General features: G+C 33.0%; 1 protein-coding gene and 1 long non-coding RNA gene across 2 annotated transcripts; one reads left to right on the forward strand and one right to left on the reverse strand.

The window, feature by feature from the left end:
* Positions 1–2,313: 2,313 nt before the first annotated feature.
* Positions 2,314–60,453, reverse strand: LOC143224054 (degenerin-like protein unc-105). The gene is made up of 14 exons (XM_076452517.1): positions 60,436–60,453; positions 53,234–53,317; positions 49,235–49,473; positions 45,625–45,679; positions 38,260–38,336; positions 36,964–37,106; positions 34,418–34,575; positions 33,790–33,888; positions 28,728–28,845; positions 14,347–14,434; positions 8,896–8,959; positions 7,480–7,556; positions 4,968–5,043; positions 2,314–3,866 (listed from the first exon to the last, which is right to left on the reverse strand). Exons 1-14 carry the CDS (start codon positions 60,451–60,453, stop codon positions 3,657–3,659), a joined length of 1,506 nt encoding a protein of 501 aa, XP_076308632.1. The 3' UTR covers positions 2,314–3,656.
* Positions 60,454–67,094: 6,641 nt separating this feature from the next.
* LOC143223794 (uncharacterized) lies at positions 67,095–76,389 on the forward strand. The gene is made up of 3 exons (XR_013013076.1): positions 67,095–67,841; positions 70,056–70,236; positions 73,328–76,389. It is a non-coding gene; the product is annotated as an uncharacterized LOC143223794 (long non-coding RNA).
* Positions 76,390–115,495: the final 39,106 nt, after the last annotated feature.

Below are 115,495 nucleotides of genomic sequence, written 5' to 3' on the forward strand. Positions count from 1 at the left end.
CTTTGTTTATCATTTCCAGTGTTTGTTTTGAATTTCGTACACAACTACACGAAGGCTCTCACACTTTGTTTATCATTTCCAGTGTTTGTTTTGAATTTCGTACACAACTACACGAAGGCTCTCACACTTTGTTTATCATTTCCAGTGTTTGTTTTGAATTTCGTACACAACTACACGAAGGCTCTCACACTTTGTTTATCATTTCCAGTGTTTGTTTTGAATTTCGTACACAACTACACGAAGGCTCTCACACTTTGTTTATCATTTCCAGTGTTTGTTTTGAATTTCGTACACAACTACACGAAGGTTCTCACACTTTGTTTATCATTTCCAGTGTTTGTTTTGAATTTCGTACACAACTACACGAAGGCTCTCACACTTTGTTTATCATTTCCAGTGTTTGTTTTGAGTTTCGTACACAACTACACGAAGGTTCTCACACTTTGTTTATCATTTCCAGTGTTTGTTTTGAGTTTCGTACACAACTACACGAAGGCTCTCACACTTTGTTTATCATTTCCAGTGTTTGTTTTGAATTTCGTACACAACTACACGAAGGCTCTCACACTTTGTTTATCATTTCCAGTGTTTGTTTTGAATTTCGTACACAACTACACGAAGGCTCTCACACTTTGTTTATCATTTCCAGTGTTTGTTTTGAATTTCGTACACAACTACACGAAGGCTCTCACACTTTGTTTATCATTTCCAGTGTTTGTTTTGAATTTCGTACACAACTACACGAAGGCTCTCACACTTTGTTTATCATTTCCAGTGTTTGTTTTGAATTTCGTACACAACTACACGAAGGCTCTCACACTTTGTTTATCATTTCCAGTGTTTGTTTTGAATTTCGTACACAACTACACGAAGGCTCTCACACTTTGTTTATCATTTCCAGTGTTTGTTTTGAGTTTCGTACACAACTACACGAAGGTTCTCACACTTTGTTTATCATTTCCAGTGTTTGTTTTGAATTTCGTACACAACTACACGAAGGTTCTCACACTTTGTTTATCATTTCCAGTGTTTGTTTTGAATTTCGTACACAACTACACGAAGGCTCTCACACTTTGTTTATCATTTCCAGTGTTTGTTTTGAATTTCGTACACAACTACACGAAGGCTCTCACACTTTGTTTATCATTTCCAGTGTTTGTTTTGAATTTCGTACACAACTACACGAAGGCTCTCACACTTTGTTTATCATTTCCAGTGTTTGTTTTGAATTTCGTACACAACTACACGAAGGCTCTCACACTTTGTTTATCATTTCCAGTGTTTGTTTTGAATTTCGTACACAACTACACGAAGGCTCTCACACTTTGTTTATCATTTCCAGTGTTTGTTTTGAATTTCGTACACAACTACACGAAGGCTCTCACACTTTGTTTATCATTTCCAGTGTTTGTTTTGAGTTTCGTACACAACTACACGAAGGCTCTCACACTTTGTTTATCATTTCCAGTGTTTGTTTTGAGTTTCGTACACAACTACACGAAGGTTCTCACACTTTGTTTATCATTTCCAGTGTTTGTTTTGAGTTTCTACACAACTACACGAAGGCTCTCACACTTTGTTTATCATTTCCAGTGTTTGTTTTGAGTTTCGTACACAACTACACGAAGGCTCTCACACTTTGTTTATCATTTCCAGTGTTTGTTTTGAGTTTCGTACACAACTACACGAAGGCTCTCACACTTTGTTTATCATTTCCAGTGTTTGTTTTGAGTTTCGTACACAACTACAGGAAGGCTCTCACACTTTGTTTATCATTTCCAGTGTTTGTTTTGAATTTCGTACACAACTACACGAAGGTTCTCACACTTTGTTTATCATTTCCAGTGTTTGTTTTGAATTTCGTACACAACTACACGAAGGTTCTCACACTTTGTTTATCATTTCCAGTGTTTGTTTTGAGTTTCGTACACAACTACACGAAGGCTACCAGAGCTCGTTGTCCATAATTTAACAGTGGAAGACCAGAGAACAGAGAGCTGGTCATCAAGCCCACCACCACCATGTGGTCTGCTCTTTCAAGCATTAATCACTTCCACAAGGCTAAAAGGGCAAGCATATTAGTGTCAGAAGGATTAGAACCCGCAACACTCAAATTTCGAGTCAAGCTCCTTACCTAACTAGCCGGTATTTATTGATTATGTATCGTCTATTCTGTGTATTTTGTTCTTACTTTATAAATAATTTCCAGTGTTCATTTATCATACTTTATCTATTATTTTCGTGTTTGCTTATGGCTCTTTATATATATAATTTATATTTATTATACTTATTAATCACACTTTCTGTATATAATGTTCAATATTTATTAATCACATTTTATGTGTTACTTCAAATATTTTATCACACTATATATAATTTTCAGTATTTATTGATAACACTTCACATATTTTTGTGTTTATTTATCACACTTTATATTATTTTCTAATGTTTGCTAATCGCATTTTATATATCGTTTCTAGTATTTATTAGTCACACTTTATATATAATCTCAAGTGTTAGTTAAGCACATACAATTTCCAGTATTTATTCTTCACATTTTACATATTATCAGTGTTCTTTGAACACCGTTACGGTGTTTTTTTTTTAAATTTCCACAACCTATTGGTTTGAAACACACAGCACTTCAACAATATAATTATATCACATCACACGAAATGTTTTATTAGCAACTGCACACACCAAAATTTTCCATAAGATGTAGTTACTGTACTGAGAAACAGTTTTAAAATGTTTATTTTAATAACTAGTATGAAATATTCTGATGTAAAGTACAAAATAATATAAAATTTGTGATATTACTGAAATAGTATTAAAAATAAGCCTTAAGTTATACTTAGTAAACGAAATGTATTATTATTAAAAACCGATCTTAAATGTGTGAAATAAAAATAATCATAATAAATTATATTTAAATATTAATATCTTAATGTTTTGTTTAAATACTAAATATTTTCATTCATTCGAGAACATGATATACGAACATCATTAATATATTCAAATATCACATTCAAATATAATATTAAACTCTACATGGTAATAAATTAAATCACACTGTGAGACAAAGATACACATCACATCTTACACACGTGAGTTCACACATTTCCATCCAATGGCGATATGCAACACGTTTCAACAGTATTCTTTATTTAATATGTCATAATGGTTATCATATAATTTTAATGTTATTATGAATCTCATATAATCAGGTAGCTTGGTGTAGAAGTTCAGTACAAATAACGAGAAACAAAAACAAACGTGTATTATATTAATAATACTTAATGTTACATTCTGGAGATATAGGTGACTATTTTATGTACGTTTATAGAACTAACTGAACAGTATTGTTAACAGAAGGGCTATAATTTTAAATATTAAAAAACGTTTATCTTACCATCCAATTACTCTAAACTATGAACAGTTTATGTAGTGTTTTGTATGGTGTACGTTTGATAAAACTAACCAGTTATAGCTACGTGTCTGCGGTAAAAACATGTGGTAACTGTTGTTGTTTTTTTACTTCGTGTTCACAGCTTGTCTTCAGCTGCTTTACTTTCATCAAAAAATTATTTCAAAGAACACAAAATAAGGCATCTCTAGTGCATCATGTTGAAAACGATTATTGTATGATATGGATTCTAATCCACAGATATAACAGTAACTGTTGTATCACAGGAAACCGGTTTTTCTTGACCCAGGCCTTCCTCAGTTTGGACCTTTCCACGTCTCCTCAAATATTTATCAGCCACAATTGATGGTAGATTCACCAAAATACCCGCCACGCTCAGTATAGAGTATCCTATCCACATACCCAAATAGCCACCAAAGTAACTGAAGATCTCAATATTCTGGAAAACAGTAATAAAGTAAACATTGAAAAGTGTCGACCACAATGTACGTATCAACCTGAAGACAAGTTCCGTAGTAAAACCTAAAAATACATTTTCATCATCTATAAAAGGTAACAGTGATTTCTTTATTACCTGTTGATAAAGTCGAATCATTGTGTATTATCTTGTTCTGGTAAGTATTCGTGCTTTGAAAACGACTTACGTTATGTTGTTCTGTTTCTTTGTTTGTTTAAGTTAATAACAAATATACACAACCAGATAGATGTGTTATCAACATGATTAAGATATAGAATGCCATCTAATGAAGCTTTGTATCAAACTGAGAACAGTGATATCAACATGGTTGAGATACAGAATATCATCCAAGAAAGGCATTGGATCAATCTGGCAGCAGTGATATCAGACTCTTTTAGATATAGAATGTCATCTAATGAAGCCTTGGATTAATCTGATAGCTGTGATATCAGACTGTTTTAGATATAGAATGTCATCTAATGAAGCCTTGGATCAATCTGATAGCTGTGATATCAGACTGTTTTAGATACAGAATGTCATCTAATGAAGCCTTGGATCAATCTGATAGCTGTGATATCAGACTGTTTTAGATATAGAATGTCATCTAATGAAGCCTTGGATCAATCTGATAGCTGTGATATCAGACTGTTTTAGATATAGAATGTCATTCATTGAAAGTTTATTTCAATGATATTAAAATATCTATTGATGAATTTGACAGTCGAAATATTATTATAACAAAAACTATGTACTTTATCCGTATATAAGATGACTAGGTGTTTCATAGTTATAACACATGACAAGGTGTTTCATAATTATAACACATGACAAGGTGTCTGATACTGAAAGATATAACCAAGGAAATATTGATATAAAGTATAACGTAAAAGATATTGACATGAAAGGTAGTTTTGAAGTTTTGGTATTAACAACAATAAACAGATATAAAGACACTCGTATGTTATATTTTAGAATAAAACGTAATATTCGAACATTTACTCTGGAAACTGTAAACTGTATAATTGTTAAATATTTAAAGCAACCTGAATATTACAAAATTTAAAGTAATAACAGACTATTTACCTGAAAAGTTGGGTAATATTTATAGACAAGACTCTCAGATTTACTGGGTTCAATAGAAACCAGAAGGACTTGTTCACTGGATAAAAATGAAATCGTTAAAGTCAAACTTAAAGCTGTTAAAATTGAAATACAAATGAAGTAACATTTTGTGTATTAAAAGTTGTGATACTATAGTATCTTTATTACTTAATAACGTTATTGAAAGACAAGGTCAGTAACAAAAGGTGTAGTGGATTTGGGCCAAAAATAAGAGTGAGATGATCGTAGGGTAATTGATACTGACCAGGAGTTACTTTTAATACACAGTAATAAAAATACTAGTCATTTCTTACATCTCAGTCATTATAGTATAATGTTTACTATATGTCGGAAGGATATCAACAACAACTGAGATTTTCCTAAAATATCAGAAACTAAAAACTCAATGTTCGTAGGTTTATCTGGAGGCCTTAAATCAGTATCTACATTGATAAGGCTAGAGCTTTGAAAATGATATCTTCAGAATATGTATAACATCGTTATGAAATATTTTCATTATTTCAAAATATAGTACAGTGAACCGAAATTAACACTGACAGAATATTGTAGTTTTACGAGTTTTGCTTATAATAAGTTTGGTTTCGTTCGACTTTTGTGGAAAGCTACACGAGGGCTATCTACGTTAGTTGTCCCTAATTTAGCAGTGTAAAACTAAAGAGAAGGCAGCTAGTCATCACCACCCACCGCCAACTCTTGGGCTACTCTTTTACCATCGAATAGTGCGATTGACCGTCACATTATAGCGGCTCCACGGCTGAAAAGGCGAGTATGTTTTTGATACAACAGGAATTCGAACCCGTGAACCTCCGATTACAAGTCGTTTAACCCACCTGGCCATGCCGGGGCCTTATAATAAGTAATTAGCTATTTGACGTATTATTTGATTTAATGTACATGACACATTCAGTAATTCCACACACTCAGTTATGGTATGTGATGAGTTATTATTGGAATTAAATTAAAGTGAAGCTAATACTGAAGTTGAATTACTATTTCGTTAGCATTGGAGTTATTTAAAGTGAAGTTAATACCGAAGTTAAATTATTATCAAGTCAGTATTGGAGTTATTTAAAGTGAAGCTAATACCGAAGTTAAATTACTATTAAATTAGTATTGGAGTTATTTAAGGTGGAGCTAGTACTGAAGTTAAATTATTATTAAGTTAGTATTGGAGTTATTTAAGGAGAAGCTAGTACTGGAGATAAATTACTATTAAATTAGTATTGGAGTTATTTAAGGAGAAGCTAGTACTGGAGATAAATTACTATTAAGTTAGTATTGGAGTTATATAAGAAGAAGCTAGTACTGAAGTTAAATTATTATTAAGTTAGTATTGGAGTTATTTAAGGAGAAGCTAGAACTGGAGATAAATTAAGAAGAATTTGGTATTGGTGATGAACCGAAATGAAGATGTTATTGATGTTAAATGAAACTGAAGTTAGAAGCGTAACTTCAAGTTATATTACACTAAACTTTAGTACCATGTGATTTTTATGTATAATTGTTCCGATCATTTTACTTTATCAGAACTTAAATAATTTGTACATTGTATGTTTATGTGGACCATATTTGCGTTACTATTATATTTTTAATTATTTTGTGTAAGTACAGATTATTGTATGTGATATATAAAAATCTTATTTACCTTTGTATATACATTAATATACAAGATTTATATATAATACACAAGCTAAAAAAGCTGTGGACCACAAAATTTAAAATTCAAATTCCTTCATAGAGATGGCCAGGTGTTTGACACTAGAGGGCGTAATAACGTGACGGTCATTTTTCCTTATTTCTTCGTTTAAGAGTTGACAATAGTATCTTTGTCTTATTTATCCATACTAAATAACGAACCATTTTAGCTATTGAGTTACTCTTTTATGTGTGTCTGACCAGATTACAATTATAAAAACATATAGTATATCCATTCAGTATACATGATTGGATACACGTATAGTGTGCGAATAATATAAAAATACATGCAATAAACATTATTATTTTTCATGTTAAAGTGTGTTTGTAAGTTTACTTGAAAATTAATAAAGGTTGGCTTTGGCTGATTGTAACGTTAAGTATGTTAACAAATGTAACGTTAACAAATTACTAAGCCTCAGATTTTAATAAAACAAAATAAAGACGACAACAGTCGCTGTACAAACATCTCACTCTTAATTGAACTTTTCCTACCTATCTTTAACTTCATTTTCAAAGCTCACTCAACACTTTTGTGCTTTGCATGACATAGTATCATGTGATAATACCAAATTTAGAAAGGTATATATCTACTAGCACATCAATTCACTTGTCTTCACCGTGGATAAGAAGTTATAAACTGTGTATTATATACAATATATTTAGGTATAAATTATGTTTCGTGTTAGAAAATGTAACTTATATTGACATTTCTGTATCCTAAATTAAGAATCTTTAGTTTTAGCACACTATGACTCTTAAGGGAGGCAAATCTCACCTGACGAAATCTTTGGTAAGTGTCCAGTTGCTGCTTTTGTTGGCCAGATGAACCCAAAAATCCATTATGTAGGTAAACTAGAAAAATATTTGATAATTAAAAAATATATCCATTGTACGAAGTAACAATTAACTTAGAAATTGAAAGAAAACATTAAAATCACGTTTGAAGTTTCATATTGTGTATAACAATAAAACGTCGTTACATAAATAAGAAATGTTAGTAAAACTAAATCTGTTCTACAAGATATTTGTTTTAAATACATTTTCTAAATATTTTAATGTTAAACCTACGAAGCTCAATAGCTGTTTTTAGAAACAGTTGTTCTTTGATCGTCTCGACCCTTTGGGAACAGTGAATTACATTATAAAAACTGGATAAATGTTATTCATATTTATATTTATTTTGTTCAAACTCTCCAGTTTTGCTACCAGAAGAGTCTCCGATAACCATTAGGTCACAGATGTTATAACAGTGTGGCTGAAAAGTATATTATGTTAATATTATTGCCTGTGTAGTGGGATTATACACAAAATTCTCGTGACTTCGCTGATTATTAACATAATTTAAGTAAAGTGTGGTTTATAAGATATAATAAGTTTCTTACTGGAACCTTCATGAACATTCATCACAAGAGACCACCTTTGGCAATTATAAACTGAACACCAAAGACCTATGAGAATGACAAACTGCACTTCATGTTGTTTAACTTAAGAGACAGTGATTCGAGGATATTTCATTGAGTACACTATACTAGTCTCAAATGCTGTGATGTTTATTAACCACAGACCAAAAGCTCTAACATAAACTTAAACACTTATGTATCTGAGAACGGCTGGTATGGGTATTAACACTTTTATTGATAAGCAGAGGACAATGTTTCGACCTTCCTTGTTCATCATGCTGTCATGATTGTTTAAAATAGTCCATAAGAATTGGCACTTGATTTTTTTTCTTTCTCTAGAGTACAATGTTCAGAAATATTCCAGTCGAAAACATATTTGATAATACTGTCAGAATGATGTATGCACAATGATTCCAAGTTTCTCACTGTAAAAAAGAAGTATCCATCTTTCGAAAGTGATACAGTTATTGGGTTTTACCATTTTTTTATGAAGATCTCTTGAATACTTGCTTTTCTGACATCATGAATACACTAGAAATCTGTCTGTTATTGTACTGTTATCTTAATTTAATCGAAGTTTTAATAAATACCAGAAGACAATGTTTGAGTAAGACTTAAAACTCATGAACACAGTGATTTAACTATAGTTGAACAAGTTCTATATCTACTAGTGTCAAAATAAAATAACATCAGTAGATTAATTAACATTATTTATTATGCACCAACTTGTTGAAAAGGAATCCTGATGTTAAAAACTTTTATCTTCACTGTCACTATGACTTTTACGTTACCTGGTATTGTTCATGAGGTAGAGGCCAAACTCTGCTTTCTTCTTCAATGGTGTAAGTAACTTTCCTAAATAAATAAATGTTATCTGATCAGTAAAACTTAAGATACAATGAATTTTCTTCCATCTAAGATACATTTAATAATTCTCTTTTGAGAAATGTGTCGAGAATAATGTCAGGGCAGCAGCGTATTATGTTTCAAGAATCTTAGGACAAAACATTTTGTTTTCGGGAGACATAAAACTGAAGACTGTGAGGACCGTGAGTTGTCTCTGCCATACATAGGACAAAATATCATGTCTAACGAACACAAAGACTTTTTTTTATTAAATTAATCTTATAAATAAGTTTAATACCTGAACAGTGATTTATTTTATATTAAAATCTAATACCTTATCAAAGTTATTTGTCCACTATACTGTAAAACACTTTTATGTTCCTATGTGTAATTCATTATAAAACTGAGGTTTTCCTCCTAACTCACCGTAACTTAGGTATGGAATGTGAGTGATGTAATGAGAAATATTATTTGTGACATAAAAGGAATCTTGGAGTAATAAGAGCAGTTGGACAAAAGGCTGACTTTGCTACATCCATGTTTACTTCACTGTCTTTAGAAGAAAAAAAAACGGACATAAGCAGTAATGAAGTCTGATAATAAACATGAAAATAATAAATAAGACGGAAGGTTTTTATATACAGAATATTTGAATGTTTTGTGATACTGTTATTCCATTATCTACATAGATCTGATTCTAATAAAAATCATGAAGACGGAAGGTACGTTTATATACAAAATCTTCTAATTATAAATATTCACACTATAGTTTTTAACTTTACTTACTTTAAAAAGTTGAAGAGAAAGCGATTATTTAAACCGAAGTTCTCTAATGTTTTAACTCACGTGTTTCTGAAGTTTAATGGTTTAGGTACTTATTGTTGAAGAGTTAACCATAACTAATTAAAAACGTGATCGAGTTATGAAGAGTGAAACTGACGTTCAAATAACACTGGTTTACAAAGAAATTGAGGCAAGCACAAAAATAGCTGTTTTAACCTAATTTGGGGGTGCTGAATTCAGATTTGAAATCCGTTTTTACTCATCACCTCTAGTTTTTAGATATGCATACTGTACATTTTGTACACATACTGTACATAAAGGCGTATATGCATTCAGGGTTAATTTCTAATATTGTGTGACTTATGTCTTCTTTTTTAGTTATTATGCAATAAATTTAAGTGATAGCATTACATTATATATATATATATAGCTATATATCAAGACGGATTTTGGCAGTTAAGCGTAGCTAACACGTCTCAATCAACAGCCAGTAGTGCACTGGCAGTCACCGCAGGAGGTTGGTGTGCCTCGACAATTGTGTTACACAATCTTTTGGGTATATATTTGTATTACAATTTCCAACGACGCACATAATTATTATTGCCTTACATAGGATTTAATTTTACAAAGTACTGTTGCTTTCTCTGTCTCTGGGATAGTCGAACTGTATCCCAGCATTACAAGCAGAAAGACTGGGGGTCTAAAAACACTTTCGTTCCTGGCAAACACAGCGTCAAGGAGAATCCTCTGGTTGACATGAAGAAGGTGCTTCTTCCTCCTCTTCACATCAAGCTTGGTTTCATGAAGAATTTCGTGAAGGCCATGGACAAAAATGGTGCTGCCTTCCAACACTTGTCTACTGTGTTCCCAGGTCTCAGTGCTGCTAAGCTCAAAGAGGGCATCTTTGTCGGACCTCAAATCCGAGAAGTGCTGAAGGATACTGATTTTGAGAAGCTTCTTACCTTAAAGGAACTGAGAGCATGGGAAGCATTTAAGTCAGTCTGTAGTGGCTTCCTTGGTAACACACGCGTACCAAATTACCAAGCCTGTATTGAGAAGTTGCTAAAGACTTTTGAGGATATGGGATGCCGAATGTCACTCAAAATTCATTTTCTCCATTCCCACCTCAACTTCTTCCCTCCAAACCTTGGAGCAGTGAGTGATGAGCACGGAGAAAGATTCCACCAAGACATTACGAAGATGGAGAGCAACTACCAAGGCAAGTGGAACCCCAGCATGATGGGAGACTTCTGCTGGATGCTCTTGCGTGACATCCCGGAGGCAAAATACACCAGATCATCTAAGAAAACACACTTCTAACTGTCTACGGTACTATGAATTGTGTACATTGTGTCATCCAAGTATATTTATTCCGTCAATGTTCTTTATCTATCCTGTTTTATCTGTAATAAGCTGCTGCAACTGTTGAAATAAGCACGTATATACTCTGTATATACTAAAATGAGACTATTTAAAAGCCAGAAAACTAGAGGTGATAGAGCAAAACTGTTTATAAATTTGAATTTAGCACACCCAAATTAGTAAAAAACACCTATTCACATTCTTGCCTCAGACAAAAAATATTTTTTTGCAAACCAGTGTAATGTTTGGAATAACTTTGTTTCGGCTAACAATAACGACTCTAGTTGGCATAACTGGGAGCCATTTTGATATTTATTGCAATACTGTTAACCTGTGAAGTAATGTTCGTTATTAAATTCAAAGTTGTTCAGATTTAAACCCAGGCTGAGAAGATCAGTTAGTGTTTGGAATTCTGATTGGTTAGAAAGGTTTAATATGAACTTTAGAGTTTCTAGTCCTTCATCATGTGGAATGTAAGTATAAAGGGAAGAAACATCCATAGTGTAAAGAAGACAGTTGGATGGTAACTGTCCATCACTATTAATATCCTATATAATATTATGAAAATGGATTATTCATGTGATGAAGGATACAGGGAATAAATTGTATGCATTATTAAACAAAAGTGGACAGTTTTTCAGCAGCCATGTTTATATTACAAGGTATGGGTCAGCCAGGATTGTTTGGCTTGTGTATTTTAAGTAAGTGATAAAATATACCAGGAATGTTTGTCTGGATATCAAATACCGAGGAGTTTCCTTGTTAATTTTATTGTTTTGGAAAAGGTTAGTTTATCAGGTATTGTCTTAATAAACAGAGTTGTAGGACGTTCTGAGAATTTATTATATAAATCAGTGTCCTGTAGATTATGATTAGATAATGTTATTGTTAACATGATATGGTCATCTTTGTTAAGAATTACAATAGGTCCACCCTTGTCTGCTGGCTTTATTATTATTATGATAGTTTTGTTTCATTAAATATTGTTAACAGCACGTTTTCTTTTTAGTTGTCCACCGCTGGTACAGCGGTAATTCTAAGGACTAACAACGCTAAAATCAGGGATTCGATTCCCCTCGGTGGACTCAGCAAATAGCTCTATGTGGCTTTGCTATAAGAAAACACACACAGTTTCTTCAGTTAATATTAATAGGTTATTATTTGGAAGATTTAATGTTGTTTATTATGTCAGTTTTTAATACTTTTATATAACTCTCCAAACGTGGGTCATTGTCTGGTTTATGTTCATTTTCGGTTAGGTAAGGTTTCTTAAGGAATATTTTACGTAGTGTTGGTTTCCAGAGAATTAAAGAAGGACAGAAAGATGTTCTGGCTCATTAATATAATTGTTATTTGGACAGATGTTGAAACCTCAACTAAGACTGAGTCCTGGTTCAAAGAGAGTTATGTTGAATGTTAGAGATATGTGAGAAGTATTCATTCTTATCTCTATGTTTAATAAAGTCACTGTTATTTTCAACAGATATATTAGTTTAAGAAGGATTGTGTGTGTGTTTTTTCAGGCTGTTTATTATGAGATAAAAGTATTTTAATAGTGCTTAATGTTATGGTTGTTTCTTTAGGAAAAATAGGGTGTTGTTACAAGAGCTGTTCGAATCGGTGTTACTGACGGGAAGCTGATGTTTGTTGTCTTTTAAACAAGAATGTATCAGTTTTGTATGTAAATGTTTGTAGTTATTATTTTAATTCTATAGAAGGATTGTACAGGTGATGATAGTTGGAACTATCTTTATCTATATCGACAGAGTTTTGTCAAAATATTTTAGTGATATTCCTGAGTTCTAAGAAGATGTTTTCAATAACCCGTTGTTGAAGTTCTGGTAATGTGATCCTGTTGTTATCACATGCTAATACTGTTATCATGGGATACTATTGTTAAAATTTGTTAAAAGGACTAATTTATTGTTGAATTGCTTACCTGTTGTGTTGTTTTATGTGTTAAAATCAGAGAAATGTGTCTCTCTGTTTACCTGTCAGTGGATTACACTAGAGAGAGCTAGTTTAACTTGTGGTCTGAGAAACGCTACTTATATATATAAAATATTTACACAACAATATGATTTTAAAGTGTAAATACGTGTATTTACTGTTACTGTGAAGTTACTGTTTTAAAAACACCTTTAAACTTACTGTCTTGACTGTTTTTTATTAAAATATACTATTACTATCATGTATTCATTTAATAAGTTCTAAAACCACAGTTTATACCTTGTTTGTTATCACAATACGCTATTACTAGTATCACATATGTATAATAACTCCACTGTACCTTGCTGAGCTTTGTTCAGATCTTCTTACCGAGTATATTGTGTTCCTACATTTTCTAATATTAATTTTGTATTACTGGTATACAACTGAGACGTGATACTACCAATAGGTAGTGCTTGACGTGACCTGGTTACTGGGGCGAATAGTGGGATCAAACCCTGTCGCCGATAGTGCTCGTACTTTCACTTGTGGGGATTTCATAAATGACGGTCAGTCCTATTATTCGTAGGTAAAAGGTAGGTCTCTTTACGGCTAACAGAAGAAGAGTTGAAGCTTACGTAGTCCTAGAACATCTTTAATGTTAGATGCTTTTTGAAACAACTAACAGTTTCTAACATATCCATACAAAAACCTTTGTCTATAAGAATGTCCGTATGAAATGCATTTAAGTTTCATAGTTATTCTATTATCAGATAAACAAACGTTCAAAACGGAGTATATATACAGTTAATTCTAATGGATTCAATAGTAAATATTATTTGTTTTAAATCGTGTTCCGTTTATATATCATAAAATACTAATTTCAGTTTCAAAGCTAAATTATAAGTAAAGCTTTATATGATGCTTAAAGGGATTTTTTATCCCATCGTACTTGTTTTGAATACACTTCAATACTGTTGTTAATAAATCTTAATGAAGAATTAATGATAAAGGAACATAATTCTTGTTACCTACAGAAATACAGTTTAGTTAAAATTTCTTATAAGTGTATCCCTAAAAATACTTCAATAACTGTCTTATTTTGTTTATATTGTGAAAGTATTCTCTCGATGCTTCACGACACATATCCCATCAAATGGACGATATATTGTCATCGTGGCTGAAATCTACGACTTCATAAATACCTTTAAATGAGATACCATCACTACTGTTTACTTTAGGTTCTAGTGTTCATTATGTGTAGTTTAACTGAGTCACACCTGATCATGTGTGTTTTGTTCCAAGTAAATAATTTCTCTTACCTACAAGGTTGACGACAAAACCCTTCACAATAATGAATCATTCGGTTTTTCTCAACAAACTCAGATGCACACCGAATATCATCATATTCTAAGGATGAGAAAACAACAAAACACTATATTCTAATATGCATGTGTACAGACAATAAGATTTATTGAAAAAAAACTATACGTAACAGAGCAAATATAGTATACAAGAAGAAATTTACAAACCAAGAACTATACATAACAAAAGATATACAGTCATGTGAAAAAAGTATGACACCCTATGAAATCCTGTGTATTTTGTAACATTTTTGTATATATATATATATATATATATATTTAATCTCAATTTTAACAATACTGACAGATTATACGAATATAACTAAACAATTAAAACTGAAGAAAAGACTATTCAAGATCTTCTGTAAATGTCATGCTACAAAATGCATATTCGAACTGATGAAAAGTTAGGATACCCTACCCCCTAATAGCTAGTGTTACCCCCTTTGGCTAAAATCACTGCAGTGAGACACTTCTTGTAGCCATCTACCAGTCTCTGACATCGGTCTCGAGAAAGTTTGCCCCACTCATCAATACAGAATTATTTCAGCTTTGAGATGTTTGAGGGGTTTTTTGCATGTACAACTCGTTTCAAGCCACCCCACAGCATCTCAATGGGATGAAGATCTGGGCTTTGACTCAGCCATTTCAGGACTCTCCATTTCTCAGTTTTCAGTCAGTTCTTGGTAGATTTACTGGTATATTTTGGGTCATTGTCGTGTTGCAGGGACCAGTTCCGCTTCAGATTTAATTTTTGTACAGATGGCCTCACATGATCCTCAAGCACTCTCTGATACACAGTATAATTCATGGTGGATTGTATGATTGTGAGCTGTCCAGGTCCTGCTGCAGCAAAGCAGGCCCAAACCATGACACTTCCACCTCCATGCTTCACAGTTGGTATGAGGTTCTTTTCCTGGAATGCTGTATTTGATTTACGCCAAACATGTCCTATGCTCTGGTGTCCAAATAATTCAATTTTGGAATCATCTGTCCCAAAGAACATTATTCCAGAAGTCCTGGTCTTTGTCTACATTCTCTCTGGCAAACTTCAGTCTGGCCTTGATGTTTTTCTTAGAGAGCAAAGGTTTCCTCCTTGTACACCTCCCATGCAAGTAACAGTTATGCAGTCTCTTTCTGATTGTAGAGGTATGCACTTTCACATCAACAGTAGCCAGAGCCAGCTGTAAGTCCCGTAACGACATTTTAGCATCTTGCGGTCTGCTCTCAGGGTGATCTTCCTTGGACGACCATATCTGGGCATGTTGGCAGTTGTTTTGAAAGCCCTCCACTTGTTGACTATTTTCCAGAGAGTAGAATGGCTGATTTCAAACTATTTTGAGATCTTTTAAAATCCCTTACCAGACTCATAAGCTGCTACAATTTTCTTTCTGAAGGCCACAGACAGCTCTTTTGCTCTTATTTTGAATTTATTTACAACAAAGAAAACAGGACAAAAAGGCAAGACATGAAATATAAACAAGCAAAAAAAACATTAATATGTACAAATGGAAAGAGAAAACACGAATATTTACAAATGAAAAACACAAGAAGCGAGAGTGGAGGAAGGGCAGCTTAAAAGCCGACCTCCACCCGAACCCCTATCAACGCACAAAGGGGCGAGACATCCGGTCGCCAGAGATAGTAAAACGTCCCTAAATTCAGGAACTGATAGTCCGCCTCTAGGCAGAGTAACAGCGGAACCTGGCCCTACCCAGTATCGAAAAGTACGACACCGGAGCCTGCTCGAAGACCAGGTTGTTCCGAGCAACCCAGATGACGTACTTAAAAATGGTAATGGCATACTGAAAGGAAAAGACCCATTTGCCAAAGCCCCGCGCACGAGATTTGGAGACATTCAGCTTGGCGGCTTTGGCCCGAGAGTAACGATTGACGATGGCCAGCACTGAACCTAAGGATGTGAGTTTCTCGAGAAACAGATTCACATCGTCTGCATGCGCGACATACGTCACGCACGAATCCCCCGGTATCTGGAGACCACGCACCGAGACCGTGTGGTACAGATAAGAGAGCAGGCACTCGATAACCAACACATAAAATGTTGGGGACAACAGGCAGCTCTGACGAACCTGCAAGATGGGAAAGGAGGACGTCAGGTACCTGTTAACAAAAGCGCCACGAGGAAAGATCGTCAGACTGGATCCTTACAGATAATAATTAGCCCATCTAGCGTTCCCGATGGCAGTGACCCCGCAGCCAGACACTCGTTGAAAAGTTGGACGAAAGAGGGTCCGATGACATGCCAAACGTTACTGTAAAATTCCACCGGCCCAGGACACTTATTAAGCTGCATGGACCGAATGGCCGACCAACACTCGCCCAATGAGACTGGTTTCACCAGCTGTTCGTAAAAGGAAGGGTCGATGGAGGTTAAAAGCCGAGTAATGTCATCTCACAACCCCTTGTCCACGGTCGAAGCCAAAAAGAAACGGCGATAGTAGCCGAGGCACGCATCCAGAATGTCGGAGATGTCAGATGACGATTGACCATTCTCCAACACCAGACTGGAGATGTGTCGGGTCTTAGCCCTCTCCCGTGAATTGCACAGCAGAACCTTGGTGGCAGATCTGGGATCGAGCGACTTGATCAGACTAGAAACGCTCGCTGCACGGAACAGCTTGGAATAATCCAAAATCTATATCCCTACGTAGTGTCTCAATGTTCCAGAGGACCCAGCGATCAGTCGGTCCGCCACGAAGCAAAACAGCCAAGATGTCCTGCTAGCCTCGCAAGGTCAGGCGGCGGGCCCGCAAAATCCCCATGCCAGCTTGCCGCAGCTTGGGACCCGCCCACCACGAACCAGTGACAGACTCGACAGAACAGATCCCGCGATCAAGGACAAGCAAAGCGTCTCCAACTCGATCCTCAGCAAGGAGGACCTTGCGCCTCCACACACCGGGGCCCCGAGAAATGGAATGTGGCGAGAAACGCCCAATGGTCAGACACCGAAAACGAGACATCCCCAACCCGATGAACAACAGCCCCATTGAGGCTCTGCCGTAGGCTGGGTGTCACATAGAACCAGTCGAGGCGGCAACAAACACCCCGTCCGGTCCAGGTAACCATAAAAGCAGATCCATGCATTGCACACCAGACATCGGAAAAGGCGAAATCCGACAGCACCGCACGCAGAGACCGCGTACACTGATCACCAGAATGAAGATCGCCTCCAATCTTGTCGAGGGGAGGATCCAAAACGTCTAGTAGGCGACAGGCATGACAGCGTTGTCACATAATGCCCACCCCCAAAATGCTGAAGGCATTCAGTGTGACTACCCCCGACAGCGGCGTTCAAAGCGTCTATAACCGCCGAGGGTAGCGAGGCCGCTGGCACCACGAAGCAGATAGGCCGCGGCCGAACAGAGTATGATCGGATGACAGTGGCCATACCGACCTACACTGCACAGTCCACGCTCACCCGAAACGGCTGCTAAGCAGCACGGGACCCGCACACCACACGACCAAGACACACAGTCGACGGTAAACACGATACAGAACCCGGTAACAAAACAACACGAACACCCATAACAGGCACGGCAAATAACAGCACGACAAATCACGCGGCGAGCGAAAAAAAGACCTGGTGCTCACTCGCACTTCAACAGTCAGGAGAACACCAAACTAAATGTCTGAGGTTTAAATAGGGCAAGACTCATTCAAGATGCTGAGTAACGATCTTCTAATTACGTGCACCTGGTGTGATACACCTGTGTGTAAGTTGAACCATTTTATGTGGGTATAAATGTGTAAATGGGTATATCTTGCAAAGTGTTTCCTTCAGTTTTAACTGTTTAGTTTCATTCCTATAATATAATATTCCTATAGTCTCTCAGTGTCGTTAAAATTGAGATTAAATACCTATATATCCAAAAATGTTACAAAAATACACAGGCTTTCGTAGGGTGTCATAACTTTTTCACATGACTGTATAGTATACTTGAAGAAATGTATGAACCAAGAACTATGCATAACAGAATATGTATAATATACTTGAAGTAATGTACAAATCAAGATCTATACATAACAGAACAAATACAGTATACTTGAAGTAATGTACAAATCAAAATCTATACATAACAGAACAAATACAGTATACTTGAAGTAATGTATGAACCAAGAACTATGCATAACAGAACAAATACAGTATAACTGAAGAAATGTACAAATCAAGATCTATACATAACAGAACAAATACAGTATAACTGAAGAAATGTACAAATCAAGATCTATACATAACAGAACAAATACAGTATAACTGAAGAAATGTACAAATCAAGATCTATACATAACAGAACAAATACAGTATACTTGAAGTAATGTACAAATCAAGATCTATACATAACAGAACAAATACAGTATACTTGAAGTAATGTACAAATCAAGATCTATACATAACAGAACAAATACAGTATACTTGAAGTAATGTACAAATCAAGATCTATACATAACAGAACAAATACAGTATAACTGAAGAAATGTACTAATCAAGATCTATACATAACAGAACAAATACAGTATAACTGAAGAAATGTACAAATCAAGATTTATACATAACAGAACAAATACAGTATAACTGAAGAAATGTACAAATCAAGATCTATACATAACAGAACAAATACAGTATAACTGAAGGAATGTACTAATCAAGATCTATACATAATAGAACAAATACAGTATAATTGAAGGAATGTACTAATCAAGATCTATACATAACAGAACAAATACAGTATAACCGAAGGAATGTACTAATCAAGATCTATACATAATAGAACAAATACAGTATAATTGAAGGAATGTACTAATCAAGATCTATACATAACAGAACAAATACAGTATAACTGAAGGAATGTACTAATCAAGATCTATACATAATAGAACAAATACAGTATAATTGAAGGAATGTACTAATCAAGATCTATACATAACAGAACAAATACAGTATAACTGAAGGAATGTACTAATCAAGATCTATACATAATAGAACAAATACAGTATACTTGAAGTAATGTACAAATCAAGATCAATACATAACAGAACAAATACAGTATAACTGAAGAAATGTACTAATCAAGATCTATACATAACAGAACAAATACAGTATACTTGAAGTAATGTACAAATTAATAATCATACATAACAAAACAAATACAGTATTCCTATGTAAATATACAAATCGGGATGTACAAGTAACAGGAAACATATAGTGTATCTGAAACTCTAAATTAATAAATCATCCGTAACTGAGATTGTAATAGAATTTATTTATAATGTGCAGTAGTGATCTAAAACAAGGTCATTTTTAGTTATGTGACAACAATACTTTGTAGTACAATTGAAACTTATTTTTGGAGAATGAAGTCTGGACATGAACGGTAGAGTCAAGGCTACAGTTGTATGTTTAATGAATATTTCAGAATTACACATGTTACATCTGCAACAAATCTTAGATTATATCGACTTAAAGAATATTTGATATTAAAATTAATATAAAACATACAATGAAAAGTGTTAAAAACTAAAATACATTCAGTTCTTTAAAGAGCAGAAATAGATCTGTAGACAGTCCCTCATTGGGTAAGCTCTAAGTCTTCGGAATTACAATGAGGTATTTCATTCCACTCAGTGGATAAAGCGGATAGCCCAGTATGGCTTTGTTATAAGAAAATAGACACATTCACGGTTTTTGAATAATCGGGGTTAAATTTATATTGCGGCTTTGAATTTTGTTTGTTAGAACTGAAAGTTTTCCTAAATTAAAATTTCAGTACCGTTATAAAGCCACGTAACGCAGATATTCCTTTTGTTAGCTGGCTGTTTCAGAGCTAAGAATTCTTCTTTTATGTGTGTGTTTTATTATAGTCTAAAGATAATGCTTAAGCTCACTAGGTATTCTTGAATTATGTTCTGACAGCAGTTTTAGAAGCAAAGGTGGCGCTGTTTTGTTTGTATTTAACTCATAATTTTCCTTTGTATCGATAGATTGGTCTGTTTAGCTTATTTTGAATTTCGTGCAAAGTTACACGAGGAGTATCAGCGCTAGCCGTCCTAAATTTAGCAGTGTAAGACTAGAGGGAAGGCAATTAGACATCATCACCCACCGCCAACTCTTGGGCTACTCTTTTACCAACAAACAGTGGGATTGACCACTCATTAGAACGAACCGCGGCTGAAAGGGCGAGCATGTTTGGTGTGACGGGGATTGGAACCCGCGTCTCTCAGATGGCGAGTCGAGTGCCTAAACCACCTGGCCATACCGAGCCTGTATCGAAAGTAGCGCTTCTTTCTAAACCGCACTTCCAAAAATGTTAAACTCATTGGATGTAATATTGCAAACAACGAAGAGAATGAATGATTAATTAATCGTATTTTGTGTATAGTCTTTGGTTCTTGAGTTGCAATAACAAACTGTAGATCCTGCATATTGAAGGATACACTTTGGGCATATAAACTTATAAATAGTATAAAAGTGATACGTTTTAGGGATCCTGATAGTTGAAGAATATTTACATAGGAAATGAAAACAATTCTAAATTAATTTGTAGATTATTTTTGTTGAAAACCTCTTTGTTATTTTTCTTCAATTCTTTTGCTTTCCAGCATAAGAAAAAATTCAATAAAATGTTTCTTTAGTTTTAACGTATTTATTGTTACGAAAAACTTGCACAGTATTTAAATATTTCTTAATAATACCGTTATACATAACACGGGAAATCTTCTCTTGTGTAAAACCAAAAACTTTATATCTTGTCTAAGTTCTATGAATAAACACAAAATATATTCAAAATGAAAATATTGCCCAGTCAATCTTCTGTGGTATAACTGTTCGACATATCTTCTGTAATAAAACTGTTTACATCATCCAGGAGAACTTCAATACCATCTTTTTTTATAATGGCTTAGAAGAAACAAAGTTGTTAATCCTGGTGCAACTCTTGTGCATGTTAAATTGTTCCTGATGACAAATATTGGTATATTTTGTGACAAATTATGTTGAATTGATGAAAACAGTTTTACACCTAACAATATCAAAGTTCGAGAAATTTAATTACTACATTTAACGTAGTGTTTGTAATACGGGTTTGGTGTCAAAACTGGCAACAAAGACACGCTTGTTAAAAATCAGTTTCCACATGTATTTCGAAAGCTCACAGCTATTTGTTACTGTAAATTTATTATTTAAATGAGATTCCAAGACACCAACTAGTTTATAAGTGCAGGTACTGATATATGACCAAGTTGGTCTATTAAGGCAATTTAACCTATTTATTACATACAATATTCCACAGTGAGAGCAAACAAGTGAAATTTTTTACAGATAAATTCTGATCGTTTCTTTTCAATTTTTAACAAATAATTCAGTAAACGTCTTTCCTTTGTTGCTGTTAGACCCGATCCAAATATCTTAAATTTAGACTTATCACTTAATGTGCGAACATTTTAACCATATAATCTGTTAAAAAATTACTACACCATTAACTTTGTCCTGTTTAAGAATTATTCAGTTATCAAGTGAACTAAGATGTTTTGTAGTCAAATTCTTTTCACATAATACAACTGATCATACATTCATACAAATATTCTCCATAGAGTTGACTAGTATCTTCTTGTTGGTGTCTGAGGTCTAAAATGTTCTGGTATGTGTTCTTCACTTATGTGTCTCAATCTTCTGTCAATAGCTATTTCAACATGAACATAAACTCTTTTACTGTCCCACGTACATTCATTTAAAGAGTGAAATACTGTACTCGCTTGTGGAACTTATCGGTAAGCAACTAATACAACCTGCAAGTACCAGAAATATCTTCTTCAGCAAGCTCTTTAAGATTCTGTTGTCTCTTTCTCAAAGTTCATTTTATCCGGGGTAAAGAACTGCCCAGTAATGATGAGGCTGCCACCTTTTGCATCAGTTTTCAGGTGAAATGGGTTAGTCTGTCACCCAAACATCTTTTAAAGAGCCTACACTACGAGGGATTCTGCTACTGTCGCTGTTTCCATCTTCGGCAATTTCATTGCTTCTGGGTAATGTGTCGCATAGTTGAACGTTGTCAGAACATCATAGTCGCTCTGGTCAAATATACATATATATATACTGTATAATGTCTCTTTTATGACAGGCACTTCATTCTGCCTAAGTACTCTTCTTTAGCAGCTGTCACACAATTTGTATAATTTGGTCATACCTCAGACAACTCCCAGTCTTCATGGTAATTTTGTTTGCCTTTTTATCTTTTCTGCTAGCTGTCCTCCCACAATTGAATTATGAGCTATCTTCATCCCTTGAGACCGTTTCTTTGTTGAAGATATTATCTCCTTAACTTCCCCAGTGTAACTGCCTTGATAGATGTGGTATAGCATGCTTTTCCAGTTCTCAATTCTGTAAGTCGATTTCTTCCTTTGTCTTGAGTTCGAATTTTTCTAGGACACTGACCCAAAATTTCTGTAGGAAAGGTTATTTCTTTTGTGCTTCTTTCAATCTGTAGACCTACAGTGAGGACCTCATCTTCCAGATAATTAATGTCTTGCTCAGTTTTTTATTGTGCTCTTCCGATAACTCAGATACCTCATTAGTCTTTTTTCTGTATATTTTCTCAGAACCTATACTCCCTGGTATATTACCAATCATCAAGTCATAGATGCGTGCCTCCGTATCCATGATATCAAGGTCTCCCACATTGTATGTAGTGTACATATTTATGCTTCTATGGGAAACCTTGCCACTGTTTCGTCAATCAGAACACACTGATGCACCGTGTCTGTCATGCGCTTATTAGGTACTAGACTAGTTCTCTTCACTGCAACCAGTGTCTCGAAGGACTTTCACTTTCTTGTCCCTGGTATAACCTTCACCTATTGGTATGTTGTGACTTGTTGGCACTCTCAATGTTTCTCACATAGTCTTATCACTACAGGAACTGTTGGCCTATCTGATAACCATTAATCATTCACTGTTAAAATATGATGATAGTAATTCCTTCTTTTGGTCAAGCTGAAAGATTTATCTGTTCTATTGTTTTCTGCCAGCAGCATTTGTGTTGATAGTCACTATTTTTTGAAACTCACCAAGAAAATCCTTATAAGTGTTTACAGATGTTGAGATTTCCGCTGTTGCTTGTTAGTGACAGACTTGCACTCATTCACAATGCACACATTTTTTAAAAAATATAAACATCTCTTCTCCCATTTGTCTTTCATTTCTTATTACCCTGCTTCTGGGCAGTCGCCACTGGTTCTGACTTTTACTGGTTATTCTTGATCGTGCTAGTTATATTTTCTCCATTGGATTTCACACACTGTCCTGCCAGCTTGACTGTCTCGTTCACGTATTTTAAGAACAGTGACATGTAACTGAAACACTTGAAATGTTCATTTATTATTAGATTTACCAGTACTTCAAAACTATTTTCACACTTGACCTTGTGAAGTATCGATGTAAATGTGTAAAACACTGAAATACAGTTTCTTCAGTGTCAATATTACTTCGTTAAAATTCGAGAAAACAATTCACTTGATAAGTTCATAGCCTTTCATGATGGCCACTTTTAACTTGTCATAGCTGTCGGAACCATTTGACGGCTGCCTGCACAAACTAAAAGGTATTTTACTGTCAGAAAGAAGTTGAAACAAACAGCTCATTCGCCTTTGTCTCACTTTTCTGATTTTGAGCAAATTGTTCGTTCCGCTATTAGAAATCACTAATGTTTCTGCTTCTCAAATTTGAGCAACTGGTTTTGACTTCTTTCTCATTCATGGGTCATCTATCTTCTTTCTGGGTGAACTTGGTGATTTGAACTTGCTTTATTTTTTCTCTTTTTAATGTTTCTCTTTAATTATTTTTGAAAATATACTTTAATTCAGTCTTAATATTCACTTTAATTCAGTCAATATCATTTTATTCTTTCTCTTTTTACTCATATTTCTAGCTCTCTCTGTTGTTTAACACGTTCTATTAGATCAATATCATTAACACGTTCTATTAGATCAATATCATTAAGCCTACGTCGACTGTTCCTTTCTATTAACTTATCAAAGTAAGTTAATGGAGTTATCTAGTGTGGTTAAAACCCATACATTATTTTGCTATTCCTACTGCTTTGTGTATAAAATACTATTTGTCGCTGTTGTTTAAGCCTGCTTCTACTGTCATTTACCATTGTAGATCCTGACTGGCTCGTCATTGTAAGTTTTTCTTTTTGTATTACCCAATTATTTACATCAGATATCTTTGACTTGTTGACGATAAACTTTAATAGGAAACACACATCATACAGTTTACTTGTTTTAAAACTATATATTTATATATATGTTGATTACTGCAGTTGTATCCAGAGTTTTCAGTAAATGTATCTTTTTCATCAACATCCACACAAATTGCTTAAGTTACTTCAGAGCATAGTTTAACAAGATGATTTATTCTTCTTTACTGTCAATACAAGACAAAAGTTGATCAATTCTCTTTGGTATTTGTCAATATATATTATTCATGACTAAACTAACTCAGTCTGGTTATAATTATCTAGCTAAACTTTTAACATATATTTACACTTCGTTAGAAGAAAGAAAATAACTACACACTATTGGATATTAGGATGCTTTTATACTCAATTGAAACAACAATAAATCCAGAAGTTTCTAAAAATATAACACAACAATATAACTATCACCAGTTTCTAAATAATTAACCACCCAAAAACAGTTAAATACGCAAACGTAAAATGAACTATCGCTTCTAAAGATGACTAAATTTAACACTGACTGTAAAATACTTAACTCATTACTCTCGTATTAACATAAATGGAAATTCGTGTATATCTAACAGTTTCATTCTAGGTTTATCTTACAAACATTCAAAAGAATTAAAGAAGAAGATTATAGTTATTTTGAATGAGAAAATTTATCATAAATTAAGTTTATAATCGTTTTCAAACCGAAATGTCGTACACGTAATTGTTTTAACATTTAAAGATTAGATCCCTAAAAATCGATTTTATGTCTTCTACAAATTTAAAGTTCAAGGTTTAACGATGGTTACGTGAATTCTACAATATATTATTTGGGCTCAAAATCAAAAGCATGCAGAAAAAAGGCATATACCCAATCGACCATTCGTTGTCATTGTTTACAAGACTGTGGCATCCAGTAAGTTCTTAGGGTTAGGAGATCAAATTTCCGTCTCACCAAACCTGCTCGCCCTTGCAACTATTGGTGCATTATAATGTTTTGATCAGTCCTTCTATTCGTTGCTAAAAGAGTAATCAAAATTTGGAGGTGGGTTGTGAATAATTAGACTGACTTCTCTCTAGTCTCTCACTGCTAAATTAGCGACAGGTAGTACAGACAGCCCTCATGTAGTTTTGCGTGAAATTCAATAAAGAAATAAAAGTACAAGATCAATACGTCCAACATCTTGACAAATTGTGCCAAAAGAAAAATTGTTCTCTCCAAAAGAGATCCAGTGAATGTAAAAGGTGAATACCATTTTAATACACTGTAGTTCATCATAAAGTTTTTTATTTAAACTCATTAAGTCCTTTTGAATTTTTCTAACAATACTGTAGCAGTAAGACGTGAAAAAGGACAAAATATAATAATGAATGAATTGTCATGTGTAATAAAAACTTTTCAACTTCTGTTATTGCGACGTATTCGGCAGACGTCCTTAATGAGACGGTAAATACCGAGTTATAAAGGAATTAGGCTAAAAATAATTATTGGTATGTTAGAAATATTAACCTTTACTTGGCAGACAAAGCCACAGGAGGGTGGAACAAGTGTGGGGAAGATGATGTTGTCATCAGACATGATTACCTTCATTGAAGATTGCTATAGGATGCATTGTTAGTACAAGTTAAAATGGAGAGAGGGCGCCAAACTAGGTGGATATGCCGTAGAGATGTTTGTTTGTTTGTTTGTTTGGAAATTTCGCACAAAGCTACTCGAGGGCTATCTGTGCTAGCCGTCCCTAATTTAGCAGTGTAAGACTAGAGGGAAGGCAGCTAGTCATCACCACCCACCGCCAACTCTTGGGCTACTCTTTACCAACGAATAGTGGGATTGACCGTCACATTATACACCCCCACGGCTGGGAGGGCGAGCATGTTTAGCGCGACGCGAACCCGCGACCCTCGGATTACGAGTCGCACGCCTTACGCGCTAGGCCATGCCGGGCCACCGTAGAGATGAAGGCGTCTATCAAATCATGATGATACATTAAGGTTTATCAACATGCAATTGGTGTTTAGATTTAATGATGATCTGAAAGCAGCACAATTGTTTTATCAATAAACACTGAGTAAAAAAATGCCCTAGATAAGGAAGTAACAACAATAATTGTTACTGACAAAAGTCCTTCAAACTGAAGTGACTTATGAAGATAAGTATGAAAATTAGCCTTCTTTCGAGGGCATATGATCTTATACATAGTAAAAGTGATTTTTATTTGTTACTATAATATTGTTTCATATCTGTTAATTCTATTTTCTGAGTCTGTGGAAATTATAACACGAGAGAATTAAAGTACATGATATAATTAAATTGAACTTTGACAGATTCTTGAACATCATTTATAAACGATATAAATCTTATAGACTGTGTGTTAATTAATATAATTTGCAAGAAGGTTAATTAATTAGGATTTTAAACTATGATGCTTATACAGTAAAATTATTTTGTTAAGTATGTATGATAGCCATCTCATTTACAAGTTATTATGTTTGTATGAAATTCTGTTTGTCTAAAGCTATTACATGTCATTGTCTACACTGCTTGTATGATTGACCACGTGACGAGTATCTCACAGACGATGATCTAAACATCACGTGATCTCAAGATATATTGAAAAAGAAATTTTATCTGTGAGTGAATTCTCTATACAAACCTATTGATAAACAGTGAGTCATTTATTTGTTATATTTAGTTGTTGTAAAATAAGCATCCTTTTCAGGACGATAAAATTACGTAAGTGAATCAAACATTTGTATTATTTGATTGGATAAGATGAGATGTTAAGATTTAAAAATATAAATGTAGTAAAATAATGAACACAAACTTGCTCGTTAATAAAATAGTATCTCAGTAAAATGAAATAGTAATCGAAGGAAATAATTATAGGAATCACAAGACATTCCATAGATTGAAGAGGAAGATTTAACCACAAACAAGAGATAAGGGAAATACGTCTAAAGAAAAGACTCGTGGAAATTAATAAAGGTTAACGAGGTTCATGAGTTATTTTAGTTATTTAGGTGTAAATTTTTCGTTAACACTTCAAAGTTGAAAAATAAGACTATGCTCAGCGCTTTCTAATTTAAATTTAGTGAGTGGTTATTAGAACAGGTGTATTAAAAACGATCATACATTTTATAATAAATATGAAATTAAAATAAAATTAAACTTTCTTTCGGGAAAACTACCTTGATAAAGATATAGAGGGCGGGATAGTTACATCAAATAACACTCGGAAACTGACCAATTTATTTAGATATTTCTTCTATATACTTGGGCGGAAAGACCAACTTCAGTCAGCTCGTCTTGCCTCAAAAGGAGGAATTAGGTTCGAGTTATTGAAGTTTTTAGTTCAGTTTAATCTGACTTATTATTAAATAGAAAAGTATAAGTTGGAGGTTTTGTAAAAACAAAGGGCGATCAATTTCTACTGTAATAATATATTTTGCTTTTTGTTTTATTGTATTAAAAACAAGTATGTATGTTGGGATATTTACATCCTAGAATTTTTGTGTGGGTTAAATGTAATTTAAGGTTACTTCTACTTATTGAGGGTAACTGCCTTCCCACAACTGACTACAAGCAGCAAAAGGCAATAGGAGTTGAGACGAACCGGATTCAAGCGTCTCCTTACCTTAACTGACATCCCTAAGATATTTGGATGTTATGACTTAACGAAGAGTATTGGGAAAAGGAAAATAATTCTGATTTTTTGTGTTATTATAATGTTGTTTTCGTTTTGTTTGTGTGTATGTATGTATATATATAAAGATGCGTATGTGTGTAATATGTCCGAGAACTATATTTGGTTTTAGTGCAAGAAGTATTTCGATCTTTCTACATACTTGAACCTCAGTTATGATCTGCATGACACTCAGCTCTACTACAGGGCCACCTAGATAGTACTTATATTGTACCATTGTAACAATAAATCATCTTTCCATAGTAGTTATAAAGTTGAAAAGCCTAACCACTACATAGTAGCTTGAGGGCAAGTTTCTTAACTTATATCACTAAAAATTAGTTTTAGAAAGCCCTGATAAACAGAACATAAATAGTTCGTTGTTAACAATTAATAAAGAAACATGTTATCTTACTCGATCGTGCATTTCTTCCCATTTTGATTTTAGACTCCAGTGTAAAAGGAGACGTCTGAGGACATACAGATCCACATGCGTCCAACGTTACATTCTCGAGACATTCCATTTCACACAACTGTAAAAAAGAACCAAAAAACAAGATTAGCACATGGACAATTAAAATCTTACAAAGTTAGTCACAACTTTTATTTTTAGTGTAAGATTAAAATTCAGTGAGCGTTAAGTAAGATATGTTAATCCAATTTTCAATATCAATAACAACCAAAAGTGACGGTGGAACTGTATTTTGACTCTTTTATATGCAAAAACGGCTCGTTTGGGTTGAGAAAATATTTTACATAGAAGAGCGAACAACGTTCCGACCTTCTTCGGTCATCGTCAGGTTCACAAAGAAAGAGGTAACTGACCGGAAGCTGACCACATGTTTGAAAGGGGTTGTGTAACTGTGTGTCGAAATGTAGAGGGCGGTATTAGATGTTTGAATATATAATTTTATTTATTTTATTATATTAATATAGGTATAAAGGCGTTCCTTTATATTGGTTTATTTTGGGTTTAAGTTGTTGTATAAGTAAGGCTTCTTTAATTTTGCGTTTGTTTATGTTTGTTTCTTTATTTAGTATTTGAGTGTTTTCTATGGTTATGTTGTGTTTATTTGACTTGCAGTGTTCGAAAACGTGTGAAGGTGACTTTTATGTTCTTTGAATCTGGTTTCCATTTTCTACTTGTTTCTCAATATAGAAGTCGTGGCAGTTATCACATTGTATTTTATAAATAATGTTGGTGTTGTGTTTGTCAGTGTAGTTTTACATAGTATAGACCTCAGTTTTGTGCCTGGTTTTTGAATAAATTTGGTATTAACTGGAATGTCATATTTTGTTACTAATTTTTGCCAAATGTTGGTTATTTGTTTGCTGATGTCAGGAATATATTTGTGAACCTGACGATGACCGAAGAAGGTCGAAACGTTGTTCGCTCTTCTATGTAAAATATTTTCTCAACCCAAACGAGCCGTTTTTGCATATAAATTTCTCAACAAGTGGGTTTCTCGACATCACTTGTATTTTGACTCTTTTTGAAATTTCGAAAATTGATACAAATTGAAAGGTATGATTTTGCAGATGAGGAGAGATTAGAGGGAAGGAAAACAAAGGGTCAGGAAAGGATGTGGATGATAAGGAAGTTATAGTTATAGTGATTCGTTGACAACATATTTTACAAAGGGAGCTATAACAAAGGAAATTTTTGTTGATACAGATATTTAAAGAAAAGGGATATAACTTAATTTTGTCAGGGATACTGATGAAAAATAATTGTGGATATGAAGTTATAAGTGGGTTACTAGGGTTAAATTCCAAGTTTTGTTAGTACGCTAGGATGATCATATAGGCTATTTGTACTTCTGGGATCAGTTCAGTGAAAGAAAGGAGCTTTTCTAGAATGGATGGCTTACACTTAAATATGGTAGAGGATGGATTGTTTTCTAAAGCTATTGACTAAGCTGTGAAAGAAGTTTTAAACTGGGACTAGACACTGATGAGGGTCAAAGGGTCAAGATAAAATAAATCCAAAAATAATAAGAAATCGAAAACGTTGAGATTAATTTTAAGAGTTATAAGTACAGACATAATTTTACTATTGTAATGGTAGAGGTTTAGGGAATAAACTAGATTACTTTAGATCACTGGTAAGAATGGATGAGTTTAATATAATATTAATCACTGGAACACGTTGGACCACAGATGATTCTGATGACAAACATTTTTGTAAATGTATTGTTATAGATTATTTAATGTGAACAGTGAATAAAGGGATATGTGGCTCTATATGTAAACTGTGAGCTTCATGCTGTTTAGGTTGAGAGTAAGAAAGATAACAGCAAAAAGAGTGAATACATTTTGGTGTCTATTTAGGAAATAGAATAAAAAGAAATGTGTTTTTTTTTGTGGGAATTCGTAACACATCACCGGATGAAACTGATGAAATTAATATTTGGGCTGGAAATGAAGTTATAATTTTACATGATTTCAATTTCAGACATATTGATTGGGAATTGCTCGAGTCAAACAACAAGCGAGAAAGGTTTTTGGCAACTGCTCAAGATGAATTTATTAATCAATTGTCAAGAAACCTACTATAAATAACAGTAGTTTCAATTTGTTATTAATTTTCAATATAGGATTAGACGAGAAGAGGATGGAAACTGAAGAACATCTGATCAAGTTACTTCTATCTTAGGTTTGATGTTTTGCTGGGTATAGAAATCTAGAATAACAATATTTTTGTCAGAAAGTTAAAAAGAAAACTTCAGACAAGAATTATCTGTTGCGAATTTTAAGACTGATAAATTACGGAAATGTTCAAAGATTTTGGTTTTTTTTTTAATATTGAAGGTAAAGATGCTCCTTACTGAAAAAACAAGTGGCTGTAAGTAACAAACACGAAGGGATAAAATGAGAGGAAATAAATATAATTTTAATCATTTGAAAGATGATTAGGATGTCTAAAATATAATAAGGATATCTAAAAGATAATTAGGATATATGAAAGAATACATGGAAAAAAATTAACTGAAGATGAAAAGATTAACAGCAATAATTTCTTTAAATACTAAACTATGAATAAACAAAATATTAGAATCTTTGAGAAATGATAATAGAAGACTTGAAATTTATGGTTATAAAATGGCTGCACAAATAATATCTGCTTTTTTTTAGATTTTACCTTGATTAGTTGATAGGAAAAGATCAAACAAGATTAGCATAATAAGGAAATTTTAAAAACGATAAATTTCCTGGGCCAGATAATATTTCCCAAGCTGTTTTGAAGAAGGTTAAAGATCGGATTTGTGAGCCACATACAACAATTTTTGTCAGTCCTTAAATAGAAAGCAGGCACAAGAGGTTTGGAAGTTGGATAATCTCACTGTTCTTTTCAAAGAAGGTGATAAATATGTCCCAGTAATTATTAACCCACGATACTTACTTCAGTTGTGGAAAACGTTTACGAAAGTAGTAAAGGATAATTTGAAAGGCACATCAGAAAGTGTAACATTTTATTAGGTGCTCAATATTGTTTCTCTCAGGGAAACTATTCCTTCACAATTCTTTTGGCACATCTTGCAAGAGCTACTGCCTATATAGATGACTATAAAGGTATAGATTTAGTTAATCTGGATTTACAGAAAGCATATGATAAGGTAGCCACATAAGAGGCTTGTAAAAAATATCTTTCTAAGTACGGGAGATAAGTTAGGAACTTGGAGAGAAGAGTGGCTGGATGAAAGAAAGTAGAGGCTTCTTATAAATGGGGTTCACGTAAACTAGATTAGTGTCCCATGTGAGGTACTTTAGGGCTCAACCTTAGGACTATTGTACTTTTTGATTTATATAAATAACATAGATGAAAAAAATGTTCAATAAATAACTTAAATTTGCAGACAATATTAAGATCTTGAGTGTTTCTAGCTGTGAAGAGGATGTAGCTGATTTAACATTTATATCATTTAATGACTTGAAGAAATAAATGACACAATGGTTTTTAATTATAATAAATGTAAGGTAATGTATATGGGTTTTCATAATTTCAAGTATAAGTATAATTTGGACGGGAATAACCTTAACGGTGTTATAAAAGAAATGGATCAGGATGTAATAGTTGATCATACTCGATAGCCCTATAAGAGGTGTGCTGTTATTAGTGGTGGGGTAAACAGGATTTTAGGTTGTATTTGGAGAAGTATTGAATACAAGCCTGAAGAGGTTATAATGCGATTGTACAGACGAGATTTGAAGTATTGTGCTCAGTTACTTCAGAAAGGACATTGAACAGAAAGTACTCAAAGGAGGATTTCTAAAATGGTATATTTGATGGAGAGGTTGCAAAATGAAGAGAGGCAGAAATCTCCCAAATTGTTTATCTGAAAAAGGAAGAACTAGAGTGAATCTGATTGAAGTGTTTGTAATGAAAATTGATTTGTTGATGCATCATCTTTGTTTCATATCTAAAGGTGTGAATTATAGGACACAAATGTAAATTTTGGCAGCGTAGAAGTCATCTTCAATCAAGACAGGTTTGTTATTCTAAGATGGTGGGTTCCCTTAAGATGTTGTAGAGACAGTAAATTTAAGATCGTTTAAGATAAATCTTGATAAGTACATGAATGCTGGCTTCAACATTTTCCTTGATTTATTTGCTTTATAGTTTTAATTTAGTTCAGAAGATGACGTAGCCCAGGTGGACTAATATATCTCTTTTTATCCCTAAACCTAACTTCCATTACAAAGATGAACAACGTCAACATTCTAATTACAAGTAACCATTCGAGTACTAAATATATTATAAAATGTGGCATTATTAATGACATTGTAAAAAATTAATTTAATACATGATTTAACACTAAACTTACAAACAAGTTTCACACAAACAAGAAATATGAGTTTCGAAAGTTATTAAGGACATTTTTGCCGACTTATTTTCTCAAGGTTATCTTCATCAATGTCATCAGAATTATTAAATTTTATTGAATAAGTTTCATCTTATCAAATAAAGTTTGAAGATTTAAGTAACTAGAAACAAAAAAAGTTCATGTTACCACACAACATGCTTCTAAAAATACAGTTTTTAAGAATATCTTGACGTCGCCATAAAATAGTCCGTTTCTCATGTTAATAAAGGATTACAGAGAGGATTAAAATAGTACTCATTGGTCATCTCTAATTAAAGGAAACATTCATAGTACAACAATCAGTTACAACTGAAACAATGTCAACACACCTACATATTTTATAACGGTCAGATTTAGTCTTATATTGTTATTGTTTTTTAACTAATACTGTAGTGTGGAAGAGGTTAAATATAAGTAGATGATTCTCGTCACGTTTCTCACAAAATATAAAGAAACTTATTGTAAAGCAACATGTTCAACATTGTCTATGTTATTCATTAGAAGCTAACGGTAACACAAACATAATTATAAAACTTCCTTCACCGAAAGCTAGTAGTAAGAATTGCGAGAAAAATTTTTACAAATCTATTATAGAAACAAAAACATTCTCACATTTTCTTCCAAAAGTCCTGGTCTTGCTGGTGTTGTACCAATCTTATCATAGTTTGTACAGTTCGTTTGGTACGGTGGTTCTAGCATCAGTGACGTTTTCTGTTTAATCACAAGAATATTGTAAACAAAGTTTAAACTAATAATTTAGATTTGAGTTTATTTGCTGATTGCAAGTGTTATTATATGACACACTACTGTTTTACAGTAAAGAAAAACGAATTTTATAAACAGGTATATCGTTTCGCGTCAGTGATAGAAACGTTATATCTGTTTTTGTTTTCTTTTTTCGTTCCTCGCTGGCTCAATAGAATATCTTCGTATTTTACATGATAAAGACCGAGTTTCGATACAAGTGGTAGACTAAATGCACATGGTGTAATTTGGTGCTTTACCACAAAAAATAAATAGATTTTACTAACTGTAAAAGCTGTAACTTGTAACTGTTTAAAATATTTCCTGTGCTATGTAATAATCTATCAAAGATATTGAAGTAAATTATTTTACATTAAAGTATGAAAAGCTTGTTTAAAGAAAAATCTACATATATTATTAAGTAAAAACAGTAAAAAATAAAAAGCAAAATTTAAAATGATTTTTTCACGTTAGGTTAGTCCGTTTTTATTTATACCTGAGTGAAAAAATACTGTTGCAAGCGTCCCGGTTTGAGAATCCACCTATTGGCGTAGTTGTGAACATTCGGAGCCACATCTGGTGGGTGGAAAGTAATTAACGCTGTCGGAGTCTCGGAAAAATCTTTTACTGGTAGGTAGATTAATAAATTAAAACCTGTAAAAATAAAATTGGATTCTGTCTTTCGATTCTTGTAAATTATTTATTTTAAATTTTCGTAGTAACTCATTAGTCTCATGCAAAATTAAGAATATTTAATCAAAACAGATATAAACATTCAACCATATTCTCTGAATTTTGGTTATGCTAAACATAAGTGAAAAGATAATACTCAAAACCGTTTTCCTATTATTGTACAACGAACCTAACATGTACTCATCACTTCTGTAACCCCATAAAGATAACAACAACGTTTAATTTAAAAAAGACAAAAAAATCATTAAATTTTTTCGACGAAAATTTTACGTTTTCGTTTTCCAATAGATTTATTAAATATATGAAACAATCGTCAAAACGAATCTCTTTACTGTGTAAAGCAAGAGAAACACAAAACTAAAGTTTACATTTTAACCTCGAGTAACAGCTACAATTATCTAGAGCTTATATAAACCTTCGACAACGTCTTGTCATACTTTTCACTATACTATTTTGTAGCATTGAACCATGACAATCTATGCATCTGTCACACCTTGTCGCAACCACCTGACTTTGCAAGGAGAGTTTACACAACTAATCCGTCTCTACAATTGGTCCCATTAGAGTTGAACTGGATAGAAGTCCGGTAAATTGGTGGACACTCAACTTCAATCCCTAAGTAATTCATGAATAACTTGGAATGGTAAGATATGACGTTATCCTAAAGCAATGTAAAGTTGTCTTCAATGACACTTGGTATTACATCAGGGTACAGATTGACATCTCTGTACAGTCATCAATTAATATCAATAAACTCTAGGACAGTGCAAACTTCCGAGCAGACTTTCTCACCCTACTACCCCTAAATCGTAAGAGAATTTGCACCACACTACTGCAGGCGGAAAAAAAGATTTCCCGGTGTCGTCATAAATGTATACGTTTGTCGCAACTGGAAAAGTGTAGAGATACAGTGATGAAACTAAAAATAGTGTTATACATCAGTTGAGTTTAATCTGGAAATATTGGCTGTTTATTCTGGAATAACTGTGCAGTGTCAATCAACAAGAAACTATATTCGTTTAACTAATTGTTAAATGAACAAATTATTTTATTCTAATTGAGTTATTTTTAAACCAAAAAACTATTATGCTTCACAGAACTGGTTGTTATATAAACAACTTATTATATTCCTTTGAACGACTGTTAAATAAACAAGTTATTGTACTTCATTGAACTAATTGTTAAATCAAGAATCTATTAAACTCCCTTGAAGTATTTTCTTAAATCAACAAGTTATTGTACTCTAATGAAATGATTTTTAATCAACAAGTTATTAAACTTCTTAGAATTGATTGATAAATCAAGAAATTACTACACTCCATTGAATTGCTTGTTAAAAGTTAGCTATTATAATCACTTAAAATGAATTTGAAATAAACAAATTATTATACTCCATTCAACTCATTGTTGAGCCAACAAACTATTATATTTCCTTGAACTCATTGTGAAACCAATTCTCTGTCGTACTCGTTTGAAACTGTTTTTAAATCAACTCGCTACTGTACTCCTTTAAGTGATTTTAAAATAAACAAGCTATTATACTTCCTTGGATACATTGTTAAAAAAATAAAATTTTATAGCTCGTTGAACTGACTGTAAAATTAACAATCTGCTTTACTTACTTGAACTAATGTTTAATCATCAAACCTTTATGTTCCCTTGAAGTGATTTACTTTGAACTTATTTCCAATAAAGAGCGTTTTGGTGTTGCTATCATATGTAACAAAATACAGTTCACATTTAGGTACTTATGTTAGTTTTATTTTTTTTAGATATTTGTGATGTATAATTGTGACGGATGTTCTGTCTTTCTCCGTGTTATATTTTTCTCGTGACTAGTTCTAGTTCTGGACTTTGAACCACGTCATTCTATATGTGTTTGTTTCTCTATTTATATTCTCTGACATGCTTCATGTTGCTTATTTTAGAGAATACCACGCTGGACTATTCTCTTTCTTCCCTTGTGGGATTAAGTTTCGTGTTTTAGAGTTGTGAGTCCATAATATTTTAGTTAACTCATGAGGTGATCCTTATGGTTCAGTGATAATGAATGATACCTTTTTTACAGTTATTATGTTTTCAAATAATTAGATTTCTTTACGTTTTCTGTTCTAATGACCGTTATGCATAGTGATATTGACAAATATTTTTATTACCTCCTCTCATTCTATTTATCTCCGTATCAAAACATAAAAACGATCAATATTGTGGTTGAATGTGAATGTTATTTTTTATCAACAAATTGTATCTATGTATATGTTTTAATCTGCATGTCTCGATCTGAAATATAACAATACTCTTTTTGAAAATAAACAATATTTTCTATCAACAATATGTACGGATACTTACTGTTGCTTTTAAGAGTCGGAGAATGATGCGGAGATTGGCTATGTTTGACAAATGCTTTCCGTATTTCAGCACCAGACCATGCTGTGTTGAAAGAGTAGCAGTTTCCATAAACAGGATCAAAATAACTGGTTACGTAATCAAACCTGCCGTAAGTGGGGAACAAAAAATATTTTATAATTATTAATTGTAACAAGACAAAAATTCATATAAAAATAAAAGTTATAGTTGTAGTTATCTCATTATTGTTTGTGTTGGTAATGATTTTTAGTTAATACTTCATGACTAAAAATATTTTGTAAAGACTTCTCGAGTTCGTTTCAAATCATTTGGTGCGAAATAATATACTTTATTTATTCTACTACAAAGTAATAGGTGTACTGAATATACATTTTCAAGGTTGCTGTTTAATAAGAAAATAAATAGATTTACAGTGAACTAGAATGGAATAAGTCTCATTCTTAGCCAAAGGAACAAATAATAATGAACATGAAGCACAAGTGTATATCCTGGCTTACAAGGCGACTGATCGAAAGAGGAAAAGAAAACAACCCTAATTTTCATGTTATATTACATGTTTCACGATAAACTTGCCATACAAGATAACCACGGAATCGATCACTTGATAGGTGTAATATTTCACCAAATTTCAAAAATCGTGTTCTAATTTGGACAACAACCTCTAAAATGACGAAATTTAAACACACTTTTTTCAGAAAATATTTATATTGATTCCATGAATTAACTCCAAAAAGTACACTATTACCAAAGACAATTTAGTTTGTTGGTCAACGAACAGTGATGTTATAAAATTCCTCCTGGTGCATCAAGTCCTACATACAAGAACAGGTTCCATCAAGTGTAATATTTGCTGAACTCTTCAGTGAAGATCTTGTTTGTCCATCGGAATTTATTTTATTCACCAATACACTGGACATCAGCCCAAATAACTGACTGTATAAGATTCAACAATATGAACTTTCTGTATCCCTCAGGATTATATGTTCACTTTTCTTACCTGGTGTTTTAGACAACCTCTAGTTATTTCTGGAAGGTGAATTATGATGAAAGATGAAAAAAAAAGAATTACAGTATATACGGTACAACATGATATACTGTATGAAATATTTTATGACGTTTCTCAACAACATTGTCTAAACATACAAATATTTACGATTAATTCTTTTATAACAAGAACTTTCGCTTCTGCACTTTCTTAATGTGAAAAAAATTATATATTAAAAGCCTATTTTTAAGACTAATATTGTACGTAATGATTAAATATAGAGAGCAACATACATATAAAAAGGATCAATGTTGGGTATCATATCTTCCAGTTGAAATCCACTTTTCTTGAGGAATGTCATGTTGATATCCTAAAGAAGAAAATGAATGGGTTTTATAGAAAATAAACTACAAACATTCCACTCCAACTATTTTTATATTATATTGTTTTGAAGAAAAAATATAGACATCTCTTACACAACTTAAAACTATTGATGATATTTTCAAACTTGAAAAAGTCCATAATAAGTTGTTAATACGAATTAACATGAAATTAAAATAACACAGTTTATATGATATCATTAATATGTACCTTTACTGACGTTATAAAGTTAGTCTGGTTCACCTATTATTTTTTTTATTTTCGTGAAACTTAAAACCAGTGTATATGAAATGATAAGACTACGAAACATTGCAATAACATTTAGCCTAGTGAGTGTATGGATAATACGAACTGTGTCTCGAACAGTTTATCTTGGTATTAAAAACACATTTTATAACGATGTAAAAAGTTTGTTTGGTTTTAATTTCGCGCAAAGCTACTCGAGGGCTATCTGCGCTAGCCGTCCCTAATTTAACAGTGTAAGAGTAGAGAGAATTCAGCTAGTCATCACCACTACTCTTTTACCAATGAATAGTGGGATTGACCGTTACTTTATAACGCCCCCACGGCTGAAAGGGCTAGCATGTTTCGTGCGACCGATTTCGAACCCGCGACCATCGGATTACGAGTCGAGCGCCTTAACGCATCCCCGTCGCGCCAAACATGCTCGCCCTTTCAGCCGTGGGGGCGTTATAAAGTGACGGTCAATCCCACTATTCGTTGGTAAAAGAGTAGCCCAAGAGTTGGCTGTGGGTGGTGATGACTAGCTGCCTTCCCTCTAGTCTTACACTGCTAAATTAGGGACGGTTAGCACAAATAGCCCTCGAGTCGCTCTGTGCGAAATTCAAAACACAAACAATACTCCTCAATATTTCGCACTCAACAATACTCGTGAATGACAAAGCTTGTGTTACTGATTACAGATCTTAACGTTTAACCAAACTTCAATGTTTCAGGTGAACTGATGAGGTTAATACCTGTTAATATACAATCTGTTTTTATAGATATATAATAAAACATTGATGGCAGCAGGTATTTCAGTTTATATTGATGTACATGAAACATTGCAGATTGCAGAAGATATTAAAGATATACATGAACTATCGATTGTAGCGAATAATTAAACTTATATCAATATCATGACAACGCATGAACTTTATCGTTAACATATCAGCTTGTTATGTTATCAGACTCCCGTTAGATTATGACAAAAATAAAATCATGTAACACTAAACCTTTCAACTTACCACCTAACTGTAGATTTAATACTCTACAAAGATTTCTAGTTACTTGTACTTACTGGGAAAATAAAAATATTTAATTACTTTATAACGCAGGAGTCATTCTTTCTCATAGAAGTTACATGCTTGTTTACATAATAATTTCTCTCCTTGAGAACTTGCTCTTTAGGAAATATGTGTTCCCAAGGAGAAATTGAAAAATAATTTGATTATTTTAAATCACTGTCTCGTCAGACTATCTCCTTAGAGTAATGCTGGGAAATAATAAAAATATACCTAATTAAATATGATTTTTTTACATTCATAGTTTTAAAGGTTGGAGTACCTTGTTTCATCACTTAGGTACCTACACTTCTAGCGTTGTCTTCGGCTATAAACACGTTAATGTCTCACGATGTTGTGTAGCATAAAAAAACTATATTCATCCTTAATGAATATATATTGCTGGCGAAAATCATAAGGCTAATGAGCATAAAGAAAAAATAATCATTTTGTGTTGTTAGACTCTACCACTTATTTGAGTAGAGCTTCAAAAAATGAAAATAAGAAAAGGGAAAATAATAATAAAAAACTTTTTTTAACATTTAATAGGGAAAATGTTTACACTATGAAATTAGCCTAAATACTAGCTGGTCAAAAGTTTAGGACCATACTGAAACGAAACATTAATCGGTAAACACGTAACGAAATTTAGTCACTTGTGTTCAAGCATCTCCCACTAACAAAAGTGAAATAATTGGTATTCATTTTTTTAAATTTTAATCAAACAAACCTTACACTGTTTCAGTTGTCATTTTAAACCAAGTACAATATCTGTGATTAAAACCTTCTATCAGGTTAACACCTTCGCGAAGTAAACTTCTGATCCAGCTGATGGATACAATGTTATTTGATTGATTGAGATTATCAACACCACAGAACATCAGAGTGATGTAGGAGATTGTCAAACAATTAATTCACGTTTCTATACACGATAATAAAATCAATCGAAATATAGTTAAATTAATATATAAAAATGGAGAATACGTCAACATAAATATGTGGAACGTTCGTTAATCCAAAAGTTTACATACTTCAAACACCAATGAAGGTCAGCTTAAGCTGGACTCCCATCGGTGATATCACATGGAACTTCCATGATGTAATAAATAATGTATATGCTTCTCACCACAGCCAATCACAAGACAGAGAAGAACTTGTGATAAAAATAAATCTGAAGTAAAGGTTTTACTCATTCTTTTACAATTGATCTGTGTATTACCTTCATGAGAATGTTTGTATCATTATAACTCTCAAACAAAAGTTCGTTGGTTGGTTGGCGTTCATGTGGTAAAGCTATCTGCGCTTAACGACCGGTAAAAAATTAAAAATGAACTATAATTATTAAAATATGTAAATAGCCAGGTGGTTAAGGCGCTCGATTCGTAATCTGAGGGCTGCAGGTTCGAATCTCTTTGAGCCGCGGGGACGTTATAATATTATGGTCAATCCCACTATTCGTTGGTAAACGAGTAGCCCAATAGTTAGCGGTGGGTTGTGATGACTAACTGCCTTCTCACTTGTTTAGCATTGCTATATTAGGGAAGCCTAGCGCAGATAGCCCTTGTGTAGCTTTGCGCGAAATTCAAAAACAAACAAAATTTGTAAAAAGGATCATTTTAAAACAATGTCCTTCTTTTATTTTAAAAATTAAAGAGAATTAAAAAGGTTAATGAACCTCAAAAATGAAAATATTTGTAAAGTGAACTGTGTCACCATCGCCAATAGCATTGTCTGTCCAGCGTCAGGGGTAAACTTGTGGATAAAACATGTCTTAAAATGATGCTGACTTTCCGATTCGTAACGACAACATTACACTAAAATGTGGACTATTGTGACTTGCGTGTCACACAGATCACACACTGGTGCATCTCTCCCAGATGAAAGAAAACGATGAGTTAAAAATTACTGTGACCAATGCGTAGTCTAGTTAAGATAGCATCCTCTTTCTCATTGTTACGGAAACAAAACGGCCAAAGTCCAATAGAGGGTTTTGTCTACAAAAGCTTGTTGTCACGTTGCTCACTCTAAGTCGATTGCACTTTGGTACGGACCCGAGTCTTGAATACAGGACCATAGACCATGTATGGAAAAGGCACGGCAGTGACAGCACAAGAGCAGATAGATTTATCTGCAGTCAGCAAGGTCGTTCCCATTAATACTAAAGTGGCCTGGTACCCAGAAGAACCGGACAGAAGTAGATGTCAAAAATACAAGGGCCAGCCAGTTTGGAACATCAGTAAGAACAGGGTAAGAATTAATGTGAAGCAATTCCGGTGCCAGTAGATACCTTGGTGAGTTGGTATAAATAGTATACTTTGTGTAATGTTATATTTGATCCAGGGTTGGGAGATATGGCCGTTTGCAAATGTAGATGGAATTAATCTTTATACAGAAAAATGTGACGTTCAAGACAAAGACAGATTCCATGATCCTTCAGGAAAGAACGGGAAAGTGTCAAAACCACAAAAAGTTAGAATCGCCTGCCCATTAAAAAAAAAAAAAAAAAATTGGCAAATGGCCACGCCACCTATATGAGTGACATCTCACAAAATGCCATACCTCCACGTAATATGGAACTAAACAAGACAAGCATTAACCATCCTTTGTAAGGTCGTACAGAGACAGCTCGCCAATGAAACTGGACGGTAGTTTTAAGAAATCTTGGGTTCCTCTCCAGGCTTAGAGAAAGGTAGGTTAATAGCCTGGCGCCACGAATCAAAATAAACATTCTCCTGTTAGATCTGGTTAAAAACAACCAGAAGAATAGCAGGAGAAGCAGAAGAAAGATGGCGCAGCATCTCATAGTGTATATCATCAGGTCAGACTGATGTACCGCCAGACCGATGAAGAGCAAGCTTGCATTCATTCCACTAGTGTAAAGAGAAGATTATGCACATGCAGATGATCAGTCCGAAAGGAAAGAGGCAACTTCTCTGATCGAGTCTTGATGGCTAAGAAAGTGGAAGATGAAGTAGAAGCACCAGATACCCAGGAAATACTTTCACCAAGAGTATCGGCGTTGCATTGGACATCAGCAACTTCCTGGCCATCAGGGAACAACATTGGAAGGAGGACAGAATCATACTGTCAACTTACCTTCCGAGTCTTGTCTCATTTGACTTTGGAACGAGTAGTAGAAGAGATGGTGGTTGTGAATTTAATTAAATATTCCTTCTGGCTTTTACGTCTTAACTGCGAGTACGTGCATGGGCCCGCTGAAGCATAATGTCGTTCAAAAGTGTGGGATATCTACAAAAGGTATCCCAGGCCTGTTTTGAAGCCAACCGTGCCATTTAACATGCGAGATTACACTACGGACGAGGTTTTACGAATATATTGAGTAACTTCTTGGACAATACAATAATTTACTGTTGCCATGCAACCATCTGTTAATGGCTTATAGACGATGGCAGGATAAAGTTCCGAGAGAGCAGTAAAAGAGGATCAGTTGGCTTGGTCTAGACATTACCGAGACACACGGGTCAGGTGGCATAGACCATAGCCAATTTCTCTCAAAATGATAGGAAGCAGACCGAAAGTTAAATACCAGTAAAAGACTGAATATGTGAATGAAAATAAGCATAAACACCAGTATCGGAGAGAGAAAGGTTGTGATCCTAGAGCATATGCTCTGCGGAGAGATTCTCTCATGAATATCAGCATCTCTCCAGAGGGGATTATGTCTATTAAAGTCTTCCGGAATAAAAAGAAAGATGACAACTGTTCAATGAAAGGATCTGTACTAGAGTATTTTATAATGGTGTTCTGTATACATATATAATGATTATTATCTAAAGATCATTTACATATCTCGAGTAAATTATCATGTGAAAACTCTCTCAATAGATCGATACTAGATTATTGTGTAAAGGTACTCTGCACAACTGAACTAGAGTATTGTTTAAGGATTTTCTCTACACTTCTGTAGCATATTATTATGTAAAGATACTTTTTAAACGTATATATCAGTTTATTATGTTAAATTATTTTCTATAAATCTGTACTACTATGTACAAGCGACTATACACCTGTCTTTTTTTATTGTGTAAAGGCACTCTGTTCAACTGTACTAGATAATTACTTCATCTATACATCCGTACTAAATAACTTTCTGAAGGTCTCCTATATCTATATGTATTCGATTTTCGTGTAAAGTTGCTTTATTTATCTGTAACAGATTATTATGTAAAAATTCCTCCATATAAACCTCTTTTACCTTATTACGTATAGAGCCTCTCTATACATCTGTAAGAGATTATTATATAAATGCTTTCTCTATATATCAGTGTTAGATTGTTATTTAAAGGTTATCTTAATAGATCTTTGCCAGACCATAATGTAAAGGTACTTTCTGTACGTATAAAATAGATTGTTATTTAAAGGTCTTCTCTTTAAATCTGTTCTATATTATTATGTGAATGTGCACTATGTACACATCGGTTATTATATAAAGTTAATCTATACGAGAATATATAAAGGTCGTCTCTATACATTTATAGTAGATTCTTATGTAAATGTCCTCTCTATACGTCTGTACTAGATTATTATGTAATTTTCCTGTGTATAATGTTTTATTATATTATTACAAAATGGTCTTCTCCACATATATCTGTAATACATTCTTATGTAAAGGTCCTTTGTATACGTCTGTACTAGATTATTATGTAATTTTCCTGTGTATAATGTTTTATTATATTATTACAAAATGGTCTTCTCCACATATATCTGTAATAGATTCTTATGTAAAGGTCCTCTCCATAAAGCTGTACGAGATTTATAAAATAACATTTTCGTAGTGAAACTGTTTAGAGCACGATTTGCTGAAGAGGATTTAATTATCCGTTTAAGAAGTACAACAAATTTAGATATCTTAAACATATTCAAATTATATAGAATTATCCTATTTTATTTATTAGGTAGTGAAATCAAATTTATTGTAAAACTGATACTATTAGCGGTGCCAGTAAGAATTATTTTTAACGTTAAAGTATTAATATCGTAATTACACACTAATAAAAATATATGTTATTCAAGATAAAGTATATGTGAATTATAACTATAATTTAAAATTAAAATAAGTTTATAAAGCAGACAGTACTTTATTTGAGGTGGAGAGTCGTGATTCTCAGGTAGATATTTTCAGCAAGAGATCAGATATCAAACCTGCCATGAACTTTTCAGTTTCTTACGACTCAAGCTCTAAGTATGTGTCTGGTTTAGTTAGTAAATGTACCAAAAGAGGGAAATAAAATAAAGTAGTAACCCATTGTTTGTTCTATACAGGAAACTACAAAGTGGGCTGTCTGTGTTCTGCCCACCACGGGTATCGATACCCTGTATCTGAGCTGTAGACATAGCAGATATTGAAACCCGATGTGAGTCTTTTGACTTCCACCGTCGATAAAATGTCATTCACTGAAGCTATTTCACAAATATTTTTTTAGTTAAGATATATTTAACCATTTAAGAAATTTATTAACAAAATTATATTAATCAAGTTAATCCAGTGGTACAAATGGACTCACACCACTGCAAACAGGGTTTAAATATCCTTGGTTGGCAGAGCTTGTGCAGCTTTGTGCTTAATTCTACACAAATAAGCAATTTATTACCAAATAAAATTAATTCGATTTTTTAGCAATTAAGTAATTTATAACCACATTAAAGTAATCCAGTTATTTAACAAATAAATAACTTAATAACAAAAATAAAGTAATCCAGTTATTTAACAAATAAATAATTTAATAACAAAAATAAAGTAATCCAGTTATTTTTCAACCAATATCCTGATGAGATCGAAAAAAACTATCGTATACTAGTAGTTTTCGTTTCCGACTATTTGACCTCGATGCATTTAAGTACATTTTAATAGCATTAAGTAAGAAGTATTTTCCACTAGAACACACAAAATGTGACATTTTAATATTGTTAAAATTTGATTACTATGAAATATATAGACAAATCATATAATTGTATAAGAAGAGATTTTCTTACTTCGATATAATTTCTTCGAAGAGCGTTCCAAATTTCGTCGTATGAGTTTCTGAACCTAGAAATAAACTGAATTAATATTTCCAGCATCTAGCAGAATATGAAAAAGACCTCATTGTTCTTAAATGTTAAGTACAATAGAATCACATTTATGTGGTATCAGATTGTAAAACAAAAATAATGGAATTTGATAAGGGTGCACCTGCCTAATGTTACACGTGTCGACCATTTGAGAGATGAGGGAGGATACGATGAAATTACCTAAAGTGGTGACGTTATAGTTCCATAAAGTGTCACCAGAGGACACATTATTATTATGACGTCAGAAACGATGACCTGTCTTATCATGACTCTAATTAGCACGATAAGTTTAAGATATTAGTTCATTAGCTCACTACGTTCAATGAGTATTTATAGGTAAATAGTCCAAAAAAAAGACTTAAATAACTTGTAAAAATTATAAGTTGCTGTTTCAGTAGTTTGACTTTGTACTATAACTTCACAAAGTAAGTCATTTATAGATATTTTAAAAAGGTAAATGTTGTTTTACGTATACACTCTGTTACTAAGCCTAACTGGCCATCAATGTGTCTCAACATAAGATTATGTCACCAGAGTCCCTGATGTTATGATTTTTTTTTACTTAACTTACAGACCAAAGGAAAATCCGTTTTGTACCTTGTATTGTTACGAAAGAGAATTAAAATTAATGAAACCAATATTTTGTATGGTGGCCCTTAAGAATGACAAAAATATCCATGTGGACTCATGCATCCATTCTGAGAATAATTCATCAGTTAAAATTAAGAACTACAGATTCTATGCTTATTGACCTTGTATATACTTATTGATATTATATATCCTTATTAATCTGTCTGTATCTGTAATTTCGAATCACCAAGTATAAACTTTCTTGATTACAAACTCTCTCTTTGTTAACCTGAAGGTGACCTAAGAAGGTCGAAACGTTGTTCTCTGCTTTATTGTAATAAAGGTTTTAATACCCATACAAATCGTCTTGAAATACATGTTTATTTCAATTGGGTTTCTCTTCATCACGAATGATAAATTTCCATTAATAAGTCGTATGTTTTTCTTAGTTTGCTGTATGATAAATTCCACCCATAAAACTGTTCTAGGTAAAACAAGGAAGTCAATCAGATCAATGATATTAATACATGTCAATGTCGGTTATGCAGAATCAGGCTTCAGTTTTTTGAGAGTGAAAGCAGCATTGATGAAAACGGAATTTGATGAAATAGACAGCAACATCTTTTTGTAGAAACATAATTACAAATGTTTTGTTTATATAATAGGCTGTTGATGAAACATATTTAGATATGTGATTTTTGTAAAAGACTCTTTTAGAAATACAATTAATGGAGGATGTGTTCATATCACGGGGTGTTATAGAAATATAAATACAGAGGGTGTGCTTTCTAACAAACTATTGTATAAACATAATTGTAGAGCGTGTGTTTATGTACAAGGCTGTTATGGACACATAATTATACAACTTTTTTTCATGTAACAGGACATTGTTGAAGCATAAGTATAGAGGGTGCTTTTATATAAGCTGTTGTATAACATAATTATAGAAGTTGTATTTATATAACAGGCTGTTGTATTGACAGATTATAGAGGGAAGGATGTGAGATGGGAGCGATGAAGTAACCAAAAGTGATGATCTCATAGTTCCACAAAATGTCACCAGAGGATACATTATTAAGTCATTGTGACAGACAACCATCATGGACGATTACGTAATTCTTCTACACAATTGCTGTCTACTCAACCAAATTTCATCATGAATATTCTGCCTAGACAATCTATAAAATAAAAATATATCGGTAATAATATTAACTAACAGCATTAGTACTTTCAATTACTAATTAAAGTTGACGATGTTCTTTCCTATAATACCTGTTATCTTGTAAAATATGTTTAATAATTAAATTTACAAGTACAAACATCCTGTTGCATTTAATGCTCTTCTGAAACTTTGTGTTGGATATGTTGATTTTTGTTGTTGTTTGTTTGTTTTCCTCAGTGAATGTGTCTTTTGTTTGAAACGACAAACGTTTCCGGTAGAGGGCAGTAAAACAAATGAAACGTATAGTCGGTGACGGCAAGAACAAAGAGAAGGTTGTTCATGTTGCTAGGTGGCAGTAAATATATCTTTATGTGTCTCCTTTTTTCGCTATTGTGTGTCACGTTTATGTACATTAAAGAGGACATCACTAAATGATATTATTCGTATTTAAAATGTTTCAATTTTTGAACACTATTTTTGGTTTTAATAAACTCCTACACATTTCTAAGAATATAGAATATAAAAAAACTAAAGTGTTAGACTTGTAGGTGTTATTTTATTAAACAATATCTATTATCATATGACATCTATTGTGTTAAAAGCAAGTTGAAGAACACGTCCCCTGGACGAAAGTTAGGTAAATTTATAATTACTGAAAGGTTAATTAATGACATGAAATATTACTTAACTGACACGTAATTGTAAAAAAAAATCCCATAAAAATTGCAACACACAAAATGTGAAACCGAAAGTTTGCACATGTCTCCGCGAGTACACAACAAACCCCAGTGGCAGTACCCAACAAACCCTAGTGGCAGTACACAACAAACCCCAGTGGCAGTACCCAACAAACCCTAGTGACAGTACACAACAAACCCTAGTAGCAGTACCCAACAAACCCTCGTGGCACTACCCAACAAACCCTAGTGGCAGTACACAATAAACCCTAGTGTCAGTAATCAACAAAATCCAGTGGCAGTGCACAAAAAACCCTAGTGGCAGTACACATTAAACCCTAATGGCAGTACACAACAAACCCTGGTGCCAGATTTGTTTAATATTCATTAACATGAGGCCAAGTAGCGGCGATAAAAAACACACGCATAAAATTTAAAAAATGCAGGACTGAAAATCAGTATGTACCACTAACATTGACCTTATGAGCCTTCCAAACCAATTTTGGTGAAGATCCATCAGTACTCTAAGGAGGAGTTATATGGACATACAGACAGCATTGTGATATATATGTAGATAAGTGTATGTGGGCATACAACGAATAATACTATTGTATTTATATAGATAAATAGTTACATCGACATACAAGAGATAATAATATTGTATTTAGATGGATAAATAGTAACTTGGACATAAAACAGACAGTACTGTATTTTGTAGAAAAGTAGTTACACGGATATGATATGTAAAATGATAAAATATTCTACTCAAGTAGTGTTTCAGTACGAGTCAAATTTTAATGATATTCGAGAATATTCTATTGACGTTATTAATATTTTGCAAGAAAGTTTTAAGTATATGTCTGTATGTTTTACTTTTAGTGTTCTGAAATTTTCTAACGAATGAATATAATAAATGATGATAATTATTTCTTTGTGTATACTGTTGAAAATATATGAATTATTCGTCGACAGTTGTTGTGGTGACAAGAAATACCAAATGCCAGTGATATGATGACTTTCAGATTTATCTTGCACATTTTATTAACCAATAATATTAACTGAAAACTGTGTGTTTCTTTGAGTTATTACGGTAAATAAGATAAAGTAACAAAACATCACATACATTTCAAAACTACATACGGTGACTGCAGGAAAGATAACTCCTGAACGGGGTTCTATGGAGATGTCCATGGTTGTTTGATACTCCATGAATAACTGGAGAAACTGGAAACTTTGGAAGGTAAAGCCAATAAGGGAGCCTACAAAAATAAGCTTGCCCAGGGCTTCCTGGCTCAAAAATCTCTTGAGTAAAATTTTGGGTTTCATTTGACAAGTTGGTTGAGGCGATCCACTGATAATAACCTGAAACGAATTGCACTGGTAGTTAAAAATTAGCAAACAATAAACACATAATAATTAGTATGTTTATTGAGTTTTAAATTGAAGAATAGTTACATGTTCAGATTGAAGAAGTTAATAGATTTAACAGTGAAAATATTCAAGATAATTCATAACCTTGATGTAACCAAATATGTTAATATATTGAATTAAAGAGTTTTAGTATTTTGAATCTTAGACTCTGAATCAGTTCCTTATACTAACTTTAAACTTTCTCGAACTAGTGGCTTGTGAAATCCAGTGGCATGAATTTAAAATAAAGCTATTTGTAACTGAATTGAATTTAAAGTCTAACTACAACCATCTAACCCTCGTGGCTTCCTACTACAGTTAAGAAACTACGGCATATGACAAAGACTATGTGTAGAAGTTTAAATATTCTTCACACTCTAAAAGCTGTTAATAAATAATATTTTTGCTGCATGCTTTAGAAGCCATAAGTACAAGAAGCAGTGTTCTCTATTCCTTTCAACAAAAACCATTAATAGAAAACTCATCATGACGAGAGTACATCGTGACCATAAGTACAAACTCTACACTGTGAACCATTCTATAGAAACAGTAGGTATAACACTCAACATTCCCTACTCCATACAATACAAAGAAGAAACACAATAACAAAATTTCACACAGTTAAACTAAATATTCCTTACTCTATACCAATTAAAATATAAATACAATAGTCATTATTTTCAATCCATTTTATTAAACCCATAGGAACGAGACTCAACTTTCCTGGGTCCATACTGAAGAAATGAACGTTCTACATTATAGAAACCGTAAATACAAGACTTAAAATTCTATACCACAGTAAGAAGTACACTCAACAAATTTTTACCTACAATAGAAACTATATTAAAATGCTCAATATTTCTTACTACGTACGATAGAAGTTAAACACGAAATACATCACATAATGAAATATACCGTACAAACAACAAGTACAAAAAGGGACATTTCGTAGACCATATTAACTTAACATGAAATATTAAACTCATAATTCCTTACTCCGTAACCTATAAACAACTGCCTCCAAGGTGTACAGCGGTATGTATGTTAACCTATAACGCTAAAAGCCGGGTTTCGTTACCCTTGGTGGGCAGACATCAATTGTAATTCTATGCATATTGGCAAATGATAACTATGACAATTATGTCTAGTTAACTTCTTTAAACAATATACACGTGACGATCTCAAAACTCACTTGAAATAAAACAAAATTGAAGTGTTACTAAAAGTAGTGGTTCTCTCTGATGACTACACTTTAACACATTAAACCACTTTCAGTAAAAGAAAATCCTACCATTTCTAAACAAATATTTATCTATTTACTCCTGAAAAGTTAAGGATTATTTTAAGCAATCCTATATTCTGTTACATAACAAAACAAAACATAAATACAAAGCTCAACGTTTGTTGTAAATTAACATTCCTTAGTACATACTACAGAAACTACAATACTTAACATTACCTTGTCCTTACTATAGAAACAACACTCTAGAAGAGATAAAAACAAGACTCAACAGTCCTTACTGTATACATAATAAAGTTTAGGTACAAAGCTAAATGTATTTAGTCCATTTTATAGAAATTACACTTAGAAAACTCAATACTCTTTATTCTACAGAAAATAAGTACAGGACACATGGATTCCTACTCCATTTTGTAGAAACAGTATCACGTATGCTGATGACACTGTGTTAGTGTAAATAGTATAAGGTAAGATAATTACAAGGTAATAATGTAAACAGTATCAGTATTGACAAAACCTGGTAAAGATAATCTAAAACAACAGTATAACATTCTTTGTTAACAAAACCTGTCAAGATAACTTAACACCAGTATAAAACTGTCTGTTAACAAAACCTGACAAAATAATCTAAAACATCAGTATACCACTGTCTATTATAAAACCTGACAATTATAATCTAAAACATCACTATACCTCTGACTTTTAACAAAACTTGACAAGACAATCTAAAACACCAGTATGCCACTATCTGTTAACAAATCCTGACAAAGATATTCTGAAACACCAGTATATTACTTTCTGTTAATAAAACATGACACAGATGATCTAAAACTCCATTATACCATTGTCTGTTCACAAAACTTTATATGATAATCTAAAACACCACTATACCACTGATGGTTTACAAAATTTTATAAAGATTATCTCAAACACGGTATTCGATTGTATGTTTAAAAACCCTAACAAAGATATTCTAAAACTCTAATATACCACTGTCGGTTAATAGAATCTGATAAAAAATAATCTAAAACATCTGTATATCACTGAATGTTAACAAAAACTGACCAAGGTATTCTGAAACACCAGTATTCAACTATCTCTTAACAAAAATCGGACAAAGATAATCTAAAACACCTGAAAACCACTGTTTGTTGACATAAACTGACCAAAATAATCTAAAACACCACAATATAACTGCCTTTTAACAAAATTTGAAAAAGATAATTTTGAACAACAGTATACAACTGTCTCTTAACAAATATTTTTAAAAACACTCGAAAATACTTGTATAACAGTGTCTATTAACAAAATCTGTCAAGATAACTTAAAACACCAGTATATTACTCTCTGATAATACAAAATGAAGATAATGTAAAATACCAGTATACCACTGCCTGTTAAGAAAATCTGTCAACATAATATGAAACACCAGTATAGTTACCCTCTGTCAATAAAACATGAGGCAGATGATCAAAAACTCCCGTATACCACTGTCTGTTAACAAAACCTTATAAACATAATCTAAAACACCTGTACACCACTGCCTGTTAGGAAAAACTGACAATAATAATCTAAAACACCAGTTTATACACGTATGTTAACAAAACCTATCAAGATAACTTAAAACATCGGTATATTACTCTCTGTTAATAAAGCATGAGAAAGATAATCTACAATACCAGTACGCCACTGTCTGTTAACAAAACCTGACAAAAAGTAATCAAAAACATCAGTACACCACCCTATGTTAACAAAACCTGACAAAAATGATTGAATACACCTTTGTACGACTGTCTGTTAGCAAAAACAGACAATAATCTAAAACATCAGTTTAAACATATCTTTTAACAAACCCTGAGAAAGATAACCTAAAACACCAGTATACCACGCTTGTTAGCAAAACCTGTTAAGGTAGCTTAAAACACCAGTATACTACTGTCTATTACAAAAACCTCATAATGATAATATAAAACACCAGTATACTACTGTCTATTACAAAAACCTCATAATGATAATATAAAACACCAGTATACTACTGTCTATTACAAAAACCTCATAATGATAATATAAAACACCAGTGTACTACTGTCTATTACAAAAACCTCATAATGATAATATAAAACACCAGTTTACCACTGTCTGTTGCCAAAACCTGACAAAGGTAATTTGAAACACCAGTATACTATTAGTATTATAATGTAACGGCCAATCTCACTATGGATTGGAATTGAGTATCGTAGTTGTTTGTGGCGAGTAATGTTAATTATATTCTCTTTCTCTTGTCTGTCACTTCGACAACCCGTAGAGAAAATTATGTTATTTATTTAAAGTATTGTCACTAAACGTGAAGTTGTAATTGACGTAATTTTATGTTTATCGTTAGATTTTCAGAACATATCGCTGCTTTCTCAGGCTGAAAGCGAACAGAGTGACGTGATTGTCCAGGCCTTGTGTTAAACAAGGGAAACTTACCTTAGTGTTAAAAAGTTTCTGATTAAGACCAAAGCAAGCTGGCGCTGTCTCCCTGTCAAATTCGTACGACAGGCGGACGAGTATCTGTAAAGAACCCTATTTATATGTTTCGCACTTCAATAATCACTGTATTAGTGCGCAGTAAGAAAACATAATCCAGTAAGTAGGTCTACCATCACTTTGAAACGAAAGTGTTAGAACACTTTTTTTTGCTAAATTTATATTTACTGTAAATTGTAGAAACTACAAAACTAGCGTTCATACAAAATGTTCAAAAACAATTTATAATACACAATTTATCCTCACTCTGTCAATAACACATTTGTTTACCTTAATTAGACACTATTTTACTAAAAACATGTATATATGTTTTATTTGGATATTATCTTACCATACGTTCAGACAGTTTTATATATTTCTAAATCAGATTTAAAAAGAATGTAATCTATATTTAACTATGTACTGCTTAAAATTTTCTCGTTTTGCATGTGGATTTATAAGAAGATAATACAGTTCTGAAGAGATCCTTTTATTTGTACGAATTTCGAACACAGCAACACAATGGTTATGTGACCTATCCCTCACTTATTTAGCAGTGACAGAGTAGAGGGAAGACAACTAATCAACACTACATATTGCCAACTCTTCGGTTACTCTTTTATCATGGAATAAGAAGGAAAAGAAACTTCGAAGACAAGGATTAATATTCTAAACTTGCTAATAAGGAGTCGAGTAACCTGACCATTAAGCCATGTCAGGCCTAAAAATAGATTTATCCATTTTTTAACTAAAGTTGTCTCGCAACCGTTTTAAATAGCAAATCTGAGCTGATAAAAATAAATCCTATGTGAATGTGAGTCACTGACAATATAAATAACTTTGTGTGGAGATACGTCAAAAACTTTCAAAAACACAGTGCATCATGTTGAATTGCTTAGAGTAATTTCTTTCCCAACATTACGAGATTCATTAATAACCTTAACTCAGTTGATGTCAAAAAGATCAAATAAACTTTTCATTTTATAATAAATATGGAACGTACATCGAAATTTACTATATACAATCTATAAATTTACAAACAATTAATAGTTTCATGAAATTACGTGAGATTCAGAGATTAGAAGAAAGTTTATGTTTTCCCATCAGAAATATCTATCGAACTTTCTCTTTTTATATAGTCACAAACAATTACAACGTTTTATTACAGAACAAAATTGTTTAAATATCTATTTAACTTTCTCTTATGCTAGAGACACTAATAATTACAAAGTTTGTTTTAAAGTACGAAATTGTGTACATTTCTGTTAAGATTTATCTTCTGATAGAGACACAAACCATTACAAAGTTTGATTAAGGAAAGAGATTGTGTGAACTGTAAAACTAATTTTTTATTTTAAATAAATTGATTTTGTTATCTTATCTACATTAGTGTAATATTCCCATAGTGACTTTAAGGGTAAACGTTCTATTGTATAGTCAGTAAGGGTGTAAATCTTGTTATAATGTCTTTAAGGGCTAAGTTTTAATATAGATTGTTACAAAGATGTATATTTTATTATATTGTCATAACGATCAGGTTATACTGGTATGATTCAAAGGTTAAAGATGTTTGGTGATTTGTTGCTTTACTCTGTCTCTGAGTCTCAAGGTGTTATACTATTTACTAGAAGAGTTAAAAAAATATAGCGGACTGGGATTTTACTTTTGTTTACCTTTTAAATGTATTAATAAAGAGTGTTTCTTTTATATACAATGTTTCATGTGTAGTTCACTAAACAGTGTCTCATGCGTACATTATATGCAGTGTTTCACGTGTATTTAGTTATGTTTTTGATGGTTTTACGTTAATATTTTTACTGCATATTTAATTTTTAAATATTTGTATTTTTCTTTCCTTTTCAAATACCGTGTATTTGGAATAACGTGTTTTCGTATTATGTGTTATGTTGTTTGTTAACTTCCAGAAGGAACAAAAACTAATATATTAGATAAGTCTGGTTCGGGAATTAAAATTTAGGTCATTAACAGGTTAACTTACGTTATACACAAACGTTTTTAGTATTCATATCAGCTAGCTTTATAACATATTTTGTTCAAATGGGTTTCTCGTTATCATGCAATAAAAATAAGAAAACGTTTTACCGTATTAAGTTTCTGTTTCACTTACACCAGAGACCTAGTTTCTATAATGTTCTAGAAGTGTGCTTTATTCGTCGTATTTTACTTTTTGTATGAATTCAATTCAATCTAAATATAATAAATTATTCAACATAAACTTCTCTTTTTAACTTGATAACTAGAAGAACAAAACTGGCAAGTATTTAGGAAAGACTTAATTTTAGTTAAATAAATATAAATAAATAACTAAATAGTATCTGATATTTAAAATAGCTGGTTTTTATATATGCTATTTAAACTTGTCACAAAATATTTATTCAGTACGTTTATTCAAAGTCAAGGACATATGAGGCAATTTTCCGCTGTTTTCCTTTGTACTTAAATCAGCTAAGATGTGAATAATAAACAATTTAAACAAGCCTATAAAGTACACGGCACGAAAATTGGGCATTTACACTAAAAGCTACCCATAAAAATAAACATCATTAGTTTTTAAAGCCATAGATTTAGAGATGTGTACCTGGTGTCAGGTAATTACAGTCATATATAGTTACTTCTACATGATATGAAAGTCGAGTCTAGTGAAGTTTCTCTTAGCCAGATGGTTAAAAGATACCTTTACATTCTTCTAAAGTACCTCATATAGATGTCAATCCCCACACACGTGTTTCGTATTTTCTAAGTTATAACAGTTTGGATTTTAATTTATTTCAAGGTGTTTTCATGAAAGATATTTATGTTTTTACAGGACAATGTTAACCCCTATGGCTCGCATCAGGTTTGAAGAAGTATTGTACCTTCTGCTGACTGGTCTTATATTAGGAAAGGTTGTTTTGACTCCTTCGTTGGTTATCCGTATTGTAATTTAAATTATCTCATTTAGTATCATGCGGTGACTACCAATGTTAAGTTGATTCATATGTTTCATCATCCAACCGGCTTATGTTCCTTCTGTGGTATTGTTCGAGAAACTACTGTTGATGGGCAAAGCACAGATAGCCCATGTATAGCTTTGTGCTTAATTTCAAAACAATCAAACAATTAACTGATGTTTCAGAGCACAAAACTTGTGGAAATTAATTTTTAATTTGTTTAAAACAGTTTTAGGCTATGAGTTAAGAAATCATAAAAAGGGACAGGTGGCTTTGGTTGGATTTTTACCCTAGCTATGTTCTCATCTCCTCAGGTTGTTGCGTTAGTATATGGGTATAGCTAATTTTGTGTTGTATTCACCAAGCAATAAGATTCTATCATGTGAAATTGTGAATGTTTTCAAAGCTCAAGTTAAAGTTAAAATTTATTTCAATTTCTTTCGGTTTCAGTTACGAAACAAAGTGTCAGATTTCTATAGTATTTATAACGACTCTTGGTCTCTGTTATGTGAGGATGTACAGGTTTATATACCACGCAAAGATTTGGAATGATAATTATTACACTGCATTATATTAGGACGTAAACACCCTGTACTTATTTACATCTAGTAGAATATCACATAACGTTATAGCAGAATCTAAACACCCTACACTTATTTAGTTCTAGAAGATGATCACATAATGTTATATCAGGATCTAAACACCCTGTACTTATTTACATCCAGTAGAATATCACATAACGTTATAGCAGAATCTAAACACCCTGTACTTATTTACATCTAGTAGAATATCACGTAACGTTATAGCAGAATCTAAACACCCTGTACTTATTTACATCTAGTAGAATATCACATAACGTTATAGCAGAATCTAAACACCCTGTACTTATTTACATCTAGTAGAATATCACATAACGTTATAGCAGAATATAAACACCCTGTACTTATTTACATCCAGTAGAATATCACATAACGTTATATCAGAATCTAAACACCCTGTACTTATTTACATCTAGTAGAATATCACATAACGTTATATCAGAATCTAAACACCCAATACTTATTTACATCTAGCAGAACATCACATAACGTTAGAGCAGAAACTAAACACCCAATACTTATTTACATCTAGTAGAATATCACATAACGTTAAAGCAGAATCTAAACACCCTGTACTTATTTAGTTCTTGTAGATGATCACATAATATTATATCAGAATCTAAACACCCTGTACTTATTTACATCTTGTAGAATATCACATAACGTTATAGCAGAATATAAACACCTTATACGTATTTAGTTCTTGTAGATGATCACATAATATTATATCAGAATCTAAACACCCTGTACTTATTTACATCTAGTAGAATATCACATAACGTTATAGCAGAATATAAACACCCTGTACTTATTTACATTCAGTAGAATATCACATAACGTTATAGCAGAATATAAACACCCTGCACTTATTTACATCCAGAAGAATATCACATAACGTTATAGCAGAATATAAACACCCTGTACTTATTTACATCAAGTAGAATATCACATAACGTTATAGCAGAATATAAACACCCTATACTTATTTAGTTCTAGTAGATGATCACATAATGTTATATCAGAATCTAAAGACCACCCTGTTTTTAATTACTTCCACTAGAAGTACTTTAGTTGTCACAATAATTTATGATAATTACATTCCATTCATTATAATCCTGGGTTTTCTTTTTAACTTTGCTACTTTTAAAATTAAATTTACCAACTTACCATCCACTGCTATGGAAGTAAATTTAAACTCATGTACATAAACTAGTTACTAACATGTACTGATGTCTGTTTTAACTTGTGTTATAAGAAAGGTCTGAACTCGCCACGAAGATAAACTTGTACCTGTCATAGCTGTATTGTATTATGACAGATGTTTGAACTAGCTATTAACATTAATTTATATCCGTTTTACACGTAGGACAGCAAAAGTTCTGATCTAATCATTCAGATGGACTAGAGTTCTGTTATAAATTTGTTTTAGCAAATGATCTCATCTACTCACTAACAGCACTGATTTCCAACCAGGCGGACTAGCACCCTGTTGTAGTTTTGTAATAGTTGAAGTTCCTTAAACAGACCTTATCAGTAAGATTATCAACTGGGTACTGGATGCATTTTTGATTACTTTTCAGTAAAATTTCCGAATTATATCCTAGTTTGGACAAGTGTTTTGATTTAGTTACTTTTTAGAAAACTTTCTCAACAAATTTATCTGAAAGAATATTGTACTGCTATATTTTAAAAAAGGTCTTGAGTAGACACTGACAGCACTGTGATAACTGTTGTAGTTGTGTGATAGCAAAGGTTATGAACTAAGCACTGAGACAGAATTACTGAGAAGTAATAGTGTCCTGTGATAATTATGTGCCAGGAAACGATCTCAACAAGACTGTACTATCATGGTAGGATTTCTCAACCAAAAGAAATAAAGTGTTATTGACGTATCCATTCCGATAGGTAAAACGAACGTTTTATGTTTTTGTAATGTTGTTATACTTTGATTAAACTCATAACATACGGCGGCATGTCCAAGTGGTTAAGGCACTCGACTCCTAATCCGAGGCTGCGCCGGGTTCAAACTCCCATCGCACCAAACATGTTGGCCTTTCAGCCGTTGGGGTGTTATTATTGGCGATCAATCCCACAATTCGTTGGTAAACGATTAACAAAGGAGTTGGCTGTGGGTGGTGAAGACTAGCTGCCGTCTGTCTATTCTTACACTACTAAAATAGGAACGGCGAGCGCAGATAACCCTCGTATTGCTTTGCGCCAAATTCAGAATCAAAATAAAAAACCCTTAATAAATAATAGAGTAAATTATGTAATTATTTGTGCTATTTTGGTCACACGCTTGTTTTCATAACTTACTAATCCTTCAAATATTTTTATCACTTTATGAGTTCTAGATGTTTATTTTAAGACTTTATACTTCGTATGTATATTTTTATAAATGTTTTTACAGGTGTAGACATGTAAGTGTAAATATATATATATATATGTAATAAGAATTTCTGATTGTTTACCGTATGATTTTAAACTGTTTGATAGACACTTGCTTCACAAAATCGACCATTTTTACTTTTAACGATTAATTGTTGAGTAAGAATTGCTTGAAAAGCGTATTGACCGGTAAATCTACAACAATATATTTTAATATATTCATATTTACATAATAAACACATTGTTTGTTTTTGGTCCTTTAACTTAACTTCATTCGTTTTTTTCTCTTCCTCATAACAGTGATTCTTAACTAGTTACTGAAAAGAACTAGTGTCATCTTATAGCATTTCTTAATGTTCCAAATCTTCTAACATCGTATTAGAACACCAATATTAAAATATAAAAACTACTATAACTTTCATTATATAGTTAACATCTTCCCTTATGACACACTGTTAAGGTAACATAACGTGTTAAAACAATATGGACATATTGATCCACCTCGGCTATTCCATGTTCTAAGTTGAATTAAAACCGTTAATTAATACATAGAAATTTAAATTCAACCCTTTTCATTCATATACATATCAAGATTTTTTGTACTTATTTAATTTTACTGCCTCTATAACATTTGAACGCCACTCATTCCTTAAACTAACCATATTGTTAGAAAAATAAAACTGTGTGAGCTGAAGACGATTCTTATTCTGCCAAACTTTATACGAATCCCCAACCATTCTTCCTGTGAATATGGAAATAAATGATAAATAAACATTTTAAATTCCTTTTACAATCTTAGTCACCTCAATAACATCCTTTTAACTATTGTTGTTTTCTTCATGAGTAAAAGAGTTTGAAAGATTTCAGTATTGTCTTGTATGAGAGATCCTCCGTCCCAGGTACTAGTCAACATATTCTCCTTTGAACCATTTCAAAGAAAAGAATATCTTTCCTGAATTAAAGAACCCAAGATTGAACACAATAATCCAAATGTAGTGTAACCAGTAAACTATACAATCACATTATAACCTCTTTAAACTTGTATGCAATTTTTCTGTAGATACAACCTAAATCCTACTTTCCCTGTCATTGGTAACAGCACCTTGATCGTATAGCGTTAGAGAGCATCAAGATATCTTTCCTTCATAACACTGTTAAAGTTACTCCCATACAAATTATAATTCAAATCATGATAACCCCATTCATTATCTTACATTTATCTTACTTGAGACCCATCTACCATTTATTTGTCCAACTCACTAAATAATCTAAATCCTTTTATAAATCAGCACCATCTTGTTCACAACCAGCAACACCAAACACCTTGATATTATCAACAAATGTAAGTAATTTATTACTTTGGGGAATCTTCTAAGATAACGAAACTGTTTCTCTCTATATATATGTATCATAGTAAAGGAACCTGGTGGGTTAGACAGTCTGTTTATCTCTCTCCTTATCACAACATGCGGAATCTTCTAAGATAATGAACCTATTTCTCTCTATACATATATCACAGTATGGGAATCTGGTGGTTTAGACAATCAGTTTATCTCTCTCCTTATCACAACATGGGGAATCTTTAGAGTTAATGAGCCTGTTTATCTACCTCTATCACAACATGAGAAATTGTTTGAGCAAGATGGTCTATTTATCTCTCTATATCAAACATGTGAAATCTTCTAAGTTAGACAGACTATTTTTATTTCACTTCATCACAGCTCATCACAATTCGATATGTGCTCTGAGTATATCATTCTGTTGATTATTATTTGTAACTAAGTTGCCGTCTTTCTGAGCAACTACAATGAATGACTCTAACGTCTGATTGTTACATCATTAATACTGCAAGAAAAATCATCTTTTTTGTTATAATTAGAGAAGTTATGAAAGACGTAAAGAAAAAAATCTGAGTAGAAGCTTTTTATGTTAATGTTGAAGATCTGGAAAGAAAAATATTTTAAGCAGTTCTAATGTTAAAGGTGAAAAAATACGTTAAAGTTCCTGTCAAATTTAGTTTCTTTGTACAGTTCAAGAGTTTAATTTTAATGTGGCAGCATGCGTAAGAGTTTCATACAATCACATATGTCAGGAATCATTTGTTTAATATACCACGTTTCGCTGACGTGTTTCAATTGAAAATAAATAGAAGTACACAGCTATATAAATATTTAACTACTACGTTTAACGGTAATCAATTTAGTTTTGTGACAACATTATACACAAAATAATTCATTAGTAAAATAAACTTAGAGTCTTAGAACAATGTATTTTAAATACATGACACAATTACATCGTAACACAAGTTTTGTTTGTTGTGCATAACAATTTTTTAGTTATTCAAGGAACACCTAAACTCTTTAATAATAAATAGTTCAAAGCAGTTGATGACATGTTAGAAATAATGTATTAAACATATAATGATACCTTTGAAACATATGGAGTCTGGTTGCTTTGTAAAAATTGTCATGTAGTGCTAATCTTTCTTTTCTGTGACTGAAGTCAGCTCATAATATTTGTTAGTGAAATCAACTTATGATACATGTTATACAAACTCAAGATATGAAGTTATTAAAGAAACACAGGAAAACAGCCTGACACAGCATGAAAATTAACAATTTATATTCCATTTGGTCTTTAATAATGCGTAACAAACATTAATCATTTTGTTCCACGATGATATTAAGACTACCATGAAGTGCCTGGCACATTTCTTTTTATGTTACTCTGTTCACTATAAGAGACAAACAAGAAAATTTCGTGAAGTTTTAAGATGTTGGTGATATATTTACACTACTCTCTTACAGCTGTAAAAATACTGTAACATTCGTACAGAAGTGGCGATAGATACATTCGGTCTTTATTACCCAATGGTGTGTTGTACCACGGCGTAGCATTGGAATTATAACTCTATTTTATAAAACAAGTTAATACACTGGATTGTTATTGTCCAGAATTATATTGTACAATGACATACTGTTGTAATTACAACTGTATTTTTATAAAACAAATTAATACTCTGTTTTGCAGTAGTGGGCTGAACCACTATTGTAATTATTACCGTATTTTATAAAACAAGAACATAAAATTTCCAATTAAATGTATTTTAAAAGTATCTAACATCCCAAAGTGTTCTCTATATCTTTCAAATATCCTCTCTCTAGGATATACATATTTAAATATAATATAATGAAGAACTTTTGAGGTAGCTCAAATAAAGGTATCATGAACCTTGTGTCACATGCAGACTTAAACCCTAACGGCTGCAAAATGAACTAAAACTGATTATCAAGAAACAGTATTTATAAAAACCTCAACAATTTCATCCATGAAACATCGTCCAGAATTGTAGATTATATACTTTATAACTACAACAAAACGTTACGAAACGTTACCTACCAATATAAAAGTAATTATGGAATAATTATCAAATTATTATAGATTGTTTCTTTGTTTGTTTTGGAATTTCGCGCAAAGCCATTCGAGGGCTATCTACGCTAGCCGTCCCTAATTTAACAGTATAAGACATAGTAAACACTAATAAAGGTGGTGAAACCGTAAGTATCGAAACAGAATAATAAAAGAACTTACTAAAGAAGACATAAAATATTCAATGAAATTCAAAGAACTATAAAATCTTAACGAATGTTACCAAAGACAATTCAATAATCCAGTTTTAAAGCTCAAAGACAACAACGACATCACAGAAGAAATGTACAACAACTAAAGAGTAACCAATGTACTTATCCCTTGTTTGTTTGGTTCACGAAAGATTCGCAAGAACCCAAGTGACATCTGTCTCATTTTTTTCCGCTTCTGCCAACTGTAACCATGAACTTGCACGATTCAAAATTTTCTGATCAAACCATTACATGACTGTATTCTTGCATTTAACAATAAGATGGTAAGGGTAGTTTTGGTTGTTAATTTAAGGCAGACCACAGACGTGTGTGTGTTTCACGAAGACATCGATACAAAGGAACTTGCTGGTCCTTGTCACCTTCTCCACCCACAGTTGATAAAAAGTTAAATATTGAAACCTATCGTTTATTTTAAGCAAAAACCTTTCATATTTTTATGAAGGATCAGTCGCCATTTTAAAGGTTAACTTATTTCGAGCTGATTTTTATAGATGCATTATAGTTACAACCTTCAATAAAACAAAAACAATGTAACATATTTTAGGCAGTATATAGTTCTTTCTCACTTTCAAACTGATATAAAACGAACAAACTTTCAGTATTAAATTAACTTCCATCTTCATGTATCTGGCTTCGTTAAAAGTTCTAATCCAAGCGTGTTAAGGCGTTTGACTCGTAATCCGAGGGTCGCGGATTCGAATCCCGGTCGCACCATACATGCTCGCCCTCCCAGCCGTGGGGGCGTTATTATGTCACGGTCAATCCCACTATTCGTTGGTAAAAGAGTAGCCAAAGAGTTGGTGGTGGGTGGTGATGACTATCTGCCTTCCCTCTTGTCTTACACTGATAAAATAAGGACGGCTAGCACAGATAGCCCTCGAGCAGCTTTGTGCGAAAATGAAAAACAAGTAAACAAAAAAACAATAATGTTTCCATTAAGTGGCCATTAGAGATGCAATCAGTGGTGTAAAGAAAACCCACTTGTAGAGAAATATTTTTGCAAAAACGGCTCGTTTGGGTTGAGAAAATATTTTACATAGAAGAGCGAACAACGTTTCGACTTTCTTCGGTTATCGTCAGGTTCACAAAGAAAGAGGTAACTGACCGGTAGCTGACCACATGTTTGGAAGGGGTTGTGTAACTGAGTGTCGGCATGTAGAGGGCGGTATTAGATGTTTGAATATACAATTTTATTTATTTTATTATATTAATATAGGTATAAAGGCGTTCCTTTATATTGGTTTATTTTGGGTTTAAGTTGTTGTACAAGTAAGGCTTCTCTAATTTTGCGTTTCTTTGTGTTTGTTTCTTTATTTTGTATTTGAGTGTTTTCTATGGCTATGTTGTGTTTATTTGACTTGCAGTGTTTGAAAACGTGTGAAGGTGACTTTTTTATGTTCTTTGAATCTGGTTTCCATTTTTCTACTTGTTTCTCCAATATAGAAGTCGTGGCAGTTATCACATTGTATTTTATAAATAATGTTGGTGTGATGTTTGTCAGTGTAGTTTTTACATAGTATAGACCTCAGTTTTGTGCCTGGTTTTTGAATAAATTTGGTATTAAATGGAATGTCATATTTTGTTACTAGGTTTTGCCAAATGTTGGTTATTTGTCTGCTGATGTCAGGAATATATGGTATGCAGCAGCATATGGTTTCGTGATTTTTTGATTCGTGAGATGTATTTACTTTTGTTGGTTGATTTTGCTTTCTGTCTAGGTGTGTGCGTATAATGTTTTCTACGGTTTGTGGAGGAAACTTATTGATGTTGATGAAGTATTGTTTTATTTTGTCTAATTCATCGTTAATTTTATCTGGTGAGCATAGTTTATGGCTGTGTTTATTTGGTTTCTTAGTATGTTGAGTTTTTGTTTTGTTTCATGTGCTGAGTCCCAAGGAATGTATAGTCCAGTATGGTGATTTTTCGGTGGATTTTTTGTTTTGAATTGTGTGTCGGTTCTTGTAATTTTGAGGTTAAGAAATGATATTTGATTGCTTTCTTCTTGTTCACATGTAAAGTTAATGTTGATATGGATAGAGCTAATGTGATTGAAAAATGCTCTACATTCCGACACTCAGTTACACAACCCCTTCCAAACATGTGGTCAGCGTCCGGTGAGTTACCTCTTTCTTTGTGAACCTGACGATGACCAAAGAAGGTCGAAACGTTGTTCGCTCTTCTATGTAAAATATTTTCTCAACCCAAACGAGCCGTTTTTGCATATATAGAGATGCAATCAATTTCTGAACTTGACATAGTAAGCGCTATCTATTGATAGTTAGTCTGGTATGATGACTCCACAATAAAATGTCGTTAAGTTTAACTTCATACTTTTTCTTCCTATCTCTTTTCGAGTTGATATAGGGTTGAAATTCTATACAGTTCAATCTTATCGCATTTAGTTTACTTACAACTTTCACTGTATTTTTGTCGTTAATTTAACTTTGTATAATTCTTTCTGAAACATTACTTAGATACAATAGTTTTTTTATGTTCATCTGGCCATTTCTTTATTATAAGTTATTTATTCAAAATTTATATGTGGAAATTAAACACATATTCCTTCATATAAAAATATATTTCAAACAAAGAAAATTTTGACAACAAACAGTTGCTAATCCATATTTTGAGTTAATTAATTATTGAAAATCGAACGTTATTTTTAATAAGAGCGTAATTCTTCTTTGTCAGTTTTACAAAATGAACCTATTTAGTATATTAAAATCCCCAGTAAAACAGCAGTATGCCTACGAACTTACACTGCTATTAACCAGATTTTGATACTCGTGGTGGTCTGATTGAGTATTTTTGTTCTTAATAACAAAGAAACAAACAAATCATACTTTGAAAGTTAGTGTATTAAAACAATGTGTATTGATGTATTATATATCTAAGATACAAATAAACTATGAATTAGATCATTGTATACACTGTGTTTTTCCTAACGAGGCTCGTTTCTTTAATATATATTGCAAACACATCTTAACCAGTTCTTCATAAACAGTCACATTGTTCAAAATAATGTTTTGCTTAACATTTATTTAAATAGCCGACAGATGACACTAGAAAACAGGGAATAAAGCCAGTTTGTAACAATCTGTCACATCATTGCCATCATGCAAGTCATTTCTTCTTAAATTTATAGCTCCTTTTATATCCAAAATTATGAAATGAAACCAAAGTAACAGATGGGAAGTTGGAATGTTTGTTTGGTGTTCAAGGATTTTATTGAATAATAACATTTTCCAGAGTAGCGACTATAATGAGAAAAAATGAAGGACTAGCAAGGTAATCTCTCCCTCGTTATCTGTCTCTGTTAACCTGAAGATCTAAACTCGAAATGTTGTTCTCTACTTTATTTTAATAAAAGTTTTAATACCCATACCGACCGTCTTTAAAATACATTTTTACTTCAAGTGGGTTTCTCGTCATCATGGATCATTAAATGTCTTTTCTTGCAGGAGTGACAGCTGTGAATTCACTCAGGATGTTCCAAAATAGATAGATGTATTTTATATTGGCATATGTAGACGTATTTCAGAGAGATATAAACGTTTGATGGTTCAACGATGTATTCACTTTTGCTTACCTCATACATGATAAGTTTATCAAAGTTTAACATACAGTGGTGTCGTTCAGCACTGATGTTAAATTTTTAACTGTAAATGCTTCCTTTAACCTTGTTGTCCATTCATCTGTCAACGAGTCTATTATTTTAAATTTACAATCTGATACCATATTTGGCGATACTTATATCTAGACTACAGGTAGTTTAGAGATATTGCAATGATAATATTATGTTATTTTTGAACTGTAGATCTCAACAATATACAAAATTATGAGTTTTTAGTTTAATGTTTGTGTCTCATAACTCACAGGTCTTATTTTAATATCGATGGGAACTCACACATAACTTGTAAGATATAACAAATAAATGTTTCCTTTCTCTGTTTCTCGTGCCAGTCTGATACCAACAGAATGTTTGTACTTTATTCATATCTGTCTGTTAAAAGTCGTTGTTTTACATTTTTTATCTATTGACGTCCACTTTCTTCATTAATTCTGTCTCAGTTCAAACCCGAACTGTGTGACGTAATATTAGAGTTATGTGGCTTGACCAATGTCGTGATATTAAATACTGCTTAGTGTAGACATTATTATTTAGTTTATTTCGCAAGTTAATATTCTATGTTTTTTAGGTTTTCTATTATAAGAGAGTAAAACTAACAGCAGGAAAGGTGGTTCTGGTGAGTCAGGACAGCAGATCTCACTATCAGATTATTCAAGTGCTACATGGGTTATTCTGTGCTGAAGTTTGTTGGATATAAAGATTAGTGCTGAAAAGTATCCCTGTAAGATGAAAATATGATCTACCTTGAAGATATTCCCACTCCAATGACCAACCAGCCAGTAAAATCTGACTTGGGATTTGCAGAATTCTATAAGAATGTTATAAAAACAGGCCAATTGGATAGGCTAACAATTGTAATTTCGTCTATATCTGTCAGTCCACATTTTATTTATGATAACTGAGGAATGCAGTGTCCGGTAAAGCGCAAAACCATTAAATCGAGGTAGTTACAGTTAAAGTAAAAATACGTTTCTGAGACTAAGATTCACACTGGTCAGCACTTTTAATATACTTTCAAAATATCATCTGTTTATAATGAATATTAGATTCTTTGACTAAGCTAATAAATTCTAAATTGTTTTTGTATAAATCAGCAAACTGTTCTTTAAAGATACTTTATAAAATATCACTAAATTAACTATTTTTTTACTGTGTTATTTGATGTTAAGAATAATGACAGTGAGATAATTACAAACAGTTTAGGTAAGGAACATTTGGAGAACTCATCATTATAATGGTCATGATTTTATTTAAAAGATCTAGTTGGCGATGCCTGAACTCACTTCCGCTCAGGGAGAACACACCATCTAACACTTGTGTACCTTTATACGAGCTTGTAGACAGTGCGATAACCACAAGGTGACTATTACATTTTAAGAATTAGAGGTTCCCCATTTAAGCCATAAAATGACTTGAAATGTTTGGGCAGATGAACTGGCCAGTTATGTAGATTTGTAGATGAACTGAGGACAGTTTTTGTATGTAGTGAAAGACACTTTAAATTTTCATCTTGTAGAGAGGCTTTGTCATGATATGAAAGACTGTTTAGAGCAGGTATTAATTTTAGTTAATTTAAGAATTCGTATTTAATATTATTTAGTCGTTTCTTTATTGTAACAGAGTTAAAAGCAGGCAATCATTAGAAGTAGTCTTTGTAATTCACTGATATTGTGAATATAGCGAGGACACGATTTAGTTATAAAAAATATAGAATATGAGAAAAGGAGGAAAAAGCAAAAAACAAATCCAGAATAAAGTCACAGCTAAGAAAATGTTCAACGTGAAGTTAACCTTCATTAGAAGTGATAGGCCTAACATTTAATATGTCAGAGTAAGACTAACAATAGAAAAAGAAAGGATAATAATAATAATATATTAAGTAAAACATAGTTTTAATGTAATTTATCCTGATTGAGTGCACTTTTTAAGGTAATTTAACCAGCCTGAGTGCACTTTTTAAATTCATTTAACTGGTCTAAGTGCAATTTTTAAGGTAATTTAACAGCCTGAGTGCACTTTCAAAGTAATTTAAGTGGTCTGAGTGCACTTTTTAAGGTAATTTAATCAGCTTGAGTACGCTTTTTAAGGTAATTTAACCAGCCTGAGTGCACTTTTTAAGGTAATTTAACTGGTCTTTCATTTTCTCTAATTTATTGAACATCCCTCCAAGAAATAATAAATGTAATATAGACTTTTAATTTTTATATCTCCCATTGTTATTTCCCTACAAACCCTCAACTAGATAATCAAACCCACCTATCACATTCCATCTTTCACAAAATTTCTCTTTAATGTTTCATACATTATTACCTTACACAACACTGTCTGTATTGTCATTTGAAATTACATTGTAGAGCTTAGCTGAATTTCTTCAAGGATATTGTTACACAGTTAGAAAGCCAGAAAATTATGACAGTGTTTTCTGTGTGTTATTATTCTGTGATATTATTTGCATTATTTATTGTAACAGTACCGTTAATATATAAAAAGGTAAGCTTAAGTTTTCTGACAAATACAATAAAAAATGCAGAAAAGACAAAGGTGTGTGCTTTATTCCATTTCTTAATGTTTATTTATTTATTTATTATTATAACAGTAAGTAAAATGTAAAAATAGAAACTTATGAGATAAAAAATAAAATAGATTCTTCTTAACAGAGTATGCTTGTGAGTAGCTCATGGATTATATAATTTAAAACGTTAATGTTCATTGTATATTTGTTCAGTGATTTACAACTTGTGTGGTATAATTATTAGTTACACAACATTCAATGCACACTAAACAAATAAACAGTTCTAGTACCTTGTTACAACTTTATATCATTCTAGAAAGACAAAGGGTAATTTATATTTATTTCGTAAATGTATATGGTGGTAACAAAGTAAGTTTAAATCCACCAACCCCAGTATATGTTATGGTGGATAAAATAAGAAAAACATCACAAAGTGTTTCTGAAAAGAAAAAAATGTCACATATATTTAGAAACATTTAGTGATTATGCAAATAAAGTTTCAAAAGTTTTAGATAAAGAAAAATATTTTAATTTTTAAATCAAAATCACTTTACATTTGCACCATTCACCCACGATCTTAATCCTTATATTTATGGACAAAGTTTTAGTGAAAATCCTCAACTGAAAATTTTAATTGTTTTTATTTACAAAATACTTGTAACATTTACTGTATACCAAGTTTCGTGAAACCACATTAGGTACTATCATTGTGCATATACATTCATAGTTACATTGTGGTTACAAGCTTATGTTAAATACACAAAATCAGTTATGTATTTGTTAATTTCATTATCTGCTTTATATCTTCTGTATCATTATTCTTCTGTAAACATGTAAAATATGGCAGTGTACTTTGAATATAAGAGATATTGTTGTAGTAATTCTACTTCTAATAAAACATAAACAATATATTTAAAATTTCTCTTGTTCTACAGAGAAATTTTGAAAGAGATAAATGAATGGGAGGAGTGGTTGTATCGTGCCTTAAGGTGTTTACCTTTGTAGTTTTAACTGTTTTATTTTTCTTATGAATTTCAATTGAGATTTCTTATTTTTTACAGGATGTTTTTTATTGATATACAGCTGTCATCAGAATTACCATACTTTTCTGAATATTTAAAATACATTGATTTCACAATTAAAGGAAGAGACCCAATAAAAGTCCATTGTATTTATTAATGACCACTAGATGGCAGCTGTCTTGTTCCAGGCAACTAGAAAAAAAATTATACCAAATACTTGGTGAGCTTCTTTGTAAGTTAAATCTGTAAAGAAATGTTTTGTACAAATATAATGTTCAAGAGACACAAAAAGTGGTGGCAAAAGAAAATTATAAACTAATTCTGAGGGGAGTTTTGATGTAGTTGTTTTATTAAGTAAAACTTTTAATTCACTGTTTAATAATATTTCATCCCTGCAAGAATGTGTCTGTGTATAAATATTTAATACATGATTTAAACATTAAAACAAAATAAAATGATAAACTTTAAAACAGCAGGTCTTAATGAACTAAAAGTTTGTATTTCTGTTAAATCTAAAAATTGTAGCAATATATGAACCTGTTTACATTATGTAATCTGACTCTCTGTTAACACATATATAGTTTTATATTTATTTCAAAAACAGCACTGTTATTGACAGTTTCAAAAATATGTATAATTTTACTAAATACATTTGAAGGGTAACCTTTTGAAAGTGCTCAGGTTATAGAGTTTTTGTCACTTTATAGAGCTTTGAGTTAAGCATTTAAATTAGTGTTCTATATATTTATATGTAGAAAATTATATATTTTATAAACTGATATATAGGAAATTACAATGCAGAAGAGTCTGATCAGAGAGTCAATGTATAAGACTCAAGAAATTATGTAAGAAGTCCTAGTGGTCAGGAAGCATCCAGTAAAGGAAAATCATGTGTACTTGACCAAAGGATTCCTGAAAGAGTTAAAACCTCTCACAGAGAGAGAGAGAGAAGAAGTTAAGGTCTTCCAGAATTCCCATTCTACTGTGGGTAGTAAAGAACTTCTCCAACTTTATGAAAAACCCATCTCAAGCAGCTTCTTTAATGAGTTTCTTTGTTTGCTTTGAAGTTAAGCAAAAAGCTACACAATAGTCTACTTGTACTTTGCCTACCACAGTTATAAAAAAAACAGTTTTTAGTGTTGTAAGTCTGTAGACATGCTGCTGTGCCACTGGTGGACTCTTGAAGAAATAAGTGAATGTGGGTTGCTGACTTGGCCCAAAAAAGTTAGTAGTAGCAGCCAGTTGACTGTGTAATTGTGAGTCTTAAGGATAAGTAAGTGAAAATGACATGCAAAAGATCATACTTCTTGGCAAAACAAGAACTGAGCTGAAGAAAGACCAAATGGCAGTGTCCAGAACTGGAAGACAGTACTATTGTGGATGAACCAAAGAAAAGGATGTCACAATGGAGCAATTGAGATGTGAAGATAGGTGGCCAACAAACTGAACTTGGTCATTCAAAGTTCTGAGGAAGAAACTCGCTAAAATGAGAGGTAGAACTCCATGGTGAAGTGAGGTATCTCAAGAAAGGTGTACAGTCAAAACAGATCTACAATGAGTTTCCAATATTCCATATTTTTTGGATAAAAGAAATAAATGAGAGTAAAATTCCTGTTGAGTTGTCATAGAGAATCTTGAACAAACTCAACAAAACAAATGGAAGAGATACAATCCTGAGGAGGAGGGAAAGAGATCTGGGAAGTCATGAAGAGTTGCCAAAAAGACACATAAGTAAACATACAAAGAGATAATATTTAATACTAACATGTGAACATAACATAAAAACTTTTAGTATTTACAAAGTAAATAAAATAGTAAACCTAGAAATCAATGAAATTTGAATGTAAAGCATAAAACAAAACATAAGGTGCAAAATCAATAAAAGAAAGCTGGAGATAAAAGACCCTTCAGTAAGAAATACAGAAGTCCATCCAAATAACCTATAACTGAAAGGACATAAAATCACACCAATTTCAAAACGATGAGAGTAAAAGGCACCCAGTTAATAATAACAGTTTTCACTTAACTCTATTCCCAAATTAGATGTGACTTGTAGTAAAAAATAATTGATCTTTAAATGTAAATTTAAACACAGGTAACCTAGATGGTGTAACATGTTTACCATTATACATTTAATTTACTAACCTATGTTTATTATAGTATAGTGTTTTTTATGCATGTGAAATTATTCATTGTTCACTGAGATATTCTTGTAGTACCAGTCATCAAGTCCTTTTTCACTTTACTTTTATCAGTCATCTGTGTTGACAAATGCAGGGTGAGTCCTTTATATTGGGCTTCTATATTCAAGGATTCCAGCTCAGTCATGAATGTCCGTTCTTTTCCCATGTCTTTATTATTATTGCATGCAATTTTCAGCTGTACTACACTGGTCTCAAGTGACTATATAAGAGCTGGTCAGTCATCAAAAACACTTTGAAGTAGAGTTAAAACAGTACTTGAAGACTGATTTTATAAGCCTCCATGTTTCTTTTGTGATGATTTCCATTAAAAATCTGAGTCACTGTCACACTACTGTACAAATCTGTGTTTTGTCATGCCTGGTCTATTACACTTCCATGAATTTTCCTTCCCAAACATCTCAGGGCATGTAAGACTGGGTGGAAAATATTGGCTGAACACAAATCTTCCCTTATAATTTTGTCACCCTGTAATTTTAATCAGAGCTTCAAATTTACACTTTTCTCTGTCTTTATTATAATTATATGTTTCATAGGGGCTTTCTACAAGAATTACTTGAGATGTTTTTTCATGATGGCTGGAATGGGTATTGAAACTTTAATTAAATTAAAGTACAGAACAGTGTTTCAACTGTCTTAGACAATCTTCAGGTTAACAAAGAGAGTTTGCAGCTATACTAAAAACATTGTTCTGTACTTTATTTCAATTAAAGTGTTAATACCTATACCATCTGTCTTGAGAATACATTTTTACTTCAAGTGGGTTTCTCATCATCATGAATTACTTGATGTGACTCTAGATTATCTGTAATAAGAAAGCCTAACGTTACTTAATCAATGCTTAAATAAGTTTAACAACAAATACCACATTCTGTCTGAATCACTTTACTATAGATAAAACTTTTATTGACATGGAAATAATTCTAGCAGCAAACCTTGTCAACAAAACCACAGTGTTCTCAGGGATGCATTGAAATGGTGTCATATTTGACATATCTGGTTAGTAAAGCTTAGCAAATCAATATTTCATTATGTGTGTGACAGGTTCTTGTCCATAAATTGTGGTGACATATACGTCGATGTTAATTGTCATTTCTTATTTCCATGCAGATGGTCTGAATTTCAAAATGGATGCCCTGAACATTAACAGAAAATCTGTCAGTAATGAATCAGTGTGCCATTTGGATAATTTTTAGATATTGTTGCCAAGAATCTAGCCAGAAAAATATCAAACTTAGAATTTGTGACACCAGCAAGGAAATTATAAAATTTTGTTTGATATAAAAATGAATTGTTTTCCAGTTAATGTTGCATTATAATTTTTCAAAATTTACAGTAAAGTAATTATGGATGTTTAATCAGTTTGGTTCTGCCTGAATATGAATTAGGTTATAGTGAACATTTATTCTGTGATATGGATTAGATAATGATTGGCTAAAATGTTTTCAGTTTTATTCTGAAAATGAATTTTCAGAATTTTCTCATACTTTTAAAAAAAGTTTCATAAATATTACAGCTTTGTTTACAGAACTTGTAGACAACTTGAACTCCTTTGTTTTCTGTTTTCAACCCTTATTGTGCTTAACCTTGTTCCACTGGTTTTCATTACAGAACTGGAATCATCCTTACAAGCATGTTCTTTTTCTTTAATTAATAAAGTTTTTGCAAAATGTAAAGCTGGTTAAGAGACACAAATAATTATTTCATAACTCTGAGAAAGTCAGGAACTCTGTAACTCTGAACATTTTAAATTAAATATTTCAAACCAATTTTTAAAGTTAAAGTTAACAATAACCATTTCTTTGTTTAGGATTAAGCACAATGGGCTATCTGTGCTCTGCCCACCATGGGTATCAAAATCCAGTGTTTAGCAGTGTGAGTTCACAGACATACTGCTGCACCACTAGAGTGCAATAGTAAATTGTATTTGAATTTGAATATGCACACTTTAGGCTTTCAAGATAATAAAATTATTGCAACCCACATTTACAATGTCTGCATATAGAGTAACTTATCAAGTATAGCCTCAACTGCTGGTTCAAACAAAGGTATTGTCATTTCTTCTGGGTATCCAGTGTCTTTTGCCAAGCCACCTGTGACAGAAAAAGACTGCAGTGCTTGGTCTCTATTGTTCATCAACAGCATAGCAATAGATAAACCACATTGAGCATTTCTCCTAGTGTTAGAAATGTTCTTATAATATTAACATCAAACCAGGCTATTATTTCCATCTGAAAAGATAATTACAGGAATTTTAAAAACAAAACACTTGTCTCAACTTGAGGCTTTCTTATGTAAATAAGTTTGTTTCAAAATGCATTTGAAAATGTTACAACAAAAAATAATTACCATAGTTTGGTGGCAATGGGAAAAGCATATGTTCTGCATAAAAGGAAGGATATTCTGTTGTCAGATGGCACACACTGAAGCTGACCTTCACATACATACAGTTATATACAATATTTCATTGTTCACCCATAATATCAGTTTATAATAAGGTTAACAGAATTTTTGGAAGCAACTGGTGCATTATAGTAGTTATAAAAGATAGCAGTGTTATTTTCAAACGTTTTTAGTTTAATTTGTATAACTTTGATGCACTTTGGATATGGTCCAGTATGTTAATTCACTAAGATGATATAAATTAGTTCATTAATTTGACTTTACTACTACATTCCATATACACATATGTGTAATTAAGTTATAAAATGCATCACAACACAAATGAATGAATTAGTGGGGAATCTAACTTGTTTCATACTATATTATTCTGTATATATAAATGTATTGTTGCACTGTATATATAAAATATATAAGCTTGGGAATTAATCAAAAGTACACAGTAATGCACATCCATACACAAACAGAAGTTATACATGAGCAAACAAAGCCAATGTTTAAGTGCTACACAAGTACACTGACTGTAGTATCATTATCACCATATCACAGAAGCAAATAAATAATGAGGCTGTTCAATTTCATATTATTTGTTAGTGGAGACATTATTACATCCTGGGTAACCAGTGTAAGAAGTAAACGCTAACTAACATGGATAATTATTCATTCTGTATAGGTGCACTGGATACAGTATTTCACATTCACCACAACCTATCACCATTTTTTTAAGCTTCTTCATAGTTTTCAAATTATATAAAAAAATCTGCAGAACAAACACTTATGTGTTTTTAACTGACAAACAAGAACTGATGTTATGATAAAGGTATATGAGTAACTAAATCTAAAACATATTTCCATATAAAAGTATAAAAATTACCTGATTATGTACCTATACTTTTTATATTACCACACAAGTTTTAGCTTTGTAACACGTCTAATGTAGTGAAATATTTACTTACCATCCCAATTTAATTTTTATCATAATGTGTATATATAATTCTCCCCTTCATTTGATCAAATTTTTGTCTGGTTATCAATGCCACATGAAAGGACCAATTACTGCTTGATATATATACTTTTCTGTAATGTATCTGTGTTAACAGAATGGTGTCACCTGTTTATCATTGTCAAACTCAGGGCTATCCTTTACTGAGAATTTCTTCAAACCTTCCAGCAGATGTGCTGAGTATCATTTTTTTATCAGTTTTGATTATTAGTGCTAGTTAACTGTGTCACATAGTTATTATTTCACGATGTAGGTGATCTCTTCTACAACATTTCTTTATATGTTTGTGCCACACCCAGAAACTTCTAAGATTATGTAAATTCGTCATAGTTTCTTTCTTAATTGCTAAAGCAATTGCATAAAAACATTTAATATATCCAGTTGCTTCAAGAAGTATTTCACAACACTACCTGGTCCATAAATTAATGTGTTGTGGGAGGAATCTACAGTTAAAAGAAGTGTGTATATTGACCTGTGCTAAACTCCTTTCGTATGTAAACTGAATCAGTTGAAATTCTACAAGTTTTCAAATAATTAGTGCTTCTTTATCAATGTTAAAATTTGTCACCAACAATGAATTAGGCCTCTACATCGTTCTTTGCTTTTCCTACTGAAATTACATTTTTGGTGAAGAAATGAAAAACTTATTTACCAGGTTAAAAAGGTATTTATTTATTTAACTTATTTATAGATTACCAGCTGGTCTGCCTGATAATAATTTATTGTAATGACATGCTATTTCAAGCTCTTGAAGTATTTTCAGCTATTAATGATGAGAAAAATTAATTTATATTAAAACTTACATTTCATAATAATATAAGATCTACTTTATTTATTTGTTTCTGTTTTGATATCCAACTTGTCAATGTTCCCATTCAGTGTTCAGATTCAGTCAAATATCATGTAATTCTTACTTCAAAATATCTTACCTTGAAGGCTCAGATGACAGCTCTCAACAAAAAACTTATATGGTCTTTTTGCGTTTTCTTTTTCATTGGAATCAGAAACTTACTTAAAATACCTGCAAATCATTATTCCAGATATTTGTTCCTTCTTAACAAAATTAATAACTTCTCACAGAAAGTAGTGATCTGTCTCAAGACTCAAAAGTACTGAAAAAATGATTGACTAACCACTGCAGACAGTGGTCTCTCTTCAGACTTGTCACTGCTAAACAGAATACTTCATTTACCACTCCAGATAGTAATCTGCCTCTATAACTATTTCAACTTAACATAGCAGGTAGTGACTGATTTCAAGACTTCTTTCTAATGAACAAAGTAGTTGGCATACCAGTACTGAGATTTCTGTGGATATGTTTCCAGTGAAGAAATTATTTAATTTGTCATTACAAATAGTAACCAGTCTCTAAAATTATTCCACCTTAGCAAATCAGTTGATTTACTGTAGCAGATAGTGATTTCTCTCCAGACTTATTCCTTCTTAACAAATCAGTTGATTTACCTGTAGCAGATAGTGATTTCTCTCCAGACTTATTCCTTCTTAACAAATCAATTGATTTACTGTAGCAGAAAGTGATTTCTCTCCAGACTTATTCCTTCTTAAAAAAACACTTGATTTACTGTAGCAGATACTGATTTCTCTTCAGACTTATTCCTTCTTAATAATACACTTGATTTACTGTAGCAAATAGTGATTTCTCTCCAGACTTATTCCTTCTTAACAAATCAATTGATTTACTGTAGCAGATAGTGATTTCTCACCAGACTTATTCCTTCTTAAAAAAACACTTGATTTACTGTAGCAGATATTGATTTCTCTCCAGACTTTTTCCTTCTTAACAAAACACTTGATATACTGTAGCAGATAGTGATTTCTCTCCAGACTTATTCCTTCTTAACAAAACACTTGATTTACTGCAGCAGATATTGATTTCTCTCCAGACTTATTCCTTCTTAACAAAACACTTGATATACTGTAGCAGATAGTGATTTCTCTCCAGACTTATTCCTTCTTAACAAAACACTTGATATACTGTAGCAGATATTGATTTCTCTCCAGACTTATTCCTTCTTAACAAAACACTTGATATACTGTAGCAGATAATTATTTCTCTCCAGACTTATTCCTTCTTAACAAAACACTTGATTTTTTATTGGAACTAATGACCATTCTTGAAACTGTTCCTTCTAAACAAAATAGTTGTATTTCCACTTGAAGTGATGATCTATCTCCAGACTTGTTATTTATCTTTTTCCAGTTCCATTGCTTCTGAACAAAATAGTTGATTTACCACTGCAGGTAGGGATTTGTCTCCAGAATTTTTCCTTCTGAAGAAACAAAAAAAAGTTGACTTAACACTGCAGGTAATGATCTCTCTATAGACTCATTACTTTTAAACAAAATAGTTGACCTACTGCTGCAGGTAGTTATCTATCTCCACCACTGTTACTTTTGAACAAAATAGTTGAATTTCCACTTCAAGTAATGATCTATCTCCAACCACGATGCTTCTCCACAAATAGTTTACTTTCCAATCCAGATAGTCATCTGTCTCCAGGCTCATTCCTTCTCAGCAAAACTAGTGACTTACCACTGTAAGTAATGATCTATCTCCAGCTTTGTAAGTAATACACAAAGTGACTGTCTTTCTACCCCAATTAATGGTCTCTCTTGTGACTCATTGCTACTGAACAAAATTGTTGACTTACCACTTAAAATAATGATCTGTATCTAGGTTCATTCCTAGTGAACAAAATTGTTAACTTATCACTACAGGTAGTAATATCTCTCTTCACTAGTTTCTACTGAACAAAATATTCCACTTCACATGGAGTAAGTGATCTATCTACAGTATTGTTGGTAATGAATAACACAGTTAATTTACCACTGCAAGTAGTGATCTGTCTCTAGGTTTGTACCTACTGAACAAAACAGTACGTATGGATGATTTTAATTTCAGTTATTTTGATTGTAAAATGCTAAAGTCAAAATATGAGAGAGTAAGGACTGCTTATGATGGCTTTCTTTACCAGTTAGTCAAGAAACACACTAGAAACTGCTAGTTTAGATTTATTGTTAACTTTAACTGTAGAAATAATCAAGAGGGTTCAAATTTCGGATACTATCTGGGAGTAAGTGATCATTCCTTTGTTAGGTTTTATGTTTTCCTGCATATGCAGATAAGGAATAATAATATTCTGTTTACAAATTGCAAACAAGAACATTTTGAAGGGACACCACAATGATTGTATGTTGTGAATTGGACAGTTAATCAGATGTGGAATATTTTTAAAGACAAATTTTTATCAATCCAAGGAAAACAGTTGTATAATGTATCAAATAAAACACACAAGTATAGTGTGTGGTAATTAAAATTTACAGTTCTGTAATATTTTAAGTAAAATACACAACAAGTACAGTGTGGTTATTTATATTTATACTTCTGTAACGTTTAAAATTAACCACCCAACAATTATAGTGTGGTTATTTGTATTTACAGTTCTTTAATGTTTCAAATAAATTACACAAAAAAATCCAGCATAGTTATTTGGATTCATAGTTCTGTAATGTTTCAAATAAAATGCACAATAGTACAGTTTGGTTCTTTATATCTACAGTTCTGTATTATTTTAAATAAAACACACAACAAGAACAGTTTATTTTACAGTGCTTTAATGTTTCAAATAAATCACAAAAATTTCAGTGTGGTTATTTATATTTAAGTTCTGTAATGTTACAAATAAAACATTAAACAAGTACAGTGCAGTTATTTATTTTTATTATTCTCCAATCTTTGAAATAAAACAAACAACAAGAACAGTATGGTTATTTATATTTAAGTTTGTAACGTTTGAAATTAAACACACAACAAGTACAGTATTGTTATTTATATCTCTAGCTCTGTAATGTTACAAATAAAACGTACAAAAAGTTCTGTATGGTTATTTATATCTACAGATCTGTAATGTTTCAAATAAAATACACAACAAGTACAGTGTTGTTACTTACATTTAAAGATCTCTAATGTTTTAAATGTAACTCACAACAAGTACAGTATTGTTATTCATATTTACAGTTCTGTAATGTTTCAAATAAAACACACAAAAAGAACAGTATTGTTATTTATATTTTCATTGTCAGTTTCTATGTTGGTCTTCAATTTCACTGTCCCTTTTATCACTTTTGGTGTTTACTTGTTTTCACACTGTAGTTCTTCATTTTCACTGTCAGTTTTAGCAGTGTTGGTTTTCAGTTTCAGTCTCTGTTTTTGTACAGAGTTGGTCTTTAATTTGACTGTTTGTTTCAACAGTGTAGGTCTTCAATTTCACTGTCTCTTTCAACACTACTGGTCTTCAATTTCATTGACTGTTTGAAAAGTGATGGTGATATTCAATTGAGCTAAATTTATATCACTAATGGACTTAAATTTCACTCTCTGTTTCAACACTGTTGGTCTTCACTCTCAATTTTAACACTACTGGGCTTCAATTTCACTGGCTGTTTTAACACTATTGGTCTTCACTTTCACTGACTGTTCCAACACTATTTGTCTTCAGTTCCCTGTCTGTTTTCACAATCTTGGTTTTTACATTTACTTCCATTTCAACACAATTGGTCTTGAATTCCACTGACTCTTTTCACCCTGTTGGTCTTCACTTTTACTGTCTGTTCCAACAGTTTCACCATCTCTTTAAACACTGTTGTTCTTCAGTTTCACTGTTTCAACACAGTGGATCATCAAGTTCACTTATTGTTTCAACACTATTGGTCTTCACTTTCACTAACTGTTTCAATACTGTTGGTCTTCAACTTCACTGTTTTAACACTATTGGTCTGCAGTTTCACTGGCTCTTGCAACACTCTTGGTACTCAATTTTACTGTGTGTTTCAGTAGTACTTGTCTTTAGTTTTACAATCAGTTTGTACACTGTCGGTCTTCACTTTCACATCTGTTTCAACACTGTTTGTGTTGAGTTTCACTTGATGTCTCAGTACTGTTGGTCTTCAATTTCAATGTCTGTTTAACACTTGGTGTTGGGTTTGACTGTTTTCATGCTTTTCATCTTCACTTTAACTTCTGTTTCAATACAATTGGTTTTGAATTCAATACTGTTTCCACACTGTTAGCCATCCCTTTCACTGTCTGCTCCAACATAGTTAATTATCAGTTTTACCATCTGTTTCAATACTGCTGATATTGAATTTCACTGTCTGTTTCCTCACTGTTGGTCTACGCTTTCACTTCTGTTTCAACACTATTGGTCTTCAGTTTTACTGACTGTTTTCACACTGTTGGTCTTTACTTTCAATTCTGTTTCAACACTGTTGGTCTTCAGTTTCACTGACTGTCTACACACTATTGGTCTTGAATTTCACTGTGTTTCAACTCTACTGTTCAGTTTCACTCACTGTTTTCACTCTGTACGTCTTCAGTTTTACAGTTTGTTTCAACAATACTGATATTCACTTTCACCGACTCTTTCAACACTGTTGGTGTTCAATTTCTCTGTTTCAACACTGTTGATGTTAAGTTTCATTGTCTGTTTTCACTCTGATGGTATTCACGTTCATTTCCACTTTCACACTATTCCTGTTCACTTCCACTGACTGTCTTCACACAGTTGTTCTTCTGTTTCACTGTCAGTTTCAACACTGTTGTTCTTTTGTTTCACTGTCAGTTTCAACACTGTTGTTCTTCTGTTTCACTATCTGTTTCAATTCTGTATTCTTCATTTTCCGTCTGTTTCAACATTATTTGTTTTACTTTTACTCTGCATTTTAACACTACTGTTTCTCACTTTTAATAACTGTTTCAATAGTGTTGATCTTGAATTTCATCGTCTGTGTCAACAGTGTTGGTCTTCACTTTCAATGAATGTTTCATCATTGTTGATCTTCAATTTCACTATCTGTTTAAACATTACTGTTCTTCTGTTTCACTGTCTGTTTCAACACTAATGGTCTTAAATTTCACTCTCAACAATGTAGTCTTGATTTTCAGTTTGTTTCAACAGTGTTGATCTACATTTTCACTCTACATTATAACACTACTGGTCTTCAATTTCAATGACTGTTCTAATGGAGTTGGTTTTCAGTCTCACTGTCTGTTTGAATGGCATTGGTCTCTAATTTGACTGTCTGTCTCAACAGTATTTATATTCACTTTTACTCTGCATTTTAACATTACTGGTTTTCACTTTCAATAACTGTTTCAACAGAATAGGTCTTCAATTTCACTGACTTTATCAACACTATTGGTCTTCGGTTTCACTAACGGTTTCCACTTTGTTGGTGTTCAATATCACTGTGTTTCAGCAGTGTTGGATGTCACTTTTACTTAATATTTCAACAGTGTAGGTTTCAATTTCACTATCTGCTTCACCGGTGTTGATCTTCACAGTCACGTACTGTTCCGCAGTGCTGTACTTCATTTTAACTGTTTTCACACTGTCTTCAATTTCACTGACTGTTTCAACACTTGGTATTCAGTTTCACTGTCTGTTTTCAAACTTTTGGTGTTCAATTTAGCTTCTGTTTCAACACTAGTGGTCTTGAATTCAACTGTTTTAACATTCTTGGTCGTCACTTTCATTGACTGTTTCAACACTGTTGGTCTTCACTTTAACTGGCTTTTCAACATTCTTGACCTTCAATTTCACTGTTCGTTTCAACACTGTTATTCTTCTGTTTCACTGTTGTATCAACACTAATGGTCTTCAGTTTCACTGACTGTTTCAACATTGTAGTCTAAATCTTCGGTCTGTTTCAACAGTGTAGATCTTCACTTTCACTCTACATTTTAACACTACTGGTTTTCAATTTCAACGACTGTTTCAATAGTGTTGGTTTTCAATTTTAATGTATGTGTTAACACTTGGTATTCAGTTTCACTGTCTGTTTTCACACTTTGGTCTTCACTTTAGTTTCTGTTTGAACTCTGTTGGTCTAGAATTCAACTGACTGTATTCACACTGTTGGTCTTCACTTTCACTGTGTGCTCTAACACTTGGTTTTCAATTACACCGTCTGTTTCAACACTGTTTGTATTCAGTTTAATTGTCTGTTTCCACACAATTGGTCTACACTTTCACTTCTGTTTCAACACTATTGGTCTTCACTTTCACTGTCTCCTCCAACACTGTTAATTTTCAATTTCACCATCTATTTCAACATTATTGGCCTTCAGTTTCACTCTATGTTCAATACTTGTTATTCAGTTTCACAGAATGCTTTAACACTATTGGTCTTCACTTTCACTGACTCTTCTAACATGTAAGTCTTCAATTTCACTCTCTGTTTCAGTACTATTTGTCTTCAGTGTCACTGTTGTTTTCACACTGTTGACCTTCAAGTCCACTTCCATTTCAACACTACTGGTCTTGACTTCCACTGACTGTTTTCACACCTTTAGTCTTCACTTTCACTGACTGTTTCAACACTGTTGTTCTTCAACTTCACTGTCTGTTTCAACATTATTGGTCTTTAGTTTCATTATATATTCAATTTCAATGACTGTTTTAAACCTACTTGTTTGCAGTATCAATGACTGTTTCAACAGTGTTAGTCTTCAACTTCAACGTCTGTTTAAACACTGTTGCTCTTTAGTTTCACTGTCTGTTTTCACACTGTTGATCTTCACTTTCACTGACTGTTTCAACACTAACTGTTCTTAGTATCAATCTCTTGTCACATTGTTGGTCTTCTCTTTCACTTCTATTTCAATACTACTAATCCTCAGTTTCAGTCATTGTTTTCACACTGTTGGTCTTCACTTTCATTGGCTGTTTCAACACTGTTCATCTTCAATTTCACTGTCTGTCTCAACATTACTGTTTTTCTGCTTCAGTGTCTGTTTCAACAGTGTTCATCTTCACTTTCACTTTACATTTTAACACTACTAGTCTTCACTTTCAATGACTGTTTCAATAGAGTACGTCATCAATTTCACGGTCTGTTTCAGCAGTGTTGGTCTTAACTTCCACTTCTGTTTCAACGCTATTGGTTTTCACTTCCACTGTCTGTTTTTACACTTTTGGTCTTCACTTTCAATACTATTGGGCTTCACTTTCAGTGACTATTTCAACAGTGTTCATCTTCAAGTTTAACTGACTGTTTTCATATAGTTCTTGAATTTCATTGTGTGTTACGACACTATTGGTGTTAGGCTTCACTGTTGGTCTTCAATTTCAGTCTCCTTTCAACACTATTGGTATTTTGGCTGTTTTCACATTGTTGGTTTTCACTTTCACTTCTGTTTGAACACTGTTGTTCTTCAGTTTAAGTTACTGTTTCAACACTGTTGGTTTTTAATTTCACTGACTGTTTTATCACTGTTTTATTATGCTGCTGAGGCTTCTCGTTGCTGAACACTCATATTTGTTGTGTTCTAGTGAGACTTCTTGTTTCTTATAACTCATGTTTCTCGTTCTCTAGTGGGACTTCTGGTTACTAAAAACTCATATTTGTTGTGTTCTGGTGAGACTTCTTGTTTCTTATAACTCATGTTTCTCGTTCTCTAGTGGGACTTCTGGTGAGACAAAATGTAAGGAGGTATAGAGTGAAGGGTCAGGAACAGACAGGATAAATGTGTGCTGAGCAGCTGAATTGAACTCAATTGGTCAGCTTTCCAAACATGCCACAAATATTCCAAAGTCTCTAAATTCAGACAATAAAAGAAAGAATAATTATAAGTTAGAATAAAAATATAAGTAAAGTTAGTGTGTTAAAAAGATTTTGGTTTTCTATGTTTGATGTTTGTATAGAAAGTGTTCTACTAAGAGCCACTCACTAATAACATACCGTTATATCACAGTGCAAAATCTGAATCACAGTGTTATTAATTCATAACAAGTGAGTGTAGAATATCCTGTTTGTTGTCAACATTATTGATACCTGTTATTTAAATAGTTAATGATGAACTTTAACTTCATCCACAGATTTTCAAATTCAGTGTGAGAAGTAGCTGTCATAAAGACAGACGAATGGATGGACAGACACCACTGTTCATGATATTTATAAAATAAGTAGTAGATCATGTTCTCTGTCCAATTACATTCAAATGTTGTCTACATTTACTTTCAAAGCCGACCTTCGTTGTTCATTTCGAATTCTGTAACATCATAAGAGGGTAAAATAAAAAGTTGTAGTAATTAAACCACAAAGAAAATTGTACGATAAACAAGACATGAGTAATTAGTATGTGAAGAAATGACAGTTAGTTAACCAATACAATCATAGGATTTGGGATAAGGAGTTAAAAAAACAATAGGTAGATTGTCTACTGGAGAAACTCGTCAGAGTTCACATGTAAACAAACATGAAAGAATGGCCCGGCATGGTCAAGTGAGTTAAGCGTTCGACTCGTAATCTGAAGGTCGCGGGTTCGAATCCCGGTCGCACCAAACATGCTCGCCCTTTCAGCTATGGGGGCATTATAATGTATCGGTCACTCCCACTATTCGTTAGTAAAATAGTAGCCCAAGAGTTGGCGGTGAGTAGTGATGACTAACTGCCTTCCCTCCGATTTTACACCGCTAAATAAGGGACGGTTAGCGTACATAGCCCTCCAGTAGTTTTGCGCGAAATTCAAAAAACAAACTGGACTGGTTTCTCATTTTTCTTTGTGACAATTAACTGATTGAAAGTTACAAAGTGATAAATTATACATTATTTTGGAATAAAAGTATTTCTACAAATTTAGAATTACGTTTTACTTAAAATTTAAACCTTGATATGTGGGTGTACACTCAACATTTGAAAGTTTCAAGTCGTAGTAACACAAAAAACAACAACCGGTAAGTTAAAAGAGCACAGGTTAAAAACAACAAACAAACAGAGCAATACAGTGACAGGTAACTGACTTTTAACAACTCACAAATTATGTTTTACTTCCAAATTAGTTTGAACCCTCATATCATCCACCTGGGATTTCTTCTGACAAAAGATATCCGAATTTATATTTGTTTAAATAATAGAATATATTTAACCCATACTTACTGTAACAAATTGTCCGACAATTATTAATTAAATAAGAAATTAGTATTTAATTAAAAACATTTTTCTGCCTTACTCAGGTTCTAATTCCACTTGTTGAGAGATGAGATAGGCGGAATATACTTTTCCGTCCGTGTTACTCAGGTTCCGCCATATAGAGGGCCTTTTATAAGAAAAATCTTAAGATAATGTTGTAGAATTTTGATATTTCCGGCTTAGACAGGTTTCACTGTATTATGTATTTGTATTATATGAAATATACAAATAGAGAGAACCACAAAATGTTTTATGATTAAAGTACACAAATAGACGCTACAAAGAAACAAACATTTAAAGTTTAAAGGATACATAATTTACTGTAATTTAACTCACAGTTAAAAACAAACTGTAAGACTGTGTAACACTCCAGAGTCCGTGTATTAAATAGGTTTTGGTTTTCTGTTTGATGTTCCACATTTCTATAAGTGTTCTGTTAAGAACCCCTCAACAATAACATACCGTTACGTCACATGTTGATATGTGAATGACAGTGTTATTAATTCATAACAACTTAGTGTAGAATATCATGTTTGTTACCAACATTATTCGTACCTGTTCTTTCGTTATTTAAACAGTTAATGTTGAACTTTCACTTCGTCCGCTTTTTCAAACTCAGCGCGAGAAAAGGCCACCATAAACAGAAGACAGAGATAAATCGATGGACAGACACCACTGTTCATGATATATATAAAATAAGTAGTAAATAATGTTCTCTGTCCAATCACATTTAAATATTGTCTACAGCTACTTTCAAAGCCGGCCTTCATTGGTTGTTGTGTAGATCCATTCTGTAATATCATACAAGAGTAAAATAAAAAGATTGTAGTAAGTAAACCACGAAGAAAATTGTACAAAAACGAGACATGAGTAATTAGTACGTGAAGAAATGAAAATTAGTTAACAAATACAATCATAGGATTTGAAATTAGGAGTTAAAAACACAATAGGTAGATTGTCTACTGGAGAAACTCGTGAAAGTTTACATGTTAACAAACATGAAAGTCTGGAATAATTTGAATTCATCTTTGTGACATGCACTGAATGAATGTTACAAAACTAAAAAGTAAAGTATTTCTGAGTAAAACTGTTAGTACACATTTAGAATTACGTTTCACTTAAAGTTTAAAATTTGATACGTAGGTTGTGCACCCAACATCTGAAATGTGCTCCCAAATCGGGGTATGATAAAGAAAAAGCAGTTAGAAAGATAGATTAAAAACAAAAAGCACAGAATAATACGGTTATAGATTATTACTTTTTATAACTCACAAATTATGTTATAGTTCCAGATTAGTTTTAACACCATATTACGCATGGAAATTTTCCTGACTAACAACATCCGAATTTATCTTTATTCATCACTTGTCCATATTTCACGAGTAAAGACGGTAAAGCCTGTTGTATTACAAAAAAATCGAACGCCATCTGATAGTACGAGTTAATAAAACATTGGATTGTACATGAAAATAGTCAGAAAAGTTGAGTAACTCATGGTTTTCGTTTACAAAGCAAAATAGCGAAGAAACAGAACACGAACATTAAAATATAAGTATCCTTTGTAGGGATAACACTGATCTGGATATAGTACTTAAAGAAACTATTCACATCAAACAACTTTAACTGACACCGAATATCATGCAGTCTTCATTAAAACAGCACATTTTAAAATATGTTAAGCATTTTTTATTGTCAGTAATTTACTTTCTATGTATTTTAGTTTTGTTTAAATTATTGTTATTTCAGCAGTGTATTTTATTTATTTAGTTAGAAATTATATATTTTTATTTTGCTTTGAATACTGAAGATGGAATCTGTAAAATATTGAAAACTTTATCTTTGTTCCTTTCTGTTATATCAAAGTATTTCTTCATCTTTAACACAGTCCCAATACTTTCCCCTGCTGTATTTGCCGTAAAAATAATCTTTTTTTTACTTAGTTAATAGTCCCTTTTTTCAAGGCCCGGCATGGCCTAGCGCGTAAGGCGTGCGACTCGTAATCCGAGGGTCGCGGGTTCGCTCCCGCGTCGCCCTAAACATGCTCGCCCTCCCAGCCGTGGGGGTGTATAATGTGACGGTCAATCCCACTATTCGTTGGTAAAGAGTAGCCCAAGAGTTGGCGGTGGGTGGTGATGACTAGCTGCCTTCCCTCTTGTCTTACACTGCTAAATTAGGGACGGCTAGCACAGATAGCCCTCGAGTAGCTTTGTGCGAAATTTCCAAACAAACAAAACCCTTTTTTCAAAATTTTCAGTATGACGCTATCTAAAACAGCCCAACATTTGCTAACCCTAATTACAAATTAGTAATTAATTGCTCTAATAGGTTGCAGAGTAAAGTGAATGTTACTAGTTGTTTTACTTTTGTTTCTTATTTCAATAATTTAATTCAGATTTATAGAATGATCTTATGTGAATATGCAATTAAAATATTTATACTAAACTTTATACCAACAAATTGCACTGGTCGAAATACGTGGGAATGTGAGGTGGATAATTTTTTGCTATAAAATTTTGTTCTTTCTTCTCAAAGTTCGGCTTTTATTTTAACGTCTGGTCTCCAAAGTTACTATACGCAAATATTGAGTAATATTGTGGTTAAGCTTTATTGTTGTCTTTGTTCACAGTTTGTATTGGTTTCGAGTGTAACGATACTCTTGAATCAATTGTTGTTTTAAAATAAGTAAGTAAAATAGAAGTAAAATGGCATAAAAATAAAACTGATAAGTGAGGGGTAGCAGTGGGAAAACTCAGATGTTAAAAGTTGAGTGATGAAAACGAAAATTTATCCTTTAAATCTAGCAAACAAATTGTACCTAGATTATAAATAAAGGGTTGTTTCTCGCGATCAGGTGTATGACGATTTGTCGGTGTAAATCTCAGAGCAACAAGTTTTAAATGTTACAAGTTTTTTTTGTCGTCTGTAGATTTATTCTGTACATACGACTTTCACATTTTATATATACATTTATATATATTATATTAAATATAAAAATGGAGAGAACCACAACTGTTTTATGATTAGATTAAAGAACATAAATAGATGCTTTTGATAAACATTTAAAGTTGAAAGGTATACACAGTTTACTAACAGTGATAAAAACAAACTGAAAGATTGTGTGATACTCGTGGTTTTTCAAACTATGCTTCATGGAGCCCTTGAAATCAACGTATTTCTCAATTACTTCCCATGTTTTAAGAAATATAACTAAACTATAAAGATTAATGAATAAATAGTAATATGCCTGTGTATGTTATACAGTAACGTACAGTAACCGAAGTAGTATAGTTTTGTAGGCCAATCAATACATGGCTCATATATCCCATTTTTAACCTCCATCAAAACCTTTGAGGAAATACCTGGTCCAAGAGCCTTATAGTTTTTAAAACTTCCAAATTTTTCCTTAACCAGCTCAGAATTAATGCAGTCACTTTATTTGATATAATTTCTATTTATTAATTGTTCAAGATGTGGAATACTGTTTAAATTTTCTTTAGTAAAAATTGAAGAAAAAGCAAAATTAATAACTTAGCCATCTTATAATCATTGGATACAAGTCTTCTTTTATCATCCTTTAAGGGTCCTACACCTTCCATTCTAACACTTTCTGTAATCTTTTAATAAACACCACATTCAGCTCTCTTCCAAACTTTTATTTTTCTTGAGAAAAAACAATTTGAGGGATTTCAGGCACCTTTCTGATAACCCTTCTTTGAACCCTTTTCAACATTTTAATATATTTCATAAGGTAAGGAGCCCAAGAGTGAACACAATATTCCAAATGTCACCTAACCAGTCTGATCTGTACAATGAGATTATAAACTCTTTAGACTTGTATTCAATATTTCAGTAGATACAACCTCAATTCCTGTTTGCTCTACCACTAGCAACAACACATTACTTGACTAGTTTTAGAAACTAACTGACTATTACACCAAGATGATTTTCTTTTATCACACTGTTAAGGTTATTCCTATTCAAATTATGATAACTCACATGCATTATCTTGCACTAATTATAATTAAAACCCATTTTCCATTAATGTTGTAGAGGCAGTAAATTTTGAGTGTAAGAAAACTAGATATGTATGATTAGGGCTGCCTTATTTTTTTTTAAAGCTGTTTAGTTTAGAGGATAGAACAGCCAAAATGTACTAATAAATCTCATGCTGACCCAGAATGTTAAAAGTTTAATGAAAATAAATAAGTGTAGCAACTACAAATTTTAGGAAGCTAGAAATGAATAAATCACAGACACAAGTATGTTTCTAGAATTATCATAAGATTGAACCAAAATGTCTGTAAAAAACGTTTTTTTTTTCTTTTTTTGTAATATTATGGCTTTATTTTAGTAACTCCCTCCATTTTTAATTTTGTCCTTAATTTTAACTTTAGGACAACATCGCACTATACATTAAAAGTGTGATAAAAATGAACAAATGAAATAAATTCAAAATATTAAATTAGAAATGAATAAAACAAACAAAGATGCTTTTGATTTTTACTGAATATAAAAGTACAGTTATTCTAATTTTATCATTGTAATTTTAATGTTAAGGATTTACATGTTTTTTTTTTCATTTTACTTCAATATTCCATCTTAATATTTTTTTATTTTCTTACTTTAACTCATGAACACTGCATTGCTTTATACTCTACTTAAAGTTCAATGGAAACAAACAAATATAATGATCATGTTAGCTTATCTTTTGAACAATTCCTGGCAATACTAAGATTAGTCCAATGACAACAAAGTTAATAAAATAAATGAAGTGAGAAATAAATAAATTAAAGAAGAATCATTTCGCTTGATTGAACACAATGTCAAGGCTTAATATATGTTAATTAACTTCTTACACTGCCTTAGTTAGTATAGCCCCCCTAATGGTACAGCACCATATCTGCAGTGTTAGTACTAAAACTGTGTTTTGATACCCGTGGTAAACAGAGCACCATATCTGCAGTGTTAGTACGAAAACTGTGTTTTGATACTCATGGTGAACAGAGCACCATATCTGCAGTGTTAGTACTAAAACTGGGTTTCAATACCCGTGGTGAACAGAGCACATTTAGCCCATTGTATAGCTTTGTGCTGGACTACAAACATACAGGTAATATAGTTTTTTTTTCCATTATTACTGAACGTTTAAGAAAAGTGATTTCTAAGATTAAATTTTGGATATTTCATGACAATAAGGTAGACATAAAATGCGATAAAAACCAACAAAGGTGATAAATGCAAAATAAATAGCACTAGTACTAATGTTCATGCAGAACATGTCAGTAACAATACCACTAATAATTATGTAGGATATGTTAACAATAATATTGATAACATTTAGACTGATGTTCATGTAGGACATATTAATAACAAATCTACTGGTAATATTGGGACTGATGTTCATGTAGGACATATTAATAACAAATCTACTGGTAATATTGGGACTGATGTTCATGTAGGACATATTAATAACAATATTACTGGTAATATTGGGACTGATGTTCATGTAGGACATATTAATAACAATACTACTGGTAATATTGAGACTGATGTTCATGTAGGACATATTAATAACAAATCTACTGGTAATATTGGGACTGATGTTCATGTAGGACATATTAATAACAATACTACTGGTAATATTGGGACTGATGTTCATGTAGGACATATTAATAACAATACTACTGGTAATATTGGGACTGATGTTCATGTAGGACATATTAATAACAATACTACTGGTAATATTGGGATTGATGTTCATGTAGGACATTAATAACAATACTACTGGTAATATTGGGATTGATGATCATGTAGGACATATTAATAACAATACCACTGGTAATAATGGGACTGATGTTCATGTAGGACATATTAATAACAAATCTACTGGTAATATTGGGACTGATGTTCATGTAGGACATATTAATAACAATACTACTGGTAATATTGGGATTGATGTTCATGTAGGACATATTAATAACAATACTACTGGTAATATTGGGACTGATGTTCATGTAGGACATATTAATAATAATACTACTGGTAATATTGGGGCTGATGTTCATCTAGGCATATTAATAACAATACTACTGGTAATATTGGGACTGATGTTCATGTTGGACATATTAATAACAATATTTCTGGTAATATTGGGACTGATGTTCATGCAGGACATATTAATAACAATACTACTGGTAATATTGGGATTGAAGTTCATGCAGGACATATTAATAACAATACTACTGGCTTAATATTATTGTATTTTGAAATTGCTAGACGTTTCTTGCTATTCTTTTCCGTCCCAGCTTTCCTATTTAATGACATGAAAAAGATGTTTACGTATTAATTCACTAGATGACAGAACATGTAAATACCATAAAACACCTTCACAGCAGTAGTAAAATCAGTTTTACACATTTAGGGTAACCACAAAGATTTAATTTTTTACAATAAAACATCAAAAATATTTCTTGCAGAAAACGCTAGATTATTTAATATCTCATAATTCTATTTTCGCTTTCATAAAGTTTCATCTAAACTACAATAATTAAACACACATCTTGTGTGAGAACAAAATTCACGGGTAGTATTATATCACTTGACATTTCTTTTGTCTGAACCAACTATTTCGGTGATTCGCTAAAGCACTTGATTTTCAAAGTCATTCATCACCAAAAAAAAGTTATTCATCACATTTATGTCAAAACGGTATAATGTGTGCTTTAACCCTGTGTTCAGATAATGTCCCTAAAAGGCTTGGTAATTTTCTTGCCGGATGCGTTAGTTATATCATTGTTCTAACATTTGTACTTCAGTAATTGATTGATTTAAGTTTACAACTTCTTCGTTGATGTTGTGCGTTGAAAGATATTTTTGTAACTTTCGCTTTGTTCTTCTTTGTATGTCTCCCTCTGGAAAAGCGGAAAGTCTACGAATTTACAGCGCTAAAATCAGGGGTTTAATTCCCCTCGGTGGTCTCGGCAGATAGCTCAATGTGGCTTCACTGTAAGAAAAACACAAACTCTTCTTTTTATGAATTTTATAAATGAATCCTTGAGGGGATTCATGGGTTTGTTTTGTTTTTGAATTTCGCACAAAGCTACTCGATGGCTATCTGTCCCTGATTTAACAGTGTAAAACTACAGGGAAGGCAGCTAGTCAACACCACCCACCGCCAACTTTTGGCCTACTCTTTTACCAATGAATAGTAGGAATTACCGTCACATTATAACGCCCCCATGGCTGAAAGGGCGAGCATGTTTGGCGCGACGGGGATGCGAATCCGCCACCCTCAGATTACGAATCGCACACCTTAACACGCTTGGCCATGCGGGCCAGGGTTCATGGGATGTTAACATATAAAAACTCTGTTGTGTATTTATTTTCATTGTCAACTGTGAGTTGTGTTTTTGTGTAAATAATTTATGTACTAAATGAATTTTTTTCTTACTCATTTTAACAGTTTAAACTGCCACACTGCAGGCTTAGATATGAAAGTGGCTACAGCGTGTTTTTCTATTTCTTTGGTGTGCGCTACATACAGGTAAATGTGTGTATAAATATTACATGAGGACGAGAGTAACCCGCACTTATTGAAGCCCCTATCAGGGTAATGTCCGTGTATTATCCACATATACATTTCGTGCAAATATATTACTTTTCTTGAAAGTTCCATAATATTTTGCACTTTCATTAGATAGGCTTACCTGGAAAACATTTACATTAATACTCTTTAATATTTATTAGTTAAGTGCTAAACTATTGTGTGGTCTAGTATCCTGGTGGTCTTTTTTAACATTATATATATATACTGGGGAAATGTGTTTGGGACTATCCTAATCATGTATGCAGCATCTGCCCAGTTCACACACCAATTTATATTTCCTCCAATTTTTGTCGAAATAATTTATTGTGTCATGTAGGAGTCTATCTGCTATTGTTTCTATGTTTGAGTATTTGTGCATGAATTCAGAAGTAGTTTAAGGGACTTCATATGCTGTTGTCAGTAATGTGTTTTGTATTGTTTGTAGTTTGTTTCGTACTAGTTGTTGTTTTTTGTTGTATTTATCCATGCTGTGGTTGCACAGTCAATTACAGGTCGGACGTATGTTTTATATATTTTTAATATATTGTCTACTGTTACTCCACTGTTATTGCCAATTAGACTCCTAGCATAGTTCGTTCTTCGCCAGATTTTAGTTTTAATATTATTTAGGTGATTTATCCGTGTTAATTTTGAATCAATTGTTAGTCCTAGAAATTTTGCGCATGTAGCAGTCTGAAAGAGAATTCCATTGAAATAAATTTCAAGTTGTTCTTTTTTGTATTTGGTTAATTTTGTGAAAACCACTAGTTGTGTTTTAGTTATGTTTATTTTAATTCTATATTTTTGACAACATTCACTTATTCTGTTCACTTGGGATTGTATATTTGCAGCTGCTATTGTTGATGTGTGTGCACTTTTCCAAACTGCAGTGAACTGTGATGAGTATCCATGATTTGAATCTTTCAGAAGCATATTGTTCACATACATGATGAAAAGGATAGGGCTAACCACCCCTCCCTGAGGGACGCCTGCCTCTGGAGTAAATAGCTCTAAAGTTCCCTCAACATTTACTCTACATTTTCCGTTTTCCAAAAAGTTTGAGAGCCAGCGTATAATTCCTCACGGTAGTCCCATTTCATACATACGGAACCGACGACCATTATGCCATACAGTGTCGAAAGCTTTCTCAATATCGAGAAAGCATGCAATAGTGCAATCTCTTTTATTAAAACTGTCTACTATGGATTCAGTTAGTCTGATTAAATGATCTGTTGTTTTTCTAAATTTTCTGAAACCATTTTTTGCTTCTGGTAATTTTGATGTTATCTCCAGGAATGTGGAGAGTATTACTGATTACACGCTCGAGACTTTTGCCTACGCAGCTGGTCAGGCTAACTGGTCGGCAACTGTTTGGTTTATTGGCTAGATTTTCTTCTTTATGGGATATTAATACATTTGCATGCTTCCAAGAAATTGAGATATATTCAGAATTTAATGATAAGTTAGAAATTGCTGTTAAATGTTCAAATAATTTCGGAGTGCCGTTTTAAAGGGGGATGACTCGTATACCATCTTCTCTTGGAGTTTTGTTTTTGTCTTTTTTATTGCTTCTATAAGTTCTTGTAAAGCAATTCTGCATGTTAACATCGTATTTGGGGTGTTGATGTTTCTGTCGTTTATGTTGACTAGAAAGAGTGGTTCCAATACTTCTGTGTTGTATATTATGTAGTTGTTTACTTTGTTGTAAAAGTATTCGTGTCTGGGTCATTATGTGTTTGAACGTGTTTTGTAAGTGTTGTTTGAAGGCTTCTGCCTTCGCTTCGTTTGTGTGCGCTATGGTGTAATATTATTTCAGTGTTGGGCATCTACTTATTGCACAATCTCCGTTTGTACGTCTTTTATTGTGTGACCAGCATTGTTTCGGATCTGCTTTATTATTTAGTTGGAAACAGAAAATGTCCCATTTTTCTTGTTTTAATAGTTTAACTTCTGTTCGAATTTTATTTATTATTGTGCTTATTTGTGTTTTTATGTCTCTTGTTTCCTTACATTTTCTTCTTAGTTTGGTTGTGAATTGTTGAATTGTTGTAGTGGTATTCGTTGTTTGGCCGCTTTTTGATGACACTCCGTGATTATTTGACAGTATTTACCGATTTCCGATTTGTTTTCCAATATTTTAACAACTTTTATGGACAGTAGATCGTCTGTCATTTTTTTTTGACATTCTTAGCAATTTGCTTTTTTATAATTAAAATTTTCTATATTTCTTATTTTTATAGGGGGTGAGATTGAAGACACACCAGCTCAGTCGGTGCTCGCTATCAACATCTTTTCTCACATTAAATATAACTAATTTTTGGCCCATGTTGAATGAGATTCGGCATAAATTTAACATATCACTGTTGTTCGACGTATACGAAGTGTGTTTCGGTGTGGCGTCGTTTAGGAAGGCTATGTAATAATTGTAATAGCTGTCTACCATTTGCATTTGTAGCTTTGCATCTAATATTTGTGTTTACTATTTCGGTCTTCTATTAAAATAGCATTTTGGTTATGGGAAAGATTTTGTTCAGTAAATTTAAATCTATTTCTTTCGTTGGTGAACAATATATTCCAGTTATGGTTACATTTGTTTGATTATTTAGCAGTACATCTGTTGTTATGTATTCATTATTACTGTTCATTTAGACTTCTGTTACTGAAAGATTTGACATGGAAAGCAGGAGTATACCTTTGTTTCTGTCCTGATTATTATTTCGGTCTTTTTGGGTATTCGCGTATGTTAAGTTTGCTATTTTTATACAGTAGAGTTATCAGTTGTAGAATATTGGACATGATGTGTTTTTTTAGTAAGTGTACAATACAATTTATTGTTTGATTTGTTTTCGAATATTCTGTCATGAATTCAGTGATGATGTTTTTAATTATGTCTGCAACCATATGCGTCTTTTAGTTTGTGTTTGTCTTTAATGTAGTGTCTTTATTTGCTTGTGTTACTGGTGTGTGTGTGTGTGTGTATGCTGTATTGTTGTTGTGGTATCCTATTTATATTTATTGTTGTTTTTTGTTCGCTGGTGTTGGTTGATGTTATTGTGTGGTTTTGTTCTTAAGTGTTTGTGCATATGTCATTATCTAGTGTGGGTGGTGGTAGAAGTGTGTTTTTAATTTGTACATTTGTGTCTGTTGTTTCATTATCCTTCGTTGTTGTGGTTTTTATTTTAAAAAATCCGTTTTTTTAATTTGCTTGTATTTTTCACAGCCCTTAAAATTTGCTGTGTGTTCTTCTCCACGATTACAGAACTTTGGTTTTTCTTTTGTGTGTGTGTGCATTATGTAATATGGTGTTCTTCCCCACATCCACTGCACCTCGGTGTTGCCTGACATGCTGCAGTTTGATCAGGTACTCCTGTTTTATGTTGATTTCGTGAATTAATTTCTGAGTAAGTTACATGACAATGAATTTAAGTAATTAGTTTTAGGACCTCAAAGCTATTGACGTTACTGTCCAAATTATGTTAGTGTTGTAGGAGGTTTGAAGTGTTTGTCATTTGCTGAAGAAATAGCACCGAGTTTGTACAAACGTTTAACTCGTAGCTCTGTCATCCCTTTATGAATTTCACATTTAATTACAGCTTTAGATTCAGGAGGTCAAACCCTTTCAACTGGCATTAGACCACGTAATTTAATTCTGCCTAAAATAATTTAAATTTGAAGATAGTCTGGTAAATATCCTGATGAATAAATGAAAGCAAATCGGGTGTACGCGCTCCCCAAGTTGGTATTATTGGATCACAAAAATATTAAGTATATTAACAATCGTTACGTCTAGTGCAACTTTTTGTACTTAGTTGGGTTTGTGAGTGCTGTAATAAAACCAGCAGATGTAAAACCAATATACATTTTATATTCCCAAGATGACTGGTGTGGGAAAAATAAAGTACAGAACAACGTTTCGACTTTCGTGGTTCATCCTAGTATGGATGTACACAATACAGAACATACTGAGCACGCATATTCACTTTGGCTATTTTTAACCATTATAGATTACTTGTATAATCAGTGATGTTGAAGAAAGAGGTAACTGACCGGAAGCTGACCACATGTTTAGAAGGGGTTGTGTAACTAGGTGTCGGACTGTAGAGGGTGGTATTAGATGTTTGAATATACAATTTTATTTATTTTATTATATTAATATAGGTATAAAGGCGTTCCTTTATATTGGTTTATTTTGGGTTTAAGTTGTTGTACAAGTAAGGCTTCTCTAATTTTGCCTTTCTCTGTGTTTGTTTCTTTATTTTGTATTTGAGTGTTTTCTATGGTTATGTTGTGTTTATTTGACTTGCAGTGTTTGAAAACGTGTGAAGGTGACTTTTTATGTTCATTGAATCTGGTTTCCATTTTTCTACTTGTTTCTCCAATATAGAAGTCGTGGCAGTTATCACATTGTATTTTATAAATAATGTTGGTGTGGTGTTTGTCAGTGTAGTTTTTACATAGTATAGACCTCAGTTTTGTGCCTGGTTTTTGAATAAATTTGGTATTAAATGGAATGTCATATTTTGTTACTAGTTTTTGCCAAATGTTGGTTATTTGTCTGCTGATGTCAGGAATATATGGTATGCAGCAGTATATGGTTTCGTGATTTTTTGATTCGTGAGATATATTTACTTTTGTTGGTTGATTTTGCTTTCTGTCTAGGTGTGTGCGTATAATGTTTTCTACGGTTTGTGGAGGAAACTTATTGATGTTGATGAAGTATTGTTTTATTTTGCCCAATTCATCGTTAATTTTATCTGGTGAGCATAGTTTTATGGCTGTGTTTATTTGGTTTCTTAGTATGTTGGGTTTTTGTTTTGTTTCATGTGCTGAGTCCCAAGGAATGTATAGTCCAGTATGGGTGATTTTTCGGTGGATTTCTGTTTTGAATTGTGTGTCGGTTCTTGCAATTTTGAGGTTAAGAAATGATATTTGATTGCTTTCTTCCTGTTCACATGTGAAGTTAATGTTGGGATGTATAGAGTTAATGTGATTGAAAAAATTAAGTGTGTGTTCTGTAGATTTGAATCCCGTAACCGTGTCATCTACATATCTGTACCAGTATAGTGGTGGATGTAATGCTGTGTTAATTGCTTGTGTTTCAACTTGTGTCACAAAAATATTGGCTAGAACTGATGATACTGGGTTGCCCATGCTTAGGCCATTTGTTTGTATATAGTTTTGGTTGTTGAACATGAAGTTTGTCTTTGTCGTGGTGAATTCTATGAGGGTTACTAATTGGTTACTGATAATGTCTATAGTTGGATTAGGGTCTCGGATATACAGTTCTAAGGCTATCTTGCAGGCTCCAGTGGTTGGAACTTCTGTAAAGAGGGATATAACATCGAAACTGGCCATTAAGGCTTTATGATTAAGTTGATTTAGATTAGACTTGAAATTAAAAGAGTATTTGATAAATGAGCTGGCTGATGTTACATACGTGAAGAATGCCCATGCTATGTATTTACCATAAAAAAGATTACTTGTATAGTATCGTACACATTCACAACCACATATTTCGCTTATTCAGTTACGTAACAGAGTATATTTTTGTACATCTATGTTCATAGTATTTCACTTTAATACTAAACCTCAATTTTAGTTTTAACAAATGTTCTGAATAACAGAACATGAAAAAATTATATAACCAAAAGAAGATATTTTAAGATTTTTACGAAGAATAATAACCTAACACAAACTAACGTGGCAGGGGTTTAGTTTAGAGTGAGAGAAATCGTAAGAGTTCCAACTGGGGTGTTCAGGAACGTTGTGGTTCCTCTTCGTCCCCTTTCGTTGAAGTTTATTGGATTCAGTTGTTTTTTTGTTTTTTTAAATTTTATTTTTCTTTTAAATAATTTTTAGACTCTTTTTTTTGGGTGAAGGAGGTCACTCTTAATGTTTACATTACCGAGGTAAAGGCAGCATCGGAGAAAACGGCCAGGTCCCCTCCCGAAAGGCAGATGTCAAAGTAAATATGAACACAAACACAAACGACCCGAATCAGGGCTTGGCAATAAAGTCGCCGGGCTGGGATCTGAAAATCCAATGCCTAAGTTTTTGCTGTGAGGGGAAACGGGAGTGGCCCGAGAAAAATCCACTTTCACAGGACAGGCGCCGAAAGTTTTGCCTGTCCTGTGCCCGAGATCTTAAAAAGAGAACAACATAGTGTTAACGTGAGTTTAGCTCTTTAGATACTTTGTTGTGTGATTTGTGATTCTTGAAATATGTTGCAAGGTGAAATGTATATTGTTGGTGCACTAGTTAATTTGCATAGTGATGCCGTTAGTTTATTTCTGTTTTCTGCTTTTAAATAATATTTATGTGATATTTTCGTTAGTTTATCTCTTAGTGTTGGTAATTTGCTGATTTGATGTATATACTTTACTGGAGTGAATGACGGTAGACTGAATTCAGATCTTAGTATTCTGTTCTGTTGAACTTGGATTTTCTGGAGTGTGTTATTTGACATATTGTGTGTTACTTGACATCCATACTCTATTAGTGGACGGATGTAAGCCTTGTATATTTGGATAATGGTGTTTGGTGAACATTTCGATTGTCTACTGGTTAGTGTCATTAAGTGTGAAATCCGTTTTCTAATAGATGAGTGTATATTGTTAACATGTTTTAATGTTAGTTTTGTGTCGAAAGTGATGCCAAAGAATGTGATGTTTTTGCTCATGTTAATGGCCGTATTTCCGAGTGATAATTTTATTTTTTCTAAATTCTTTCTTTGTTTTTTTTAATTTCCTGTAAAAGGTGATTGCTTGTGTTTTGGTTGGATTTAAACCTACTCTCCACTTGTTACGCAAACGCAAACTATCGTGGCAGGGGTTTAGTTTAGAGAGAGAGAAATCGTAAGAATTCTCTCTCCAACTGGGGTGTTCAGGAACGTTGTGGTTCCTCTTCGTCCCCTTTCGTGAATTGTTATTAGGTTTAGTTTTATTTATTTATTTATTAAATAATTGGATTTAACACATCTCTCCACTTGTTGCTCCATGTTGAGACGTTGTTTAGTGATTCTTGTACGCGAGACATGGCCATCACTGGGTTTCTGGAGGTGCTCCAGATAGCGACTGCGTATTGTGAATTATGCGTGTATGTTAGATTTGGGAAAGGTATGTCACTGACGAAAATTATGTATAGAAGTGAAGAGAGGACTGATCCTTGGGGCACTCCTGCGGTTATATTAAATGATTTGGATATAGTTTTATTGACTTTTACTTGTGCTGTTCTATCTGTTAAGAAATTTGAAATCCATTTAACTATCGTGGGATTTATTTGCAGGTGTTTTAGTTGTTATTTGATGGCATTGTGCCATAAGCTGTGGAATGCTTTTTTGACATCTAGGAATACCCCGATGGTTACTTGATTGTTGTTGAAAGCTTTATAGATTGATTCGGTGAGTCGTGTGAGGCGATCTGTTGTTTGCCTATTTTTCCTGGAGGCATTTTGAGATTCTGGAAGGATGTTATTCGATTCGAAAAAATGGAGGAGACGGTTGGAGATAATTCTCTCCATCAGTTTGCCAAGGCAGCTTAACAGACTGATGGGGCGGAAATTACCTGGATTGGTTCTGTTGGTTTGTTTCTTTGGGGTCGTGGTTATGATGGCTTTTTTCCAAGTGTCAGGGTAATATCCAGTCGCTAGTGAAACATTCATGATGTTTGTGAGGTGTTATAACAGGAGAGTAGAGCTTTTTTTCAGAATAATGTTTGGTATTTGGTCATGTCCGGGGTAAGTATTCTTCAAGTTCTTGATATTAATTTTTAGTTCGGTTATGGATATTTTTCTATTGATTGAACTTGAGTATGCTTCTAGTGTCTCGCCAGGGAACTGTGGTGAGAATGAAGCTTGGTTTGTATTTATGAAGTTGTTGACATGATGTTGGTGTTGTGTGTCAAAGTCTACTGAATTTAGGTCGCAAAAGGAGAATTTGTCGTAGTCAGCTAATAGGTCAGCTTTATCTACGTCCGTCCATGCGATTTTATTGTTGTGTGTGATATGTTGTAGCATGTGATTTGTGTTTTTGTCTGAAGCAATACTCTTGAATATTTTCCAAAATTCTTTTGGATTGTTCTTGGTTTTTTTCTAAGTTTTTACAGAAGTTTTGCCAATTAGTTTCTTTTGCTTTTTTTAATTTCTTGTTTAATTTTTATATTTGTTCTATTGATTTCTGTTTTAATGTGTGGATCACGTGTAACATAATGTGTTCGTCTTAATTGTCTGCGTTTGATTATTAGTTCGTGAATTTCTGGTGTTAGAGTCCATTGAATAAGTGATTGCTTTCTTCTTGTTTCAGGTATTGTGTTTTTTATGGCTTCTGTAACTTGATTTCCATAATTGTCTAGTTTTGTTTTGTTGTTAGCATGTTCTATTGGGTGAGGTAGGTATGAGTCCGATATGGCATTAAAAGTGAGCCAGTCTGTCTTGGTGTAGCTGTATGCAGAATGGGTCACGTACACCACACTCCACTTGTTAACTAAAACTAACTAAACTAACGTGGCAGGGGTTCAGTTTAGAGAGAAAGAAATCAGAAGAGTTTTCTCTCCAACTGTTGTGTTCAGGAACTTTGTAGTTCCTCTTCGTCCCCTTACATGAGAAATGTTTTAAAATATCCGTGGAATTTTTACTTTATTTTTAACATTTCAAAAAATGGAGTTGTGTATTTGAGAGTGAGAGGAAGGACGTGAGAACTGAACGAAAGCAGCGAAAGTGAAGTGAGCCGGACCTTGGCTCAAGGATGGGTCCACTTGTTACTCCTTACGCTGAACTATATACTATTAGCTTTTGTACTTTGTAGGTGGTAAGCTAAAATATTTGCTCTGCTTTTAAACTGCATTTTTAACTTAACAAAATATTGCAAAACGGTGTTATCAAGTCATATATATAACACTGTTTTGTTAATATCATGTAGAATATATGAATAATACGTAGATTTATAAGTCAGAGTTCTTCACTTGTTTTAACATATTGTGGGCATGTCCAAATGGGAATTTAAAATAGGGGTAGTGACTTTCCCAGTGCGTGTGCGTCATAATAAATTAGAAACCGCGTACAAGACTTTTACACTTTTTACACGTTTGTGTAAATATATATTTGTGTCGTATGAATAATATAAACATAAAAAGACGCTTTAAAACAGTTGGACGAAACGATATGTTAATATCACCAATAAAAATTTACAGAAATTTAAAATTATCTTTTTCTATTTTCCTGTACAATAAATGCTCTGAATATTGGTTCTCATTAAATGTAACATTATACTGTTACACTGCCAATTCCCTCTTGCAGTAATAGCTAATACTTACAGTCGAATATTTATTTTTGTAAATATTAAGTAATATCTTTTCGATACACAACATATCTTAATTTAAAGCCCACATTAAGGTTGTTTGAATCCTTGACGCACAATCGTTTTGGTTTTTTTCACGTCCCTTGAATAGGGTTCAAGAAAATTTGAAGTTAATTATAATTAATACATATTAAGTCAACTAGAGAATATGAACTAATTATTAAAATGAACCAGAATATGATACATTGAATTTCTAAGAATGGTTTATTAATATTAAATTATTATAATTATTACAGTTTATTTGTACAACATGGCAAGTAAGAATGAATTAGGTACATAAAAACGGGAGCACAGCATGGCCAGGTTGTTAAAGTACTCGACTCATAATCTGAGGGTAACGGGTTCGAATCTCCGTCACACCAAACATGCTTGCCCTTTCAGCCGTGAGGGCGTTATAAAGTAACGGCCAATCCCACTATTCATTGGTAAAAGTGTAGCCTAGGAGTTGGCGGTGGGTGGTGATGACTTGAAGACTAGCTGCATTTCCTCTTGTCTTACACTGCTAAATTAGGAACGGCTAGCGCAGATAGCCTTCGTGTAGCTTTGCGTGAAATTCAAAACAAACCAAACACTATTATTATTATTATAATAAAGGTAACCAAAAATGCAAAACTTAGAATTTTTAGGCGAGATATGGTTAAATTAGGTAACACAAATAAATATAATAATAATTATAAACATTTCCTACAAGGTACCCTCCCAAGGACTAATAGTAATAACTCACGCTCAGCACGAGCTTTGTTTAACTTAGTTAATGTAACATTCGCTTCAGGTTATCGCATATTTTTACACTTCTTATGGAGGGAAATTTTAAACTTACGATACAAAACAACAAAATTGGGATTTTGTTATTGACGAGAGACAAGATAGGCAGAGATTTTCCAGTCTCCTAATAAGTGAGAACTAAAAGCGGGCTCTTCTAGAGTCAATTAATTTATATCGCACGTCTGGGCGACACACCAGTAAACTGCTACAAACATTAAGGCAGGAGAAAAAGCAAACCCCTCAAAACATTAAAGACTTTCAAGCTTGACCTCGTCGGAGAGTCTGGGGGCGGGGCCTGTAAAGACGCCGGAAGAAACAATAAAGGGAAATACGTCGGAAGTAGATATCGAAAACCCGAGACCAACAAGCGCTCCAAGAGTAAAACAAAGTAATGAAATCCAAGACCCGGGACCAAGAAGCGCTCCAAGAGTACAACAAAGTAAATAAATCCAAGATCCGGGACCAACAAGCGCCCCAAGAGTAAAACAAAGTAAAGAAGTCCAATCCCCGGGACCAACAAGCGCTCCAAGAATAAAACATAGTAAATAAATCCAAGATCCGGGACCAAGAAGCGCTCCAAGAATAAAACAAAGTAAATAAATCCAAGACACAGGACCAAGAAGCGCTCCAACAGTAAAATAAAGTAAATAAATCCAAGATCCGGGACCAAGAAGCGCTCGAAGAGTAAAACAAAGTAAATAAATCCAAGATCCGGGACCAAGAAGCGCCCCAAAAGTAAAACAAAGTAAATAAATCCAAGATCCGGGACCAAGAAGCGCTCGAAGAGTAAAACAAAGTAAATAAATCCAAGACCCGGGACCAAGAAGCTCTCCAAGAGTAAAACAAAGTAATGAAATCCAAGACCCGGGACCAAGAAGCGCTCGAAGAGTGAAACAAAGTAAATAAATCAAGACCCGGGACCAAGAAGCGCTCGAAGAGTAAACCAAAATACTGTAATCGTTTGGAATGCGTAGATCATTTGTTTTTGTTTTGTTTATATCTTTATGTACTTTATGGTAAGAATATTAAATCCCTCTGCTGTGCACTATAAATTCGAAAGACGGCGAAAAGTTAATTACTTCAGGTTTTTTTTTGTTTCATTTTCTGAAGATACGTTTATCAAGATAACATTCCAGATGTGTGTTTTTTTTGTGATTAAACTTCGAGGATGGCTCGTAATAAACGTATAGCCTGACATGGCCAGGTGGTTAAGGCGTGCACTTCGTAATCTGAGGGTCGCGGGTTCGCGCTTGAGTCGTGCCAAATATGCTCGCCCTCCCAGCCGTGGGGGCGTTATATAGTGACGGTCAATCCCACTATTCGTTGGTAAAAGAGTAGCCCAAGAGTTGGCGGTGGGTGGTGATGACTAGCTGCCTTCCCTCTGGTCTAACACTGCTAAATTAGGGACGGCTAGCACAGATAGCCCTCGAGTAGCTTTGTGCGAAATTACAAAATAAACAAACAAACAAAACAAACGTTAAAAACAAATGGAGATCGGATAAGAAATTTCAGAATGCAATGAGCTATAAGATCGCCATCTATTATTAGTTTTGCCAAATAAAATAATATTTCTTTACTGTTGCAGAATACCTTGCTAAAGATACTGCGACAACCGAAAAATAATTTCTTAGTATTTACTCCAAAAGTTATGGGTTAAGCACCGAAAGTAGACAAGGCATTAGAAACCAACAGGCCGAAAAACTCCATAAAAATAAAGTTAGCTAAGGTATGCTGATGATTGATTTAAAGTGTTATATTTTCACACTACCTGATTTAATCAAAAATGAATAAATAAAAATAATGTGAAAGAAAAAAATCCATAGTTAACTTCACATCAGTTTTGTAGAAACATTTGGTACGGAATAAAAAGCTTCCATCAATGGTTACGAATTACAGTGTTAAATAAGACCGAATCTTCAATAGCCGCGACACTTGAAATTCTTTCCTGGAATTTGATTTCAAATTGGTAAAGAGACGACAGAACTGCGTGCTTGTACTTGGAAATTTAGACTCGTTATATGAACTGTTGTTTGAGTTGTTATATGAACAGTTATATGAATGTTTAAAGATTCGTTATTATTTATTTTATAATGAAAGTTGTTATAAATGAAAGATAAGACCTTTAATGGACTAGTTATACTGAAACTTTAAATAAGTAGAAATAAATATGGCTGAAATTAAAATATTTGTTGCTCAACTATACAGTGGAATGCCTGAGAACTTCTTACTGCAGGTGACGAAATCCGGTTGTTGAATAACAAATCTGCAGATGGGGTTGCTTGTTTGTTTTGAATTTAGCGCAAAGCTACTCGAGGGCTATCTGCGCGAGCTGTCCCTAATTTAGCAATGTAAGAGTAGAGGGAAGACAGATAGTCATCACCACCAACTCCTAACTCTTGGGCTACTCTTTTATCAATAGCGGGATTGACCGTAACATTATGACGCCCCCACGGCTGAAAGGGGGAGCACCTTTGGCGCGACGGTGAAGCAAACCCGCGCCCCTAAGATTACGAGTCGCACACGCTTGGCTATGCCGGAAAATTGGGGGCTGTAGAAACTGGTTAATATGAAAAGGTACGTTAACTTTTTAAATCGATATAAAGTGCTATAATATTGTGTTATAAATTATTGCAAGTAATACGGTAAATGCAATGTGGTTAGAATTCTAAAAATTCCCTGAGGTACAAGACGAATAATGCAGTGTTTAAAAATACAATACACCTATTGCTTATGAATTATAATAAGGGCAATTTTTCATGGTTATAATACTAATTAAACTACCATAAAAAACTGAGTGTAAAATACTCATGAGACTTTGAAAATTAAATTATTTTACGAATAATTACCAACAATAATGAAAGCAGTCAGAGCATACAATTTTTCGTTGAGAGGAAACAAATTTCATTATTTGTGTATAAATAACAAAACATGATTTTTTTAAACAGAAACTTCAGATATTTAGTGTTAATGTTATGAGTCTGAGTTTGTGGAGGTATCCTCTGAACTGTTGTAAAACTGGAATTTATAGTTTGAGTATAAAAGCCTAACTGCAGAATAAAGTTGTTGTGAGACTGTCTGACACCCAAATCCTCATACGTTAGGTGTTATATGTGTGATTCGATGTCTTTTGATTTCTACAGACTGTTTTTACAGCGTAATTTTGGTACTGCTCTGTTTTCGCGAGTATTTTTAACATGTTTCGTTTGTGAGTATGAAAAGTGAATTAAGTGCTAACCTCAGAATAGATTATAATCAGATGGGACAAGGTCTGGAGAATAAGGATGATGTGGATGTTTTCTCCAGTCTAACTCTTCAATCTTTACAGATGATAATCAGATGGGACAAGGTTTGGAGAATAAGGATGATGTGGAAGTTTTCCCCAGTCTAACTCTTCAATCTTTACAAATGATAATCAGATGGGACAAGGCTTGGAGAATAAGGATGATGTGGAAGTTTTCCCCAGTCTAACTCTTCAATCTTTACAGATGATAATCAGATGGGACAAGGTTTGGAGAATAAGGAGGATGTGGAAGTTTTCCCCAGTTTAGCTCTTCAATCTTTACAGATGATAATCAGATGGGACAAGGTTTGAAGAATAAGGATGATGTGGAAGTTTTCCCCAGTCTAGCTCTTCAATCTTTACAGATGATAATCAGATGGGACAAGGTTTGAAGAATAAGGATGATGTGGAAGTTTTCTCCAGTCTAACTCTTCAATCTTTACAGATGATAATCAGATGGGACAAGACTTGGAAAATAAGGAGGATGTGGAAGTTTTCTCCAGTCTAACTCTTCAATCTTTACAGATAATAATCAGATGGGACAAGGCTTGGAGAAAAAGGATGATGTGGAAGTTTTCCCCAGTCTAACTCTTCAATCTTTACAGATAATAATAGATGATAATCAGATTGAACAAGGTTTGGAGAATAAGTAGGATGTGAAAGTTTTCCCCAGTCTAACTCTTCAATCTTTACAGATGATAATCATATGGGACAAGGTTTGGAGAATAAGGAGGATGTAGAAGTTTTCCCCAGTCTAACTCTTCAATCTTTACAGATGACAATCGGATGGGACAAGGTTTGGAGAAAAAGGATGATGTGGAAGTTTTCCACAGTCTAGCTCTTCAATCTTTACAGATGATAATCAGATGGGACAAGACTTGGAGAATAAGGAGGATGTGGAAGTTTTCTCCAGTCTAACTCTTCAATCTTTACAGATAATAATCAGATGGGACAAGGCTTGGAGAAAAAGGATGATGTGGAAGTTTTCCCCAGTCTAACTCTTCAATCTTTACAGATAATAATAGATGATAATCAGATGGAACAAGGTTTGGAGAATAAGTAGGATGTGAAAGTTTTCCCCAGTCTAACTCTTCAATCTTTACAGATGATAATCAAATGGGACAAGGTTTGGCGAATAAGAAGGATGTGGAAGTTTTCCCCAGTCTAACTCTTCAATCTATACAGATGATAATCAGATGGGACAAGGTTTGGAGAATAAGGAGGATGTGGAAGTTTTCCCCAGTCTAACTCTTCAATCTTTACAGATGACAATCAGATGGGACAAGGTTTGGAGAATAAGGAGGATGTGGGAATTTTCCCCAGTCTAACTCTTAAATCTTTACAGATGATAATCAGATGGGGCAAGTTTTGGAGAATAAGGAGGATGTGGGAATTTTCCCCAGTCTAACTCTTAAATCTTTACAGATGATAATCAAATGGGACAAGGTTTGGCGAATAAGAAGGATGTGGAAGTTTTCCCCAGTCTAACTCTTCAATCTATGCAGATGATAATCAGATGGGGCAAGGTTTGGAGAATAAAGAGGATGTGGAAGTTTTCCCCAGTCTAACTTTTTAATCTTCACAGATGATAATCAAATGGGACAAGGTTTGGCGAATAAGAAGGATGTGAAAGTTTTCCCCAGTCTACCTCTTCAATCTTTACAGATGATAATCAGATTGGACAAGGTTTGGCGAATAAGGATGATGTGGGAATTTTCCCCAGTCTACCTCTTCAATCTTTACAGATGATAATCAGATGGGACAAGGTTTGGCGAATAAGGAGGATGTGGAAGTTTTCCCCAGTCTACCTCTTCAATCTTTACAGATGATAATCAGATGGAACAAGGTCTGCAGAATAAGGAGGATGTGGAAGTTTGCCTCAGTCTTTTTCTTCAATCTTTCCAAATGTGATCCTTGCTCTATGGGGTCATGCATTATCCTGGTGTAACATAACATCTTTACGACTCATTAAAGCAGGCCTCTTTACTTTCAGTGCAACATTCAAGCGCTCTAACTGTTGACAATAGAAGTGTGATGTAATCGTTACATTGAGTGGCAGCAATTCAAAGTGTATCACAACAACAATATTCCACCAAAGGCTTAACAAGACTTTCCTAAAGTAGAGGTCCATTTTTGGCTGTGCTTTAGCCAATTTACCTGCACTGAGCTATTGTTTGCAACGCTTAACTATATTATTATATATCCATTTTTCATCTCCAGTCACTAACCTGTCCATTAAAAGTGAGTTACGTTTACAAAAGTGCAGAAAAGGGCAAATGTCCATTCTTGTTCTATGGTTAGCTTCTATCAAGTCATGGGGGACCCATTTTCTAAGTTTTGACACCTTTTCAAGCTGTTGCAGATAACGATGGACTGTTGAATGGGTTGAATTAAGCTTCTGTGCCACGTCTTTAACTGTTACAGCGCAAATTTCATCAAGTGCAGCCAGCAGCAAGTCATCATTAAACTCAACAGGACGGCCTGAATGTGGTGATTCACTTAAACTGTAGTCACCTGATCTGAACTTGTGAAACTACCTTTGACATTTTCTTTCACTGAGGGATTCCGTACCATAAACACCTTGAATGTTTCGTGTAGTTTCTGTCGTCTTTTTTAAACTCATAAAGCATTATATGCTTAATGTGCTCCTCAGCCATATCCATCTTCATAAGGGTTTATTTGATTAATGATCTGAAAACGTGGAATTGAGTTAGTTTCTCTTATTTGTCTTAATATTTTTATACACGTCGTGCTACACATTTTAGTCATTAAAGTTTCTATAAAGACAGAAATGATGATAACTTTCTGTATTAAATTTTCGTACATTACTTATGGGATAACCTGACAAATTATAAATGTGTTTTAAGGTGGCGTCTGTTCTCATTCTCATGTTTATTGATTTAATACTTTTTGGTGTTTCGGTTTCTTTTTAGCTCCATTTTACACTTTTGGTTGGATCTCTGTTTAAAATATATACAGAGATGTGTCTTGAAACTATAATGTTTTTAATTTTAAATAACTGAAGCCCTTTTTTAGTTCTAGATAACTGTAGCTGGGAGAAAAAATGTCCTTTATAATAAGATAAGTTGATTGCTTGTCATATAATTTATTTTTCTCATATATATATATATATCTAAATAAATGTTTTACGAACATGTTATATCATTATTAATTATAACCTGATTCTCAAAGACACATTACCACTTGATCAGTTGTGTAATCCTACAAATTATTCATTCTCACAATGAAGGTTGTGTATATTATTAGGAAGTTTGGTTCTTCTCTTCGATTTGGTTTTTGGGTTTTGACGATATGAGCTTCGTGAGCTAAAGAAGCATGCTTTAATTTAAGCATTTTAAAACGTCAGTTGTAGAAACATTTTGGAAGGTCTGTTAAAATATGTTATGCATAGAATTTTATAAGATAGTCAACATGGTTTCATTAAGAGAAAATATTATTTTACAAACCTTTTGACATTATTTGAAAAACTTACTGCTTATGTAGATGAAGGTAAGAGTACAAATTTTTAAAAATTCTGAGATCATTTAATGAGTTGGACAAATAAACTGCAAATGGATTTGAATTATAATTAATGCAAGATAATGAACGTAGGTTAACATAATTTGAATTATAAGTATAATTGAGATGGGAATAACCTTAAAAATCTTACGATATAAAAGGTTCGTGGTGAAATTGTTGATCAGTCTCTGAAGCTATCCAACCAATGTGCTGTGGCTAGTGGTGTGTCAAATAAAAGTTTAGATTAGGTGTACAGAAATTTTGAATATAAGTCTAAAGAAGTTGTGAGTTCATTGTATTAGTCACTGATTAGGCCCTAGTTGGAGTATGGTGTTCAGTATTAGGCCCTTATTTTAGGATGGACATTAAACTGAAAAGGTTCAAAGGAGCTTAACTAGAATGGTAACTGGGATGAAGGAATATTAATCAGAGAAAAGGTTGAAATCTCTCAACTTGTTTACTCTTGGAGAAAAAAGTTAGAATGGATCTGATTGAGGTGTTTAAAATTATAAAAGAAATTGATATTGTTGATGCGCCATATTTTTTGTAATTATCAGTAAGAACAGTAGGATTCCAGAACAGATATGCAAATTTTGACAGAGTAGAAATCATCTCCAGCTAAGTAAATTTTATTTTGATAAGAGAGTAGTTAGTTGTCAGGATCTTACGTTTTGGTATAAAGCAGAACAGTAACTATATGTATTTGTAAATAGATTGTATTGTTGTCAGGTTCAGGATTCATGTGTCTGTGACTTGTTATTGATGAATTCAAAGATAAATGAAGACCACATTCTCCACATGTTTTAGAAATAATATATGTATACAAAACTAGTTTAACATAATATACAACAAATTATTTACACTATAATTATCGTAATGATATAATGAACGCTATGTGGTTCTTTTCTTCTTATCAAAAGTCTGTTTAAGTCTGTTCAATTACTTTAGAATTTCAGTTCACAAGCCAAACACCATCTTCCTATTTATATTGCACCAGTATTCTGGGTAAAATTCTGTTACAATTGATATGACAGTTGTATGCATCTCTTCCAGTAATCGTTTGGTTTTATTCCAACATATTTTTTATTTTTTTGTGAAAATACATTCAAGAAGGTTAAACCACTTTAAAATCACATTTTGATGGAATTTTTATTATTTTTTATCCGTTTAAAAGTCGTAGTGTCACATGTTAAACGTTCGACTCATCTCGTCGACCAAAATTAAACTCACATCATTATTTTCCTTGGCCGATACTTTACTTTCTTCCAATACAGTTTGTTTCCTGCTCATTTTATTTTATGTTTATTATTAAGTAGTTTCATCGCTATATTCTCAACATGTTTCTGGTGATGTGTGTTTTCTATGAAGTTTTGGTTATTACTGGAAGTACTAACATTTTGTTAATTTTTTTTTCTATGAGGGCTTCTATAATAGTAGCAGTTTTAATGTTCTGGTGATCTGTGTCATCTGTAATATACTGGTTAGTAGTGGTAGTACTAATGTTCTGGTGATCTGTGTCATCTGTAATATACTGGTTAGTAGTGGTTGTACTAATGTTTAGGTGATCTGTGTCATCTGTAATATATTGGTTGGTAGTGGTAGTACTAATGTTCTGATGATCTGTTTCATCTGTAATATACTGGTTAGTAGTGGTAGTACTAAACTTCTGATGATCTGTGTCATCTGTAATATACTGGTTGGTGGTGGTAGTACTAATGTTCTGGTGATCTCTGTCATCTGTAATATACTGGTTGGTAGTGGTTGTACTAAACTTTTGGTAATTTGTATCCCCTGTGGTGTGTTGGTTAGTTGTGGTATTACTGATCTAGTGATCTCTAACGCTAGCGTTTTCCAGAGGTGAACTTTTTTTTTCAAAGGCAGACTGGGAGTAATCAAACAGGTCTACCATAAAAGGTCTTTGTAAGATAGATATAAGTGGTTTACAGGATGTAAACTAACTTTCAAACAGCTAAATATTTGGACAGTAAATCGGAGAACATGAATCATTGTCAACATCTATTTATTACGAGACAATATGGGCTCGATGCACCAGTTTTCCCAGTGACTCAAAACATTGTATTTTCAGGAACGAATCATTCTTTGCTCATAGTTATATATGAGACGTACCTGTATTAGGACAATGTTCAGGATTAAATTTAACATAAATTTTGCAGAGAAAATTCACGCTCTTGGTGATATATATTTGTCTGAGGAAAAAGCAGAATTTGTGTGCCTTTTGACACAATACTTTTAGCGACACTAGATATTCGAATGCAGCCTTACAAACAATAATGTCACTCAGGCAGTTAGCTAGGACATTCTTTTAGTTGTTACTACCTAGCACCTGCTTGTGATTTGTGTATTAGTGGCATCCTGGAGAGAAGTTTTATCAGGAAAACGAACTGACTGGTATTCTCCCCATACTTGAATCCAACCGAACACGAGCTTGGCAGCACGAGAATTTCCTATAAACTAAATTTGAGGATAAATATGGTGAAAAACCTGGCGGCATTACTCCAGTTGTTTATTGACTCCCTTCTTTAACGGTTTGTATTGGTGGTTTGTCCATGATAAATTAAAAATATAAATGAAGAGCATACTCTCCACTTGTTTTACTGTTTGTTTGTATCCTAATGTCATGCAACGGTACGAAAAGAGTTATCTGGGCTAACAATTCCTAATTTAGCAGCGTAAGACTACAGAGAAGGCAGCTAGTCATCACCACTCACCGCCAACTCTTGGGCTACTATTTTACCAACAAATAGTGGAACTGACCGTCTTTTTATAACGTCCGCATGGCTCAAAAGACGAGCATGTTCAGTGTGCCGGGGATTCGAACTCACGACCCTCAGATTATGAGCTGAGCGCCACAACCATGCAAGGCCCAACGTGTTTTAGAAGTAATATATATTCAAAACTAGTTTAACAGATATCCAAAAAATTATTTGCACTATAATAATCATAATGATATCATGAACAGTATATTCACAAATCTTTGCCTGTAGTCGTATCTTGCCGATTTGGAACTTTGTGCATAATGCTTACTAACACATCGTAAAGATATACTGCTGACGATGTATGTAAGTAAAATTTATCTCTTAAAACCCTACTGTAACAGAAAACAATCTTAACGACTATGGTTGGGATCCTCATTGGTTCTCTTCTACTGAGCATGTCTCATCAATTATGGAAGAACTGACTATATTGTATTATTCCAGTTGTTCATTGATTAACTTCTACTAAGCATGTCGCATTTACAGTCAAAATGAATTGCTGCTCGAAGTGATCATTAAGTTTTTTAACAAGAGTTTTATTGTTGGTTATTAGACTGCAAAATCTTGTCATCTGTGGACACGGATCCTAACACAAGATGTTTACAAACCATGTGAGAACCTGAAACTTTTTGGCATGAAATTATATTATTTCCAGGGTTTAATAATCACACTTTAAATAAAATACCTAATGTTTATTAATGAAACTTTATGTATGATTCTGGTATTTATTGATGACATTTTAAAAACCGTTTTCAACGTTTAATAATAAAAAATTATATATGTTTTTCAGTGTTTCATGATGACACTTTATACATTATTTCAAGCGTTTATTAATATAAGTTCATTCATGATTTCCATTGTTTATTACTCACACTTTGTTTATCATTTCCAGTGTTTGTTTTGAATTTCGTACACAACTACACGAAGGCTCTCACACTTTGTTTATCATTTCCAGTGTTTGTTTTGAATTTCGTACACAACTACACGAAGGCTCTCACACTTTGTTTATCATTTCCAGTGTTTGTTTTGAATTTCGTACACAACTACACGAAGGCTCTCACACTTTGTTTATCATTTCCAGTGTTTGTTTTGAATTTCGTACACAACTACACGAAGGCTCTCACACTTTGTTTATCATTTCCAGTGTTTGTTTTGAATTTCGTACACAACTACACGAAGGCTCTCACACTTTGTTTATCATTTCCAGTGTTTGTTTTGAGTTTCGTACACAACTACACGAAGGCTCTCACACTTTGTTTATCATTTCCAGTGTTTGTTTTGAATTTCGTACACAACTACACGAAGGCTCTCACACTTTGTTTATCATTTCCAGTGTTTGTTTTGAATTTCGTACACAACTACACGAAGGCTCTCACACTTTGTTTATCATTTCCAGTGTTTGTTTTGAGTTTCGTACACAACTACACGAAGGCTCTCACACTTTGTTTATCATTTCCAGTGTTTGTTTTGAGTTTCGTACACAACTACACGAAGGTTCTCACACTTTGTTTATCATTTCCAGTGTTTGTTTTGAGTTTCGTACACAACTACACGAAGGTTCTCACACTTTGTTTATCATTTCCAGTGTTTGTTTTGAGTTTCGTACACAACTACACGAAGGTTCTCACACTTTGTTTATCATTTCCAGTGTTTGTTTTGAATTTCGTACACAACTACACGAAGGTTCTCACACTTTGTTTATCATTTCCAGTGTTTGTTTTGAGTTTCGTACACAACTACACGAAGGCTCTCACACTTTGTTTATCATTTCCAGTGTTTGTTTTGAGTTTCGTACACAACTACACGAAGGTTCTCACACTTTGTTTATCATTTCCAGTGTTTGTTTTGAATTTCGTACACAACTACACGAAGGTTCTCACACTTTGTTTATCATTTCCAGTGTTTGTTTTGAATTTCGTACACAACTACACGAAGGTTCTCACACTTTGTTTATCATTTCCAGTGTTTGTTTGAATTTCGTACACAACTACACGAAGGCTCTCACACTTTGTTTATCATTTCCAGTGTTTGTTTTGAATTTCGTACACAACTACACGAAGACTCTCACACTTTGTTTATCATTTCCAGTGTTTGTTTTGAATTTCGTACACAACTACACGAAGGTTCTCACACTTTGTTTATCATTTCCAGTGTTTGTTTTGAGTTTCGTACACAACTACACGAAGGTTCTCACACTTTGTTTATCATTTCCAGTGTTTGTTTTGAGTTTCGTACACAACTACACGAAGGCTCTCACACTTTGTTTATCATTTCCAGAGTTTGTTTTGAGTTTCGTACACAACTACACGAAGGCTCTCACACTTTGTTTATCATTTCCAGTGTTTGTTTTGAGTTTCGTACACAACTACACGAAGGCTCTCACACTTTGTTTATCATTTCCAGTGTTTGTTTTGAGTTTCGTACACAACTACACGAAGGTTCTCACACTTTGTTTATCATTTCCAGTGTTTGTTTTGAATTTCGTACACAACTACACGAAGGTTCTCACACTTTGTTTATCATTTCCAGTGTTTGTTTTGAGTTTCGTACACAACTACACGAAGGCTCTCACACTTTGTTTATCATTTCCAGTGTTTGTTTTGAGTT

The sequence above is a fragment of the Tachypleus tridentatus genome, chromosome 8, assembly GCF_004210375.1.
Source record: "Tachypleus tridentatus isolate NWPU-2018 chromosome 8, ASM421037v1, whole genome shotgun sequence".
Classification (NCBI taxonomy): domain Eukaryota; kingdom Metazoa; phylum Arthropoda; class Merostomata; order Xiphosura; family Limulidae; genus Tachypleus; species Tachypleus tridentatus.

What these genes read in the sequence shown, in the direction of transcription:
- LOC143224054 (XM_076452517.1), bottom strand. An exon ending in AGAAACTTTTTAACACTAAG is followed by an intron (nt 49,474 to 53,233) that starts GTAAGTTTCCCT and finishes AATTCGTTTCAG; the next exon opens with GTTATTATCAGTGGATCGCC. An exon ending in AACATTGATCCTTTTTATAT is followed by an intron (nt 37,107 to 38,259) that starts GTATGTTGCTCT and finishes CACTTACGGCAG; the next exon opens with GTTTGATTACGTAACCAGTT.